General features: G+C 41.2%; 4 protein-coding genes and 1 long non-coding RNA gene across 12 annotated transcripts; 3 read left to right on the top strand and 2 right to left on the bottom strand.

The window, feature by feature from the left end:
• Positions 1–37,068: 37,068 nt before the first annotated feature.
• On the bottom strand, positions 37,069–48,203 carry MRPL39 (mitochondrial ribosomal protein L39). 2 transcript variants are annotated; one of them, XM_075101606.1, is made up of 10 exons: positions 47,972–48,203; positions 47,321–47,539; positions 46,844–46,983; positions 46,260–46,359; positions 45,581–45,648; positions 44,169–44,281; positions 41,611–41,676; positions 40,282–40,435; positions 39,309–39,356; positions 37,069–37,205 (listed from the first exon to the last, which is right to left on the bottom strand). In XM_075101606.1, exons 1-10 carry the CDS (start codon positions 48,186–48,188, stop codon positions 37,119–37,121), a joined length of 1,212 nt encoding a protein of 403 aa, XP_074957707.1. In that variant the 5' UTR covers positions 48,189–48,203; the 3' UTR covers positions 37,069–37,118. The 2 variants fall into 2 exon arrangements, with proteins under 2 accessions (XP_074957707.1, XP_074957717.1); XM_075101616.1 differs by having other exon boundaries at positions 47,321–47,527.
• Positions 48,204–57,438: 9,235 nt separating this feature from the next.
• Positions 57,439–94,773, top strand: JAM2 (junctional adhesion molecule 2). 3 transcript variants are annotated; one of them, XM_075101546.1, is made up of 10 exons: positions 57,439–57,825; positions 80,147–80,212; positions 84,617–84,730; positions 85,943–86,095; positions 87,943–88,148; positions 89,719–89,821; positions 91,501–91,608; positions 92,423–92,438; positions 93,339–93,372; positions 94,514–94,773. In XM_075101546.1, exons 1-10 carry the CDS (start codon positions 57,771–57,773, stop codon positions 94,544–94,546), a joined length of 888 nt encoding a protein of 295 aa, XP_074957647.1. In that variant the 5' UTR covers positions 57,439–57,770; the 3' UTR covers positions 94,547–94,773. The 3 variants fall into 3 exon arrangements, with proteins under 3 accessions (XP_074957647.1, XP_074957658.1, XP_074957638.1); XM_075101557.1 differs by lacking the exon at positions 92,423–92,438 and having other exon boundaries at positions 91,501–91,612; XM_075101537.1 differs by lacking the exons at positions 57,439–57,825; positions 80,147–80,212 and adding an exon at positions 82,096–82,272 and having other exon boundaries at positions 93,339–94,773.
• An 847-nt stretch (positions 94,774–95,620) lies between these two features.
• ATP5PF (ATP synthase peripheral stalk subunit F6) lies at positions 95,621–100,150 on the bottom strand. 5 transcript variants are annotated; one of them, XM_075101596.1, is made up of 4 exons: positions 100,017–100,150; positions 99,312–99,488; positions 97,937–98,061; positions 95,621–95,744 (listed from the first exon to the last, which is right to left on the bottom strand). In XM_075101596.1, exons 2-4 carry the CDS (start codon positions 99,479–99,481, stop codon positions 95,716–95,718), a joined length of 324 nt encoding a protein of 107 aa, XP_074957697.1. In that variant the 5' UTR covers positions 99,482–99,488; positions 100,017–100,150; the 3' UTR covers positions 95,621–95,715. The 5 variants fall into 5 exon arrangements, with proteins under 5 accessions (XP_074957697.1, XP_074957667.1, XP_074957683.1 ...); XM_075101566.1 differs by having other exon boundaries at positions 99,951–100,108; XM_075101582.1 differs by lacking the exon at positions 100,017–100,150 and adding an exon at positions 99,810–99,926.
• Positions 100,151–100,197: 47 nt separating this feature from the next.
• GABPA (GA binding protein transcription factor subunit alpha) lies at positions 100,198–128,450 on the top strand. Its single transcript, XM_075101522.1, has 10 exons — positions 100,198–100,383; positions 104,205–104,305; positions 105,880–106,024; positions 106,918–107,002; positions 111,951–112,196; positions 116,716–116,910; positions 117,713–117,769; positions 118,821–118,961; positions 120,327–120,519; positions 125,523–128,450. Exons 2-10 carry the CDS (start codon positions 104,229–104,231, stop codon positions 125,749–125,751), a joined length of 1,368 nt encoding a protein of 455 aa, XP_074957623.1. The 5' UTR covers positions 100,198–100,383; positions 104,205–104,228; the 3' UTR covers positions 125,752–128,450.
• Positions 128,451–137,386: 8,936 nt separating this feature from the next.
• LOC142061028 (uncharacterized) lies at positions 137,387–142,148 on the top strand. The gene is made up of 3 exons (XR_012662022.1): positions 137,387–137,646; positions 138,905–139,082; positions 140,185–142,148. It is a non-coding gene; the product is annotated as an uncharacterized LOC142061028 (long non-coding RNA).
• The last annotated feature ends 1,007 nt before the right edge of the window (positions 142,149–143,155 follow it).

Genomic DNA, 143,155 nt, shown 5'->3' with positions numbered 1-143,155 from the left:
AGTGTTTAGTGAGGAATTCCACTGAGCCACAAAGCCATGGGCCTTGAGGGGATGCACCCACAAGTGCTGAGGGAGTTGGTGGATGTTCTTGCCAAGCCACTCTCCATCATCTTTGAAAGGTAATGGAGAGCAGGATAGGTGCCCGAGGACACTGGTTCATGGAGACCCAGCCTGTTTCCAGGGAGGGTTACATGCACTTCTTCTGTATGAGGGATGGCTGCCACAGGCCCAGACCAGCCTCCTGCATGGCTACAAAGCCTGGCTATAGTCCTCATCAATCTTTTCTGCCATCAACTACACTTTCAGGGGAGTAGAGTAAGAGGTGACCTCAGAATCATTAGTCCTGTAGACCACACAGTGACACTTCCCCAGTCATTAATGTCCATGGATACTTGACTGAAGACAAAGGCAACACTTCATAAAGAACAGTGCTCTTAAAACAATACTGTGGAGGTATGCTTGTTTCCACAGAAGCTATATATGAAGCCTTTTTTGTGTTATTACCTCATTCCCGATTGACTCTTTCCCAACACAGTTGGGTGTGACATATCTAGCAGCTGCTGTCAGAAGTATCTCATCCACTGTCTTCAAGCCCACTTCAAGAATTCATGTTAAAGGAAGTCAGTTGTCTTCCCTATTGTACTTATCAAATTCTCTGAAATGCTTTCCTTCTTGAATGAAGTGCATTGCCTGCAGGGAATGAAAACAGCCTGCCAAGAGGTAATGTAAACCTGGTCCCATAACCTCCATCTCCTTCCTTTAGTTAAACAGGTTAAACCCATCTGCCATGCTTTTAGATGTCCATTTTCTAGCCAAATAATTTGTTTTAGAGGAGCAAAATAAACCAAATACATCTTTAACATCAATAACCTAAAACAAAGTATTATATCCTATATAAACGTTATTTGAAAGACAAGGGCACGCAGTAACTTTCGTTGGTTTTCTATTCCCAGCAGAGAGACTAACATGCCTACTGATGCTCTAGGGGGAAGTGAGTTTAAAACGTCTCAAAACAGAGAAATCTGATGCTTTTCTTTTTGCTGTAAACTGAAACATCATGAATAAATTTCCATCTCCAGGTATGAAAAGTCACCTTGAAGCAAAGGCTGAGTTGAAATGAGTGCCTGGAATACTTTCCCAGGACAAACATACTCTGCACTGGTTTATTAGCTCTGTCTACCCTGAGAGCTTCAACAAAGAGTCACTCTAGAGGTGTTTTCACCTGCACTTCAGAATGAGATCCAGGGGGTTTTTGGAGAAAAAGTAGATACACAGAACAATCAGGAAACAAATGTCCTCTGGTATTCCTCAGTTCACTCCTGATCGTCCAGATGTTCAGTCTCATTCATCAATAGACTAAAACTGCAGCGCACAACTTGGAGTTCATCAGATTCAGCCTTTCAATGCAATTTGATCTAGTCTGCTTTAAGAGACACATTATCTACTTTTAGCTTATAGAGCTAATGTCCTAGCTCACTTCCTGGAACCAAAAAACAGCTCCATCTTCTTAGAATGGCTGGAATGGCAGTCACAAAGGCTGCTTTTAATGGCACTATGTTGATTCCTCTTTCTACTTCTCTCCTCCATGTGTCTTCTATAGCATTCACACCTGGTTGTTGAATTTTGAAAATTCTTCAGAAACCAAATCTCCAGAGACATTTTCAACAGTCTTCATAGTCACTGAAATGTTGATAGGAGAGGGGACTAAACAGAAACATAGAATCATGTAGGTTAGAAAAAACCTCTAGGATTGTCGAGTCCAACCATAAACCCAACACTGCCAAGTCCACCACTAAACCCTGTTTCTAAGTGCCACATCTATGCAGCTTTTAAATACTTCCAGGGATGGTGACTCAACCTCTTCCCTGGGAAGCCTCTTCCAATCCCTGACAAACCTTTCGGTGAAGAAATTTTTTCTCATATCCAAGCTAAACCTCCACTAGTGCAACTTGAGACCATTTCCTCTTGTCCTATAACTTGTTACTTGGGAGAAGAGACCAACACCCACCTCACTACCACCTCCCTTCAGGTGGTTGTAGAGAGCAATAAGGTCTCCCCTCAGCCTCCTCTTCTCCAAACAACCCCAGCTCCCTCAGCTGCTCCTCATAAGACCTGTGCTCTAGACCCTTCACCAGATTCATTGCCCTTGTCTGGACATGCTCCAGCACCCCAATGTCTTTCTTGTAGTGAGGGGCCCAAAACTGAACACAATATTCAAGGTGCAGCCTCACCAGTGCCAAGTACACTTCCCTACTCCTGCTGGCCGCACTATTGCTGATACAAGCCAGGATGCTGTTGGCCACCTTGGCCAACACCTGGGCACACTGCTGGCTCACGTTCAGCCATCTGTCAACCAACACCCCGAGGCACTTTTCTGTCAGGCAGCTCTCCAGCCACTCTTTCCCAAGCCTGTAGCGTTGCATGGGTTTGTTGCGACCCAAGTGCGGGATAGGTACAGCTGGTGAAGGGTCTTGAAAACAAGTCTTACGAGCAGCAACTGAGGCAACTGAGGTTGTTGAGCCTGGAGAAGACGAGGCTGAGGGGAGACCTTATTGCTCTCTACAACTACCTCAAAGGAGGTTGTAGTGAGGTGGGTGTCAGTGTCTTCTCCCAGCTCACTAGCGATAGAACGAGAGGGAATGGCCTCAATCTCCATCAAGGGAGGTTTAGATTTGATATGAGGAAAAATTTCTGTACTGGAAGAGTGGTCAAGCATTGGAACAGGCTGCCCAGAGAGGGTGGAGTCATCATCCCTGGATGGGTTCAAAAAATGTGTAGATGTGGCACTTCAGGGCATGGTTCAGGAGATATGGTAGTGTTGGGTGGATGGTTGGACTTGATGATCCTAGACGTCTTTTCCAAACTTAATGATTCTATTTATGTTTCTATGACCGGCCACTGAGCCTTGTTGAACATCATACAATTGGCCTCAGCCCAACGATCCAGCCTGTCCAGGTCCCACTGCAGGACCTTCCTTCCCTCAAGTAGATCAACGGTCCCACCCAGCTTGGTGTCATCTGCAGACTTACTGGGGGTGCACTTGATCCTCTCATCCAGATAATTGATAAAGATATTAAACAGAACTGGCCTCAGTACTGAGCCCTGGGGAACACCATTTGTGACCAGCCACCAACTGGATTTAACTCCATTCGCCACAACCCTTTGGGCCCAGCCATCCAACCAGTTCTTTACCCAGCAAAGATAGACCCATCCAAGCCATGAGCAGCCAGTTTCTCCAGGTGAACGCTGTGAGAAACAGTGTCAAAGGCTTTAGTAAAGTCCAGGTAGATACCATCTACAGCCTTTCCCTCATCCACTAAGCGGGTCACCTGGTCATAGAAGGAGATCAGGTTAGCCAAGCAGGACCTGACTTTCATAAACCCATGCTGACTGCACCTGATCACCTGGTTGTCCTGTACATGCCACATGATGGCACTCTAGATGATCTGTTTCATAACCTTCCCCAGCACTGAGGTCAGACTGACAGGTCTATAGTTCCATGGATCCTTTTTCCGGTCCTTCTTGTAGGTGGGTGTCACATTTGTTAACCTCCAGTCAACAGGGATCTGCCCAGTTAGCCAGGACTGCTGATAAATGATTGAAAGTGGCTTGAAAAAATAAGTCAAGGAGTCAAGAGGGGTGACATCATAAAGGATTTAATCTATTTTGTTTCTGATGAAGAGATAGGTTTGGAATAGAAGGAAGAAAAAAAGGGGGCAGGGGCAATGAGGAAAGCAGTATTCAAGTAAGAAGTCAAGGATTACATGTAAGTGGTATATCTGGCCATGAAATCCAGTAGAGGGCTATTACTCTTTGTCCTGGAAGAAGAAAAAGCTGATGGAGGACGAAACAGGCTGTACTGAAGGAAGTGCTAGATTTCCTTCAAAAATGCTCAGCAGCAAAAGAACAAGGATGGAGGAACTGGGCACTAAGGTCTGAGTCAAGGCTCAGAATTAATGGGATAGTATCCTACACTGAGGTGAAGGCACGGAAATAAGAGAGAAAGGGAAAAGGAAAAGGTGAAGGGAATGAACATTTCTTCTACCAAAGGTATGTAAGAGCCAGCATGGTGTCACTAAGGGTGACAGAAAAGTCTTCCATGTCCCTTGCTGGAGGTTTTGGAAAAATTGAGAGAAAAATAGATATGATACAAGATGAATGAGCATGCAACTTTGGCATTTGGACAGATATGCAGACATTGGGATTATTCAGAATAAGAGCTGGAGAAGAGGTGAAAGTTTTCAAAATGTTTCTCATCGTTAAATAAAACGTGTATAGTTTGAAACAAATGTCTTGGTGACACAGCAAGATGGACTCCCCCCAAAACCAAAAATAAGGCATGGTCTGTGAAATTAGAGTCCGTATTAACATATTAAGAGAACTGCAGAAATAATAGTTGAAGGGGAAACTTTTTCCTTTTCTTGTGTGCGAGGGTTGAGAGATGAATGCCACAGAAGTTGAGTATTGCATCCAAGAAAGAGAAGGAAACAAGTTATGGACAGAGGCAAAGCAATGATTATATTGGTTTCTCGTAATGGATCGGTGGGAGGAATATGTAGAACCTACAGAACTGGATGGATGGCTAGAAAAGTGAATCGTGAGGATGGAGGTAACAAAAAGGGAATATGAGCTGAGAGCCATACAATCCAATCCAATCCATGAGGTAGAAGTAAAAGTGACAGTGAGAATAATATGAAAAAATTGGAGAAAAGTAAGGGAGAGAAGGAAGCCCAGAAGAAAAAATATATGTTAGGAGGTGAGGAAGCTGGGAAATCAGCACAGGTTACTGTAATGAGAAGGGAAGTCAGAGACAATTGCTTGTAGTGCAGTCTTTGATTTTCTGCTGCACTAGTGTGAAGACATCTTTCTCACACATTGTGCAGTGCAGTACACCCATAGATTTGGGCAAAAGCAACATGAATGAGGAGCAGAGTGAACATATCAACAGATGCACATTTAGGGTGATAAAGTCCTGATCTTCACAACTGGGCTGAAATCAGAAATACGCTGAGATGCAGAAATTCACTTACAAGCATTCTTTTAGAATTACCCTTGTTCAGTGGGAATCCCCATTCAATGTACAGAATCAACTGAGAATTGCCAGGATGAATCACAGCAGTGGTCCAACCTGCCCTAGCCAATACCAGACATGTTAAGTTTCAGACACCTTGGGCATAAGATCACTAAAAAATATGTTGCTTTTTAAGTCACAGCCCTCATTTGCAGTTATTTCTGTATCTATTTTAATTAAAAGTCCCCTCTGTGTAAGCCACGTTGCTTCACCATAACTCTAAGATTGCAATAAAAGCAAAGGGATACATTTATTTATAAATATATACCAAATTAATATTTCTTTTAAAATTGTTGCCTGTAGTCTGGTGGCAAACTTGATTTCAATATTTTTTCTCTTTGTGGGGAAGCACAAAGTTTCACAAAAATGAACATAAGCAAATGTCAAGAGATGAAAGAGAGAAAAAGTACAGTGAATCAGTATGACCACTAAACTGTACTCACATGCATCAAACAGCAAAACATCTCCACCCTGAGACACAAGAAACAGCTGGAATTATCAGGAAACTTAATGGCATGTAGGTATCCAGGGAAGATAATGGTTATTTTATGACCACCACCTTCTCTCTCCACTTCTGATTTAGTGGCCTTCAAATATCAAAAAATGGCTTATTTCAAGTGTAGGTCTCAAGAGGGAAATAGACTACCAAACCAAAGATGAGATGCAAATGTTATTTAGGTAATATTAATTCTCAAGTATGTGTAACAAGGGATCTAAAAAATTATTTCACTCTCTACTCCTGTGCACCACAATGATCTCCAGGAATCCTGCAGAAATTCAGGCTCTGATTCTGCAAACAGATATACTCCACTTCAGACTTTTGAGTAGTCCTGTTAGCTTTGCTGGAATGACTCTGTCACATGAAGTCAAGCACTGTTATCAGCATTTCTATGGTAAGAAAAAAGTGTTCCCAAATCTCATTAAAATATTTCTCAAAGAAGCAGGTCATCGAATAGGATTCTGTCAGGGTACTAGGAATGAAACTGAGATGTAGGCCACAAACAGCTTTATGTCATGTTGAGGAACAGTCCGTGAACACTGAATGCTGTTGAAATACCTCATATTGTATTTGGACATGCTCCTGTAATAAAAGAATTTGAAGTATATTTGAGGAATTGAAAATTAACTAATTAAAAAAAAAGTCATGAGAACACAGACAAGCAAGTATCCTTAAATTCACTATGCTCAACGCTTCACAGAAAGAGAATAGATGCACTTTCCTCTGACATATTAAACAGATCGGTTCCCACTTCTGTTTGCGCAACAATTCACACTTCTGTTCTGCCAGGAAATACTGAAAGTTTAAGTCTCTGATCATGACTTACAATTCGCCTGCCTACAAAGCTGCCCACTGAGTAGTAAGTGGCCTTCTTCAAAAACTGCTTTGGTTAAACCACTGTGAACACTCAAGCGAACCCAGCAGAGGTAGATGGGGTGTTACACTAGAAACATAAAGTCATCTTTAAGTAAAATATAACTATTACATTATCCAAAAGACAATTTCTTAAATTACACATTGTTTATCCCACAACACCACAGTATGTATTTAGATCAGTACTGTTTTGAAGGCCCTAAGTTAACACAATGAAATATCATGGGCCTATAGCCTCAGCAAAAATGAAGGGAAGGCATCGCTTTGTCCTCTGTGAGAGCAGAAGACAAGTCTGGGAGCTCACCTCTCCCCTGTGGTTGGTAAGAACCCTGAGTAATTTCATGTGAGTACATGAAGTTTCAGGATGGAAGGTGTAAAAGTGAGAGAAGTTTTAGATTTTCCTTGTAACGTTCCCAAGAGATATACCATAAAAACTCCACACCAACTAATGACCGCAGGCCACTGCAAAAATCAGATTCATTTCTTTAACAGAAATATGGAGAAGGGACATTTGTGTAAGACTCCATATCCTTGCGACTCAAAACAGTTTTTCATTCTGGGTCCTGATTTTCAACTTTGAGTAAAAGATTTTACCTGAATGTCAAGTTTAATTAAAAAAAAAAACACCCCAGATGAGATTTTCCACTTCAGATAGAGAAATTTGTTTCCAAATCACTTATCCAGCTGTTGAGTTATTGGTTAACTGAAAATAAGAAATAGCTGCATGCAAGAAAAAATAAGGTTACACAAGAGTTTCTATTGAATTTAACAGCTCGTTTTCACAACATCTCTGAGTAAGTGCATATATCTTGCAAAGGTATGTATATGATATATTCTTTATTCTTAGTAATAGTTTGGTCTTTCTGTCTTCATAGGTTGGATCCAGCTTTCACTGTAGTATATTCACACTGAAGCAAGTGGGAATCTTCCACAGAGACAATATTAGGATATATAAGCGGGACCAGCATGAATATATTAATTTATACTATCCAATGAATCTTAATTCATTTTAGATAATATTCAAACAAAATGAATACTTGCTGTTTCTGTGGTACATACCCTATGGGCTTCAGTATTAAGAACACAAGACATAAGTTAATATGTGTTTGAATAAGAAACTACATTTAAGAACCCATTCAACTAACAAGGTAACAATTATTTGTTGTTAATACCACATTCTATTCTGTCCTGCAAGAAAATTGGATTCCTACTCCATCAGTGTTCCATCTAGTTACATATTCCAGATGATATTACGGAATTTGCTTCTATTTAACTTTATTTTATATATTTTCTAAGCAAATCTGCTCCAACTGAAAACACTGGAACACTTGTATTACTTTTAAAAATTCAGTGGGAACATGTCCACCACCCAGAAATTTTCACTGTTGTGGTTTTAAATTAAATATTACACCTGTGTTTGTTATTTAACTGACAAATTAACTTACCTAGTACCCTATCCCCCAGGAGGAACTGAGCATCCTAAATTTCTGGTAAATCCATTATATACTTGACTGGAATGAAACATCTTTCATTTTCACTGAGCTTAAACACAAAATCCTCTCACTGCACCAAGCCCTTATTGGTCACCCCGCTCCCCAAGTTTTGCTGAAATCTAAGACCTTTTTTTAAAAAAAATTGCTCTTTTTACCCTATGCATGTGCATGTCTCAGAAATCAGTCAGAATATAGTAATCTTCTTTCACACTGCAAATTTTGTGGTTAAAACTCAGTCCTGTTTTGAAAAATCTGACAAATTAAGTGGCATTTCCTGTTTGAAAGAGGGGAGCAACAGAATCTTTCAGGAGCATGCAATGCTGGTGATATTCAGGTGAGGCAACTGCTTTCACGGCACAGTGCTCTGAGCTTAGCATATGGGGTAACTCTAGTCTACACTCCAGAATATAGGAAAAAAAGAATTCCCTGTACTCAAAATAATACAAACGTGCTCATGCAGACATTCAAATCAAACACCACCAGGTTCACGAATTAATTCAGTTCTCATGCAAGAACCTCGTTTGCTGCCATAGCAGAAACATCCAGGCAGCCAAAATCTTGTGTTGTCAAGCAACTTGCGGTGTTGCTGAAGCTGAAGTCTATGGAGCACTGTTCAGGTGACACCCTCTTTTGAATGAATCCTAAATTGAAAAACTTTTGCCTTACCTGTTTACCAGGGGATAGAAATGCAACATTAGGGTAGGTCCTTAGATGCACATCTAAATAAAGCTATAAAGTGCAGTTCTGCAAGGCTGCAACTAGATTCCTTCCCTATCAGCCCTTTTTACTCTGTGGCTTTGCTAGGTCAGGGGATGAGACAAGTAGGCAGCATCCAGTCTACTAACTTCAAACAGAACTGATCATCTGAATATGACAAACCTTTAAGAACTCAAAGATGGTTATCAAAATGTGGACTTGTGCATATAGATATTCACAGAAATCTTCCGTGTATATATCAAGACAAATTTTCTTACATTGCAATCCATAAATAAGAAACTCACCGGTTGGCTACAACCACTGCCTGCCAAGAATGCCCTCACAGTGCTAGAAGATGTCCAGCCTCTCTCCTTATTTACAGTCTTTGCCAAATAGAGCTCAGTACAGGTACGTTTAGTCAGACGATGTATTTGAACCAGTTGTAAATAAAACTGCAAATTGATAAATTTCATTTAGTAGTTTGATGAATGGATTTCAGGAGTTTTCTCTTGAGGTTTTTATTTTTTAATCACGGAACCTTATAGCCGTGTTCAGATCATGTCACTGTAAATTCAAGTATTCATCTGCAACATTATATGTTAAAAATAAAGCCAAATAAAAATTGAAGCAGCGATTCTGTAAATACACACCCTAAATCTTGTAGAATAACTCCACAAAAATTTTGCAATCTGTTTATGTTGCTAACGTTGGTAATCAGTACTGGATCTTGATCACTATAGCTATGTAACACCCTGCCTGAGATGGCTGCTGGGGTTAGTGCACTTCACTGTGCTTTTCTGGTTAACTTTTGACTTGGCCTGAGCTCTGTGAATAGGATTCTCCTGAAGAAATGTAGTGTCTATCATGAGTAGACCCCAGCATCTGAGATGAAAGTATAGATTTTCCATAGAGTCGCGGAGATAAATAAGTCTTCTAGGGTACAAATCACTTCCATCTAAAGTAGACTTCTAAAACAGACCTTACAGATGAACTGTGTCTGCAAAAGTCTGTTTCTCCCCTCTTACAGACCTTACAGAGAATCCAGGGTAACTAACACAGACACAGATGTCAATACGATGAAGGTCCATCTTTCTTGAGATTAATCCCCTGTCAAAGGACTAATCCTGCCTAAATTCAAGCCCAAAGGGACTTCAGAATTGTCCTCCTCCTGTAGAAAAACTCAAGCCTGTTAAAACAATTGTCGCTGGAACATCCCTGGCAACAAAGGATTCCACTAACAAACTTGTTCACCTGCACGTGCAGAAAGTTTCAAGCAAGGACTGACCTTTCCCATGCATCAAGACCTCCTCAGTTCTAGTTTTCATATGGAATAGTTATACCCTGCCCAATACCTGGCATCTCTTATAGGGATTTTCAAATATCCAGTCACTTGTGCTGGAAAACATCTGGAAATTTGGTAGATCACCACCTGCAGCAGCAGGGCAAGTAGGTTACTATAAAAACGACCATCAGTCACCTAAACCAGTAAAATTAGGTCAGCAGTAAACATAAGATAAAGCCATCCACCTGTAGTATTACATACAGGAGATAAAAACGCATGTACCTTGACAAGCTGGTTTTTAGAATTCTTTTTGAATGTCTGTTTTTTTCTAAGGTAAAGCATCCAAGTGCCCAGGCAACAAATGTTATGTATGAAATTCTATGCAATATGATAAATGGTGTTTCTGTAAGTAAATGAACACACATCCTTATACAGGAATTAAAATCTAAAACAAGAATGAGTGTGTAAGTTTATGAATAAGTGAAAGTACACAAAGTAAGGCATATGTAAACTTATCTTGTGTTATATGAATCATTCTTGACATGCAACTATAACGGTAGCCTTCATTAGAAAGGGGAACAGCAAAAACTTCTAAGAAATGAAGTGGGAATGCTTCCTAACGTTCAGTGGTTTGGCATTCTTTTTAAGAAGGTGAAGAAAGCATAAACAGAGCCTGTGTGCATTTCATGAGTCACTTCAGAAATTAAAAGTTTTGCATATGAAGCTATGTCACTTGGAAAAGAGGATATGGTATGTATGTGGTGGGCATGAAAATACTAGATACATTTCTTGTTGTTAGTTGTGGGCTCCGTTTTATAAATGCTTATCTTTGAAAGGATGAAATTTCAGAGAAACAGGTAATATTTGATACCTGAAGGTTTTCATTTTATGCTTAGAGTGTAGCTACATCCTATAGAAAGGAAGTTGTTACTGGAGTTTTAGGGACTCAGGAAATAAGAGTGTGTGATGTAACCACGTATGTCTTCTTGGATCATAAATTAATTTACAAATCTACTGATCCTCCAGCTGATGTTGTCCTATCTTTCCTGAAAATCATTCATAGCAGTATTCTGAGAAGTGCCCATATGGCACGCAGTCATCTGCTGGCCTACTGCAAACACTACCATAGGCTGGGCAGAGAGGGGAGGGATATATCCATATGCATTTACACGCTTACAACGATATCATTCAAACCTCCAACGGCAGACTGAGCTACATCTTTACAGTGAAAGTCCTGGAAGAAATGGACTGTTATTTTCAACCAGCTTCCTCATCCCAAACTAACTTCCCTCAGGTTGAGGGATTTTACAGGTACTGGGCTGTCTCATCTCCTCCAACTAGATAATCCCTTTTCATCTCATCAGCACTGCTTTGGCAGCAAACTTTCTAGCCACATGGGTGCTGTTGTGCGTGCTGAAAAGAGCTGGAAAAATACGAACTAATCTTTCAACCTCTGAGATAAATTTGCTACTTTGAGATCCCCTAAGACATGAAACTGACATTCCAAAATGGTTTCTTTCATTGAGAAACATTTCTGAAATATTTTTTTTCAGTTTTGGAACGTTGGGAACATGACTGATTATTCTTAGCAATTTACCTCTTTGTGAGCATCAAATACACAGCAACATAGTTGTTTGATATTTTAAATTATTATTCCCCTCATAAATTTCACTTTGTGCTCAGTTGTCAACTATTGCATGGAACTAAAGTAACAGAGGGAAACATTTTGGTGGATATTGAATCTTCCTTGCTCTACTTTGCCACCTATTCTTCCTGCAGGATAGAAGAATGCAGAGAAAGGGGGGACAAGTTGAAAGAATGAAGCTGTGCAGTGGCTACATTTGGCTGAGCAGAGCATAGCACTGAATTGTTGGGATATTAGGGTTTTTCAGCAAACTTAGACTCAAGAATTCTGCAGTAGCATCATACTTCCAGTTTTCACTTTCCAGTTTTCCAGAGTTTGCAAGCCCTCACGTTTGCACACAAACACACTGAAAACATGATCCTAAAATGCAGAATACATGAAGGAACAGGAAAACCTGTTTTACCACTTCTAAATCAATGTGTTGGTATTTTGCTTCTGACTTCAGGTCTTTGCACTTGAAGCCATCACATAGATTTGGTAAAGAATCCTGCAACATAGTGCAATTTTATGATGGCCATAAGCCTTGTGGAAACATTTCTGATTCAAAAGATTTTCACTAAATAGCACGCAGCATTTCTCCTGGTTTTCTGCCAGCTCAGCTCTCCACTGAGAACTCTGCTCACCGAGGCTTGTGGCCCCAGAGTACCACTTCCCTCCCGCTAGGACTGCCTCAGGACCAAACTGCCCAAAATTAAAGTAGGACTTTTAGGATGGCTTAGCAAAAACTCCAGCAGCTCTGGAGGGCAGGAGAACCTTGGTGGCAGAGGGTTTTCACATTCCCTGATATGCAGAGGTATATGGAGTTCTTACTGAAGCCTGACTTTCTCTGGCTCCTGACCTTTGCACTTCAGAGCAGGGATGTGCCTTGAGGGGCTTTCCAATAACTCCTGTGTGCCAGTGGCTCCCTGGGAGTCCAAACACCTACCTGCAGTCTGCCAGCTGCTGGGAGCAGCCCCCCATTAGCCCAGACCCCTAACTGCATCGCACTTGCCAAATCTCACCTCCAGCTTCACTTGACAGGGGGGCAATCGTGTGTGCCTGTGTTAGCCACACTCAGGCTGATGAGTTGGTCTGAAAGTATAATGGATCCTTCACAGAATCAAGACCTATGTGGATACAGATGTACTCTGCTGCATTGTCACAGGTAGCCAGTTTATTAGGTATAATGCTACTTCCCTGTTCATGTGTTCGCTGTTGAGTGAGGCTCTGGTCTGGGGTATTTTTCTTTGTTTTTCTCCAGTTCCGGAAATGTAGGAGGAAGAGATGGTCCAGATCCTACAGTTAACAGACACAAGTGTAATCTTTTTTAACCCAACAACAGGACTGGCCATGTGAGGAAGTGCTCCTCACCTAGGCAAAACCACAGGGTATCCAGCCCTCAGTGCTAGCATGTCCTTCTTTCAAAACAGCACGCTGTTACAGATGCAGCTATAACTTTTTCTGGGTGCAGGATTGTGTTGCTCTCTTTCAAACAAGATATATATTCCTTCATTCCTCCCTCTAATGGAGAAGAAATCAGTTGAGGCTGTGACTCAAACTAAAACTGTTGGACGCATTGAAGACCACAGCCTCTCCTTTGAAGGCTGTGTTAGATGTGACTTAATAACATGATTTTTAGGCACATAATTACTAGTTGGTTTCTCAAGACAACCTGATGCTGGTAACACATTCTGTCAGACCCTCGAAGCTTGATTATTCTAATTCTCCCATTGCCACTTACAGAAAGTTGTGAGTAGGAGCCCTAAGGCTCCTTGTGGCACTGAAACACCCTCATATATAGATTTCCCTACAGCCACTAGCTTTCAGGGTGTCAACCTGAAAAACGGTAGACTCTTTTTTTTTTCTAAAAAGCTAAATAAAAGTATAGTTATAGTGATATTGGTTATAATTAGGTTATCCCTACCCGCTGAGTTTCTGCTCCCAGCTACAACTTAGTTTTAAGCATGACACTGTCCCACCTAAAGTCCTTTCTCAGAGGTGTGCTACCTCACTGAAACCAGCCCTCTCCACTTGTTTGATTTACATGGTGCTTTTGTTTCACTTACCTATTCATACACTTGTTGCTGTTATTCAGCAAATGAGTTATGCATTAAATTATTAGTTGTTGTTGTTGCCATTGTTACTGCTGCTGCTGCTATTAATAACCCTTACTGACATTTAAAGAGAAAATGCAATTGTGTAACCATGCTTACAATACGTTTAGCAGATTTATATTTATAAAGTTATTCAGTTTACTTAGGAACATACAAGACATCCGAACACGTAATTTTTCATTCAACTTCTCTCTCTCTGTGACATAAAGATACTTACTACCATATTACCAGGCAATCTTTTTTCTTTTTTTAATCTTATGTCTATGTAGTAACAACCAGTGTTGTCATTAAGGGGATTCTGGGAAGGAAATATTCATCACTGAAAAAAAAAAACACAAAATCCCATGTACTTTACAGCAAGAAAGATCATTGATTGGAGACTGACTTCTTCAGAAATTTCTGAACTTGTGCGTAGCTTGTAAAAATTCCCCACCCACATTATTCTTTTTGAAGCACACTGTCACAGAGCTGCTCCTTCCATTTCTTGCCATAAAACTGTCAGCTGAGTGTTTCATGTTGTGATACAGCTCTCTATGTTACAGGAAATCGACCTAAGTAGTTTTCCTGTGAGTATAAAAGAAACAGATAAAATACATTAACCCTTTCAATACATTATATATTTACACACTTGTAACCTTGCAGGTCTTAGAACAAAGAACAGTCTCAATGGGAAACAGTAATGGTTGCAGGGAGGGTTTTATTCTTTAAAAACCTTTTTTCTACTCGTTGGGTAATTGTTTTATTTATCCACAAAAGATACTTTTGGGTGTTTTCATGAGTGGCCCTTCTTTACAACACTGCTGTTTCTAATAGCTGCAAAATAATTTTTTCATACTAAACATGAGTATGCTCTCTCAGCCTAGAAAATAAACATCTGTGTTTCTTCTTGATTTGACAGCCCGGTGTGTTGCTGAAACAGAGCTGTGCCACAAGCTCAGACCCAGCTCTAAATTTTCAACATGTGGTAGTCATTTCTGATTTAGTTCTTGCTAAAACCTCTTGCTGGATTGGTAGAGTGATGTGCAGACTGCAGGAGATTAGGAACTCTGAATAAGGCTACAGAAATTCATAACCCTTATCTAAATTTCCCTAGACATCCAGACAAAGAGAAAATCTGGAACTGTAATAAAGATGTCTTGCACTGTGCAATTCTTAATGTCCTGCAGAAGATGCTTTATCGACACACCCACTTTCTTAAAAGCATCCTAATATTTTAGATTAATAAAATTTGCTTTGCAGTCCAAACTGGATAAGACAGCACAGAGGCCCTCAGATTTAACCATAAGAGGTGAACAGGAATCATAAACTCAAGATCCAAACCCCAAAACGCATACCATCAACCCCATTTATCAGAAATTTTTGTCTACTACCTATGAATTTTGCATCCTTCTCCGAGGAATTCTTTGTCTGTGCTATATTCTACAGTGAGCTGAACTCTGCTGTCTGAACCACTGAACAGTATCAGGTTGGAATGAACTTCATGCTGCAAGGCCACCCTATCTCACTGCCTCCGACTACACTGCAAAGCGACTAAACAAAATCATTGAACAGTTACACAGATGTAGCTCAGAAATGAACAGCATGAGAACTACCTTCAAAAGCAAAATTGGTCATATTTCAGGGAAAGGATTTTTGGCCTTTGAGTGGCACTCAAAAATACCTGCAGAGAACCCCTAATTCAGGCAAATTCTGTGAGGAAACATGAGGCTCACCCAGCCTTTCTTTTGCTTTGTACTCAGTCTTATAGTCTCATAAATTCTAAACTGCAACTTCTCGCTGTTCTGCTCTCTTGCTGAGGACATGTCCCCACATACCTTTGGTATATCGTTGTAATTTTTCGGTAAGTTCAAACAGCTAATGGTTATTGTTGAAGTCAGCTGTCCCTTCATCCAACTTCACATCTAAAACTATTTATCTTGGGAAAGGCAGGAGTAAGAGAATATACAATTTCTTCCACAGCACCAACCTGGTTTATGCCGAAAAAATGTTTACCACCCTCAGAAATACAATAAAAATTCTGAAATAATAAATTCTCCAGACTGGCAGTCTTCTTCCGCCTAAGTGATCAATAATCTATAAAAATGTTCTTCTGATTCCCAAAAATGTAATTCTGATTTTTCAGGAGGAAATAAGAACTGAAGGATTTGGTATCTGGTCTGCGCTTGGGGGCACTTACGTGTGTATGCTCTACACATTTTCCTGAGTGGCTTATATAAAAATCATACAAGTACTGCCCTGACTATTCATAATATGGAATACAGTAGTTCTCAAATGCCATGTAATGAAGGCATATAGCATATAACCTGCACGTAGAAGGAGGTTCCACAACACTGAAGGCACTCGAGAGTTTTCTGCATGGCTCTGACTTCTTTTACCCTCTCTGTGAAAGTGCAAGTGCAACAGCTGGGATAGGATGGGAGAAGAATTTCTCTTTTAGTTTTAGGTCTAAGCTTATCTCTGGCTCCCAGTTAAGACACCTACAGGATGTTTTAGCTTAGTGAGGGACCTAAGCGATTTGTGAAGATCATTTCTCTGAGCAGTTCTGTCAGTCCCCTCAGCCCATGCCTACCAAGACTGAGGGGAAAAAAAGAAACATAAAACTTTCCTGCATAAGGTTACACAAGTCTTTCTGCAGTCCCAGCTTAAACATAGACTAAATGCCCCTTCTGTGGTGATTAACTTCCCCAGTCATATTTTCAATGGCTACCCCTTGCGAATGCAATTGTGGACCATATTACATAGCAGAACAGGAAAGCTCCAAGAAGTTCTGAAGAAGCCACAGGGAGATACATGCAAATTCAATTTTTCTGAATTCTGCTACAAAAGCATCTTTTATTATTTTATTATTTAGCAAAGGCTCCCCTCCCCCCAGTCCCTTTTCCTCCTGCCAAACCCAGCAGAGATTTCTCTTCTACCTGTCGTATATTGTCCCTTAACTGGTAACTCCTGAGAAAGAGAGGCTGAAGAGGCTTATGGGTGCCACGCTGGCAGGAAGCATTGCCAGTGGCTGGCCATGCCCCAGTGTTCCTTGCCAGCTTTCTCCCAGGGCAGAGACCCCAGGGGCTGCCCCTGCACCCTGCCCCTGGCAAGGTCCTGAGGGGACCACAGGGGCCACACTATAAAGCACCTGTGCATGTCCAGGGCAGTTTGCCATCAAGTAGTGGCTCTGAATACCAGGCATGCTGCCTGGCACCACTTGTGGTGTGAGGACCTAGTCTGCCTGGAGAAATAGAAGATTCCTACAGGACATTTCCACAAACCTGACCAGTGGACAGGACCCATCTGAGCAAAAGGGTAGCAGAAACCCAACCAGCTTCTGTTCATACACAGAAATCACATATAAACGTAATCAGCAAAAAATGTTGCATTCCCCCACGATGTTAGCAAGATTTGAGAATTGCTGAAGCACACTGGATAGAAAAGTATGGGCATCAGACTACCTTGTCATCTGTCCCTGTGGCTTGCAGCAGTATTCATATTCCCTCTGGTTTTCCATATCTGAAAGGATGACAGCAGTTTTAACCACTAACAAAGTAATGGGAAGGGACTTCCAGTATGTCAAAATTATTTCTACTTCATATTTTATTGCCTTCCTTCCTAGAATCAAAGTGGATGAAGCATAGATGATAAGCATAATAAAAAATAAAGGACTATCTCTCAGGCTGCTAGAAATTAAAATTACTGGAAGTCTGGGAATAAAAGGTATCAGTTCTCCCCCAAGAACAAAAGGCTATAATAAAGAAAATATCCAGAAACTATGAGAGTTGCAACTGTAAGTTGAGAACACTGTTAGAAGAAATGCCATTAGGGTACAAGTCCAGACATTATTCTTTGATGTCTGGGTACAATTCAAAGCACTTTGAAATTACACACAGTAATTTGGCATTATTAAACTTAGTTTAATTACACTTGAGTTCTATTCAGTCGGACTTATTCAGGATGCATTAAAATGGGTATTTTATAAACAAAGCTATGTAAAGATAATCTCAAAGGCAGTTCACAATAACCTGCATTCCTGTTTTGTATTAGAGTCCTCCTTACTAGTTCCAGTTTTCATTGCTTTCCAGAACCAAGTCTTTTCCTTTCCTTAAAGAGGTGAAAGGAACCCGTTTTCCCCAGGATGTAGCTTTCAAAGCAGCTTTCTCCATCACTGCTGCCTCCTTCCAGGGCCTTGAGAACTGGGACTCTGGAGTTCATGTTCAAAGCCTGATCTCCAGCTTTTTCACTGGAACGGCCTCCAAGCTGCGCTTGAATGTCTGCGTAGCCTATTGCTCTGGCATGTCCTCCTAGATTTCTCACAGTCAGTTTTGACACGAGTGGAGGAGACCACAAGCAGCTCATCTGCTTTTCCTGGGCCTTGCCGCTTCCTGGGGTACTGGCTCTAGCCTTAGTTCCCCAGATAAGGCCGTGAGTTTCACTGGAAAGTAAGCCTCCCAGAACATCTTTCTTGTGTGGCAGCTTTAGAAAGCAGCATCTCCATTGCATGGACAAGAGAGACAGTAAAGAAAGGGAAGGCACTATTCATCAGTGTCTAAAGCTGCACCTAGGGCTTAGCAACCTTTGAATCAGAAGAGGAAGATAGAGCTGAGCAACCACGTTCTGCCTCTTCCATGGCTCGCCAGTAGGATTTCAGTATTACAGAAGTGATAGGCACTTAAAGGGTAACTTGGGTGGAATTTTGGTGCCCACTGTAAAAGCAACTCAGTTGTCACCAACTCAGATTGCACAAGCTGAAATGACAGAGGCTGTTGCAAAGGGATAGAGAACAGGGAGAGATGGTTTGAAAAGTCTTCAAGCATCCATCTCAAATTATGTTTCAGACACTTCACTAGGCAGTGTGACAGGAACTGATAAATCATACAGAATAATTTTTGGCTAATTAAATGTTACCTTTGAAAGAACTTTCGTTCAAAAATATCTTCTCTAATCAATGTCACAACTTCCATAAAAGTATTAAAATTGTACTCAGAATACAAATTTACAGTCAGCTTTTATTGCAAAGCCTAATTTTACCAATTTTGGAATTTTCAACTCAAAAAAATTATTAGAAGAATAAAACAATTTATTTCAAAAAGGAGAAGAATATGAGTCTGTAAAGTCTGGAAAAAATGCAGTTAATTAAAAGGGAAGTTTGTTGCCTCTAGATTGTTATTAGCTTTTTCAGTGACCCATATTTTAAACCCCTGCAGTCATTCATGAACAAGATCTATTTGAAGATGGTACTTCTGTCATTAAATAGTTTTAGTTAAATCTGGTGTTTCCACCTTTTTCATTGTTTATTTTCTAACAGAGCTTAAATTGCAGTCTGCTTCTGTTTCTGATAGATGTCATTAGGAGTCTTAACCGCTATCTCAAGTTAAATTAGTATGGAGTGTTATGGGTCTGACCAGTGTTATACTAAGCTCAAAATCTCCTTGATTTCCATAACTTTTGGAACAGAGTCTATTGCTTGTATGAATGTATTGCCCTCTGTTGGTCGGGCATATCTCATAGAGCATCACAAAAGACAGGAAACCTAAATGTCTTTACCATGTCAGTTAGGAAATTTATGTTTCTATGTATGCTGGACAAGTAGAAAGACCCCAGGAATTTAAAAATATATGGCATACTTTCAGAGTCTGATTTATTTTAAATTACCCTAAAGGCCCTTTTTGACATTCTTGCAAGGAATAACTATTTTGCGTCTCTTGGGGTAGCCACTGAAATCATATTCACACACTTGAAAATACAAAGGGTGTTCATGTTTCTCCTGGGAAATTCTGCTATGGTTCTGTGCCATACTCGAGTGCAGAAACACAGTGAAAATTGCTGTAAGATGCAAAAAAGGGTTTAGGAATTGAAACTAGGAGGAGCAAAAAGAAAGCACGGGACAGCCTCAGCAGCGCCCTGGACCATGGCAATGCCACCAGACCACCTCACGGCACCTGTCAGTCTGGGCATTTGAAGCTGATTGCCTGCCTGCCTTCAAACACTAATGTGTACACATAACCCTGATCAGGCTCCCCGTAATTAGGTATCAATGCCTGATTGGCAGCTTTGCTGCTAAATTACCCACATATATTGTTCTTAACAGCGTTAGGATTTTATTTGCTCTTTAACCTAAAATGGTCTATTGATCAATGTATTAACTGGTGTTTCCATGCATTTAATGTAATCCCTTACAAACCAGGTCATTTTGTGAGTGGCAAAATGAACAAAGTCTAGTTGCCTATGGGTCTGTAATTGAGTTCCCATGTGGACTCCGTAATAATTAATAAGAGTTGAACTCCAATTACCATCCTTTCCTCAAGTGGGAATTTTAATAAGGTCTTTCCTAATCTGCTCACTTGTTTTCACAAAAATCATAGGAGCTGCATATCCTCAAGATACCCCTCCGTCATTGTGGGTTCAAATTAACCCATGATTTCAAGTCATGAGAGAGGACACCAATAGATATGCACATAGGCATATACATGCCCAGTGTGATTCCGTAAGTCTCCTCTCCTTGGGAATATAGGTTTCCAATTTGTACTGAAATAAAGTAAAAAAGCAAGTTAAAAAAAAGAAGAATTTGAGGTAAAAATTAAGATTTTTGTTGTTGTTGTTGTAGTGTGATCAGGCTGGACACAATCCCAGGGTCTAATCTCACTGAAATGGAGCCTCTGTCTTCTTCCCCATAAAAGCCGGCCCCATGTTTTGGCCCTACTTCAAGTACCAAGTAAGAGAAGACATTTGGGAGAGCGGACCAAGTAGCTCAGCAGTTTTCCTTTCTTCTGGGTAAAGGCCCAAGAGAAATCCAGCCTCCTTCTGAGCCACAGGCATAGGAAAAAAAAAAAAGATGACTGCCATAACCTCCCCACCCGTCCAGGCGCATGAGCATTAGAGCGCAGCCAGGCTTACTGCCCTCTTCTCCTCCAGCAGCATGGGGCAGTGGCAATGTCCCCAGAGCAGGGGACCCTGGAGATAAAATTAATTGTTTGTGTTTCTGAGAGCTGCTTCACCTGGGATGTGTCAGAGTAACATCACTGCTCCAGCCACAGCTTCAAACTTTTCTCTGTAACCACAGGAGCCAAAATCCATCATATTGTTAATGAGGCGTGAGGGTCTGATGTAATAATGTAAGTGCAGATATGCGGCCGAGCACCCAAAACTTATATGGACTCAACAGGCAAAATGAAGATGTTTCTAATTACACACCTAAAACAAAGAGAAGAACAGTGTGTGTAAGATGGAATTTGACAGAGTTCTTTCCTTATATTTCAGTGGTTGGCACACAGAACAATTGTCTTTCAGTCATCTTGATGAGTTCTGAAATGAAAATATTTTTTTAAAATGTTACTGAACTTCCAAAACATGAAGGAAAAGAAATTCTGTTATTCATAGTGAAAATGTTGTATTTTGAGAACATACAACCCACGGTGTCTGAGGAAAATCAGGAGGTAGCAGCCGCACCTGTCCTTGCTGGAAATTCACATAAACTGGATTTTTTCTGGGAATATGTTCAGAACCTAAGAACTGTATACATTTATATCTCCTGTACACTTAGACCAACCTGCCTTTCCAGTCTTCTGTAGTGGTCTTTCAAGAACGTTAAAAATGCCATATAAGTTTAATAACAGGCTTCCACGATCCACTGTTTTACAGTCTTCCATGTACACCTTAATTTGGCTAGAACTTGTCCCCAATTTTAGAGGTTTGCCACTGTTCCAGGTACAGCTGTCAGATGCCTCTGCACATTCCTTGAGGACAGGGAGAATTTTGCGTCTCTGTTTATTAATTTTTTATTCTGCCTGGATCTGCCAGGGTTAATTGTAATACAAAAGGTCTGTGCAGGACAGCTCTGGATAAAAAAGCAATATGGAGAAAAGTAAGAAACAGCTCACCACAGTGAACTCCCTCTCCAGTTAGATCCTCTGAAGGTACTGGCATGAACTCTCTCGCACGACATAACCCCAGCTTGTTTAAGTGTACTGTCACTACTAAAGATTCATTTGCATTTATTATTATTATTACTCAATTAAAAGGCTGATGCCAAGCTGTTTGAGGGAAGGGAAGTACATGGTGTATTTTTCAAAAATCCTCAGTTTGATTGGAGTTTTCTGTTTTCCTTGGGTTTTCTCTTTTTCTTTTTTTTTTTTTTTTTTTTGAAGGTCTGTTCTAAGAAAAGGAAAGCAGGGGATTTACTAAAGGCAAGGCAAGACGGTTAGTTATGAGTCACCTTCATGACTTATAAAGGGTCTCAAGTTGTTTGGAGCGGGCTTTCTTCACCTAACTTCTGCCGCAGGGATATCAGGCGACCAGCCAGACTAACAGATCTCTGTGGCAACTGTTCCTGCCTCAGTTGTTTTTTTTTTTCATTTTTCATTTGCCTTATTTCTCTCTCTCTCTCACTCTCCCTCTCTCTTTAGAAGAAAAAAAAAAAAAAAACAACCCGAGCTCAGTGATCATGGTTAACCTGTGAGATGGAACAAAGGAAGTCTGTGGCCTTCTTACTGCACTGGTTTAGCTCGCATCTCTGTGTAAAGAAACTGCCTCCTAGCAGGTAGGTTTTTCAGTTTGGTACCTTTGCTTTTTTGTTTATTTTTTGTGTGCTCTCTGTTTTTTTAAATGAGAAGCTCGTATGTTACAGAAGGTGGGAACAGGCCAAGGGAAGGGGCCCTAGGGCAGGGTTTAGAAGCCTCAAGAGACAGAGAGGCTAAACTTCAAACATTTGTACGTATGCAGAAATACTCAGGCAGGCATCCTTATGGGAATATGCCTTCAGCCATCCAGAATCACACACAGACATCCAGTCTCAAGTGAATACGAACCCAGTCCCCTTGCTGTCTTTGCATTCACTTTTGTAGGTGGCTACACCTCACGTAACTGGTGGGACAGCACACACGAGAAAGTTGTCTGCAGACAACCAAGAGGGCATGGGAGATGCATGTTGCTTTTTAGTTCCCGCACCCTTCCTTCTTTTGTTTTGAGATTAATAGTTTAGAAGACCATGCAATATGGAATATAAGTTCTACAGTGTGTTAGTTATCTATTTGGAAGAGATTGATAATTAAGCTGCAGTTATTCTCTTGCCTACAGCTTGCCAGAGACATTTCGAGGTGGGGAAAAGCAACTGTACAGCCTAGCTTGACTTATTTAATTTTGGTCACACAAGTAGTTTTGGGCATGGGACAAGTTCTGGTCCCCATCTCATAAAAAAACAGCAGAGAAATGCCTGCTTTAAAGTATACCCATTAGACTTGTATCATTAATTATGGTTAGTTTTAATTTTTAAAAAATTAAGATGTTTAAAATGCCCATATAAGAACTTTATATAAGTGTCTTGAAATGCATATCCATACTGACAAAACAGGAGCTCCATGCTCAACATTAATACCTGTCTGGTGAAAACTCTGAGGTTTCATTTGGTCATAGAATTTGCTCTGAACTCTGAATTTGGCAGCCAATATATAAGATCAATAATTTATTTTATTAGCTTTTGAATATGATGGGTTTTAATTTACAGAGGAACAAGCAAAATAGCTGAAATAGACTATAAAAAAATATCCAGCTACTTGATCCACAAAGCAACATACAGGTACTGGGGACATTCGATTTTAGAGGGAAGTTTTCAGCAGATGAAAGCCTCTTCTATCCACATACACATCTTTGGAGCTCTTCCAGTGTATTAAGTAAGAGACTTGTATTCAATATTTTTCTAAGTGTTTTAAAACTAATAGCTTTACTTCTTGAAAAATTAGAGAAGCATAAATGACTTAAAGTCCTCCTGAAAATATAAATAGGGTACCTGAAAATGGATGTCTGGTGTACTGTTTATATATAACGGCCTTTTGTAGGTGCTTAAAAGAATTATAGACTGTGTTAAATATGTTTGTGATATTAATTATATTTGTTAGTTATAATTGGTTTTCTGTCAAAATCAGATTTCTGCTATTGAAGGGTAAAACCAACTCTGAAACTAGTACATTTCATTTTGGTCTTATTTTTTGCAGAAATTATTTTTTCAAAACTACAGAGGAAGACATTCAAAAGCCACTCTCATATACTATAAAGAATTTTAGTTTTGAAAAATAAAAGAAAATAGGCATCGCCAGAGGGCAATTTGCCACATTCTAAGAAAGGTATAAAATAAGTGAAGCATGTTACGCTTTGGCCAGTGCCCACTTCCCTCTTTCTCTGGCAAATGTTAAAGAAGGGCACACAGGTGGACAGCATAGACTGAAGATCTAATTTTTCCATAGCTGCTGTTGGGTGATGTGAGCCCCACCTCATGTCCCCTACAAAGCTATTGACACAATCTCCTTGCTGACACATCTCTTTCATGACACTGAAGCTCCTTCAGTTTTCTTCTCTGAGAATCAGGCCTTTAGTTTATTTCAACAGGTAATCTGACATTGTGTTTGTGGCTATGTCTTGTTTATATGCAGGTAAATGGAGGTAAAAGACTGGGGCTCACTAGGTCTGTTTCAACGCCTATTGCGGTCAGCATGGCGTGGGTCTCTATTCTTTAGCTTCAAAGTATCAGGCTGGGGGTAGACCTAGCCTGATTCCTCCAATGTGATTGTGAGTGTACATAGTCATGTGCAGGAGCACTGTGGATTTCTGGCCTTGGTGAATTGTCTTTTCTCCCTTTGTAACGCATGTTATTGCACAACCCTAAGCACCTTCAGATGAGGCTCCCCAAAAGGCAAAGTTCTAAATTTTTTTTGCTGTTTGGAGAACACCATTTATCTTTTCTAAATTGGCTACCAAATTTTGCAGGGTTGGAATTACTTTCCTAACCCTTGTGTGGTTTTCATAAAAAATTCACATTGGGAGGTACTATCAAAGCTGGCATGTCCTCTTGCTACCAATCCGAATACAAAAGGTTGAGTTTTACTCCAGATTCATGACAAAGGAACCCATCTATTTGACCAATAGGTAAATAAGAATTTGGTCATTTGGACTGGAATGGCAATACTGGCTAATAAGCACATAACTACACTAACAAGCTGGATGCTTCTAGTCCATCAGTGGATCAGCATAAGTCCACTCAGACCCTGGAGGTACCGTACAATGATGTACAAACGGGCAGGTGGGGAAATGAGCACTTGTCATATTTAAACTAAGTAGTTTGAACTGTACTTGTGGTAATCCTTCTGAAGGGAATCTGAATATAGACTATGATATGGATGAACTGATTAACCATTGATATTTCACCAACCACAGGAAATCCTAGGTGAGAGAATAATGAGCTATCTACACTTGAGCAGACTTTTTAAGTGCATCAATAACTCATAGATTTTTTTAATATATGCAATACAAAAATAGCTATGAATATAATGTCCATTCTCACACAATTTGAAAGACAGATTGCCAAGGTAAAATTACTGGAGTCTAAAATTACTACTCATCATTTATTTTTCAGTAATGCCATAGGTCTCAGTAAGGTCGTAATCAGTTGCATTAGTATTGCAACAGAAATGAAGATAAACATTGTCACAATCTGAGGAAATTACAGAGAGTTTAAATATATATGCATATGTGTAAATAAGAGCAGAGAAAATCTTGTCAATATTTACTATTTTTACTTTTGATTTTATTGCTTATAGCTCAAGCTAAGTCATCCAGCCTCTCAGTTTACCCCAACTGCCTCATAGGCTCTTCAGAAAGCACTAGCAGATTTCCTGAAGCTGTCGTAGCAGAAGTTGACCTTTAGGAGGTATTTGAAATAGGAGAAAGGAACGTGGAGAAAAAATGTTTGTCTGAAGGAGGGTGGACTGTAAAAAAGTATGAGGAGAAGTAGAATACAATAGAATAGTTCAGCTGGAAGGGACCTACAATGACCAACTAGTCCAACTGCCTGATCAATTCAGGACTGATCAAAAGTTAAAGCATGTTGTTAAGGGCATTGTCCAAATGCCTCTTGAACACTGACAGGTGTGGGGCATTGCCCACCTCTCTAGGAAGCCTGTTCCAAGCAGATGAAGTACAGTAAGGGACATGGCTGGTGGAACAGGTCAATTCTGTACAGTATTGACAGAAAAGGCGGTAGTAAGAATTGAATGCAAATGGAGAATAACGGAAGCAGAGATGATACCGGAGGAAAAATTATGTGTTGCAGTTTATATGTCTTAAGTCAAATGTTGCTTCTCAGAAATCCAGAGGGACATCTCAGAGGAATAGGCAAAGCCGATGATTAAATGAAGGCTAAAAATACAGAGACAGATCTGTGGCCACAGGGGTAGAGAAGAACCAAGAAAGAACAGTCACAAAAAAGCAAAGTAGGACAACACTTTCATGTATGCCTGACTGTCAAATAGGGATAAGATAATCAAAAGGTAGAGCGTCTAGCCTAAGAGATCAATTCTGACATGGACAGCTTCTGTGGAGGCATTTGTAATGACAGCAGATACAAAATTTGAAAATTAAAACACACCTATCTGATGTCACTACAGCCGATGAGGGAACAGAAAAGCAGATGAGTGGATGGGACCTGATGACCAGAGATCAGCAGATAAGATCGGAAGAATAAATGTGTTATTGTGATGTTAGTGACTGAAGGAAGAGAGTGCTGGAAAGAGGAAGAGGGAAATCGCACCAGATGTTACAAGCTCTTTCTTTTTTAATGTTGCAAGGGAAATAATAGGGGATTTTATTTTATTCTGTTTAAGCATGAGTAGATGGTCATCATTTCCATTGATGACAAGGCCACATTTTTAGAGCTGTGTGAGAAGACAGGCAGCAATATATATATTTGTTCATGTAATGGAAATCTGACAGCTGTACAAAAGGCTGTTACAAAGGTTCAGCAAGGGGAAACATGTCATTTCTCACCACTTCCTGATAAAGCATGATTCTTTTTTTTTGCCTTTAGCACACAGAAGCAAAACAGTTTGCAGTGTTGGAGATGCTGTGTAGCTTTTAAACCCAAAATTAAAATGCTAGGGTGCCAGCCTGGGCAAAACTAGTCCATTACATAAATCCAAGATCATGGGAGTAGAAAAGCACCAAAGACAAAGGTTTGTCTGTGGTTACTGCTACCTGCTTACCCAGAAGGCCTGACTCTGGAGTTAAGCTGCAGAGAGCAAATGCTGCCTGAAGTCTCTTGCTTCCCTCACTGCTCAACAGCAATGTTGGAAGTAGGCATGCGCAAGTACAGTACGCATTCAGCTTCTTTAGGGAAACAACTATTAGATCTATTGAAGTGATTGATTTCAGAAACATCCCTTCTCCAAGACTGAACACAGGAGAAGGCAAACTGAAGAGGAAAGTGCCGTCAACCACAAATGGCTGCTGCAAACCACAGATAAAATATTCTCTTTTTTAGCAAAACCTGTAGGAGTCTCTAGCAAACCCTAAAAAGATATGAAAGAATTAGGGTTTAGGAAGCGTGGTCTAAGGAACAGAAACCTGGAATACATTTAAGATAGTGCAAATTTACAAACATGTTCAAATATTCTTGGGTAACAGAGGAGAAGCTTCTGGTAACAAAGCTCTTTTCCTACTGTCTAGTGTGATCCTGATCCAAAGCTTAATGAAGCCAAATTTAGTGTTCCCACTAGAGGAACACTTGATGTTTTGCACCAAGCCTTTTGTAAAGATGAGTGCCTGCTGGGCAACAGCAAGTGAATAAGGAGTCAGGGACTTAGAGACATAAAAAGCACAGTAATTGAATCAGAGAATTTAGGTTGGAAAGGATCTCTGAAGGACATAAAATCCAAATCCATGCTCAAAGCAGGTTCAATCCACAATAAATTCAGATAAGACAATAGCCTTTTATTGACAGTATTAATTTGTTTCCTTTCTTCCTAAAAAAAAAAAGAAAATTAATACCTTAACTTGCATCTCTCATCCTCCTCCCCTGGCCTGCACCCCTCACCCTCCACACACTTACCACATATGCACACACACCATTTAGGACTCTTGATGTATAGATTTAGAAACTGTTCACTTCATTGCCCACAAATGCAAATGTTACACCACAGGTCTCAGTGCCTGACTTCAGTAGGAGTTTAGCCTGAACACTCATCAGAGCTATGAATCATCATTTTAAATTTGAGGTTTGGAAATTTCTAAACCACTTTTGTCTGCCTACCAAAATTTTATATTCATCTTGGAATTTTTGTTTGCCACTTACATATCACAACCATGTACTTGGCTGGTTTCATTTAGAGTGGCACAAAGTGAAAGGTAATTTCCCTAAAATCTCTAAATTAGATCATAGTCTTACTATGACATTTTAACTTCCTCTTAAAACATGTGCTAGTAAGAGTAGGGAAGTTATAAAAGTACATAAGTTTCTTTAAATTTACATACAAAAAAGATCTCCAAAATTGCGTCTCATATATAATGCCTCGTTTCCTATACTGCTTTTCATGTTACTTTTTTCTTAAACAACAGTAATTTTTTTTTTTAGAAGTGGTTACTGGGAGACCAAACAGAAAGCAAACAAGATTCAACCATTTCTGAACTCTGCCCAGGAGCTGATACTTTATTTTAGAAGGATGGAGAAAGAAAAATGTATTTCAATCAAGATATACCTAGCAGAGAACTAATTGGGCATTATTTAGGCCTTTTTAAACCTGCCTGGAATGACTGTCTCAACTATTCCATCCTTATTACTGATGTAAGTAACTGAAAATTGTAAAAAAAATTCAGATAATTGGATATATAATAAGGATTCTCTAACCTTTCTTTTACTGAGTGCATTTCTGCTTCATTATGTGATTTCTTTGCATTTTTGAAATATATTCTAGAATTACTGATTTCTAAAACTATGTTTTCCATGTTAGTTTTTGGGAGAGAGCTCAGGCTGAAAGAAGGAAAAAAGTATGTTCAAGTTTGGTCAAAAAAATTATCACTTATTAATTTTATGGTCAAAGCATCGGTGACTGATTAATATTAAGAAGCGATGAGCAAGAAAATGTACTGTTCGACACAAACAAATGTAGTCATTAATCTCATTCTAGCCTACTGGAACAAGGGTGTAGAAGCCCTGTATATAGATCCTAGACCAGCAACTAAATCTGCCCAACAGGTTTTCTCTCCACTCCACGCTCATTTATTCCAGAATCCAAAGGAATATTTGTTGCTTAATCACAAACACCGCATACTGATGAAACTATGAATATTTCTGAATTCTTTTTCTTACATCCTGTTAAATAGTCATCTCTCTTGGTAGGCATTTTTTCTATTTAAGTAAAAATAAATCCAAGTAGTTTTTGCTTTTGTTTATCCTGGGTTCTTAATATTTTTGAGGGACATTTTGAGGAACCTGGCTGATATTAGAAGTCTTCATTAACTAGTATCTAAAGGGATACAAAATCAGGAAAGACCATACTACAATCTGTATTCCTTCTGCTCAGTGCAAGTCAAGCAGCACAAAAAATGCAATAAGCAGAAAGATGGAAGTCCTTCATAGAAGAAGAATGGTGAATGTACTGTAGTTCTTTTATAAAAGTAACTAAAACAATTACATGTTTGACTGTTTTTAAACGTACAGCAGATGGGTCCTTTGTATTTAACTACAATGTTTTTTCCTCTGATGTCTGTCCTTTCTCTGACATAATTTTTATATGCATTTCTGTCTTTTTTTTCTTTTTTTTTTTTTTTGTAGGTATATCAAGGGGAAAAAACAGTGGTTTCAGTTCTTTATGTCTCATACTCCAGTCTCTGGAGTTCTTCTGTAGGCTGTATGTTGTTAATGCTAATCGTGATAGGGGTTTTTACCTCTGACTGACTCCTACATGTTAGCATTAACACTGTATCATGCCTCTTACCAGAATTCACATGGAACAAACTGCTACTGTGGGAGAACAGAAATCGTGAATCAGTCAGTACCATGCTGGGAAAACCTCCGTTCTACGTGTAAAATGATGAGTTGTTCTGCATACAGACATGTTTGCTAGGTTTAGAGTCACTGGAAAAAGCAGGGGGAAAAGCAGCTTTGTGTATCAGTAAGTCCTTACTAGGGTGCAGAACGTGTAATGTTTTGAGCACAGCAACCTGCTTTTTGTTTGTTTTATTGCTTTTCATATCTTTTGGCTTTACTTCCTGCAAAAAGATTTATTTTTTTTCAGTTTATTTAGGAAAGAAAAATGATGAATTAAACTTTTCACATGTGTAACTGTGCATTCCATTCATTTCTATAGAATTTTATTATATGTAAGAGAAAAACTAACAGAAAATGTTTCTCTGAGATTTTATTGTCAGTTCATTAGGAGAGTTGGGTCAATGGGTCATTAGGAGAAAATGAAAATATATTTATTTTACTCTAGGGTTACCAGTACTTTCCAAACTTTTAGAAAAAAAATCTCAGAAAAATCCAGAGACTTAAGAAAGTATTGTTATATTTATTTTGTGGAAGGTCAAAGCAGATACTGAATACTCCCACAAAAACTGAGTGACAGAGCCAGTCTTTAAAACTCTCTTATGTTTTAATTAAATCTGCTTAATGAATAGTTTGGCTATGAAACATTAGTTTGATGGGTGAGCAGGAGGGGAAACAAAAAACCTCAAAGTACTCACCATTAATTAAGGAAAGAAATATGGTTATTGTTTGTACTGTATCAATAGTTATACCCTTTTCTGTTTGCAGTGTTTTGACTGTGAAGCCCCAGCACAAGGTATGATTACAGAGCACCTCAAGACCGCAGACACTTATGAATCAATGGTCTCACATGTAAAACAGTCTCACATATGAACAGTGTTGCTGAATACGATTTTTCCACTCAGACAGAACCGCTGCTGGGCGTTAATGTTTTCCAAATCAGGCTGTAAGCTCAGTGGTTCCCCTGGGGATGCATACGGCCAGGGGTCATGCCTACCAAAAAGTAAAAGCCAGCTTCATGCCTTCCAAAGTCAGAGCCATAGCTCTGAGAGGGGAGTCTCAATGTGGTGAAGCACATTTTGTTAAAGAAAAATGTATTTCCATTCATTTTGCAGGAAAAATAGCTTTGAAAGTGGCAAGGAATTCATGGCAAAAGAGAGGAGGAGAGTAGATAGAAATTCTCATTTCTTGGGACTAGGGTGAAACAGTGCAGCACAGTTTGATTTCCCCCTCCATTCGAGGCAAAGTTTGGCAGTATCTGCTCTCTTATTGAGGCCAAAGTGGTCCCCGAGCCCCTAGGAGCAGGGGAGTCCCAGGCTCACAGGTCACTGCTGCTTGTCTTCTCCGTGATGTAGTTACCAGAGAACTGGCGGCAAGCCTGGCACTGCCCTGACGTGGCTGCAGTTCTGCTGGAGCACCTAGCTGCGTGTTTGAGCTTGAAAGCCAATTTTAAAGCTGAGCGCTAAGATTTCTGTGAAATGCAGAAATCTGGAGATGCTATTGAGCTTGTCTCCACAACTTAAATTCCCCTGTGGGATGTATAGATTAGAGGCAAGTATTAACTGATTACATTTATGACATATCAGCTGTGCTCACAACAGGAAGATGTTACTTGCTGTTTTCCTTGGTTCCTCATTGCATTCGAAGAAGTCTCATTTACTGCACAGCACCCCAAGCCTGCAACCAATAAGAGATTTTTTCTCTTCTTCAAAGGCTTTAATTAACATCAGAGGAGTGTACCTGGAGTACAGTACTGTCCTCAGTGCTTGTGAATGACAGTACTGAAACAATGACCAGCCTTGACTTCCTTACTTTACCCCACCTGTGCACTCCCCAGTCTGGACTTCCCATTTCTATCCTAATCAAACACATGCTGACAGAAGGTATATTAAGGAAGAAAATGGGGTTTGCCACTCACCATTCTGATTCATAGTCATGCTATAAAAAACAAATGTATATTCCCTTACATTTTCTATCTTTAAAATGTAAGTTGAGTGACCTGCAAACTTAAGAAATAAATACCAGATATAAATGTGGTCATTAGACCATTTGCATGTATTTTTCTGCACAGCTGATTCCCCAGAAAAGAACGCACATTAAATTGTAGATATTATAATAGCAAACATTTAAAAAAAAAAGAAAGGTTTTCATTTTACTCTGAAAAAATGTTAATGCTGTCCATGACTGGGGTTAAATCTTGTGAAAGACCACAGCATGATAGCATTACCATTTTCAGACAGTTGGTGTTCTTCAAGAAATAGCCACTGCCAATTCTTCCCATCAAACGACTCTATGATACTGAGTTCCTGTGTCTGGATTCCTTAAAATAACTAATAAAATATATGTAGCTGCACTAGCAAGTTCATGGGCTTCAAATATAACAAAGTATTGTGGTAAGCTGAGTGGCACAGCATTAGATAAGTTACCAAGCAGCAGTAAGAGATTACTTCTTGTCAGAGGTTAAAATGGGAAGGGAAGCTCATTCTGGCTGCTGTCATAAAAGGACTCGACATCTACTGGTGATTGAGCATTTTCACTTGCATGTGTTCAGTTTCCCAGGGAAGAGTTTCACTTCCTTGGTAAGAAAAAAATAACTCTCTCTTAACATTTAATTCCTTCTGTTATGAAGGAAGTCAAACTAGATCATAATTGCCTTTTCTGTCTCCAAAATCCATGATAACATGGATTACAGAATATTTCTTTGGGAAAAAATCTCACTTGGTCAGATAATGTGTATACAAAGCTGGAACTGACTCAGCTCAACCTTCCTACAGCCACCTCTTAGGATCAAGACACCATGCAGCTTTAACCTTGGCACGGAGTTTCCTTTTTGGTTAAAACCAATAAATAGAAGGGAAGGCTCAAGAGTCCTAAGCTCAGAGCAAAATTTCTGCAATTTGGAAAAGTTACAGCTCTCTTTCAAACAAGACTTAGAAGGAGGAACAACTTGAACGTGAGAAGCCATGGAGCTAGTTCTGAGATGTGCAACAAGGAAGAAGGCTTCAGTTCCTGCCTTTTCCCCTGTAATCTTAGAATCACAGTATGGTTTGCGTTGGAAGGGACATCTAAAGGTCATCTAGTTCCAACCCCCCTGCCTTGGGCAGAGACATCTTCCACTAGATCAGGTTGCTCAAAGCCCAACCCAAGCTACCCTTGAACACTTCCATGGAGGGGGTATCCATAACTTCTCTGGGCAACCTGTGCCAGTGCTTTACCATCTCCATCATAAAAAAAAATTCTTCAGTATTTATTCCTTAACAGAATTTGGCCAGTGTCATCTTCTGCTCATGTATGTTGGCCTAAACCCCTTTCTCCATCATCTGTGTTTTGCAGTATGGTGTCTTCCTAGATTCTTCCTTACCTTGAACTGGATTTGCATTTCTTTTACTGGATGGATACAGTAAAAACTGCCTCTTTAAACCTGAAAAGCAATTTAATATGAAGGAGAAATAGCCAAGGAGCGGACCTTGCTTAATCTTGTAGTCTTTTTTTTTCCATCTACCCTCTCCTAATCCCTGTAATCTCTGTGATCTATAGTATCCAGTATAGAGAAATAACAGTATTTACCTTCCTGTCTCTTTTTGAACTGACCTATAGTGGTCTCCTTTGGCTACTTCCAAGGGAGATAAATATAGAAATGATAAAATACAGAAATGGCCCTGAGCCTAAGGACTGTCGCTCTGCGGCTGCCATGAGCACTGCTTCCATTTGTTCTCATGCTTGTCCAAGAACTGTTCAGGACTTTTTTTCTAGTAGTGGCATCACTTCATACAGATTGGGTAGGGAGTACTCAGAGTACCTATGATCCATCCTCTGAAGATGTTTCCCCCTGCAAGTGTGGCTCTGAATCCCTCTGTGGCAGAAGAGGAAACTGAATCTACATCTCCTACTTCTTTGGAAAGCGCTGTCACCACCGTAGTGCTGGTAAGAAAGAAGCGGACTCTACCTTCTATTACCTGATTGTCTTTTACCTGCTACTGTCTTCTGCTTTTAAAAGAAATCCTCCAGCTCCACCTCTTCCAAAGGAAGATCTGCCTTCTGGAGCGTGCGTAAGCCGAGGCCCAGCACCAAGTTCTGCTGAAGGTTGAGCTTCCACTTTTTTTTACACATAGACCTTCGGGGAAGAGGTTGGGGGGAAGTTTAACGTCGTGTGAACTTCAGCTGGCAGCTCTCAACAGCATTTTCGGTAATGTAGTTCTGCACTTGCAAAAGTCCCTTCCCTGGGGATTCAACCGTGTCCCCGCAGGGCGTCCCCTCCCCGCGGCACTGCTCCCACCTAGCGGCCGGAGCTCCCCGGGCTCCCCAGGCTCTGCTGTAAATCCCCCTCCCAGTCCCAAACCCACTTGTCAGAGACCCAGTAAAGGCCAGGAAAGGGAAATAACCTCTCCAGATTTTTCAGCCCAGCTATATGCTTTTCAAATCCTTTCTTATGCTGAGTGCTATAAAAGCTGGGTTACGCCCCACACCCCCCCAAAAAAAAAAGCTTTGAAACACGAAATTCCTTTTAAAGGTAAAAAATTTCCTAAGGGGAAGCAGCATTCTCACCTTCCTCCACAGGTGGTGGAATCCAGGAAGAATTCTGAACTGGATTCCCAAAATACAGAGTGGGCATCAGGAGGCTGCGTGGGTTGGTGAGGTAACTGGTTTAAGACTCAAAACAGGTCACCTAGATCAGTTCCCACCTGCATAATTCCACTGTGGTCTTGGGTTAATCGGTGATAGCAGGTACCTCCAAAAAAACCCAGCAGATTTTGTGTTCCTCAAGACAGGAACCAAAGCCTGCTTCTTCAGTAGCACCAGAGCAACAGGTCCAAAGCCAAAGTTAAGCCTAACCTGGAAGGTTGGGTTTAAAAGAAACATAAATATTTGAAGCTCAGTGCAAAGACCATTTATAGTCTTAAGAAAATAAATAGAATGTGTGTGTGCGTACTTTTAAGGTAAAACCTGAACGAAGAATCTTATTTAAAAAAATAAGCATCTGATTCCATTATGAAGAATCTTCTGCAACATTAATCAGGAGGAGAAAAAATAATCAAGTTTTTCAAGTAGTCTGAGAAGACATGGGCTATAATTTAAAGATGTGTTGCATTTAACAGGAAACTAAGCCAGAGGTCATAGCCTGTTAGCATATTGATGGACTTCAAACTTCATTGCATGCCGGTAAATCTGAATAGCTAAAGATTGCACTAAGCCCAGAAACACTCAGGAGCAAAACATACTTTAACACATACCTTAAGCAGATTTCTGCAATTTCACCAAAAGCTACTTCTACCGCTTGCATTTCTTCTTCTGTGCTCTGACACATTCATCATTTACTTATTATTTAGTTTGATTAAGCTAGGTAAGATTTCCTTACCTAAATGTATTTTACTGAAGTGCTACCCTGCTTTTACAAAACTATAGTGTCAATTGATTAGAAAGCAAGCGATGCAGTTAATGGTAAAAACAGTAATTGGGATAAAATTCAGAGAAAATATTTGCACTTCCAATAGTAATAAAAATCTCTTCTGGTCTAATGAGCACAGCTCTAATGAGCAAGGGATGAAAACACAAAATGTCAGAAAATATCATCTAACAAAACCCCCTTGTGAAATTTAATTGAAGTCACCATATTTAAAAATCAAAGATTGAAAATGCATAACAAATCTTACTACACTGGGGATGCAAGTAATAGACTACATTCCTGGTACTGTTCTGGAAAAATTATCTTTAACTGCACTTGTACAGCAGAAAATATTAAAGAACTTTTCCGCTTTTACACTCTGCTATTTTTGTATTAGTAAAGCAATGGCAATTACACAGTTGTCTGCTGAATGGAGTCTTTTGAACCGGAAAGACAATAGAGTATGTGATTTCAATTCTGAGAGGAAATCAAAATTAGGAAACTAATAATCTTTTGTAACCCTTTATGGGCTTCTGAAAGGGCACTTTTCTTTCTGTTTTTCTTTCTCTTTCTTTTTAAGGTACTATTTATCTCAACTTTCTATTGTGGTAGGCAAAGAACTCAGCTGGATTTCATCAGGAAGTTCCAGCAGGAAACAAACACATCAGGTCAGAAATTAGAAATACTTTCTTCATGGAAAACCAAACGAGGGGTCTTGAAATTATATCAAGATAAAGGGGATGGTCTTTCCAGCTGCCAGTTCAACTACAGGCTGTAGGCCAAACTGCACTAATCACAGAGGACAACATCTGGACAATTGTTGTCAAGATAAGGACAAAGGTAACTTGTGAGACGAGTTATCACAAATAAAACATTACCTTTTTTTCCTCCCTTTTTTTTCTTAAAGTGTGTGGTGGGTTGACCCTGGCTGGATGCCATGTGCCCACCAAAGCTGCTCTATCGCTCCCCTCCTCAGGTGGACAGGGGAAGAAACTATAACAAAAGACTTGTGGGTCAAGATAAGGGCAGAGATTGCTCACCAATTACTGGAATGGGCAAAACAGACTTAACTTAGGAAAATTAGTTTAATTTATTAATAATCAAATCAGAGCAGGGTAATGAGAAATAAAAGCTAAATCTTAGAACACCATCACCCCAAACCTCCCTTCTTCCCAGGCTTAACTTCACTCCCACTTTCTCTCCCTCCTCCCCCAGCAGCAGCGCAGGGGAATGGGGAATAGGGGTTGCTGTCAGTTCATCACGTTGTCTGTGCTTCTCCTTCCTCCTCAGGGAAAGGGCACCTCACACTCTTCCCCTGCTCCAGCGTGGGGTCCCTCCCACAGGAGACAGTCCTCTATAAATTTCTCCAATGCGAGTCCTTCACACAAGCTGCAGTTCTTCACAAACTGCTCCAGGGTGGGTTCCTTTCACAAGGCGCAGTTCTTGAGGAACAGACTGCTCCAGCGCAGTTCCCCCATGGGGTCACAAGTCCTGCCAGTAAACCTGCTCCAGCTTGGCCTCTTCTTCCCACAGGGCCACAGGTCCTGCCAGGAGCCTGCACCAGTGTGGGCTTCCCACAGTGTCACAGGCTCCTTCTGGCACCCACCTGCTCTGGCGTGGGGTCTTCCACAGGCTGCAGGTGGATATCTGCTCCACCACTAACCTCCATGGGCTGCAGGGGGACAGCCTGCCTCAACATGGTCTTCACCATGGCCTGCAGGGGGACAGCCTGCCTCAACATGGTCTTCACCATGGCCTGCAGGGGGACAGCCTGCCTCAACATGGTCTTCACCATGGCCTGCAGGGGAATCTGTGCTCTAGTGCCTGGAGCACCTCATCCCCCTCCTTCTTCACTGACCTGGGCATCTGCAGGGCTGTTCCTGTCACATGTTCTCACTCCTGTCTCCAACTGCAAATTGCTGTTGTGCAGTAACTTTTCCCCTTTCTTAAATACGTTAGCCCAGAGGTACTACCACTGTCACTGATGGGCTCGGCTTTGGCCAGCGACGGGTCTGTCTGGAGCCAGCTGGCTTTGGCTGTCTGACATATGGACACTTCCAGCAGCATCTCAGAGAAGCCATGCCTGTAGCCCCCCAGTACCAAAACCTTGCCCTGCAAACCCAATACAAAGTGGCATTCAAGTGGACTGAAATGTCTGATAGTGCCTGTACATTTACCCATGATTTAGGTCCACAAAATTCAAATGAATTAGCCAAGACATTTTTATACGCCGAACAAGTCAGTCATGTAAAAATACACATTTTATTATGTACATTTAGAGGTTAAAGTTAATTTAATTTGATGCAGTTTTTCCTTCTTCAGTTCCGTCTTTTGCCTCATGACATTCTGCTGGTGCTTTCAAATATTTTTCTTCAGTGACCTGCAGAAAGGTAACAATTCTGTTACATTTTTAAACATGATTTAATTCTCCTTGATCCTGGAAATCCCCCCCTCATAAGGTCACTGTACCAAGAAAGGACAGCCTACAAAGACAACTACTGTCTCCACTATTAATCAACCTGAATTACAAGCATCTTCAAACTGATGCATCTTCAAGCTGACAGGCCGCACCCAAAGGGGCTCCTTTTCCAAGTGGCAACCTGTCACAAGTGGGATCCCCCAGGGATTGATATCGGGCCCAATGTTATTCAACATCTTTATAAGTGATCTGGATAACGGGATCAAGTGTAGCCTGATGAAGTTCACGGATGACACCAAACTGAGTGGGGAAGTAGACGCTCCAGAAGGGAGAGCTGCTCTGCAGGGAGACCTGGATAGGCTGGAAGAGTGGGCCAGCAAGAACCTGATGAAGTTCAACAAGGAGAAGTGTAAGGTCATGCACCTGGGAAAACATAATCCAGGAGTGCAGCAGAGACTGGGATCCACCTGGCTGGAGAGCAGCTCTGTCGAAAGGGACCTGGGGGTCCTGGTGGACAGGAAGCTCAGCATGAGCCAACAGTGTGCTGCTGCAACCAAGAAGGCCAAGGGGATGCTGGGTTGCATCAAAAAGCGCATCACCGGCAGAGAGAAAGAAGTCATCATCCCACTCTACTCAGCGCTTGTCAGGCCACACCTGGAGTACTGGGTACAGTTCTGGTCCCCGCTCTACAAAAGGGATGTGGACAGGCTGGAAGGGGTCCAGAGAAGGGCCACCAAGATGATCAGAGGACTGGGAAGCTGCCATACAAGGATAGGCTGGGAGAACTGGGTTTGTTCAGCCTTGAGAAAAGGAGGCTCAGAGGGGATCTCATCACCACGTACCAGTACTTAAGGGGTAGCTACAAAGAAGATGGAGACTCCCTTTTTACACGGAGTCACATCGAGAGGACAAGGGGGAATGAACACAAGTTGCTCTTGGGGAGATTCTGATTGGACACAAGAGGGAAATTTTTCACAATCAACCATTGGAATGATCTCCCCAGGGAAGTGGGTGACTCGGCCACATTGGACGCTTTTAAGATTCGGCTGGACAGGGTGTTGGGCCATCTTGTCTAGACTGTGCTCTTCCTAGGAAGGTTGGACTAGATGATCCCTGAGGTCCCTTCCAACCTGTGATTTTGTGAAACTAGTTTCATAGAAAAATACCACAGGTTAGGCTCTGAGCACATCCTTGGCTAACAAGTTTCAGTAGACATACAGCGTGTTTTTCTCTCTCTTGCCACACAAGCAAGTAAAACGTTTTATCTGAAGGCTCTAAAACACCTGCTGATTAATTCTTATGAAGATTTCCCATGTTTAAGCATGCCTTGCATACTTTGTGTGCATACTCTACACACATAAAGTGAACCTCTGGTTATAAGTGGAACTATAAAATATCACAGCTGCGTATCTTTAAAACTCGCCTTTTGCATTTATTCAGTCATTGTAAAGCTTCTCTCGGATAAGTACATTTCAACTTTGAAACACTGGTTGTTTAACAGAAGTATGTTTGCAGGAAACTCTTGTTTTCCATGTAGCTTTTAAGCAGGCAAAAAATACTCAAACTAGTGCATTTATACAGCTTACTGAAGTAGCATTCCCTTTTATCTCCAGTAACTTCCACCTAGGTTCACCCTGTGGTATTTTATCCCTGCATTTTCTTGTAACGAAACATGTTCACATTTGTTCTCTCAAACCTGTGGCACAAAACTTACTACTACCTAAAAATCCAGTTAAGTGTAAATACATTGTTCCAATTTTTAGTTTTCTTATTTCACATTCACAATTAAAACAGGAAAAAACAGATTTTACACACAGGTGATACCAACATTAATTCTAGAGATGAATTTGAAAAATATTAATATAGGTTAAAGTGATAATTAACAGCAGCTTCAAGATCTCACGTGCATCTGATTTTTCCTCACCTGTGAACACTTCCATTCCTAAAGATACCTTGAAGGTATTACCCTTCATACCTCTGAATATCTCTGATCATTCAAATTCTACTCTATCACAGCATCTCTTTATATTTGGTAAGCTGTACTTCACCGCTAATGAGACTTACCAGCCTCTTCGATCTTTCCAGCAGTTTGTGCCACACGGTGTGGTGAGCCTGTATTAAATGTCATTAAATGATGTTACTGGAGGCCAATAAAAACCCCAAACCTTACATACATTTGTCAGAATCTATTCTATGAGAAAAGATGGCACAAAACCATAACAATCCATAATTCAGACATTACAGCTTATGATTTCAGAGTCCAATTTGCCCATATTCCTTTGGGGGACTTGAATGATGATCATACCCATTGATCAGCCTGCTGATCATACCCATTCATTGTGTGGAATCACTGAGGGGGTAATGGGCAAAAACAGGCATTAAAATCTTATGACAACGAAGGGTACACAGAGGTGAGGTGAGGAACCCAGCGCCCATTTGTCCCTTGAAACCCTCCCCAGCTGAGACAAGAGCACATGCGCTAGACCACACATCAAAATCATGTAAGTCAACAGAAATGGGAAAAAAGACTCCTGCTTCCACCCATAGTTCTGCAATGCCTTTGTTTAAGACTGATTAGTACTAGGACTTTTTCTTGTTATTGTGGTAAAGTTTTACTTTGGTGTCACAGAAGACTTAGAAATTATATCCTTTATCATGAGTATAGATTCAAAGTTCTGTTCTTTCCTGATCTGAATAAACACTGTCAGCAGTCTCAATTTCAGAGGATTAGCATGCACAACTAAGGCAAGGTGAATTAAATATCCATGCAGAAACTGCACAACCGAAATGACACTTTCAGTACTGAAAAATAACATCAAGGGCCCTCTGATGCAAACTTTTCTAGTTCTGATTTCACACCCAGAATACTTCCAGGAAAACAAACCCCAAATATCCAACATAGACATCACCATAGGCCTTCCCTTTCTGCTGCTGTTCTCACCTCTGAGTTACATTCAGCTACCAGCACAGCATGTAATAAAGATCAGAGAGTAAGCCAAATGCCCTAACTCAAAGAAGTACAAAATGGATTAGTTACCCTCAAATGGATTGGCAGGGACACACCCTGGAACCTCCTTATCAGTTCAGATTGGTTAGTCTGAAGATTATGGGCTGCCGTTATCTCATACTGGAAACAGAAACTTGTCCTTGGAATGTGAGGGCCTTCACTAACATCTACAAAGTCACCAAACCTGATGGGAGCAAAAAAAAAACCACCCATGTCAAATACATTTCTAGAGAAGTACAAGCAGATTTTTGTTTTTGATTAGAAGATTCCTATCTACAGAACAGATGGAAGGAAACCCAGACAGACCCCAAATCAAAGCTAAACAAACCCCAGTTCAGCATTTCTAGGTTTCACGAAGCAAAAATACAGGTCACATAATTTCCTAAAATGAACTTTTGAAATGTAAACCTCAAGTCGAGAAAGAGGATCCTAGGTTTAACAAACCTTTGAAAACATATTGGCTTTAGAAGTGGGATAACTCTGCCATTCACCAGAAAAAGATTTACCTCCAAGATCACACATTTTCCACAGTACAGTGTTTGTTTACTACCTGCACAGGTGTTTCCCCTTCAGCTCTTGGAAAACTGCAAATCAGTTAAAAAGATGTACAGCAAAAGAACATTCAGAACAAACTTCTCACAGACATCAATAGGTAAGTCCATTTTCCCTCTTACTGAGCAAACTAGAGAGTGGGAAGAAGAAGGAACCACAGACAACATCGTTCTAAAATTTCAAGAGCCATCACTGCAAAGGCATCTGTTCCTTTAGAGAGATGTGGACTCCAAAGTCAAATGCACAACAATTTAGACATCTAGAAAACCAAATATCCTATACTAGCCTAACCTAGCCACAGATTCTTTTATATGCTTGAGATACAATACAAGCTTCCTGCCTCCAGCCTAAGAGTTTTTATATCAGGAGCCAGCTCCATCCTCATCTCCACCACTGCAAGGCAGTTAGGAAGACCTTGACAACTTTGGAAGAAAAATCCACTACACAGTGCTAACTCTTGTTTTCAAACAAGTATTTGGTTTGTATTTTATTTAACTTGCCACGCCCTAGAGATTTATTGTAAATGCATTTAAAGCAGGAAGATTTCTCTGGCACTTACCATCTTTAACATAACAAGAAACAGAAATGTAGTGAGATCCACCAATTGTTAAGTACCACAAAACAATGGTTGTATAAAAAAACCAACCCACCCAAACAACAGCTTAAGACAGACTACAAATGGCAATGAATACAAGTGATTTCTAAATTGAAAACCATCAGAAGTAACTTGCTCTTCCCACTTGCAGAGTACTTGCAGTACAATCAAATCTTTCAGTGGATCATAACAGAGAGTTCAGTTTTGCTCACCTATGCAACATTACAATTCCTTCCGCATTCTGAGAAGCTTTTTGTTCTATCACCTCCATTTTGTATCTAAACAAGACAAAAAAAGGATTAAAGAAATCCTCACCTTTAACACCTAGTTCTTTTAAGAATACTTAAAGAGATGAATTGAAGGAGCATTCTTAAAAAATCATGCTCATATTTATGTGATCTTTGAAACAGGTTTAAATTCTTAAATGACAACACATACTGGCATATTTCAAAAAGCATGTCATACATATCTGATAGTCTAACCTCAGTCCTGGAAAAAATATGAAGATTATATCAAGTACTATTGAAAAGCATTTAAAGAAAAGTGCAATCAGACACAGTCAACATGGGTTTACAAAGGGAAAGTCCTGTTTAAAGAATACGATATCCTTCTACAACATTAGCCACCTAGTGGGAGAAGGGAAGGTGGTGGATGTAGTTTTTCTGGACTTCAGTAAGGCTTTTAATACTGCCCCTCACAGCATCCTTCTGGACAAGTTGTCCAACTGTGGGATGAGCAGGTTCATGGTGGGCTGGGTAAAGAACTGGCTGAATGGCAGAGCTCAAAGGGTTGCAGTGAATGGGGCTACATCTGGCCGGTCACCCATCACCAGTGGTGTTCCTCAGGGTTCCATCCTAGGGCCAGTTCTCATGAGTATTTTTATCAGCGATCTGGATACAGGAGTTGAATGCACCATTTGCAAGTTTGCTGGTGATATCACACCAGGAGGTGTTGTTAACTATCCTGAGGGACAAGAGGCCTTGCAGGGGGATCTAGGTAGATTGGAGCATTGGGCAATGATTAATGGGATAAAATTTAACAGGCCGAAATGCTGGATTCTACACCTAGTATGGAGTAATACTAGACAGAAGTATAAATTGGGAGAGGAGAGGTTGGAGAGCAGCCCTGCAGAAAGGGATCTGGGGGTGCTGGTAAACAGGAGGCTCAACAGGAGTCAGTGTGCTCTGGCAGCCAAGAGGGCAAACCATGTCCTGGGTGCATCAAACACAGTATGAGCAGCGGGTCAAAAGAGGTCATTATCCCACTGTATTCAGTGTTGGGGCAGCCTCACCCTGAATACTGTGTGTAGCTCTGGGCGCCACAATTTAAGAAGGATGTGAAGGTGCTTGAATGCATCCAGAGAAGGGCAATAAAGATGGTGAAAGGGCTGGAAGGCACATCCTATGATGGGTGGTTGAAGACTTGTCTAGTTTGGAGAAAAGGAGGCTGAGGGACGACCTCATTGCTCTATACAGCTTCCTAAGGAGGGGAAGTGGAGAGGGAGGTGCTGAGCACTTCTCCCTGGTATCCTGTCATAGGATGTGTGGGAATGGCTCAAAGCTGCACCAGGGGAGGTTTAGACCAGACGTTAGGAAGCATTTCTTTACCAGGAGGGTGGTCAAACACTGGAACAGGCTTCCTTGAGAGGTGGGCAATGCCCCACACCTGTCAGTGTTCAAGAGGCATTTGGACAATGCCTGTAACAACATGCTTTAACTTGGTCAGCCCTGAAGTGGTCAGGCAGTTGGACTAGTGATCGCTGTAGGTCCCTTCCAACTCAAATAGTCTATTCTAGTCTATTTTATTCTATGTATATGTTATAGGAGGGCCATACTCTCTCAGCAGAGTTTTTTTCAGAAAGATAAAATGAGCCCACTACTTCAAATAAAAATAAGAGTTTTTCAAGTCATATGTAAGAGTAGAAGACACTATCAGATGACCTAAACTGATCTTATGCAATTTTTGGTCCTCATCAGCTGGTCATCTGCAAGACAAAGTGTTCTCTACTCTTTCTACACACACACAAATACATATACAATGTCTAAAGATATTACCAAAAGCTAGCTCCCATGTGCTGTCAGTGCTTGCCAGCCAACGTAGTGAAGAGAAGCTAGTCTGTATGTCACATTATCATCTTGATTATTAAGCTAAAAAACTAGTTATTTTTGCAACTTTATCTATTGCATAATTCTATTTTGGTTCACAAAATTACAAATTACTTATTTCCCCCCACCTCTCCCCAACCACCGAAAAGCTGTGGACCAGAGAAATTTTTTTCCCAAAACACTGCTTAAGTGTTTTTTCAGCAGAGAAAATACTGGAGTCTTTTGAACAGGCTTTCTTTTTTAGCACAGGCCAGAGTATTTTATTCATTTTCCCCCTGCAGAGCTCAAAAAGCGCATTTCATCAAATATTCATTTGAAGATACCAAAATATAAAAAAAGCCTACATTTCTTTGAATATGAAAGCCTTTCAGCAAAGGCAGAGAGTAACCAGAGCTTCAATTTAAAAGTAGTGAAATCTTGAAGCTTACTCTTAAATTAAGAAGTCTACAGTCTTTCCATTTGTCACAAAACTACACCCAGCAAAGGTGTCTGGTGTTGGCCTCTGGAGAGAGCATTAAAAATTAAGTAACATGGCATGACAAAGAGAACGGAGGCACGCTCATTCAAAGTAGTGTCACATCTTATTTTAGATTTACAAAAACAAGCAGAGTTTCAAATTAATTTCTAATTGTCTTTCTAAAAGAAAGGCAAATTCAGACACTTGCCTGTTATGTTGAAACATTTCACGTGCTACTTTTGCTTCGACATGTAGTGTTTCAAATGGCAGGTCTTTATGAATTAGCTTTCTGGCATCCCTTGTAAGAGAACGGAAGTTGTCCTAAAAAACAGTTCATACATATAAAGCTGTCACCACTGTTTCACAGCTGTACTGAACAAACGAAGCATAGGAAACACTAAATATCAGTCAGAACAATAAGGACTACCTACTATAAATCCTAAATTTAAGAACATTGCTGTAGGGTTGTAACTCTTACTATTTATCTGCCACAGATTACTACAGATCATCACTGAATGGACTGATTCAACACCCAGTGAAATCAATAGGCATTTTCCATCAGAAACTATACATGTTAAGTGGAGTTAAAGTTCCCAGGTTTTCCCAACCTGTATGATATATACACATACAATCCTGCTACTGTTAAATATTCATCTGTGCATCCTGTTTCCCAGAGTTGTGATTCCACTTATAAATGACCTCTATTCTAATGAAATCAAAAAAAGTACTGAATAATTAATAAATAGACATTGATCACCTTGGTCCTGAATACAAAGCTCTGCATACTCAGATTTGTCAATAAATAAGAAAACGTTATTAGGAGAAATTACGTTTATAGTGTCACTTAGAAAACATTTCAAACTAAGTTACTTGAACTACAAGATCATATTGAAGAAAAATTCTGCATTGTACCAGCACTGCTTTGTTAGCCATACACATGTCTGCTAATATTTGGGCATGCAAACATGAGCGGGCATGAGACAAGTAAAACACTCGCGATCACACCAGCTACCGAACAGTTATGAGACTTAAAGGTTTTAGATCATTAGATTTACCGAAGAGCATGAAATGTAAGCAAGCTATTAAGGAAAGCCTCAGCTGAACATGCTCACAGTTCTTCTACAACAATAAACTGATTAAGCTGTAAACTGCTCGGTGAAAATACAGGTATTACACACATTTCAGTGGGCTGTATTCACACAAAGGCTACAGGGCTATGGTTGCATCTACATTACCAGGCAAGAGTGGCTGAGTACGAGCAGATCTGCAGAGTAACAAAGATGGCAATGAGGTCCTGACAGCCATGCCAACTGTTTTGGGAACGGTATTTCAGACTAGAGCTACTCTAGCCCCATACACTTAAAACCTGTAAGTATTTGGAGGACAGCTCTCGGTTTAATTTCATCTGAAAGAAGCCTGGTTTGTGCACTCTGAGACCACTCTGCCATGAAAGCCAGCAGAGATTAGTTTCCAAAGAATACTCCTGACCTGAAATAAAATACTAGTGTAGATATACCTTGTGAAAAAACAACAACTCACTGCCCACTCTCCCCCATTAGAGAAGAACTGCAGGACAAGGATGCAAGCTCTATAATTTTTTGAGGAGGAAGTTGTGCTTACATTTGTTGGTTTCCAGTCATTCAGTCTATCGTCCAAAATTACATCATAACAGAAAGCTCCAGAGATCACTGCAATACCAATTCCAAAGAGAAAAACATTAATACATGTAACAAAGTATGAATTTCATTGCCATAATACACTTAAAACTGTATCAGAATGAATGAGAAAACCAAAATTATCACAAGAAATCCATCATAAAATACAAATTTTCAGCTGTGATTTTACAGATATATGGTAGATTAAACCTGTATCAGGTCACAGACGAGCAAAAGCTGTTACTAACCCTGTCTGTCCTTCAATAATCTTCCAACTTGATGTATACATCATAATTTTTAGTAACTCAGGTGCTCACAAGGTTACATTGTTTCACAGAAACAAATCACATCTTCTAAATACCTTATTCATGCAACTTCACAATAAAAAGGTTATGTCCTCAAGTTACTAACTTAACCTATGAAATCCTAAGTGGTCTGAAACCCAGTTGCCACAGACCAGTTTTCTGTGCTTCGATAACAAAATTGTTTTCAGTGTGATTGCTATAAATTAAAGGCTACAACAACAACATGTAATACACAAATCAATGCTAAGTACTGTTAATAATTGGAAAAGGAGCCTCTGATTTTTTGGGTCACTTAAGAAGCACCAAAAGACAAGACAATCAGTATAAAACTTGTATCACCTGGTACTTCTGGGGATTTAATCAGATTCACCAAGTACTCGTCTTTGAATGCCCGCTTTAACACACATGCCATGATCATGGCACAGGAACGCCAATACGCCTATAAAGAGAATTTCAAAACACACGTTTATTACGTAGAAGCTAACGCATATGAGACGAACATGGGCTATTTATTCCGAAAGAACACCACCTTTTAACTGAATTAGGCACAAACTTCGCTGTCAACGCAAGCATTACTTTCTTTAGTATTTAAACTTCTATTTGGAGATAATTTTCCATCTAGAACCAGTCAAAAACATCTAAACTGCACTTAAAATGGAAGCCAGATGTTTTCCTGGAGATATTTAAACCTGAAATCATAGAATACAACAGCAATATAGGTTGAAAGAGATGTCCACACATCACCTAGCCCACACCCTGGTCCAACTAATGATAACCACGATGTGCCAAACAGCTACTAAAAATACCTGAATTTTCAAGACAACAAAGTTCAAGAAAGCAGACAGACATGGAACTGACAGGGGCATACAGAATCAAGAGGTCATAATCAGGCTCACCTACCATGGGATAAGATACAGACTTACCTTGTTTACTTCTTCTGGATCTTCATCTTTGAAAGTAAGGAACTGAATTTCACACGACTTGGTCAAGGGCCTATACATATCCCAGACCTCACCGTCCACAAGGGCTAGGACGGATTTACTGCAATGCCATTCACTTAAGTCTGAAGAAAATGAAACAAGTATTACGTGGTCATTAACCATACCCCTCAGAGTCAGCAGTTTAGACCCATGCATTTGCAACAACAAATGGCAAGTTTCAATTCTGTAAATGACTTGGAAGGACAAGCTGTTAATAGAGCCTCCAAAAACTAACTCAGTTTCTGCTGATGTATTTTAGTACAAATGTATTTTAAATATAACAACTACAAATATCCTGACTGCACATCTGTTACCTCGGCCGTTAAAATGTCGGTAATATTAACGTTTCAAATTTGGAAGAGAAGCGCTTTCTTTCCATCGCCAGCGGCACAACATTAGTTTAAGAGTCCATTCACTTACGCATGGCACAGTTGTACGGAGTAGATAAAGCTTTGTTCATTACAAACACACTGCCAGGGTGAGATTTCCCAGTGTATTTTACTTCGATTTTCTCAATTCGTGGATACAGAGATAACTGCCTCTCTTTCTCTTTGGTGAAGAGCTCGTTACGCAGCTGAATCACTTCATCTGATGTCAGCCGGGAAACAGCCGCCGTGGAGATGAACCCTGGGGAAAAGACTGATCAGAAATAAGGAATAAGTTGGTTTTAGCCTCTTTAAGACACTTGTTTCTACAGAAAGGAAGACATGCTGCCGCACTGCTAATTCACTTATGTGCCTCCGCACGGAGAGGGTGAGCGCCTCAGCGGCTCCGACTCCCCCGCCGTTCTCGCACCCTGCAACGCCCACGTGAGGTCACAGCAGAAAACTCTGAAGCAACCAAAGCTCAGTGATGTTCTCTGGCTGCACGGGCTCTTCCGCCACACAGGCACCGACGGACCGTCACCGCGCCCGCGCTTCGGCCCACCCCCCAACCACTGCCTCGGCCCACCCCCACCACGGCCTCCCCCGCCCGGCGGCCCGCGGGCCCGAGCCGCCCCGCCCGGCCAGCCCCGGCGCACCCAGCCGGGCCCCTCAGAGCACGGCCCACCGGGCCCCCGGCCCCACTCACGGCGCGCTCCCCGCCCGCCCCGCAGGCAGCGGGCAGCCCAGCGCCCCGCCATGATCCGTCCGAGTCCCGCCGCCCCGGTGCCGCATCCGCGGCTCCGCCGGAAACCGCGGCGGCAGCAGAGCAGTTCCGCCCGGTGCTGCTCCCGCGGCCGCCAGGCGGTGGCGCGGCGGGACCGGGCCGGGGCAGTCCCGGGGCTTGGCGGGCCCGGCGGCGGCATGGGGCTGCCTTTCCTCGCCCTCGGCTTTTAGCGCTCCCTTCAGAGGCCCCGTTCTGCACATTTTGGTCCCGCCGCCCTGCCTTGCCTCGGCAGGCCTCGTTCCGCCGGGCAGAGCGGCCGTCCCCGGGAATCTGTGAAAATTTGTGAAATAACTCAGAATTTGTTTCAGTGCTTTACAATTTAGCCGAGGGTGTTCTTAGCTCAATCCCCGATTGGCAAAGGTACAACAACAGCCATCAAGAATGCCAACGTCAAACGGTTGCGCTGAATTAGTGTCATTAACAGCTAAAAAATGTGATTAAACTCAGCATTAAAAAAAAAAAAAAAAAAAAAAGAGAAGGTGTGTTAATACTGGCAACAGACAGAATTTTCCACTGTCTGCAGAGCAGCGGACAGCTGGCTCCTCCTGGTGCGGCACCTGGCACTGGCTCTCCGGCGCTCATCCAGAGCACCAGGTGTGCGGGCAGGGCAGCAACTTCTGCCCTCCGTTAGTTACGCTGTTCGCTAGGTTAAGAATTTCAGCAAGTCAGTCATCCTGCTTCCTCATTTTTTAAAACAAATTAAATACAACTTAATTTTTTAGTACGCCAAGCTTACTGTAGGCTACATGCTTGCATGTGTAAAACAGCATACGGCCTTGAGGTGAAAGGTCCTGAGAAACACACACAGATGCTATTATTATTTATATCATTATAGCTCAACTACACTACTTCTTCTATTAACTTTTTATTCCATAGCCTGAGAAGTCATATGCAGTCAATGATCACATCACAAAATTGTTTCATTTTAAACAATACAAAAAGGAACGGACAACATTTTTACTCTATGAGGAGATAAATTCAAAATGTTTGGATAATGAAGGACAGAAACAAACCTATTCTGTCACTCTGAGGAAGTCTTGAGCAACAAGAATAAAATCCTATCTGATACTGCACCCTTCTTGGGTATATTTCTTTCTGGTTTAAATTGCCACTTTCTAATCTCCAAATCTTCTTTTGTAGAAGTATTTGTAACTTTTTATTAGCTTAATCTTCAGAAAAATCGTGATAGCGTATCTGGTCCCTCCTTCCGCTTGTTTGGTGTCGCTCGGGAAGCACAATGCAAATAAAAACCATCTGGGACTTGTAACACAGTGAAGACTACAGGAGAAGCATGGTTGTAGCCCTCTGCCTTTTGGTAATCCCTGTCCAACAGAGTGACAGTGCAAAGCGTTACCCCGCAGTGGAAATCAAAAGACATCCAAAGCCGCTGGAAATTTCACCCAGGGTTCAGCTGGCATCTCTACAGCCCCTGGACAAAAGCAGAAAAGAGGAACAACAATGGCATAGATTTGGAGTTAATTAAAAAGTTCAGTCTCCAAGCTCATTTTTTGATTCACGCTGACGCAGCTGGCTCACAATTGTAATATCATTTCTCTGTTTGCTACAGTATATTTATTTGAGGCTTCTGTGAGAGAGTAAAAACCCGTGGGTCCACTCAAACCCCATGGACTGAGCCGGGGGCCAGCTGGGGGTTACTCTCAGCTGCCAAATGTGGCCCTGCCAGCAGCCTGTGGGGGCATGCAAAGGCTCGGTGCAATCCCCCAGCTATTTATCCCTCAACACCAAAAGACAAAAGCCTTCTGACTGAGAAGTAGCCTGGGAAGGGTTTGTCTGAAGTCCAGCGGCTTTTAGTGTGTCACAACATGGAGCACGCTTGTGGCACTGAGAAGAAACAGGTAACAAAAGTGAAAAACTGTCCAAGAATAATTACAAGGTATCAGACTTCATAAAGCCTTTTCACTTTCAGGAAAACTGTGGATGTTATTTTATAAAATGCAGAAGAAAATGGGAAATTGCCCTGTAAGGCAACAGTAAGCCCATCTATTGCTCTTCTGCCATAGTATGTGGCACAACCATAATGGGTAAGTGACAAACCATGGTGGTTTATGGCTCTCATGGAAGCAATATTGCCTCAAAAGCAAAACTGGCTTAAAAACTCCTGCCCCTTCCTTCGCCATTCTCATCCATTTCTCACAGCTTATCCTCCAGGTAGATAACTGTGGCAGCGCTGTACAAGGCACTGAACATGTGATTGCTGAAGTGGTACAAATTACAGGATCAGTATTGTTGAAAAATTATGTTTTATTTACATTATTTCAGTGACCTGGCTTAAACTGCAGCTTCATATATACATTCCTGTGCACACTGTGACAAAATAATTCTGAATCTACCACCACCAGCATTGTGGCTAACGGATTGTCCACTGTTGCTTAGGTTGAACCAGGAAACATCCTACAATGCCAACCAATTTGGCGGATCTTTCTTAGAAATGTACCTTTGATTGCTACTGAGCTGTCCGCTCAGTGGCAGTAATCTTGCAAATTCAGTTTAAAAGAATGGCATTAATACTGTACTTTGCAAGTCAAAGATAAAATTATACAAGACATTCCAGAAAATGGAGGGAGGGTATTCACAGAAAAAAGCTACCGAGAACAAGTAATTTTATTACTGTTATAGTGTTCTACCCTCACATTTTCTGGCTTTCCTGGTTCAAGTTTGGCTGACACATTAGAGCTGAAATATTTTAACAATCTAATAGAGATACAGTGTTCTGTCACAGCGCTCTAATCCTTTTCATTATAGCAAGATAATTAATCTATGGCATACTCTGTAAAGAGTCATCAACAACAGCTTCATGGAAAAAAAGAATACCTGAAATTTTTTTGCTTCTTTTCTCAAAACTACACTTGCTCAGAGTTTTCAGTTTCAAAGTACAAAACAAGAAGATAATCTCCTAACAAAATCAAATCTTTTTTTCCAGACACGAGTTAAAGCATTTAACATGAAGCAGCAAAACAAAATAACAAGATGCCACAGAAGCAGAAAGGAGCAAGGCCTACTGTAACTAAAGGAGTGGATAGCCATTAAAGTAATACCCCAGAACATTATAAAAAGCAAGGTGTGATGACAGTTAAAATTGCAAGATAAAAAAATTATCCATTAAGTTGTAGATATCAACCTCCCCACACACGTATGCCTGGCAGCTGATAATTCTTCATGCTAAAGAGCAAGGTTTTCAAGCTGATAGATTCAATGTACTGCAGGCTGGTAGTCTGGGCACGACGAAAATACATAGCACATCGATCAGTGAGTTTCAGAAACAAGGTTTGTGACATAGAGCATGAAATACGTATTTTGGTGATTAAGCTAGATAATTAAATGGTATCTGTTTTAGCAGTTTTGCAAAATAGATTTGCATCAACTTGTCCCATTGCTGCACCCAGAATTACACAAGAACAATTACTCTACAGCTACGTGCTCCCATCTTCAGCACCTACTAGAACAAACATATGTGACAACAATTTATTGTGCTTGGAAAAAAGGTGTATACAGAGATTTAACCCATGGGCTATGGCACCAAGTCTCAGATGGCATCTCTGACCACGTCAAATGCAACATTCCTCTTTTAGAAATATGAAAAAATCTGTTTCTTCTACTTTAAATATGGAAAAATAATCAAACGTGTCTTCTTGATCAAAACCTAAACAATGTACATTCCAATAACAATCAGTTTTCCAACTCCTCATATAAATAAAGACATAGGTATAATTATGCTTTTTTCCTATGTCTTTTACTTTCTCCCTCAGTGGTTCCAGAGTCTAAATCGTCCCCCCTGCTCCTCTCATCATAACCAGGGACAGTTATTGACAACCTTCCTGGGCTACCTGCTATTATAGATCAGCTAAAAGGCACTAAAAAGTTTAAAGAACACTGAACTTAGGAAAGCAGAGAAAGAAAAGGGAAAAGTGGTGCAGAACTGCTTTCACTTGGCACAAAAGAGATGAGCTACCCACAGGCCATCCCACATCCATACTACCTGCTCATCAACAAAATAAAACTGTGCATTTGCCTACATGAAACTAAAGTTACACTACTTGATCTATTTAAATTCCATGAGTAAACTTAAGATATGTCAGGTTTATTAATGAATGGGATATACCTGAGGACAATTTCTGACACAGGTAGTGGAGGAGCCAACGAGGCAAGACGTGCTGCTGGACCTTATACTAATGAACAAAGAAGGGCTGGCTGAGGATGTGAGGGTTGGGGGTAGCCTTGGCTGCAGTGACCATGAGATGGTGGAGTTCAGGATCATGTGTGATAGAAGCAGGGCAACAAGTAGGATTACAACCCTGAACTTCAGGAGAGACAACTTTGGCCTCTTCAAAGGCCTGCTTGGAGGAGTCCCATGGGTTAGGGCTCTAGAAGGCAGTGGGGTCCAAGAGAGCTGGTCAATATTCAAGTACCACTTCCTCCAAGCTCAAGATCAGTACATCCCTAGGACAAACAAGTCAAGCAAAAGAGCCAGGAGACCTGTATGGTTGAGCAAAGAGCTTCTAGAAAACTTCAAATAGAAGAAGGAGGTCTACAGTATGTGGAAAAAGGAACTGGTCGCTTGGGAGGAATATAGGAATGTTGTCAGGGTGTGCAGAGTTGCAATGAGGAAGGCCAAGGCCCACTTGGAACTCAGTCTGGCAAGGGGTGTCAAGGATAACAAGAAGGGCTTCTTCAAATACATCAGTAGTAAAAGACAGACAGGGGAAACTGGGCCTGCTGCTCAACGAGGTAGAGGCCCTGGTGATGCAGGGTGCAGAGAAGGCAAAGTTACTGAATGCCACCTTTGCTTCAGTCTTCACTGCTAAGGCTGCCCCTCAGGCACCCCAGCCCCCAGAGGTGAGAGGGAAAATCTGGAGAAAGGAAGGCTTCCCCTTGGTTGAAGATGATTGGGTCGGAGATCACCTAGGCAAAATGGATCCTCACAAATCCGTGAGTCCCGATGGGATGCACCCACGAGTGCTGAGGGAGCTGGCCACTCTCCATCATGTTTGAAAAGTCATGGAGGACAGGAGAGGTGCCCAAGGACTGCAGGGTAACCAGTGTCACCCCAGTCTTCAAGAAGGGAGAGAAGGAGCACCCAGGAAACTCTACGCCACTCAGCTGCACCTCCATCCCTCAAAAAGTGATGGAACAATTCTTTCTGGTGGTCATCTCCAGGCATGTAGAGGAAAAGAAAGTTATCAGAAGTAGTCAACATGCATTCACCAAGGGGACATCATGCTTGACCAATCTGATAGCCTTCTACGATGACATGACTGCCTGGGTAGATGAAGGGAGAGCAGTGGATGTTGTTTACCTCAACTTCAGCAAGGCTTTTGACACTGTCTCCCGTAACATCCTCACAGGTAAGCTTAGGAAGTGTGGGTTAGATGAGTGGACAGTGAGGTGGATTGGGAACTGGCTCAACAACAGAACTTAGAGGGCCATGATCAATGGAGCAGAGTCTGGTTGGAGGCCTGTCACTAGCGGTGTTCCCCAGGGGCCTGTGCTGCATCCAGTCCTGGTCAACATAGTCATCAGTGACCTGGACAAAGGGACAGAGTGTACCCTCAGCAAGTTTGCTGATGATACCAAGCTGGGAGGAGTGGGTGATACACCAGAAGGCTGTGCTGCCGTCCAGCAAGACCTGGACAGGCTGGAGAGCTGGGCCCAGGGGAACCTCATGAAATTCAACAAGAGCAAGTGCAAGATCCTGCACCTGGGGAGGAACAACCCTATGCAGCGGTACATGTTGAGGGCTGACCTGCTCGAAAGCGGCTTCACTAAGAAGGACCTTGTAGTGCTGGTGGACAGCAAGTTTACTATGGGCCAGCAATGTGCCCTTGTGGCCAAGAAGGCCAATAGTATCCTGGGATGCATTAAAAGGAGCGAGGCCAGCAGGTCGAGGGAGGTTTTATCCTCCCCCTCCACTCCACTCTACTGAAGCCACATCTGGAGTACTGTGTCCTGGTCTGGGCTTCCCAGTTCAAGAGAGGGAACTGCTGGGGAGAGTCCAGCAGAGAGCTATGAAGATGATCAGAGGACTGAAGCCTCTCTCTTACGAAAGGCTGAGAGACCTGGGTTTGTTCAGCCTGGAGAAGAGAAGATTGAGGGTGGATCTTTTCAATGCTTGTAAATATCTGGAGGGTGGGTGTCAAGAGGATGGGGCCGGACTCTTTTCAGTGATGCCCAATGACAGGACAAGGGACAATGGACACAGGCTGGAACACAGGAAGTTCCACCTCAGTATGAGAAAGGACTTCTTTCCTGTGAGGGTGCCAGAGCAGGGGCACAGGCTTCCCAGGGAGGTTGTGGAGTCGCCTTCCCTGGACACATTCAAAACCCACCTGGGTGCAGTCCTGTGCCTCCTGCTCTGGGTGGCCTTGCTCAAGCTGTGGGGTTGGAAGATATGATCTCTAGAGGTCCCTTCCAACCCCTTCCTACCATGCTGTGATTCGGTGATACTATGGAAGCATTGTCTTTCATTAAACTTTTTTTTTTAATGGGGGTGCAAGGAGGAACATTGATTAACTTTCCCATGACTGTCTTCTAGTTTGATATGTGTAAGCCATGACTGAGGAGTGACTACATAGGAATTAACATCTTACTGTTCTAAGTGTTAATTAAACAGCCCTTTCTCTTCTTGCAGCACACTACTTTTCTCCCTATCCTACGCATGTTTTTGAGAAGAGGAGTCATAATCATCTTCCTCTCTTACCTCTCTGTAATGTGTTCCAGTATTTACATCACAACACCTTTGTAACCACATTTAGCAGTTCTAATTTGTTGTACTGATTTTTATATTATTATATCTCAGTTATTCCAGAAATCAGCATGCAAGGTGCAGAAAAATAAATCTAGGGTAATTTGGTTTTGTTCCCCCTGCAAGATAAAACCTATTTTGAGTGGAGAAATCACCAAAAGGAGTATTTTCTTAATATAGATTTATTTCTCTGTATTCATTTTTATCACCCTGTAGCTAAGAAAAATGAAACATTCCCAAAGCGAAGAGTCAGAGTTTTGGCTTATACTGTTTCACAGAATTTTTGCAATTTTTTTTTCAAAACTGTTTTCACACAGAGGTTTTTAACAGAGTGATGGTACCATAATACTCTGCATTTGCAGCAGAAAGTTTCATTAAAATGAGAAAGAATTCCATTGCAATTTAAGAATGTAGCATTTTCTGAATGATCATCTAATGAAATGAGAGTAATCTTTTGGTTTATGAATTACTGACATCATTAAGAAGTAGCCAAGTCTTGAAATCGTGTTGCACTTCCACACAATTCTTAAAGGCTTTTCTCCACAAAGAACTTGACTAGAATAGTTATTACAAAATAAGAGAGCTATTCCTGACCGGCATTCTGTGTGCAGATGTTAATTATAGACTATTTTTATTATTCTAAAATTGAGTCTCTATGGAAAGCTTTCCAAGAATAACTGTGAAGTTTGAGTATCTCAAACAAATTCTTCCACATTGGGCTCTATGTGCTGTTCAGTGAAAATTTTTTTACTGTGTTTAACTTAAAAGGATTAAAAATATGGATAGCAGTCTTGTACTCTTCTAACAAAGTACTTAGACTATTTTTAAGAGTACCATTGTTCAGCAAAGTACATACAGAAAAAGGATATACATTAAATGAACTATATGCCTTATAACCAGTTTTCCAATAATTCTGTAAACACATTCAGAATCCTCTCAGTTGCTGGTGTTTCCTGCAATTGTATAAAACAAGCATAGAAACTATGATCTAGTTGTTGCTGAAATAAAAGAGAGGAATGTAAAGAAACTGTGAAAGTACTGTGAAACTGTACTAGAAATCAGAGAAATGCTGGGGAGACAACCCTGTACTCTGGGTATTTGCGTCACTTGCAAGAGAAACGAAAGAGTGAACAGGAAAAAAAAGGAATTTGACGTCATGCTTATAGGAGCCCTACCTATTTCAGTGGATTTACTGTCGTATCACAGTCATGGTAATGAAATCCAAATTAAACCTTATTTGTAAGTCTATGTATTTGGGCAGTTAGAAATGAATGCTTACTGTGGTGGAAAGACTATTGTACTAGTCCAAACTTCATCCCATCGTCTAACGGGGTACCTTCTTGTCACAGTTCATCTCTTCATTCGTCTCATCGATGCATTGCCATTACATCAGCTTTAGCAGTTGCCCTATGAGCTATCCTTTAATTTAATTCCACACTGCCATTTCTTAACATTCCCCACCTCTATACCTTTTCCACAAGGGTCCTCCCATATATTTACATTTTATATGAACACGGTGTTTCTAACACGGCGTGGCTTTAAACAGTAAAGCAGTCCTACCAAAATCAATGAAACTCCGTACAGGCTTAAAGTTACAATGTGCTGGGCCACACAATATAAAGAAATTTTCTGTTGCCTATGGAATAGTTTTGATCTTATTAAATGCATGTCACCATTATCCTGGTAATATATACTGGACATATATATATGCACATTTTTTTGCAGATTACTTGTATTCTATATACATTTTTGCATGTGAAAAATAAGCTAAGAGGATTTTGATATGAAGAGCATCATGGCATCCTACTTCTTTGGTCTCCACTAAAATAGCTGCTAGAGACTTTATAAATAATCTTTCCTCATTTTGCTACAGTCTACAGCCAACATCGCCGTTCTGGTTATCAAAGAAATCCTTATGATACTTCTCTTGTTATAGAACTGTATTACATCAGTGGCAATATATTTGTAAGCTGTCATTAGAAACTACTCAGATGCACCATTAAGTGTCAGAATGAGTAATTTTCCTTGATTCAGAAATTTAAAGGGCCATTACACCTCCTTTATATTTAACCAAGAATCTCCTAGACTGGTATAAACTATTCATAAGAAAGGCCTCGGATGTCACCCTGCAGCCCATCTTCTGCCCGTCAGCCGACGTGCCCCGGGGCAGCGGGGTTTTGTCCCGCCCGGCGGTACGGGCACAAGGAGTCACCGGGACTTCGTTTCAAGCCTGCAGCTTCAGACAGCGCCTCGTCACCGCCTTGCTCGCTTTTCACCCGCAACAACCGAATTTTTGCTTCGTGATTTCACCCCGTTACTCCCACTTCCACCCCGGGTGGGCTGGGCTTCGGGAAACGTACCGACAGGGACTACGGTCTTCTTCGAGAAGTTTAAGCTTTCCGTAATGAAAGTTTATTCTGTTGCAACAAATGTCCTTGAGCTTACGAAGACCTCACAGTTCACAAAGAAATACGTAATTCGGAGGGAAGAGCTGCTGGATGCAACACAGTTGCACGGCCCCGCGGTCCGCGGGGGCATCGCGCTGGCCCGGTGGCGGGGGGGGGGGGGGGGAGGGGGAGGGGGAGGAGGAGGAGGAGGAGGAGGGGATGCGCCCGGAGCTGCGGCTCGGGGCCGGCGCGGGGCGGGGGCGCCGCTCCGACGTCTTAAAAGTTTTGGGGTGGCGGCGGTGGAGGAGGACGACTACGGGAGGCTCGGCCGGACCGGAGCGGAGCCCGAACTTCGCGGGCGCGGTGCGCCGCGCCCCGGCTGCCGCACCTGCTCCAGGGCGGCCGCCGCCGGGCGCCGCCCCGTTCTTCCCCCGGGCCGAGGCCAGGCCCCGCCGGGCCACCCCCCCCCCCCCTTCCTCTCCTCCGCGGCCGCGCCTCGCGCCTCACGCCCCGCCGGCGTCGCCCGGCGGTTATTAACGGCTGCCTCCGGTGGGGAGCGGCCGTGCCCGGGAAGATGGCGAGCTGCAGCCTCCGTCTGCTGCTCCTCGGTTACCTGGGGGTCCTGAGCTGTAAGTGGTCGCGTCCCTTCCCCGCGGGGCGGGCGGGTATCGCGTACCGCTACCTCCGGCAGCGCCACGGCGCCGGGCTCCCCCCGACCACCACGCCGCGGCGCCGGGCTCCCCGAAGGGTCTGTGTGTGTGAGGGGACAGAGCTCGGCCCCTTCCCCGGCCCCACCGAGAGCCGTGCCCGCCCCCGCGGCGGCGGCGCTGCCCGTCCCGGGGCGCCCGGGAGCGGAGCAGGGCAGGGCAGGACGAGGGGGGCGGCGTTCCCCCTGCCTCGCCGCCCGAGCGAGAGGAGCCAAGCCCCCGCTCCGACAGCGGGGTGGAAGCGGAGGCGACCCTCGCCGCGGCCGGGGGACGCGCGGTGGTGGCTTCCATGTGCCGCCTGTCTGCGCGCAGATGTAACCTGTTCAAGCCGGGCCTGTTTCGGCGCGAGCCGGGGGCTTTCTGCGGTGATGTAAACTTTAGGATGCAGGCTGCGTAGCCTGCTTCTCTGATGGCCTTCACAGGATGAACGAGCGAGTGACGGGAGCGCGTTTTCTGTTGCCAGCCCCAGATGCTCCAGCAGCTCCAGAACAGACTTGTTTCCAATATTTTTGTGGTCCTATTGTCTAACTCCTTAAAAACAAAAGGCGGGGGAGGGAGGGACATGTTAAAATAAATTGGCAAAAGGTGCCCCACCCAGAAAGCACATGGAAATAAGAAGAAAAAAGAAAGATCGTGGTGCCACATAACTGTGAAGAAGCAGTGAATTAATATACAGTGTTAACAGTGCCAGTCCTGTGATTAGGCTGTCGCTTTCAGATCACATCTTACTGTGTTCCTATTGTATGCTCCTTGTGTCCTGCTGGTATTTTAAGGAAAGAGGCTGTACGTGGAAATAACGTTTTGAAAAGAATTATATAGCACAGTCTCGCAACAAAGTGACCACATGGGGCAGGTTCCTGACCCGTGGTGGATGTGAGACATCCACGGTGCTGATGCTGGGTGTGTTTTGTAGTTTACCTCTTGTTCTTCCTCACCTAACAGGAACGTCTGTGTGTGGAAACTCTTTTTTTTTTTGCAGAGGAGGGATGAGGCCTGTAGTGGAGAGACTGGAAGTGATGCATGTCTGTTAGGTCTCTGGTTTGGTGGCGGTTTTTCTTTTCTTGCTCTGTGCTTCTACAAGACCTTATGGAAATTTTGGGCTGTTAAAAAGGCAGCTAGTGCAGACTTTCTCTTTCATATAGTAAATAACAAAAATTATTTTCTTTGATTTTTTTTTTTCCTCCATTTGTTGTTAATTGCATGGGTATATCAGAGCGGATGAGGCTGCCATGGTTTTTTGGTGACAGGTTTCGGTCTCTTGAGGCTGCTCAGCTTTCTGGTTAGTTGTGCCTGTTGGCAGTGCTGGCTTTGACCGGTGAGGAAATGATAGAGGGTGGTTTGGAAGCAGTACAGTGGATACCTACATTGTTGTCAGACATGCTTTTTTTTTCCCGCTCTTCCTGTCCCAGTTCCCAAGAAACATCAGGTGGAGAGAAGGTTTACTAGCAAGGTGCTGATAAGAAGCCATCGCATGAAGAAAGTGACTGTAGGAGGGTGTGCAAATGCTGATTGTTTGTGTGAGCCAGAGGAAGTCCAGGCAGAAATGCAGGCAAGCAGGAGTCTGCTCCTTCTCCTGTGGCTGGAGTATGTTCACATTAACAATAAGGCTGAATAATACTGGCATCTGAGTCAGATGTATGGGCTGAGTGGTCTCTTACGTGGGGCTGGGGCCCAACATGCCATGGAGATAGTGGGGAATGGGAAGAAACTAAGGAGGGAAAGAAATCAGGGGTTGATACCTGAAGCATGTGAACAATATATTGTGGAGCAGTTCTGGAGAACTTGCTTGGTCATTTAGCTGTAGGAATTAAGAGCTGTATAGGTTGGTCAAAGGAAGTCAGCATAGACAAGAACAGTGCTGAGGTAGGTGAGGTTTGGATTGCTTTTCAGTGAGAACCTACTAAGAAATACTGATGACCTGCAGAAAATAGTGGTTCCTCTGAGTTAAAATTTCTCTTTCACTTTTAATTTAGAGGAAAGTAAAGGAGTTGGAGGTCTTCAACCATATTCTCTGTTGGCATGAGCTTCTGAAACTGGTGTTATCTGGGAAGTTTTAAAAGGTACCACAGAGTAAGACTTGTGAGCTCTGTTGGCAAGACAGTTAGAAAATGTACAGAAATTATTGTTATTAATCATCATGGCTACTCTGGAGGAGATAGTCTGTACTGATGAACTGGCCTTCTTGTGAAGCTTATAGGTGTAGCTTTTTTCTTGCATTATCCCACATTAGAAATTAAACTTAAGCTAGTGATGCTGGAAGCAAATCCAGTACGATATGTCTGTGTGAGGACAATGCAGAGGCAATAAATAGTAGCCTTACATAAATATTTGATGGAGATCACTGGGGTAGTTTGAGCAATAAATAAGGTGAGGTTTTGTTTGTTTGTTTAATTTTGATTTTAAAACAAACACCCTTAGAGCTCAGGAGTCTTTCAGCTGTATACAGAGGGTCTAGAGGAAAGAAGCCTTTTGCCTTCCCCTCCATCACTGACAAGAAATTGTAAAGCATGACTGCATTGCCTGCAGGAATTGACAGTGGAACTCTTTAAACTATGCTTTCCTGATTATATGTGTTATACAGTTGAAGTACTCAAAATTGAGAATATTGTCAACCCCAGGTCTTCTGTTGAACCCTCTTTGTTTGCTGGCTTAACTTGGTAGGGACTTACTCTGATTTTTAAATCAGAGTCCATATCCAGGTGAGGTGGGACTTCTCATATTTGTAAAACTGCATAGTTCTCCAGTAATATCTGTACAACATAATACTATAAGCCAGGCTACCTGTTTTTTGGAGAGGGAGTAGGGGGAAGGGACATCAAAGGAAGGTTCCTTCTCTTGCTGTTTCTGTTGAGAAGCAGTATTTCTTTGCTATAGACTGCTAGTGGTCTACAAACCTGCAGAGATCCTTAGGCACCATAACATAGGGTGTGAGATGACAGCAAGCTTCTTAAATATAAACAAACAAATGAAAATTAACTACAGAAAGCAATAGTTGTTTTTAATGTTCAGTCTAACTTTACTTCATTTATAACTGTGGTGACACTGCACAAGATACCTGAATGCTTCTAAAACAGATGAAAATTGAGGACTTGGTTGGAAGAGCTTCCTGCCTTTAAAAGGCAGACATGCTCTTCTCTCTAGCTGATGTTACAACCTTCACAATTTCACCCTCTTGTTTAGATCCTTGGGGCTCATAAGAAACTGTGGCTGTGAGTTATTGGCATGTCTCTCAGAAACCATGGCCTTTGCTGCATTTGAGCAAGTCACGCTATTTCGCTTAAACCTAGGCATGCTACTTGGAAGGGGCTCTATTTCTGAGAGGCCTCACCCAGAAGCAATGCTGTTCTGTGGTAAGGGTTTTGTCTCTTTCTCTCTCCCTCTCCAGTGGAGAGGAGGCAGAGGGAGCTGGTCCCTGGCTGGCCCTGTGGTATGCTTAGTTTGGGTTACTGGCCCCACAGACTGCTATTGATATGCAAAAGAAAAAATGACAGTGACTGTCTTCCCTCACTGCATACAGGAGATAGGAAACGTACCTTGCAATGTCATGCCAAGACATCACAATTCCTTTTGTTTTCTTCTGTTTAAGGTGGGTGTATGGAAATGGAGGACTTGCTTTTGCTGTCGCTTGGCCACTGAGGTCCTGTTTTCTCAGTTCTAACGTTGCAACAATTCTTTGTTCATGTTGTAGGATGTGTATTTCTGGTAATTGTGAATACAGTAGGGGCATCTGGCATTAATAATGAGAGTTAAAACTCCTACTGTGATTAGCAGATCTAATTGAGCCTGGATGAGGTCTTCTCATTGGCTATTTAACTGAATTACACAAAGATATTTTTGTGATTGTTTCCTGTATTATACCTATATTTCCTACTGCGGACTGTTTTGGCAGCAACCCGGTATCTGCCAGGTTCTGCTGCAGAAACTGGCTGCTCATACCACAAATGATTAGGTAAGAACTCACAAGCAGTTGAACTTTGACTTCACCTTTTCACTTTAGCTAACTGACTTAACAAAACATATGGGATCATCTTTCATGACCTAGAGCTACCAAACTTGTCTGTGTCCACTGACTTACCCCAAATGTTGCTGGGGATGTGTGCAGACCTGTTTTTAAAGTGAACTAAACATGTTAGAGAAGGCTTTTACCCTTCCTCAAATTGTGCTCCAAGTGCTTTAGTTTCTCCTCAAGTGCTCGTGGACACGAAAGTGATGTACTCTTCTTAAGTATAGGGGAATCTTCTTGTATAACTGATAATAAAAAAATAATCCAGATTTCTCATAATTTCACAAGAGTAAATAATAGCAATATTTCTTTGCTGAAGATGGACAGTGACATGCATGTGAAGCTTCTGCAGTAGAAGTAAGCAAGCTTCCCTTGTTGGGGGGTGTGTAGGTTTGGGTTGCCAGTGCTTTTGGAGGGAAAGGAACAACTAGTAATTTAATTATGAAAATGGAATTTAAAAGTTTACCTATGGTATGATCTCCTTAGAGTCTATCAACATTCAAAATGTCATCTTTCTGTTGGAGCACTTCTGGAGATGGTCTGTTTATCATCGATTCCCCGCAGCTGGCAATCCCTTTTAGAAAGACTTTTCTCAAAGTAAGGCTTAGTGTCAAACTTTCTCTTAGCAATGCTAGAGGTGACTCCAGTGTAAGTGCTTACATAAAGGAAGATTACTAAGAAATGTTCACAGCCAGAAATGTCCACACTGAAATATAAATGTCTTGTGTATCAAAACAATTGAAGCACAAGGTAGACGTTTGCAAATAGTCTGCTATGACAAATACAAAGGCCATATGGAATGGCTAAATTAAGATTTCCTTGAAATTATGCAACTATGTCAAACAAAAAATGCTTAAAATAGTGTCCCTGTGGATGTATACAATGAACTATCTTATTGCTGTTTTTTCTTGTTTGGATGATTGATTTTATTTTTCTCCACTGTGATAACTTTGTGGCACTATTGCATAGATGTGGGGAAAATAGATGGTTCACAAGTTCTTGCTTTCTAGTTTAGCGGCTAATTTACAATGGGGTGAGCACTTCAATGGACACTGAAGGAAATGTTATGTGGAAGCCAAAAGGCAATTTATTTACCAGTGATTAACTCTATCCCAGTTAGCTCACCTTCCTTCCCCACCACCCCCCCAAATTTTGTAAAGCTAGCTTTGTTATAGTTTTACTTTCAGGCATGTCTTTTCCCATCACGAGTACTTTTCAAAGAACTGTCAGTTTTAACAGAACATTTCTGCAGAAAAGCCTGTTGCATCTTCCTCAAAGCATTGTATGTGATTGCTTAAAGCAAATATTATGGTGTCTTGTCTTTATTACAAATTATTTGTTTCCTTCATCTAAACACTGGGTTGTTTGTTTGTTTTGGGTTTTTTCTGGAAATGAATATGTATTTCAAAGAATGAGACAGCAATTTATGCTGAAGGAGCATTTGGATGATTGCCAGTGCTTGTAATCACATGTATTTCCAAAGCCTCTTTTTTTTCTGGAGGGTTCCAATGAGTTCTGTCACCTCTATGTTCACAGAATATCATTGAGCATTCAAGTGCTTATATAAAACTTCTTAATCAGGCAGAAGGTGAGCTTGGCAGCTGAACATCTGGTCGGTTTTGAACGTTCACTTGAGGTGAAGGAGCTTTTGGAGAAGCAAGAAGAGGAAAATAGCCATTTCTGAAGAACAGCAAGTAATACAACAGTGGTAGATGTTGAACCACTAGTAAGCCTGTAACCCCTCCTGGTTAATAGGAATTAAAGCAGGCAGCCAGTTTCTCTCAAAGATTATGTGCAGGGGAAAACAAAATAGAAAAATCTAGTAATAAGCCTTTTTGAATGCTTGCTTTTTACAAGCTCAAAATTTAATTTTCCATAAGAGATGGGAACGTCAAACTTGCATTGAAATAGCTACAACTTGATCCTGGCTGTTTAAAAAAAGTAAGAAATGGTTGGACTTGAGCTGGAAAAAAACAGACTCTACAGGTATAAAGTTTCAATAGATATATATAACTTTTTTTGGATTACCCTCTTAAGGGTGGAACACGCTCTCAAGCTGGTCCAAAGCACTGGATGAGACTCAAAGGGGAACAAAACATATTACATTATGGATGGAAAATCATGTATTATAGGGTTGTTTTGGTACCAGATAACGTCAACTATAGGGGCTTTATTTGCTATTCACAGACTGCTAGCACAGTACTTGGCGGTAGTGATAGAACATGGATTCTTGAAGAGGTTTTTGCTCAAATTCATACAATGAATTAAAAAATGATTGTGTATTGTTTCTCAGCCTGCAGAAAGTGCTCAGTATGAACTGGGAGAAATTCTTGGGGGTGATATGCTAAGGACTTGTGTATGTTGGCTAAAGCTGCAACAGAGTTGGAGAAGCGTTTGTGCTTGGCATGCTTGTAAACATATGAGGAAATAATATACAGAAAACCAGAGTTTGAATACATATTATATGAGTTAGACAGCAGTTTACTACTTGAATGTATAGAGAGTACTTATCTCCAGGAGGCCCTGGTTCATAAATTCTAGTAACTGTACTGGCAAAAATGAGTAAAAACCTATCATCTGGGATGATAGCTGTGGAATGCGTCGGTGTGCTCAGGTGCATGTTATGGCTAGCTTTTGTGCTCATGTACCCTTTCTGTTTCCATAAAATGGTCTTATAAAGTACATATTGGTTCTTTGCCCTTTGACTATTGGGCCACCTAAACTGATTTTCTACCGTTCCTCCAGTCTTTAAGCTAGTCAACCACAAAGTGAAAACTCTCTCTCAAACTCCTGGCTTGTTCTTTGTGGCTCTTGTTTTATGTACCCTTGTGCCAGATTGTAACTGGGATTTCAGGAGGTGTGACAGGGCTTTGATGCAGCTTTGGCACCATTCAAACTGGTCGTGGTGAGCGCTTCTGAAACTGGGATTCAAGCAAGATGTCTCATGTACTTAGTGAAAGGCTATACTTCTGTATTTGAGGAGGTTGCTCCCCTGCCTAAATACAGAAAAAAAATCTGAGAGTGCACAGTGGCTGGGGATGAGAAGTATGGACTTCGGTGTGCCAAGACCTGTGGAGGGCTTCTGGCTGGGAGGCCCTGCAGCTCTGGCTTTGAGGTGGTGTTCAGTGGCGTTGGCTGGGGTCTCTGAGCTGCCGTTTTCATGCTACCGAGCTTTGCTGGGCCCGACTGACTGTTGTTAATGTGTTGAACTTGCTTGAGAGCCTGAACATTTTTAAAACATGGACTGGGGGAAAGTCATGCCCTACTAAGAATAAAGGACTTAGCTGACCCATGTTATATGAAAGGTGTGTGTGTTAACTCTTAAGTTGTGCAAGTTAATTCTAAGCAGAAATATCTGCTTTCTGTAATAAATGTTACATGACTGAAGGCTCTTCTAATTCAGCAGCAGCATTTAACAAATTTTAACATGACATCTTGCCAATTAAGTGTTATATGTCAAGATTTGGAAAAGGGTATAAATTCTAGTAACTTCTAACAGATAAAAGCATATATTTCATTGCTTGAGGCTTAGATTATAACTAGTGACTTAGACTGCACATAAATGACACCAGCTTGCTTCAGGTGTTTGCAACTCCTAACTGTAGGAAAAATTAAATAGAGGAGGATTACCTCTAAAAACAAGGTAGCATAATATCAAAGGAAGACATGACTGGTATCTGCTTAGCACTGTTCGGAAACAAATATAAACGATAGATGTTGCTGGGTTGAGTTCTTTTGTTGTGTGTTGTTGGTTTGTTGGGTTTTTTTTGGTGTCTCTGTCCATCCCTGCTGCTTTTCTTTAAAGAACAAACGTATCACAGGGTTCTTGTAGGAAGGTGGGGAAGGGATGTGTATTTTCTTTTTTCCTTTTTTCTTTCTTTCTTTCTCCACATAAAGTCCAATTAAAAGATCATTAATAGCAATGCCTAGATATTGGAAGAGTTTGTGCAGAAAAGGTCTTTATCCTCCAAGAAGACTTAGTAGCTTTCCACTTATATGTCAGTAAATATTTTTATGTGAAAGATAAATGTTTTATTTTTAGTCAGTATTGAGTATTCTTTGTATCTTGCAATGAAGGCCACTTGCCCACTGTTCACCAACATAATGTTGCGTAATGTGACTCACTGAAGCACAAAAATGTCATAATCATTTGAGAGGCTTCTGAAAGGAAAAACAGTACTTCCATAATGGAATAGAGCCATACAACATCTTTTCATGTAGAAGAGAGGGAGGATTAGGAAAGCCAGGTGGTAATAAGGGCTTATAAGGTTTTTAAGATGATGCTGTTGTAGTATTGGGGTGACTAGTAAAACAAATTCAGGCACTCCAGATTCACTGGTAACGTTAAAGTTGGTGCCTGGGACAGGAAGTAGAAAGAAGTGAGCAGATGTGTCGGTAGTGGAAGCATGCTTAGACATCAAGAAGCGACCCTTTGGGCTGCGTTAGTGTATGGTTTTTCTACTTGGCATACAGTCTAAGAGGCCTTCACATAATTCCATCTCTGTCAATTGCCTTCTTATCTTTTTTCCTTTTTCTAAATAAGACCTACATCCTGGACATCAACTAGTGCTGTTTGAATCAAGTGACACACAAGTCTTCTGAAATGTATTAGGCATAAAAAGTAAATGTGATTCTTCTCTTTTTACATGTTCAGTTTAAGTGTTGTTGAAATGATGGCTCAGGGGTACATCCCGAAATTAATGTACTTATAGCACTTGTCTTTGGAGCCTTCCAATAGATGTCATCTGGGGAAGCTGTTTATCAGCAGGGAATCAGAACCATATGTAGAGAGACTAACTAAAAAATTTTCAGCCCTACTTTTCTGCTGTCACTGCATACTCCTTCTTATTTCTTTCATATTCCAGTTGTATCTCCAGCTAAGTCCTCAAGACTGTAACAGTCCACACATAGTTGCTGTTTGCTTTCCCGTTGTGTTAAAATTCTTAGCCCCCTTTTTAGCAGGGAGAAGGGAGGGAAAATAGTGCTGCAAAAGTTTTTGCCCAGTTGTTAAAGAGCACAGTGGTTTTCTAATGTAAATAGCTGTTGGGAGAATGCACTGATTTTTGTGAAAGAAGAATAAAGTGATGTCTCTTTATAAGCATTTAAATTTATTTAAAGTTTATTCAAAGCTTTTGAAAAATATGTACACAGAGAAAAAGGAGGGGGATGGCCAGCTCTTGCATGTACAGACTTGCAGGTGCAGAACATTTTTCTTGAGTTAAAGCAAACTTAATGTCTTCTGTGGAATATCAAAGCTGTGTAGAAATGGGTTTTTTTTCTTACTTTGTTTAAGCTAGTCTTTGGTCCAAAAAAAGTCACAGAAAACTTGAATTTTCTTACAAAAAATGTCATAAAACCTAAAGACAAATACTTTGTCTTCTAGCAAAATAATAGAAGCTAAAACAATAGAATATGTATATAACAATCTACTAACCCAAAAGATTGTTTTACATGTCACTTTGGAAAGCTGGGAATAAAGTTAATATTTAGGATCAGCCTAGTATTTGATAAACTCTGAGCCCAACTGGTTAGGAAATCAGACTATTTAAGTAGAAGATATGTATAGACTAGCCTATGAAGGGTTGCATATCTGTAAGCTCTGAAGTAGATACTCTTTCCTGTGAAAGAGTAATTATTTTTATTTCTTGTAAGGAACCTGTTCCTTATCTACCCTAAAACAATACCTGGCACGCGTAAACATAACCCATAACAGACGCTTTCATCAGAACTGTTGAACTTTTACTTAGTTGGTGATGAGTTCCTCTTCTAGAATAGAAATGCTGGTAGCAATCCATTATTCAACAAGCCATCCGGATCCCTTGATTTCTTGACCACTCACAGCTCTGCTGATGCTAGCTCTGTACTGTCCAGGCTCATAGCAAGAAGCTCAGCCCTGCAACAACACTGGGAATAAATAAGTAAACATGCCCAGATCCTCTTCTTACTAAAATATATTGTTCTGTGAGTTTAGAACTGAATTCTGAACACCTTATTTTGTGTTTGGGTTCCATGTGGTCACAGTGCTTATGCTGATATGTGTCTGCCTGTATAATCTGTTTGCCAGCATAGTCCTTGGCCTGTTCTTGTCACATGTCTCAAAAGAGATCCTTAAACTGATATTATTGACCTGAGTTGAAGTAGGACAAGCACCTTCAAAATAGTATTATTTAGTCTTATTTCTAAAGGAAGCTTCCGTTTAAGCAGTAACAATGTCACACAAGTTTCTAGAGCAATAACTCGTGAGCAGTTGGTTATACAGTGAATATGGGCAGAAGTAGGCAAAGCAGATGGCAAAACAGTAGTTTAAAGCAGCATATATACCTACCTGGGAGTGAGGGTTTCAAAAAATATGTTATTTATTGACCCTAACAAGTGTCCTAGAAATGTAATGTGATTTTTTGATGATACTGTATCATATGTGCACTGTTGAGTATTCCAGATACAGCCACTTTTAATCACCAGACTTTTAAGCACTAAGTTGTGCTTGGAAAGGTAGTGGCCCAGGGGGCTGAATCCTTAATCAGATATGGTTTATTCTTTAAAAACCGACCAAAACAAAAAAAACACTAATGGTTTTAAAAATATATGTACATTAAAAGTTTTCCAGCTCTACATGTTCCTGGTACTACTTCTGTCTCTGAACTGTGACTAGATTGTCTATTTAATTTTGACAAGATTATTTGTCTTCCATACAAATCATTCTGTCTCCTGGATTATTTTTTTTGTTGTTGTAGTTTTACAGCATTACAGAATTGCTGGCGTCTTTTTTGTTTTGTTTTTGTGAGAGTGAAACAGCTGGTACTTTCTTATTTTAAGTACCTGCAGACAAGATCATCAAATCCTATTACATGAAGCAGCAAACCAGTGAATTGTGAATGTTAGCTCACATACTGAGCTTTCCCTTCTTCTGATGCAACGCAGCAGTGTGTTTCATTAGTGAACCTTACCCAAATATTCTCAAGGATGTGGCTCCTAACATCTCCTCTGTTGAAAAGCTGTGATGATCACCAACTTAATATTTATGCTTGATTTTAAAAATAAATAAAGCAAACACAGAGTTACTCTGTTATGTTTATTCCTGTTTCCTGTGTAACTTTCCAGTGTTGTTCTTTTAATGCTTTCTAATCTGGATACCCATATGTTGTTGTGCTTGTGTCGCTTTTAATGTGATGAAGACTCTAGTGGATTTTTTTGTTGGTGTTTTGTGTTTTGTTTTGTTTAAATCATCTTCCTCCTCTTTAAGGAAAACTTGGCACCTATTATACTGTGACCTATTGTTCCTAGCTCTACCTTCCGGAGGATTTCTTCTAATCACCCTTCTCTTTTAAGCGTGCAAAACATCTTCTCTTTGTTCTAGCTCCTCTTGATACATATCAGCCTTAATTGAAGAGTGGCTTCAGTTGTGTTCAAAAGTGCCAGAAGGTGCTTCTATAAAATTTGGTATTAAAGAACTAAATTATCTGTTGAAGGCCTGTAGAATTAAGGATAGATATGCATTTGTACTGTAAACTAAAACATTGATTGAAATTAATAGTCATCAAACATGACTGTGAGCTGCTTCTGGCAGGAAGAGACTGTTGAGCAAACTTGGCAGTGTAAGAGATCATGTGTGAATGAAAATGGGATGAGCTAATTCGGCAACTGGACTCGGATTATTAGGAAGGGTTCACCAAATTCTTTTGGCCAGGAGAGAAGTGGTCATATGTTCCCAGCTCATATTAGCAAAGAATCTGCTCTGTAGTCTGGGCAAAAAAGTTAAAAAGCTAAGTTCAATGCTGTTTATCACTAATAGGATGGAGTTCTAAAATTCTTGATTTAAGTGAAAACACTGCCGCCACCCTCAGTTATTGGAAACATCTCCTCGGAAATCCTGAATTCACAAAGCATTGCACAAGGCTCTTGCTGAGTACTTGCATTTAGAGAGCATCCTACTGTTTTTTGGAAGACACTGACTTTTTTTAATGGACATGATAGCTAGACTGAAGTTACGCTATGTCCCAAATTCAGCAAAAATTGCATGGGAGAAAGCCTGCATAAGGCCCTTTTTTAAAAAAACTCACCACAAGAAGTTATTCTTACACCCATTACATATTAGTATAGCAGTATATTCTAGGTCAATATTTGCTTCAGAGAGAACTTTTTTTAAATAATGTATTTCAGATGTAGCATCCCCTTCAGTGGGGGACATAAGGTGACAATGCTGATTTGGCTTTGATTATTACACTTTGCTGAAAATGAGATATATGGGTATAGTTGGTCAAATTAGCTATTCTACATGCTACTTAGGATCCATTTGCAATGCACAACTCTGGTTAGATAGCTACTCCTATACCTTTAGAAGCCAGAACTTAATATATTCTCTTACATACTTTATCCTCTGCAGTGAAAGCGCTTTTTAATCAAAAAGGGGTTGAGAAAACCTACTGGGGGAAAAAATGCTATAAACTTGAAGGTACTGAGGGTGAGGAAATTTGGTTCCAGCTTAAATACAACTAACTATGGGAAGAGATGTCCCTTCACTGTAACAATGTATTTACTTACAACGATTTAAAATTATAGCATCTTGTTCTTCCTCGCATCTGGAAATATGATCCTACAGTGAATGAGCAGGGACTCCGGTTTCATATGGTGTTTACTGGAATTGTAACGAATGCTGGTTGGCACAGTTGGAAAGTAAACTAAATTTGTTTTCAGGCTTTTTTAGATAAATAACGTGTGTATTTGTAGCTATACAAATGACGTGACTTCTTGAAAGTGTTTATCCTTTTCAAGTTGCTTGGCAATTCCACTTAAACGTTGTAGGAGGCTTCAGAGAGCTTTATCTCGAATTGTGGGCCACGACGGTTGTGTGGGTTTTTGGGGAGGTTGTTTGTTTCTTCTAGTTTCCTCACTCTCTTGTGTTCCAGGGCTGATTTTTTACGGTTGATGTAAATCAGTCTAGTACTATTGACTGCAGAGGAACAAGCGAGTTTGTACTGGGTACCTAGCTTTGTTTTGAAAATTTAATAATCATTCTACTACAAGTTCTCTAGGTATTTGCCCAGGCAAGTGTTTTGCTGAATTCTTACATAGGGTTTATGCAGCTAGATATCTGTTTCTTCAGATCACCGCTGTAGCGTGTGATGAGGTGGGCGTGATGGCAGTTGCAAAGGGCTTCTACCCCCATGGCCTATTCTCATGGTCTTTTGAAACATGATGGTACTAGGCACAAGTCATCAGCATTCTGATGCATCTGAAAGTAAGCAATAGCTGAAGCAGCTATAGGATTGTGGTGCCTTTACAATCTGTCTTTGAGCCACTGCTGAGTTGCTGTGGAAACCAATGTTGAGCAGGACCGGGAGAGGGCTGGAAAATAGGCTTTTTTTGTTAGAGCCTGACTAGTTTAAAACCCCATCCCCCGTTTTCAGAAGCTCCCTTTGAATTGCTATGGAGACAAGAAGAGCAGTGGAGTTCTGAGTCTTGTAAAAGCGTGAGCTATAAATATTTATTTGGTAAAGAGCATATACTTTCTGGATTGTCTCTGTCGGAATAAACTCCATGCTGCATTGAACCTTTGCAAGCTGTGGATTCAAATGGTTCCTCTCTTCTGTGTGAGTAGACAAAGAGGAGGCAAAAAATCCCCAACAAACTTTGAAGGGAATTGAATTTTACGTTTTGACTATTAATTATATAAGAATTAATTAAATTTATTGTTTCCCAGAATTTCCAGTACAAACTAATGCAGTAATCTTTCAGTGCTGGGACTGCTGAAAGCACATAGGAGGATGTTTAGTTTATCTGGAATTGCTGTGCTTTGGTGTTCAGTTTCTTCAGAGAGGCTGACCTAAATAATCTCTTCCATTCTTGTCCCGTGCCACCTGATTTTTATTTCCTACTTTCTCCTCTACAAGCACTTCCAGTTTGTGTTTTCCAGGGCCAACTGTCCTTGGGGCTCTGCTCTGAAATGAATCATTAACATGATCTTAAACTCTTAGGACTACCACTGATAGCTTTAGGTAACTGGCTCAGAAAACTTCAGCCTCTTATTACTTTTACTTTCAAGATTTTTTTTTTATTCTTAACTTTCAAATTAAGCAGAAAGACACCATCGCTTTCACAATCTGAAAGTGCTAGCCTTCCGGATTGCAGTAAACCGTATGCACACTGCTGAGGATTAACTAATTTTTAGGTTGGCATTATGAATGAAAACCTTTTGCTAGTCTGCTCTGTAGGCGAGGCATTTAACACAAGATACTACTTTCCCCTGTAAGACTGAGAGCTACTCAGGTCATCTAATACAGGTAGAAATCCTGCTCTTGGTCACTTTCTGGCAAAGCTCTTCCCCCTTTTTAAATAACTCCTGGCTGGATGAAAATGCAGTACTGCGTTGTTTCTCATATGATTCCATTATGAAGGCAGAGCTACTGAAGCTCATTAAAACCTACTTTCTGTAACAGATGAGTGGGAAGGATTGTTTTTATTTTTATGCTACATCTTAATAAAATAGTGCTTTTTCTATATTAGAGTTTTTTGATCCCACCCCTACCCCCCACCCCTCCACCCCTCAAAAAAAACCCAACCCCAAAAAACCCCAACCTACTACTTGTCAGGTTTTTCTGTTTGGAGGAACCACCCTAAAGTATGCTTTAGGGTGACACCTTGCTCTGTTGCAGTAGAGGTCATACAGGCAGGATACCTTAAAACTTGACAGCTTTGTCTTACTTGAGTAGCTGTAGACAATTTTTGATTTTTTTTTTTTAAATTTTGACTTCTTCTTTTAATTTGAGATCTTTTAATTAAAAAAAAAAAGTGAAGAGAGTATTTGCTGACTTCGCAGCAAGACACCATCTGGATGCTGACCTTGTTATCAGTTTGAAATGCATAGATATCTCTGCTCAGAAGAGCAAACGGAGTGGAGGATTATTCCACTGTGCATGGCTCTGAGCCTCGGCTGGAGGGGGGGAAAATGCCTTTGGGTTTTGGGGAAACTTTTTTTGTTTTGCTACGGGTGGGGGGAAGGTCAATTTTGTGTCTGTCAGATACTTAGCTGTAGAGATGGAATTTCAATTTTGTAATAGCTGCTCTTCCAAAAGAGAAGCCAAACTAAATACTGGATTTAGCTGTTTTCTTTCCCCCACCCCTGCTCTTCCCTTGTTCGAAAAACCTAGTCCATTTTCCATTAATTTAAAAAAAAAAAAAAATCTGTGAGGAGTGGGCTTGTACAAACGGAGGGGAGGAAAAGCTAGCAGGTATCTCTGCGCACAAACTGTGGTTCATTACAAGGCTTTTCATGAGGTTATTAATAATTCTCCTTGTGGAAGAGGGACTGCCTACAACATACAAGTTAAGCTGTGTCACTCTGCCAGTGAGCTTTTATTCCCTGCACCCCCCTATTCTTGGAACCTTCTGAGTATCTAAAAGCCTGCTGCTTCTGCTGTATCTCTTTCATTCCCAAGAGTCAAGACCAAGATACTGCATTTCTAGTACTGACTAAGCAGTGAAAATAAATAGCCATTTTTTTCCTGATGCTTGAAAACACTACCAGCACAGATCCACTAGAACAACTTCTCTGTAGTGCTAAGGAACCCGGCACTGCATCAGCTTGTATTTGATGAACAGTGTTCCTGATAGTTGTAAGAACTAAAAACTTAACTTATTTGTTAAAAGCAATTTCTTCCAGCTGCTAGAAAAACTTCTCATTTGCCACTGATGTAGGGATAGCACATGTGTACATAGTGTAGGATCCCTAGGTTTTTCTTCCTTGATTAAAAACATCTGCAAGGTCTAGGTCCTAATTAGCCAATATGAGTGTAGAAAACCTTGCCAAGTATTTCACAGCATGTTAAACTACTCTCGAGCTGTATGTGTTACCACCAGGTCTGAGTTGTAGCAGCTCTGGGATCTGGATGACTAAAAGTTACTGTGTTTAAATCTAGCGGTTTCCAAAACACACCAGCTACCATGTAAGTGAAGGGGTGGCTGAGAAGCTCTTTAAGTTCCTTTTTGTGTTTTATATCCTTTTAGCTGGTCAGCCAGAAAATGTGCCATCTCTTTCATTATCATCCTTTTATGCAGTTACACCACACCTATTAAAATGCAAACTTGTTCTCCGCATCTGGGCTTAGATGGTTTTATTATTCCCCGCAGACCCCTTCCTTGAGACTACTCCCTTATTTGTTTTCTGTGGCTGAAGATAGGCAGGGTTGGTCTTCTTGTGAATTGGATAAACTCTGCCCAAAGTAAATCCTGTTCTATTATTATTCTTTAAGATTGAAGAAATTTTATAACCCAAGATAACTGAAAGACTGAAGTTGAGCTGCTTCTTCCTTCCCCTCCCCACCCCCCCAATTTCTTCTAGTCCTTGTCCAAATTTTGAAGTCTTAATGCCATGTTTATCTTACGTTTACTTAATGAAGCTGGGTTTACTCCAGTTATTTCAGGCTATGTTTTGGTACCTAAATTGCCAATTTCAGAGATGGCCAGAGTCCTTAACCTAACACAGGAGACCCCTGAAGAGGCTGTGAATACTCCTGATCTCTCCCCAGCATGTTTGCTGGAGGTTAGCATTCACAAGCAGAACTGATGGAAGGTGAAGGCTACTTAAACACTGACTGCAGACAGCAAGGAGGCTGCGAAGAGTGGTGGATCTGAGCCCTGGCTGTCTGTTGTTTACTGTTGGAAGTAAGGTAGTCTGGCCTGCCAACACCACTGTGAGCACGGCTGGTAGCCTTTTGGTTGTAGCAGCTGCATCTTAGACTACTAAGAAGAATGGGAGTTAGTGGCTTTTTTATTATTATTATTTTTAAGTGATTCACAACTAATTTTGTCCAAAGGTAGATAGCTTCTCCTCCCCCCTCCCCATTTATGGACAATGTAATCTCTGGACTACTTCTTTTAGGAAAAAGTATGGCAACAGGAGAGCCAAAACAGATGTGAGTGTTTAAATGATGTGACTGTGGCAAAACTCTAGGTATTATTGTTTTAATACCTCGTGGTAGGTAGTTACACAGCTGAGAAATCTGCATCAGCATCAAAGCGTGTCGCCAATGGTTTATCCTGAGGTGGTCACTTGTCTGAAGGATGCTAACACCAAACAGATGTCTAGTTTCCTATTCTCTTTCAGGGATTTCAGTAAGAGGACGGGCTTCATTATGGCTTTATTCTTAGGACATCAGATTTCGTAAACTTACACTATCCTCTGAAATCCTTTGTTAAGCTTTGTTCTAGACCACCTGCTAGTTAGAACTTGGCAAAACAAATACCACAAGGCTGCTTTTTCTCTTGTACTTATAACTTTGTTTTGATTCTGTTCTCATGTACACTGTTTCCTTTGATTTGGTTTGACTAATACACTTTTCCTTAATGACTCCTCCAGCTAGTAGTATCAGTTTGCAGCTGTGTGAGTGATTATCAAACGGAAAGTGTGTATTTTTGGGATTTACTTCTGAACAAATGAAGGTACTGACATATAAGATTTTTTCAGATTTTTTTCAGTCTGTATAAAAGCACTTGATGAGCAAAAGTTTACTGGTACAATAATATGTCACCTTTTCACTATTGCTTTTTATATGGTGAATTAAAATCCAAAGCTTAAATCTTGGATTCTGAATAATTGGCAGAGGTGTGTCTAAATGGACATTTTAAGGAAGAGATGCTCTAGCTTTAAAGAGCTCTCCTGTCTTTCTGCTTGATCAGAATATATAATGGTTTTCATTTGGTCAGCTATCTCTGCATCACCTTAAGTTACTGTTCAGACTCTGCTGCTTCTTGAGGAAGATCATGTATATATGTGGTTTGTGTGTGTGTGAGGAAGAGGGCTGTCTGTATGTTGAACTTCTTGCTTTCTTTCTGATGTATTTTGTACTTATTGCATTGTATAATAAGGTCTTCATGTGTTCTATAAGTCCCTTGATGCAAGGGGAAATATGGAGATTTTGTGCAATTGCAAGCTCCCAATATGAAGTATGCAAAGTAATTTCATGATAACTTCCACAGTGAGAAGTAAGTACCGTGATCCTGCCCCAGAAGTCATAAAACCTGTTTTCTTATTATGGCTTTTAGCTTATGAATACTTAGACCATGATAGTGAGCTGTGTGACATCTGTAATTGAAGAGGAGAAGAGAAACTTCCAGGTCCGTGAAACAGTGAATGCAATACAGTAGTGAGTTACATGTTTTTGAGCTGTTCTGTGTCCAGACAGAGAAGGTTGATGTGCCAATAATTTCTAAATTACTTTACCTGCACACTGGAGCCCTAGATATGCTTCCTACCTAAGTGTTAGCAAGTGTTAACTGCTGTCAGATCCTCAGAACTAAATGTTCCTCCTCCTCATGAACACATGAAGGAAGATGTTACTTCAGTAGACAAACATGATTTATTATCTATTGGCTGGGGGGGGGGGGGGGGGGGGGCAGGGTGTATTGTTCTAGAAACATCATTTGGGTAAAAGTCAAAAGGTAATTTTTTCCATAAATCTAAATAAGACTTAGTAGGTTAAAAGGAAGACTATTTAATGACTACAGGATTTATTCTAGACCAAGCCTGGACAAAAATAGAAAGATGGGCTCTGTGTAGACATGCAGGAGTAAGGGTTACTTTGGGAGATGCTGGAGAAGTGGTTCCCTCCTCTAGTTTCAACAGAGTGGGGTAATTTGGGGTTTTTAAAAATTTATTCTTATGAATTCTAATGGGAAAGTTTCCTTTCTTGATGGGGTGGAAAAATCTCCAAGTGCCATTTTTAATGCAAATATTTTTTTGCTATGTCAGTATTCAAAGGGTACATAAATGGCACTCCTGGAATTGTCTTCACTTATTTTCATATTATAATCTTCTGCTGTAACTATTTTGAGGTAACACAAACGTGACTATAAAATTAAAACATATTAAGGACAGGATAGCTGCACACAAATTTGGATCTTTTGTTAATGTGCGCATAGGAAAATTCACTTTATGTTGCCTGGTGTGAAACTGTATTCTCTTAGAGATAAGAAATATTGAACCTACATTTGGAAGGATGGTAAGATACCTAGAAAGCAGAAACTCAGATTAATACAGGGGTATGGGGTGCCGGTGCCCAGGGTTTGGCAGGGGTTGCAGGGCACGGCTGGTTCTGGCCACAGGGCACGGCTGAGCCCCTCTGTGTAATGAAGGGCAAAACGCTGCCCAGCAGCCAGGGGTGAGGGGAAAAGTGTGAGAAACAGCCCTGCAAGCCCAGAGTGGAGAGGGGGAGGGTGCCCTGCAGCCCCCAGAGAAACCACAGTGGAGCATGTGTTGCCCTGCAGCCCATGGAGGACCACGCTGGAGCAAGTGGATATGTTTTGAAGAAAGCTGAAGTACATGGAGGATCCACACTGGAGCAGGTTCTTGACAGTAGCTGTGGCCCATGGAGAGGACACACGCTGGAGCAGGGAAAAAGTGTGCAGAGGAAGGAGCGGCAGAGAGAAACTGTTATGGATTGACCACAACCCTTATTCCCCACAACCTCTGCACTTACTCTGTTTTTAATTGGCAATAAATGTAATTTTCCCTGGGTTGAGTCTGCTTTGCCTGTGGTGGTAACTGCTAAGTGATTTCCCTTTCTTTTGATCCATGAGCTTTTAAATTTTATTTTCTGCCCTGTCATGCCAAGGAGGGGAAGTAAGAGAGCAGCTGGGTGGGTGTCTGGCAGCTGGCCAAGGTCAACCCACCACAACAGGATACAGTGAATGAGTAACTGAAGTTTTGCTACAGTGCCGGGGACTCAGATACCTATTCTGACTGTTCCTACATGACTCACAGAGGCAACGGTTATAGATACTGATAGAACTGCAATCTGTATTTTAAAGGATGCTGAAAAAAAACTAGAAAATTATGGACAAAAAGGACCGTAGGAACAGCCTGGATGGAGAATTCACTCTGTAGTGCCAGACTTGAACAAAAAGGAATGATCTTTAATTGAGAAGAAAATGATGATGGTGTATGGGACCAGTACTGTTTTATATCTTCATTAATGACATAGTGGGAGTGAGTGCACAAGTTTGCAGATGACATCAAGCTGAGTGGTGTGGTTGACTCACACCTGAAGGATGGGATACCATCCAGAGGGACCTGGACAAACTTGAGAGATGGGCCTGTGTGAACCTCATGAGGTTCAACAAGGCCAAGTGCAAGGTCCTGCACCTGGCTCAGGGCAACCCCCTGATATCAATATAGGCTGGGGGGTGAAGGGACTGAGAGCAGCCCTGCAGAGAAGAACTTAGGGGTGCTGGTGGATCAAAAGCTGGGCATGAACCAACAATACGCGCTTGCAGCCCAGAAGGCCAATTGTATCCTGGGCCGCATCAAAAGCATGGCCAGCAGGTTGATCACAGTGATTCTGCCCTTCCACTCTGCTCTGGTGAGACCCCAAGCTCTGGAGCCCTCAACACAGGAAGGACATGGACCTGTTGGAGCGGGTCCAGAGGAGGGCCATAAAGATGGTCAGAGGGATGGATCACCTCCTATGAAGAAAGGCTGAGAGAGTTGGTGTTGTTCAGCCTGGAGAAGAGAAGGTTCCAGGGAGACCTTATTGTGGCCTTTCAGTACTTAAAGGGGGCTTGTAAGAAAGATGGGGACAAACTTTTTAGTAGGGCCTGTTGCAATAGGAGAAGGGGTCATGGTTTTAAACTAAAAGAGGGTAGATTTTAGACTAGATATAAGGAATAAATTTTTTTATGATGAGGGTGGTGAAATGCTGGCGCAGGTTGCCCAGGGAGGTGGTAGATGCCCCATCCCTGGAAACGTTCAAGGTCTGACTGGACTGGTCTCTGAACAACCTGATCTAGCTGAAGATGTTCCTGCTTATTGCAGGGGGGTTGGGCTAGATGGCTTTAAGGTCCCTTCCAACCGGAACTGTTCTATGGTGGTACCTTCATACAGAGAAGACAACATGCTAACTCAGAGCTGTGAGAGCCTGTAGCTGAAAGCCCAAATGGACTCTCACAAGCAAGAAATGAGGTGCATGCTTCAACAGAAGTAATCAACTGTCAGAAGAAAACAATAAGCAAAAGATTTTTGATCTGTCATGTCTTCAGATCAAGACTGGATATCCATCTACTAGGGTGTGTGCAACTCTTCCCCCATTAGGCAGGGGAAAGGGAAGCTAATTCTGTGGGCATGAACAAAGGTGGTCTGTGTGCATGAAAGAGGTAAACAGCAAGATTACACTAAAAGGAGTAAAGCAAGACTAGCTTCTGTCAGTCAGAAGAACATTATGCTCTTAAACAAGCCATGTTTCTAAATATTTTTGATGGGAAGGGAGGCTCAGTTTATAACTTCTGTAACAATTGTTCAGTTGGCTGATGCAGATGGAGGAAATGAACTGCATTAGGAGTGTCTATGCTGCCTTCAAAACTAGTCCTAAACCCAAGTGAATTTGAGATGCTTTTGGGGGGTGGGGGAGGCAGGAAGTTAATGTAAACCTGTGTAAAGAACTGTATTTAGCTGTTCTTAAGCACTTGGTAGACTTGTAGCCTGCCATGGAGTAATTGGAATAACAGCGACTGACTCTTGGGCCTTGCAGGAATGCTTCTGAATCATGAGGGAACACGGTGGAGTCCTTTCCTGAGAGGAGAGCAGCTCTTAAGAGAGGTGCAGAGGAGGAGATAGCTGGGTGGGGGTTGATGTACGGCTAGTGGTTATTTCACTTGTTCTCTCTGGAATTTCAGTATTCCTGACAAAAGAGATATCCAATAATGTATGGGGTTTTTTTTTCTCTCTTTGCTATAAAACTATAGAAATGTTGACTAACGTCCTCCTCATTTCAACAAGAATTTGAGGTAACTACCAATTACTGCACACTTTTTTTTTCACCCTGTAGAAGCAGTGTGTGGTATTCTTCAGTAAATGTGCCTGCCTTGTAATAGAATACAATGGAAAATACACTTATGGATTAATGAAAGTCTCCCTAGTTAGAAACAGACCGAGACATTACCCCAGTATAAAACAATGTCTACTGTTTATATAGAACTTCTCCCATGTAAATACTATCATGCTATTGTAAAAAAAGAAATATTACTATTTTTTACAGGTGCCAGGGCATGGAGAAGAAAAGATGAATTGTTCAAGGCCACCCACATGGCCAGCCCTGGTCTACCTCTTAATCCTGTGCTCTCTCTAATAGAGAATATCTGATCTGTCCAGTTTAAGGAGGTCACAAAAATATTGCTTGTAGCTGCTGAAGCACATATGAAATTACAAGTGTTTATTGCTGAGTTGTCTTGTTTTTTTCTGTCCCCTTGCAGATTGTAAAGTGTCTGGAACTTCCATTGAAACGGATAACAAAAACGTAAAAGCAGAGGAGTTTAAGGGTACAGTATGGGCATTGCTGTGGTTATTTTTAATATACACACAATACATGCAAACTATGCATACTGAAGCTGTGTAGCTGTTAAGATTGCCTTCCTCTTTCCTCAGGGGTCCTGCTCCTACTCTCCACTGACTCTGTGTAATCTTGGTCTTGTCCCTGTTTTCTCTTACTTGATGTGGGTTGGAGTAGACACTTGCTGAGGTCCTCTTCAACCTCACCTGTTCTGTGATTCTATGACTTGTTTGTCTGTCCTTGTAGCTCACTCTGCCACTTCTGCCTGGTTTCCTTCCACCCAAACTGATGGTAACTGAGGGAAAAGAGAAGCATTCATTATCTTGCAAGACAGTGAGGGACTAGAGAGAGAGTAACTCTAGGTCAGCTAACTGTCAGTAACTATAATTTAATGGCTATTTTTAATTGTCAGTAACTATAATGACTGTTTACATATTTGTTTATCTCATATGTAAAATAACATATGACTTCTAGTAATGTGCTAGAGAAGTTAAGGAGGCAAGGAGGAAAACCTGGTGTTTGCTGGGTAAATGAGAAAAGGATCCTTGTAGTGTATATGTGAGGTTTGTGGGTTATGTGGGTTGGTTTGCTTTTTGCATTTGGTTGGAATGGAGAGAGATGGGAATTTGGGAACTGAAAGAACTATTTTGAGCTTTAGGCTGTATTTATCTGTTTGAGGTAATAATAAAATATTTTGGAGCTCTCTAGCACTGTCAGCTGGGCTCCTGCCAAGTATTCTTGTCACCTTTGGGGGAAAAAAACTTAACACATTTAGAGTTGAGGACAGGCAAAAGGAGAGAGAAGCTCTTCAGATAAAAAGACAGAACCTAATCAAGCTTCAACATTATATGACATATGGCTTGCATTTTGTTCTTTTGTGATTTATATGATAGTGAGATCAGTCCAACGTCAGTCAGATGCCATGCTGAGTTCTTTTTGTGTAGCACCACTAAGGGAATGGCAGGGACTGATAGAAGTAGCTATGTAGCTGAATGCAGCCGATGTGAAATGCATTTGTTTTTTTCTTCTCTAACTCCTGTCACTGTAGAGGAGGGTGGTTGGTCACTGGAACAGGCTCCCCAGCGGAGTGGTCAGGGCACCAAGCCTGTCAGTTCAAGGAATGTCTGAACAACGCTCTTAATTACATGGTTTAGTTTGGGTAGTCCTGCGAGGACCAGGGAATTGGACTCGATGATACCTATGGGCCCCTTCCAACTTGAGATATTCTGTGATTCTATAACCAAATGATAGCCTCCAGACCAGATGTAAATCCAAATTAAACATTGCCTAGACGTCTTCAAAATCACAGAAGATTCTTCCAGGCTTGGCAGAGCCTGTGCTGATGCACAGCATCCTGTGGGCCGAACTTAATGCAAATCACGTAGACCTGTACTGGAAAATACCTCTCACTGACTCCATTAGTATAGGAAAAAGCGGTAGAGGGGAACTCTAACTAAGGAGGGTTTTATTACGTTGTCTCTGTTCTGTGTGTGCTCCCTTTCTTCCATTCTGTTCCCTTTCTCCAAATAAGATTATTGGGACAGCATCAATGCTAGCTTTCTCTGAGACAAAAAATGTGGCATGCAAGAAAGTGGCAGCTCATTCAAGGTGGAGATGACTTGTTCAGCTGAGAATGCTTCAGCTGAGCTGTCTCTGTGTCAGCTAATATAGACCAGCTCATGAGACCAGCCAGCTGTCATAAGGTCAGTAGCAACAGCAAGCTGAGCTTGAATGATGGTTTTTCTTTGTTAAAAGGATACAAAAACAAAATAGAAAGGAAACTTTAGCAAATCTTAAGATTCAGGAAGCCTCCACCCATCCACTCAACCTGAAGTCAGGAACCTCAGGCTTCCTGATTGCACAGCATGTTTTTCGAAATAGCCAGTATGTGTGTAACATGTTTCTGGCAAAGAATGCCCTCCTGCCTCAATTTTTCTTTCAAGTCTGGACATTTTTTCCCCTATGAGAGATCACCAAGGCTACCAGTCTGGCCCCTTGGAAGCTTTTTGTTTCTCTACAGAACAGACCTGGGAAATCAGACTCTAAAGGGTGAGTGGTTAGAGGTGTCGGTAGCTCTTAAATGCCCTTCAGCTTTTTTTGCTAAGACTGGAGACAAGGGTGCCAGTTAATGCAGATTGACTGTATGTTTGAGCAGTGAGTATTTCTCTCCTGAAAGCTAGACAGGCATTGCCAAAACTATAAAGGCTTTTGCTCCTTGATACTCTGGCCTATTTTGGAAGATGAGCAGCCTGCAGGTGGCAAGATCAATATTGTGTGTGTTTCTTTTACAGAAGTTTCTGGGAGATACTATATTTTACTTTATTAATAGATTTGGAGCCAGTCAGATGGGTGGTTGGATTCTTTCCTCTGATGTTGTATCCCAGCAATTCTTATTAAAACCTTGTCTTAAAGAGTTATTTACTGGGGGGAGGGGTGTGTGTGAATATGTATTTCAGCATGCTGTTCCAGAGAATGGAAATACTGAAACATTGAGTTTGTCCCAATAACTCACCCATAGAGTTTGTCATGTCTTCTCTCTGTCTTTAGTTCCCCCATAACTATAGGCTTGACCATAGACCACAATTACTATGATGCAAGCTATATTAGTGATGGCATATGCTGATGCCCTGCTGAGGTGGAGAAAAAAAGAACAGTTGAGCTCCCAGTATGACCTTTTCCTCATTAGGAACACTGATTTTGGGTTGTTTCCTAGCCAGTTATGGCAACTTCAGCAATAATCAGAAACTCTTGAAATCTCAGCCTCTCTGAGAAATTTGTTTGATGATGCCCATTATATGTAAGTTAGGGAAGCTTGAGTGGACAGACAGAAAGGTGAGCAATTGTATGAACCTTCCTTTCTCAAGAACTCAAGAAAAATAAGAGGTAGCCACCAAAGGGTATTATGAGCAGCCTCTGCCGACAGCAGCTCTGGGGGCCTGGGGTTTCTTCCTGCCTGGCCACAGGAGCCCAGCCCAATGCACCTGGAGACCTGGAGGTCTTTGTCCCAGGGCAACGGACAAGACTGCTGCTTTCCCGTTTGCAGGTTCAACCAGTAGCAAGGCTGTGTGTGTGTCCCAGGGATGCATGTGTGTGTATGCCCGCCCCCTTCCCCGCACACTTGTGGCACTGGCACTGCCCGCTGCACAGACGGCCACAGGCGAGGTGCTGCCTTCAACAGCACCCACATGTAACACTGCCTGGCCTCGTGTAAAGCTGAGGCTCCTTCCTCTCTCTAGCTGGTGGAGTTTGAAGTTCAGTGGTGAAAGTCCTCACGCAACACTCTCTAGATGACAAGCATGTGCAGGTTCTTGGATCTCCTGGGTACCAGCACAGCCCCTCTGCCCATCTGCTACCCCTGCCCTACTCACCAGCTTGCACAGCTAGAGGTTTGCTAGTGAATTACACACGTACCTCCAGGCACACCAGGTGTAGGGAAGGTACAACACTGCACATGCACCACACATCCCTGCTTCCAGAAGCCAGCACTACAAGCCATGGGGTGCTTAGACCCCCAGTATGACCCCAGTTGCTGGCCCTAAATTTACTCAAGCCACCCCTCTCTGCCCCAACAGCTAGCGCTCCAAGCACATGTGCTTTGAGACTCACCAACACACACTCCCAACATCTGTGACCCCTCCAACTACTGATGCAGAGACCCTCACTCGCTCCAGTTGCCCACAACACAGTCCCATCAGTTTGTCTGGAGACTGTTGGTGTTTGTCATCATCTCTGTTAGTCCCTGTCTGTCGTGTTTGTGTGTCTGTGTTTTTTGTTTGTTGCTGTCCCCTTTACTTGTTATCAGTTTTACATTGAGAAGATGCTTGTTTGGGAAACCTTAACGAAGCAGACTCTTGCCTTCCACATACCCTTGCAATAACCAATGTGAAATTGTAACTAAATACGAAAGTTAGGAGAATATTTAACCATCTTACTGGTATCTTTTCCTTCCGCATTCCATCATACATTTAAACAGTTAAGCTACTGACACTGAATTCAGAATAGTAATTCACAAAATGTTGTTGATAACAGGGTCAGAGTCCTTTTTTGATGGTGGTCTGCTCACTGATGAAAATATTTAAACCTAAAATGAGGGTAGTAATATAGAATCTGTGCCCGTCCAAAATGGGAATATCTAGTCCCCAACATCTGAAGTTTGATCCAAAGGCCACTGAAGTATGGGAAAATTACTAGTTTCTGTTTCCCAGTTGTGTTTGTGTAAATCTGGAGGAGGTCTGTTGGCATCACTTTGAGAAGTAGATCTGGCCCTTGCTGACTGCTCAAGTACTTTTGATGGGGGAGTATTAAATTCACGGAGCCTGAATGTGTACCAAACACAATGCTGAAGTGTCTCATTTTCCCATTTACATTCTTTTTTCTTTTTTTTTTCCTCTAGAGGCTATTCTTAGTTGCAAGCACAAATTTTCAAAAGGGATGAGCTTAAGAATAGAATGGAAGAAAATCCAGTCTCAAGGAGTCTCATTTGTCTACTACAATGGTGAATTTACAGGTACAGTACTACATACTTAGACTGATGGTTTGATGTGTTGTTCTTTAGCATAGATGTTGTCTCTTTCTTAGGGAATAACATTAGGAAACTGATCGAAGGAGAATGCTCTTGAATCTCCATACTGAACAGCTGTCCTTCTGAGGAAAAGACTTTTTTTTCCCCTAGGGGAAAAAAAGTATATTTCTTAAAAAAATCGTCAATGATTAGTTACCTTTTTAATGAAGTTAAATATAACATAACTCAAGACTAAGAAAAATGGCACTGCACATTCTTCAACATTTCTCTAAAATGAAATATAAACTCCCTAAAACTACTGCAAGCTGGCACTCCTATCCTACAAAGGGGTTTCTGAAGCCTCCTGTAGAGCTGGAGGCTTAGATATGAATAATGCAGCAATTTTTATATACATAAAATATAAACTCAGCTGTATATTTTAAATTATTCGTATTCTTCCTAGAAGTGGATTTTCTGTTTATATGTTCTGAAAAGGGCTTAGCTCGGCCTTATGTGTTGAAGAAAATATGGGTCTCTGGTACCTTGTATACCACTAATGAAGGTTAAGAAGTAAAATAAAAGCACAGCAATTTAGTTTGTAGAGCTTGCAAGATGTGCTGGTCTTGTTGATGAACTTTTTTTCCCTGCATATATTGAGTTTAGAGAAACACTGGAGCTCATGGTTCTGTGTGTGCATGTAACTTTAATTTCATATAAGCTGCAGAGTGGAAAAAAACCTCACTGTAAGAAGTCTGATGGCAATATCTTTGCTAAATCCATCAAGTTTTTCTTGTCAAGTTAAAATGTCAAATACTTTGCTGTGGTCTCACTCACAATTCTTTCTGTAAGGTAATTAAGTTAGTGATGGCCATCCCTTCAGTGGAAAATTGTGTCTTTTTATCACCTGACTACTGCTATGCGTGTCTTTTTTTTTCCTGAAATATCTGTAATAAAAAAGCATTCCATCTTCCAGTGAGAAAATGTATGACAGATGCAGGCTTTTTGAACTGAGAGTTTTTTGGACTAAATGCACAAGTTGTGGAAGGTTCTTATAGTCTTGGGAGGGGGATTACATATTGGTCCTTGGTGACGGATAACCAACGCTGAACAAATGAGCAATACTTCATAAATTGTACATGATTTCAGAACAAGCCGATGAGACGTAGACATTTGCTATAAGCAAAGAGCAGAAACCTTTCTGTCTGTTGTCCCTTAAAGGTGATCTTCGAGGCCGAGCAGAGATGCTGAATACAGGAATCCGTATTAGAAATGTGACTAGAAGGGATTCTGGGACCTACCGCTGTGAAATCAGTGCAAAGAGTGAAGAGGGGCAACACCTGGGAGAGGCTACCATTACTCTCACAGTACTGGGTACAAACTTTATTATTTGGGCTTCTGTAAAGAAATTGAATGATGGCAAGGGATGTTGAAGGTAGGGTTGTCCATACGGTGTGTGGCTGCTACATTTTGAGGTCTTCTTTGGGCTGGGTTTATAAACACATGTGCACATGCACATTCTACAACATAATGCACAAAAGATCTTTGCAAAATGCATGCTTGCATTAGAAAGGAATATAACTAGGCTTTTGTTGATATAAATGTGGGTTTCAGTTCTCAAACCTTAGTAAGTATGCTGATTTATGTGATGATGAAACTTCCATTTCTACTAAAACTTAAGTCAGTCGGCGCTGAGAATCTGGGTAAGCTGATCACAGTGTCTGGCACTGGAAAGTCAGCATCTGTCAACACTTAGCAAATATTCCCAAGCAGCAGTTCATTCCAATATGCTACAGTCTCCTCCTGGTTTTGGAAGGAGAAAATGCTGCAGTGTCTGTGCAATGCCAGCCAGTGAGCTAGCAATCTGTGGACTTTATTTACAGGAGAGATGGTTTTGGCTTGGGGGGGTGGTTGTTCTTTGTGGTTTTTCATTTGTTTTCTTTCCCAGTTGGGGAGAGGAGGGAAAAGTGAATACCGAGCACATTCTTCTTGCATTGTTTCTGGTATTTTTCCCAGTGAATGAGTGGTGGAGGTTAGCAGTTTTCTTCTTTTCTCCCTGTTAGGGAGAAAAGCAAATATTTGCTTTTGTAGTTTTTGTTTTGTTTTTTTTTTTCTCTCAATAGAAAAATAATTGAACTTTTAAAATTATAAGCAAAGTATTGAAGTTCTTCATAAAGGATTACAAATCCATGAACTTCTGATTAGCTCCAACAATGTGGCAACCCCACTTATTCCTTCTTTCTTCTACTCTCTCAACAGCCTTCCTCTTTTAAATGTGGCTTCTTAATTTAAAGTTGAAATCCCAGAGCCCAAAAGAGGAGGGGAGAGAGAAGGGCTGGGGGGTGGTCAGGGAGGGGGAGGAGAGCAAGTGGCTCGCAAACCTTTTTGAAAGTTCATGTGAATTAGTTAGTATTTCACTTGGTTTTCATTATTTTTACTTTTTATTTTAAAGTCAGCCAAGAGAAAACTGAATACTTGTTAAGGTGTCACTTGTGTTTTTAATGTTCCATGCATGCCTCTTCACCCTTAGTTTTCTTCTACGTAGCTTCAAGTTACAAAAAAAAGTTCCTTTTCTGTTCACTTAATAGAAAAGAGATGTCCATCTTCATGGCAGAAGGAATGATCAGTTCTTCTGCATCTGTGTGTGGGAATGTTTGTTTTTAATTTAAACTGAAATTTAGTAGCCAACTGGTTTTGGTCATCAACCTGGGATTTACACAATGGCTGTGATGACGGCCAGTCTTGATAATTCTTTCTGACAACCATTTTTCAAAAAACAGTAGATTTCTTTTAATACAAAAAAGATCTTTTTCCTGTTCCTCACTTCTGTTTTTAAATATGGGAGCAGGGAAGGGGGGAATTGCTGGACTATAGGTTCCCTGAGTTATCCCTCCTCTGTCTGTGAGCCAGAGGCCCCATAAAAGAAACAAGGTGAAACAAACACTTGGGGGTTGGATGAGAGTATATAGATTGGAGACAGGATGACACAGCATGTGGAGGGGGTGGGGGCTGGGAGCAAGCTTCTTTCTTTCATATTTAGCAACTCACAAATTTTACTGTGCAGGACTCTGCCTTCAACGCTTCCTCCCAGCACCTCATTTCATTAACATGGTAGTTTTTAAGCATGTATGCAAGTGCTCACCTCCTCATTAGTGACTGTTAAACTGTTGTTGTGTAGACAGTACTGGTAAGACTGTAACAAGTGCAATCTCACTGTCCAGTTGCTCCGACTACTCCGGTATGTGAGGTGCCCGGCTCTGCAATGACAGGAACGGTAGTGGAACTGAGCTGTAAGGAGACTGAGGGTTCTCCTCCATCAGAGTACCAGTGGTACAAGAATGGTGTTCCCTTACTGGAAAAGAGAGGAACAGACAGCGCTAGAGCAGCAAACATAACTTACACCATGAATAAAAAGTCTGGCACTCTGGTAAGTGTAATAACAAGCTCCATCATAACCAGCTACCAAGATTATCAAATTTAGTATTTACAGAATCACAGAATGGTGGGAAGGGGTTGGAAGGGACCTCTGGAGATCATCTTGTCCAACCCCCCTGCTTGAGCAGGGACACCTACAGCAGGGGGCACAAGACTGTGTCCAGGCGGGTTTTCGTACAGTGATGCACAGGGGTCTTAATCCAAATATGCACAAGGTCTGTCTTTGGAGATCAAGGTCATGCTGGAATACGTGCTAACAAATGTAGAAGGTGGTTTCTGCCTCAGCCAATGACAAGCCATAGATGTTGAGTTATACAGACAAATTGGGTGAGTTGCAGGCCTCATTAATGACGAATGAGCAGAATCTAGAAAATCCATGTCAAATTGCACCTTGTCAGTTAGCTAACTAGTGCCGGGCGAGGATGATCTCGCGGTATGTTAGCAGAGTTATATTTGATAGCACTGAAATAGCAACTTCACCCACTTCAGTGGGAGTGCAGCACTAAGGGCAGTCCAGAATCTGTGCAATCCAGTGGCATTACAAGTTCCAGTCTGGTACTTGTGAAGTTACTGGGAATGAGTCGGGCTGTAAGCAAGCTTAGTATTTTTTTGTTTTAGTTGTAGTTTGTTTTGTGGGTTTCTTTTTTTCCCGCTCAGAACTGGCCGCCTCTTTCTCATCCCTCCCCCATTAGCTGATCCTTCTAAAAAAATGGATACTTACGATGCACGGTCAGCTGAGATTTTTCAGAAGTAAAGACTTGTTCTAAGAAACCCTACTCTTGTGCATGATCAAATGTGGAAATTGAAATGTGACTAAGCATTCAGCTGCGGATATTTCAGCCTACTGTGGAAGTGAGATGGACTACTCAAAATCACCAATCAGTTCTGAAAATCTTAAAGTATGGGATATATTAAAGAGAAAAATTAACAAGTCTAATGATTAAAAAAATGCAGAGGAACACTGGAACTGATGTGAAGGTCAGTCTCCATCTCTTGCTTCCTCATTTTCATTTTTACAATAGTAGTATTTGATAAATTCTGCAGTCTAGGATTTCTCCATTGGAAGAAGAGAGAAAGTGCCATTTCTGGGGAGAGGAACCCACAAACTTTCTGTGGGAAATATTTCTTGTAGTATGTGATTATTTTTTTTATTTACTCTTGGGGTATTTTTTTTAAATGAACAAAATGTTCTGATTTTAGGGGTTCTGAAATCAGAGCATGTCTGAGTAAATGCATTTTATTGGAAAGTACTGAACCACTGAAAAAGAATCTCCTTGTAGATACACTCAATCTAGTTAAAATGTCAATTTAAAAGACCGTCTTATACCAGAAGCTGAAGTTAAGGACCAGGGAATGTGACTAGGGAGCTGAATTATGAGGTTGAACTGGACCAGATTTTCTCACTTACTTTCAGGTGGTTTTTTTTTTTGGTTGCTTGTTTAAAAAAAAAACCCAACCAAACAAAAAAACCCTGTTGACATGTCAACAAATTTCTATCCCACAGGAAATTCTGATTATTTTTTTCTCTATTCTGATAATGGTTTTGGACTCTGTCTTAACAGCTGTTTAACACAGTTACAAAGAATGACACTGGAGAGTATTTCTGTGAAGCCTCCAATGGGATTGGATTATCTCAGAAATGCTCAGTGAAGCGAATGCAAGTTGGTATGTGTCAAAGAAAATGAGTGGAAAACAGACTTGCAATAGGAATTATTTTATTGGATGATGCAACTGAGAAGCTCAGACCAGACTGAATTGTATCTTTTTGATTACGGCATTTTGGGGGAGGAATAATAATAATATCAGTTTCTTATATGTAGCTGCTGTGGCTATTTAAAGCATTCCGATCTTACAGCACAAACATATCTCACTGCATTTCTTAGAAAAGCAGCTAGTTCAGTACCTTAGAATTATTGCAGTAGCGAGCCTTTTTGTTGCTAAACACTGAACTTCATAGAACAGCAGTAGAGCCTTAATATTTCAGAATGCTTTTGTGGAGGGTGTACAGTATAAAGCACCAGTCCACTGGGTTATTTTCCTTATGAAAAGCCTCCCTTTTGAGATGCATTCATGTGAGATCTTAATGTAACGGATCAGAAATTTAACTGAATGGCTCATTTATACCTGCCAAAGGAACATGGAAGAAGTCAGTGTATCTTTAAAAAAAAAAAAAAATCCTGCTGCTTGTTTCTTTTCTACCTGCACAGCGGAGGTGAAGTGTAACGTTGGTTAGCTAATAAAGAACTTAACAAAGGCTGGAGGGGCAGAGTCAATAATAACCCAAAACATATGAATGTTTTTGCAAAATATAAACTAGCTTTTGCAGACGTGATAGGAAAGCAGACAGTAACAAATCCTAACAAGTACTGCACAGAAATTCATGTCCAAGTATTCCATAAAGCAATTGTCTGGTGCTTTCTTAGAACTTAGATGAAAATCACTGTATCATGGCTTTTAATGCATTCCTGGTTGATTATGAGCAAGTGTTCCACAAGCTACAAAGACATCACTCTGTTGTGGAAACACTCACCAAAGTCCTAAACTGCTGTCAACCAATGCATGAAAATTGATAGGTCTCGGGGTAAAGTTCCCAATCATATATTAATGTATGCTTAAAGTCAGGATCCAAATAACTAATTGGACATATATCAAAAAACTGTGAAAATGTTTCTGCCTTTTGATGGTGGTGTTTTTCCTAAAATGGATGATTGCCTGAAGCTCTTAGTGATTATTCCAGGAAACAGGTGTGGGTCATCAGCTTCAAAATAAAAATGGCTAGGTGTTTTGGTAGTCCACTGTAGAGTTTAACTTCAGACATCTGGGCTAAAATATTTGTTGGCCTTCATTGTGTGGAATTTTAAAAGCCTTGCTGTTTAAAAATTAAAAAGCATTGAATTTTAAATAACTTGCCTGAGGAGTTCTTCAGGAGTGGGACCCGGCATTGCCATCAGCTGTTTCACTTATTTTAGGCAAACTAACTATATGAAAACACTTGTTTTAAGACCTTCTGAAGATTTCAAGAGATTTTGCCTTAGAGACATGTGACTTGAATAATACTTCTTGGGGATAGGTACAATGAGGAGCACTTGACCCCTTATTCTTTCCTTACTTTTGACCCAAACTAAGCAGTTGAAGTGTATCAATCACTCCTGCTAATGTGGCTGTGATACAGTAGTGCTTTTGGACTACTTATCTACATCTAAGTGTTACTAAATAACTTACACAGCTTGGGCCAAAGACCACCCATAGATGCAAAAGGGGCCTGTAGTGATTAGGGGGGGGAAAATCCAGCCAATGGAAACTCTTACAACTTACAACATCGGGCTTATGTTTTATAATTACAGATGACCTGAATGTAAGCGGTATCATTGTTGCTGTAGTATTCGTGGCTCTGGTAATGGCATTGTGTGGCCTTGGAGTATTTTATGCCCAAAAAAAGGGCTACTTTACAAGTAAGTAAAATAAAACCACTCCTTCCTTGTGTCAAAAAAAGTGTCTGTACTTCTGCTGACTGTCACATGTCCTCCTTTTCTGAAGGCCCTACCTCCATGGTACTAAAGCTAAAGAGCACTACAACACCACCATTTTTGTGCAGACATTTTTATCCTGCCAACTTGTACTGCAAAATATACCTCGAGAATGACATGGAGACGTTTGTGCAGTTGCACAAGGCTACCAGACAGCGATCTAGGGAAAGGGAGGAGCCGAACCTTGGGTCCTGGAGCCTCCCTGCTCTAGTTTTGAGAGGGAATGGCAAAGAAAGGCAACCACAAAAGGAAGCCGTGCAAGTTCACTTTCACTCTGAAAGGTCTGAGCGGCCGAGTGCCGAGGAAGGGGAAGCTGAGTTTCTGGCTCCCTCTTCTGGGCCGTGGTGAAAGTGCAGGTGGAGAATGTGCTTTTAAGGAACGCCGCAAAAAGCTCGACACCGGGCAACCCTCCCCGTGGCGTTTGCTTTGGGCTTGTGAGTTGAGCCCAGCAGGAAGGGGTGCGGGTGCCGGGTCCGAGGAGGCCCGCCGCCTGGCAGACACAGGCTGTCGGAGCTGCGGTGAGGCTTCACGGTCGCTTGGAAGTTCCTTTCCTTTGAAAGCAACCTAGTCGTCTTCTGTTTAAAGTCACTACCCCAAAAAGAGACATTTCGTTCAGAAACTCCTCCTAGAAACTGAAGAGCTGAATAAGCTCTGAATAACTCTTTGAAAGAACTTTAAATCGGCTGAGGAAACTGTTCTTGTACTAATTCTTTTTTTTTTTTTTTTTTCCCTTTTTCAGAGGAAAGCGCTTCCCAGTAAGTATCTTGATGCAAGTAGTACACAAATTACTGCAAACTTCATTTACATTTCTGAGGATTTAGTAACTGTGATGATTGTTTAAGGCCCTTCTCATGTGATTCTTGGACAGTGGCTTTTCTGAACACTGAAATAAACCTGATCCTGCATGCCAGCGGGTTCCCTTATTAGAACCAGTGTGCTGGTCAGAAAATGAATTAAGTATTATTACTGTGATCAATGTAAAAAGATACATCTCTGCACATAGTTATGGTTTACACCTTTAACTCAGCTACAGGCATGTATTTGTCTCCGCTTCAAACTAGACAAAAGATACGATCAGAACCAAATTGAACCGTCCTCATATCCATGATTATATCAGGAAATGTTTTGTAAAAATGTAACTGTGGAAACCTTCTGAGGATGTCTGGTCTACACAGATTTATTTCATGCATTTAAATTTCTTAGTAGCAAGTTAGAATTCCTCAAGATATTTTAGTGCTCCCACACAAGGGTAAAATTGTGTGCTTCGTTGGAGGCTGGCTTCCCTTTTTTTTTTTTTTCTTTTAAAATTTTATCTTAGCACTTTTAGATAATAGGTAAAAAAAGAGTAGTGTACAAAAAACGCACACAAATATTTCTTTAAAATACTGTGATTTATACTGGCCAGGAACTAGACAAAAAGCACAACTGAAAGACTTGAAAAGAAAAGGTAGGGAAAGTAATTTGACAGGGGTTCATGAGATAATGACAGCTATCTGAAAGCATTCAATGGATTTGTTATTGTAACTTTTTTCCTAAGGGGGGGGAACCCTAAGGATTGCTGGAAATTTGGAAAAATGCATTCATAAATAAGGTTCTCAAATGAACACCAGAAAAGTCATTATTTAACTTATGTTCCTTTCCTGTTCTGTTAACAGAAAGAAGACCAACTATCAATCAACGAGTGAAAAGGCAAGTATTTTACATTCAGTAGTGTGTTTAAAAAGTTTAGATGTCTTCAAAATTCCTTAGATCTGTGATGTGTTTGCACGCATGCACACAGCACCCCACACCTGCCAAAATGTAGGTGCCACCAATACCTGGAGACACCTTCTCTGTTTGCATGTATAGCTTCCAATTACTCAGTCCCACATGCCATACAGCTACAGCGCCTCACCCCATACTTTGTCATCTTTTTCGTTACCACACTAATCAGATTTTTACCTGGTTGTCTTTTCCTACTACTTCCTACATTTCCCTGATCTATTAGATTCTTTCATTTTTTTCCTTCCCCACTTTCATGATTATTTTCCCCTCTATCAGATAAACTAAACAGGTAAGACACGCTGTTTGGCAATATCATCTCTATACTGTCCACTTAATGATGCCATGTCTTGTGAAGACTTCAGCTCTGCCTTGCTTGTACGTATCAGTTAGCCAACAAAACTAGTTCAGGCACAGTCCAAGGCAGCAGTGAGACAACATTGGGCCTTAATTCCACCAAGATTAATGTGGGTCAAAAGGCTTGACTAAACATGGAAACTAAACTTCCTTTTTCTCCCCTTCCTCACTGAGACGGCACAAGGGCTTTAACTCCATGGACATGACTCCAGATCTTCAGATTGGTGCAATAAGAACAGAGCTCCAACTAAAACTTCAACTAGCAACAACTAAACTTCATTGTCTATAGTTTAAGGCTACATTAGTAGCCTTAAAAGCTCGCTGAACTCCACATTTCTTTAATCAAAACAGAATGTACTAAATCGCTCAAGGTTATTCCTCTCCTAGGATGTATATAAGAAACTTACTGAGGCCAACTACCTGGCCATTGGAGAGCTGTGGTATCTGTTTATCAACATGAATGCACTTATGAATCAGATGCTCAACAGAGCTGTTTGGTACTTGTATCTTTTAATAGGTTATTATTTCTGTTCTGTGTAGCAGTACGTGCTGTAGACTTCCCTTCCCAGAAAAGGGTAAATGTTAACTAACAGGCCTCCAGGCATGTTCTTTTCAATTTCGATGCCTTAAGTTTCTTCTGAAATGTACACTAAATGTTAATCTGGTTAAAATCTTTGAATTATTCTTATGTAACCTTGTTTGCTTCATTTAGGATTTCAAGCATACCAAGTCCTTTGTTATTTAGAAGATTTCAGCCTCTGTGAGGGACATCAAATGACTACTTGTTATACAAAAATATCGAAGGGATCTTTTGACCTCTACACTGTAAATAGTTTCCACATACTACATGCTGAAAACAGAAACTGCTGATGTTTAGATCTAGTCAACCTGTGCTTGCTTTCTTTTTTTAAAAAAATAAAAATATACAAAAAAAACCCCTAACTTAAAGATAGAACCACATGGAATATACAAGTCAATTTGTGCAAAGACTTCTCATTTTGTTCATGTACACGTGCAGCAGTACAGGACTCAATCTATTCAAATAACTTTCACAGATGACCTTGCTACCACTACTCCTACTACTTATGTCTCCATCATTGTCAAAGGCTCAAACTCTCCTTCAGTTCTGACTTATTAGTACCTTGACATTGTGTTAGATTTGCCAAAGCCATCTCTGAGTGTCCTGACAGAATAAAGCTTCCTGTAATTGAGGCTCAAGCAGTGTTTTATTGTCTAATACAAAATGCCTACAGCTCCTCTTCCACAAGGAAGTATATCTCTCTCTCCATAGACTGCATATGAAATTTCATGCTGAAGAAAAAACTCATGCCAGTACAACTCAAGCTGTAGTATCTGGACTTAAACTGTCGAAGTGTCACAAATAAATAGTTCCTCAAAACCTGAAGTGTCTGTGTCAATAGTTCAGTTACTAGAATTTAAATCTCACAGCCTCGTTAACAGGCTTCAGTTGCTTCCATAAGAGTAACACTTCATCACTTGTGTGTTCACTGATGCTGTATAAAATCAGTATATTTGTGCCTGTGCTTTTGGCTGTGCGGTTGACCGCTACCCACAGGGCTTTGCTGCAGATTTAGGGTTCTGCAGCAGCTCTTTGGATGGGACAAACTCAGAAAAACTCGTTCCATCTTGGTATATCATTACTGGTGTTGTAACTTCTCAGCACTAAAATGCAGCTGCAAAACTCCTTTGCCAAGCTAACATTGAGAAATGCTCCCCAGATGCCTCTGCCACTTAAGAGCTGACAATCCTAGCTAACTATGTTCACCATACAGTTAAGAACTTACTCATGCTTCTGAAATCAAACTGAAACATTGCATTTATTAAGTTACAACTGCTGTCATGTTCAACAACTCCATTGAGGTACACTGCTTTGTGGTGTACAACCTGCAGAGATCACTTTGGAGTCTCCTCAAAGTTGGGCTCTAAAGGAGGAAGGGGAGAGAGAGAGAGAAGTCATATTAGTCTCTTTTTATTCCAGCCTCAAACACCACAATTCATCTGTTATTCCAACATTAAGCTGGCAAGCTAAAGCAAGCTCTTGTACATTGCAGTCTACACCACCACTTTGTTTGTATGGGGGCAGCACTAAAGAATAAACTATGCTGGGGAAGGCCTTTTCCGCCTTATAGGAGTTACACATAAGGTTTCAGACAGACATGCACCTTAGCAACATCCTGCCAAAACAGCTTTTAGCAACACCCAGGGCAGGGGAGAAGGCAGCAGAGAAACTGAAGAAGTCAACCAGAACATTACTGGGCACGACACTAGTATTTCCAACATAGCTCCGATGCAAGAGCAAGTAACCAAGCTCTTCCTTCTTCTTGCCTAGTGCCTTACAGCTGGTTAACAGAACACACAATTTCAACGCCACTCAGCAAACAATATTCTCTGTGTACAAACACTGAAGAAGTTCTTGATGTTAAAGGTACAAACTCAGAAGGGTTATGGCCTTTGACATGTGGGCTATTAATAGCTGTTCTTGCTACAAAGAGTGTGAGAGGTAAGGCTCAGCTTACAGTAACCTTCACTAAGACAAAAAATAAAGTTTCTACCCATCTAGCTACTTAGTTTTGAATTTTCTTGAAATTAGATTAAGGATAGGCAACAGTGGTAAAAGAACAGTCTCCCCCCGCCTTTGTCTTGTTCCTATGGTCACACAAATTTTGTTTCATTTCAAAAAAATTCCTGAACTGTAATATGTATTGTTTCACATATTGCATAGAAATAAAACTGAATACAAACAAACCACATGCCTAAAATTGGGGGGGGAGGGTAGGGCAGGGGGTGCGACAACCACCACAGAGCCTACTTTACAGATGCTGTTTTATTTACACCAGTAACAATCTGGCACCAAATTCTTCTTTAACCGAGCTGAAATACCACCAAGAATCAAAACATTTTTAGGTGTGTTCCTAGTCTAAATTAGAATTTCCAGTTAGCCTGATCAGAATTACAAGTCACTTGCTATGGTGGCTTGACCTTGGCTGGCTGCTAGATGCCCACCAAGCCTTGTGCCCTCTCAGCTCTTTTCTTCCCCCCTTCCCTCTACAGGAGGGCTGAGAACAGAGGCAGCATTTTTCACCCTTTAAGTATGTTGTCACAGAGGCACCACATAGCATCACAGCAGTGTCCTGCAGTGGGTCCATTTTGGAGCTGGATGGAACTGGCTCTGTCCCATATGCAGACACCCCAGCCTCTCCTGATAGAGGTCACCCCTGCACACACCCCCCGCTACCAAAACCTTGCCACATAAACCAAATACACTGGCATGTTCAAAAGATTGCCAAATCCCAGCTATCAGCTGCTTACAGCTTAAGAGAAAGACAGGTTACCCCACGCAAAACCTGACTTTAACTAAAACTGCTTGTGAGCAATGAAGACTTGGAGCTGTACTTACATAAGCCAGCCAAAGAAACAAAAGAAAATACAGAAATGAGCCCGTCTATAAAAAAAAAATTAAGTTGCCTTTATGGCCTAAGGCAGACAGAGTCTCTGCATTCTTTGCGTTCTTGATAAACCCAACTGTCACAAGCATCCTTCTTGTCATAATCAGTCTGGGTAATATGAAAACATGCTAACACAAACTTAGAGCACTTAAGCAGCAGTCATATCCAAATAACTGAAGAAAAAGGTTTAATATAATTTACTCGCAAAGTAATCATAAGTAACAAAGTTAAGTTCTACATTCATTTTCTGAAATCACCGACTTACAAAATTTACAAGTTGCAGTCTGGATGACATAGGCAACCGGTTTTCAAATTATAGATGGCTGACCTCTTCAGAAGGACAAAAAAAAAAAAAAAAAAAAGAGAAATATAACAGTAGGCCCTGGGCTACTTCTTTCGGGTCTGTGAAGGGTAATTAAGATAACCTGATCTTACTGCAAGTTTTGTTAAACATCAGTATAGGTAAGTCTACATCTCCACTGGAAAAGGCAAATAATCAAAAAAAGCAGTGGGATGGAATCAGATGTGAACTGTGTGGAAGTAAGATTCACTGAGCGCATCTTATGTGAAATTAATGGTCCGAATAAAAACTAAATGGGAATTAAGAAAAGCGGTCAGCGAACATGTCTTTATGTGCAATGAGAAATTCAGTAAGGCTGTTAACTCACCCTCAAATTTAAATTCTGGAAACTTGGTTAGATCTCCCTCGCCATACGCCCGTTGAAGTCTAGCAAGGGACTCATTCACGTCTTTCTGAAACTCAGGGCCTGTATCAACAGGCCCTCCAGCTTGCCTAAAAAACATTGAAAGTTCAGATTAACGCTTCAGTTCTGAAATTTCATGTGGAAGTTCTACATTTTCATGGCCATTTACAAATTAAAAACCTTCTGATAACCAACTAAAGCAAACCATTCAAAATATTTTGAGAAGTTGAGATACGAACACCCATAGGGCCTACTTACCTTATGCATAGCCACGGCTCTTGGGGTGAAGTACAGGCTTTCTGCTATCAGTGATGAAAATCCAAGCTACAGAGGTAGCCTTTTGAGGCATAAAACTACACTGAGTATCCAGGCTTTCAGGGCTCTTAGTTTCACTTTTTCCAGGTGTGGTGTCCTAACAAAATTGTGATTTGTACCTCTGCTATTTCTGAATCAGTGATCTTGGTTAGTAAAGCTTAACTGTTCTTGCAGAGAGAACATGCTTTGAATACTAAGCAAGCAAAAACCCCAAGAGACAGGGCACCTTGTATTCATACAGGTTCAGACAGGAATTTATTGGGATACAAATATAAAATAATTAAAATAGTAACTCTTTGTATTACCAGTGCTCAGCTTTACCAACACAGATATCACTTAACACCAGATAAGGAGGTCACCAAAAATATGCCTCCGTACACAGGCTAGTCTGTAGGTGTGGAAATACACATCTTCCTCCAGTAGAACCAAGAACTGGCTTATTTCCTTCCCAAGAATAAATTACACAGAATTACTATAGTTTCAGTTTCCTGTTAAGTAGTTCATTCAACCATTACAAAAATCTAAGATTCCATTTGAATGAACTGCTTATTAACTTAAGATGTTTAAGGAATCAGCCTCACAGTTCCATTAATTCCCAATTGCTTTTGGAGGTTATTTACATTCAGCTCCTGGTAGCAAGACTGAAGAATAGCTCTTTTCCCCAGAGAAGAGATGGGGCTTTTTTTTTTTTTTCCTCTTCACAGAGAACATAGATGGGTAAAAATTAACACACTGGTATGGTCACACAGTGTGCAAAAGAAGTTAATCGAGTACCATAACTCCCTAGGAAGAATGACATCGGCCTTACTTCTTTTTCGTTTTTAAGGGGGGAAAAAATGGACCTTTTCTGTCAGGTGTGCAAGAACAGGCCTTCTCACTTGTGACACTACCAATAAGGGTTGCAGGAAAGCACACCTTAAGTATTCAGAGACCAGCCTACAAAGCTAGCATATTTTAGCATTTATCAGAAACAACGTTTTGCCCCCCCTTTGCCATCAGCGTTAAAATAACTTCCTTTACTTACTTGCTCTTTGTGTTGTATTCTCGGATCTTGTCCAAGAAAAGCTTCTGAACTGGATCGAGCTCTTTTGCCTTATTAAAGACAACAGCAGAAAGCCCGATGTTTCTGCGCAAGTGAATGGAGACAGCAGACCGAAAAATGGAAGAAAGTCGCAGGATCTGATGCAGAATCATGATGACGCTAATGTGTTAGATAACAAAAAAAACAGAAGCCAAAAGAGAAACACAGAATTAGTTAGCTCTTTCAGCAAGGTAAATGCATAAAGAAGCAAAAAAACTTAGTTCAGAGATAAACTTTACGCAGAAAGAATGTTTAAAGCCGCCTGCGGTCTGGGGTGACGGCTCAAGCCGCCGCCGGGCGCGCTGCTACACCTCCCCTTCCGTCCCGACGGCGCCGGCAAAGCCGGCCGCAGCGCAGGACGGGCAAACCGGGGGTTGCAGGTTTTGATCCGTTTCAAGAAAAACTAACAATTTTCACCCGGCCAAAGCTAGCGCCGGTCACCTTGGGAGAGCCGCCGCCGCCGCCCGGGCCCGCCCCGCCTCCCCCCGCAATGCACGCCGGGAGGCTGCCACCGCCCCCCGCCACCGCCGCGCGCGCCGGCTCCCCGGGGCGGCGCCCCTCGCCTCACCGCGCGCCTCTCACCTCCGCCCGCCGGGGGCCGCGGTGGCGGAGCGGGAAAAGGGAGCCCGGAAAAAGCCCACCAGCAACCGTCACCGCTGCGGAAGCAGGCGATACGCTTCCGGGTGAGGAGAAACGTTTGGGCGAGGCAGGCGCCGCCGTCCCCGCCCCTCGCCCGCGGATTGGCGGCGCGCGGGGGCCGCCGGGAGCTGTAGTTCCCGCCCCCGCGCGGGGGGTAGGGGTGTCGGCGCGCCGTCCCCGCCCGGGCCCGCGCTGGGCCGTGACGCCCAATCTCGAGCGCGCGGCGGCCTCCTCAGGGCGGCGGCGGCGGGACCGAACCCGGACCGGACCGGACCGGACCCGACCGAACCCGCGGGAGCTGTGAGGGCCGCGGGAGGCGTCGTGCGGCCCCTCCGCTGGGGGCCGGGGCGGCGGCGGGCGGCGGCGGCGGCGGCGGGTGAGTGCGGCGCGGCGCGGCCTGGCTGCCCGGCCCCTGTTTTGTTTCCGTTTTTCCCCGGCGCCGCGAGTCTCATTTCCGTTTCGGGTTCAAACAACGACGAGGCGCCGCGGGGAGGAGGAGGAGGAGGAGGAGGAGGAAGGGGGGGGGGGTTGGCGGGGGGAGAACCGGGGCCCGCGGGGAGGAGCGGCCTCGCCCGGCCGCGGAGCTGCGCCGGCCGGCGGCCTGGATGCGGCGCCGCTCGCCCGCCCGCCGGAGGGCCTCTGGTGGCGGCGGTGGGGTGGCCTGGGCCGCCCCGTCCCGGGGGGCCTCGGCGCCTCCGGATCCCGCCGCGTCGTCGCCCGCCCCGCGAGCAGGAAATGGGGCCGGCGGCGGCGGCGGGGCGCTGGGCAGGGCCCCGGGGCGGGTGGCGGCGGCCCTTGGGCGCCGGGGGCGGGAGCGGGGGGAAGCCCGCAGGTCCTGTGGTCGCGGCTGGGGGGAGAGCCAGGCAGCCCGGAGCGAGGCCCGTGAGTCCTCTCTGGGGCATTAAAAACTGATCTCCGCTTGAAAAAAAAAACCAACAAACTTATTTTGGGTGAAAACGGAAGAGTGTTTTTGGCATCTTGCTTCTTTCGATTCCTGGCGTTCGGCCAGGTACGTGGTGTGCAACCACTTCTCTCAGTTCGGATTTATTTTCTGACTGTTGATAAGGAAGGGGGCCACTTGAAACCTGGCGCGATTCCACCCCGTTTAGTGGTCCCCTGCCCTTGTCTTAAATCCCAACTGACCGACAACTTGCAAAAGCTGACCTGTAAAGGATAGGTTGTCTGCTTGTATTGGTACTTACCAGATTGAACGGTAAAAGGTATGGCTAGTACCAAATATTCCACAAACGACTGAACCACCGGAGCATCTCCGGAATACAAATATCTCCAGTGATTGGGCTTCAGTTTTACTTGATAATGCATATGGGCTGCAGTAGTAGGAGACCCCTGTTTCACAGCTGCCCGATAGGGTAACAAACGCTAATTCTGGTAGTAGAGCTTGTGTCCCTCTTGTGATGGGCTTGTTACTTGCTTAATTACTTGCACTCCAGGGAAAAGATAACATAGATCTTAACAGAACAATGGGGTTTCTCCCCTGACTGCAAATACCAAACTGTAAAAGATACTGGCACAGCACTGGGCTGTTGTACAGGGGCAAAAAAGGCTCTGTTAATAGGTGCCTTCTTTTACATTGGTGGAGGTCTGAGTCAGGCAGTATAGTCACATTCCTTAGATAACAGGTAAGTCTTAGGGCTTTTTAGGTTGAAAGGGGGAAAACAAAAACAAACCCAAACAAAAACCAGAAATTGGTAGGCTGCAACTTTTGTAAATCAAGCACAGTTTTATATGTTCCTTCAAACAAATGCTACTGTTGTGCTGTTCCTGCCACATGGACCCTCCTAGCAAATCAGGCTGTTTGAGTTCTGTCACTGGTCAGTAGCCTTCAGGAAAGGCTCCGGAAGCTCAGTTGCATCTGTACCTATGTGCACTTTCAATCTCTGCATCGCCCTGTAGCAACAAATTTTGCTAGACTTTGTGTGAATTTTTTGTATTGTCAGGAATGTCTCTATTCTAGCATAGGAAAGAGTGAATACTTTTCTCCATTAGATTTCTCTGGACTGTTAATGACTTTACATGTTTTCATATTGTTGTTCTTCCTCTTTCCACCCATCATCTGCCTTTCTTGTGTCTGTGCTTGATGGAATCATCTTTCTTCCTCTGTACCTGCTGTCTGTGCCTCTATACCCATACTCCCCTCTCCTACCTCCCCAGGGTAACCAGAAACGTAGTAGAGCCTGTGAGATGCAGCTGCAAGTTGCCTTTGAAGAGTGAGTAAGCAGTTGCTAGTCCAGCTTCCAATTTGGAGTTTTAATCCATAAGGATTTCAGAATGTCTTGCCTAATTCTGTACAGTTACTGTCCTGTTATAATATTTAGTCACTGTGCATCTCTTTGCGTGTGCCAATGTTGACTGTTTTGTGCCAGAAATCGTTCAAGATGATGAGGGACTGCACAGCTTTCTCAATAAATAACTTAATAATACATAAAGGAAAAGAAATTCTAGCATAACCCCTTTTGTGACCTTACGGGTAAACTCCCTTTCTCACAAAAAAGTAACTTATTCTTGTTGTTTTGGGTTTTTTATCTGATTGCTAATATAGGAGGGAATTTCCCCCCTTTTTATGATACCAGTTAGCTTTGGGAGTTTTCAATAAGGGACTTTGCCCAAACCTTAATTTTGAAAAATCTTTTAACAGTCAGCCAGATCACCTGTAATCACGCAGGTGTCTGTTCTTTCAGATATTTAATTAGGCTTGCCTGCACTCTTCAGAAGCAGTGTTTCATTCTTCCCCATTTATCATGGAGATGATATATGAGATTAAGTGATACAGGAATGGGACTCCCAGGACTCTGTTCTGTGGGTGTTACCGCTCCAGTTGAGTGGACCCTGCCCTGGCACTTAGGGGGTTTTCACAGAGTCAGATCTGTGAGCAAAACAGATTCTGGTTTTGCTTCTATCGGTGAGATATTAATGAGGTGCTCTTTACTTACTGTCTAGCCCTGGCAGCTTCTTACAGATTGATATTGTGTGCAGATCTTGATTTCTTCAAAACTAATTTTGCATAATAGTTTTTGAAGGAGATAATGAGTAGTTTAAAGAAATTCAAACCTTTTCTGTAAGAACTGTACAACTTGGTTACTGTTCCTTTTGAGAAGTTTTGAAGTTTATAAGTTGCCTTATTAACTTGTTAATAATAAATTCCTTTATTAACGGTTGTGTTTGGGATAGAGTAGTCCCTGGGAAAGAAAGATTCCAGGATGGAAACTTTGCTCATCTCTTGTATTGTGAATATTTAAATAGTAGCATGTTTTACCTATTCTACTGTGATTTTTTTCCTCTGTACTCCTGCTTGCTGCTCCTTTTCCTATGAGTTGGTGGTGTTATTTATTATAAACTGTTAATATAATTTGACCCAGTTCTTTATCGTATGTGTTTCATACTTCCAACATATGGGATGGCTAGTGAAACATGATATTATACAAACTGTGTCTTTACAGACCAAAGGCTGTAATTCTTTCTTTCCCCCTTACGTTTCAACAGACTCCAGTATTCTATAGGGCGTGAAAATCTGCAGTGTCAATGAGAGTATTGCCACAGAATAGCTTTCCTTTTAATTGCTAACATACTGCGTTAGTTTGGGACTTAACAGGATGGATTCATTATGCACATATCATCAAGTGATTGCCCATGAGAGGGATGGGTGGAAAGGTGGGACAGTCAATAAACACTTTATCGTTGAGTTTATTTACCTGTGAGGAAATTGTGGGTCTTCTGTCTAGCTTTCTGTTGCAGCATTTTATGTAAAATGCTGCTTGAATTTATAAGCAGCATCTTTCAGCCTTGCTAGGAAGGTAGTATGCACCTGAATCTAGATGGCAAAATATGCATAACTTTCAAAGAATGTTCAGAAGTTCTTTGCAACCAGCCCCTAAAAGCTGTAGCTGGCCCAGAACAAAACGTTCAGTAAATTTGGATTCCTCCAAGAAAATTAGGCTTTGGGCTCTGTGCTAATGTCCCTTTAGAGTTCTGGATTTGCACCTAGAAGATTTGTTTGAGGAACAGGTATTGTCGTCTGTTTTGTGAAGTCTGTATGAGCTTTTGGCTTTTTTTTTGGTGAATTTTTGTCTTTAAAAAGCTATCCTGGTATTTGGTTTAAAAAAACGTTTGATAGGACACAACCCATCATCTAGTTTTGTTGGTCTGTGACTTACAAAAAAAATTCTTTTCTGTTCATAGCTCTGTTCTTAAGACATTTTAGCCATGACTAAGAGAGAGGCAGAGGAGCTGATAGAAATAGAAATTGATGGAACTGAGAAACAGGAATGCACTGAAGAAAGGTATGTACTGCCTTTGCTTTTTGGGGTCCTTAGGCTGCAATTCATTTATTTATTTGTTTTCTTTAATTAGTTTCAGATTTGTGGCTGCACTCACCAAGTTTGGTTATTCAGATTTATTATTGGATATTGTGTAATGCTTCAGAGATGGCCATGGTTATGAAATAAGCACAAGTGATTTCTAAAGAAGTAACTTTAAATTGGCAGAAGTAAATGGCTCGGTATGATCTCCGTAATCCTGCTGTTGATTGTTTCCACATTTTTTCAACTTCCTCGCTGGACACAAAGTTCTTAGTTTTGCTTGTGCTCTCTTCAGTTTTTCTGTTTCTTACCTAATGGTGGTTTTCTTGAAGTGGAACTGTAGCTGCTGTTCTTCAATCTTAATTGCTTAAATCCCAAACTGTTTATCTCCTGCTACGTTTTTAGTGGTTCACTTTGCCTACTTTCATGTCTGTAGGAATATGTCTACACATACGTGCTGCAAGCCTTTCACCTTTGGTGTATCCTTCTGTAATTGAGATAAACCTTTCAGTTTCTCCAGTCCATTGCTTTACTGTTATACAGGGTAATTTGTTTTTAACAGAGCAGAAATTATGTTCTGTATCTATTGACTATTATTGTTGTTAGGACTATTAAAACTGTAGATACCGAAGTCTGGTATCCTTTGACTTAATTACCTCAATCCATTTTCTCTTCCTAATGCTTCCCTACTAATTTTTACAACTGTTTTTGAAAGCACAGAGAGGCCGTTAATGTGTTGGAGAGAAATAGCTGGGGCTGGTAGGTGACCTGCTTTTTAAGAACCTGTTTTGCAGAACTGATTCAAAGCAGCTTATTAGTTTCTTCTTATTCTGAGCTCCTTGTATATTTTTACTACTTACAAACTGACTATGTCTGTATACTCTCTAATTTCCTTCTGTGTAAATGTAGAGAGACCAGCTGTCTAAGGCTGTTAAGACACAAGTCCCGTAACACTGATGTTTCTGAATGCCACTGCCTATACAGTCATCGTTTTAGTGCAGGACAACCGTCACACATGACTAATGTTTCCATCTAGGCTTTGTGTTGCTGTAGTTCCTTCTGGTTGTCTCTAGTATGTGTTAAGCTTATCCTTGTGCTGACTGCTGAAAAGACACGGACAGTTACTCTGTATGAGAGTGGATGTTTTTTCCTTCTTTTTTTCCCCGTCTGTTAAGTTTCTGTGTTTTTTTTTTAACTTGAATATCTTTTAAGCACAGTTTAGGCAAGGCAAATGGAATTAGTTTACTCTACATGCAGGTTAATAATGTATAATATGCTAATCATGACTTAGTCTCTTGAAAACGGTGACCTGAAAGCAATCTTGTTTTTTAACCTAGCTTTTTAACGTCAACAGGGTAAAAGAAGAGTTACACAACTGTAAAATCAATGGCACTGAATTTAGTAATTCAGTGTCTACTCAGACTAAGGGTTTTTCTGCATGGTATTAAGATTTCAGAGTCAGCATTACCTTTTACTTCTAACTTTGTTCCAAGCTTTCCTATATCTACTGCATTAGGATGTAGGTAATGATTTGTTGTATTAATTTAATATTTAAGCATCGTTGAGCAAACCTACACCACAGCAGAATTTGTGAGTCAAGCTATTGACATCAATGAACCGATTGGAAATCTTAAGAAGTTGCTGGAACCCAGACTGCAGTGTTCCTTGGATGCACACGAAATTTGCCTGCAAGATATCCAGGTAAATTGAGAGGCTATGGAAGACTTAACCTCTTACTGGAGAAGCATTTTTACATACTTTGTCCCTTTCTTCCATTGTTTGTGGAATTCATGCTTCATTTGGTATATTAATTGCAATTAAGAGTTTAATTTTATGTCAAGTTCATTATCATCAGACCATTTAATATGTGCACACCAATTCAGCGTGAGGAAAATCAAAATACTGTTGGGATTCCTGGGGTGAGGGTAAAAAAGCAAAGCATTACCACCTTGCAAGTGGAAGAAGAATGAGGACAATGACAATACTATCTTCTATTGAAGTAGCCCACATAATTTGTTGCTGCCTGAACTTCCGTGAGTCTAATCGTGTTTTAAATCTGAATAAAGTGAGAAGGTTTTTATACTGTTCAGGTGCATAGGTAGCAAAACATTATTCAAGAATTTCCCATACCAACAGTATTTTTATAGGCATCACCACACATTAGACGGTATAACTGTTTTGCATTGTGTTTAGTTGCATGTTTTATTTGTAGTTATATCAGACATCTGTGGCTTCTCCAGAAACAACAGGGAAAATACTGCTTTAAAGACAAGTATTTTTGTGAAGGTGTTAAAAACTGAGAAAAGGAACTGTAGATATTTTTCACAAAGTGAAGGTACTTCCAGGTATTGTATTGCTCTTTTTTAGGTTAAAATACGTCCCTGTAAGTGAAACTACCTTAAACAGAACAGAGTGGCGAGTTTCAAATTCCGACTAAATTCTTATGTAAAATGTTTACATAGTACTAAAAATATTTGCACACTTCTTCAGAAGATTTGCTGCAGGCGCAAAGTGTTTCTAAAGTTTAAAGGAGAATAAGTTTCTTATGTCTGAGAGACTAATATATATTTTTAATTGTTTTTGCTTTTATCAAGCTGGACCCAGATCGAAGCCTTTTTGATCAAGGTGTAAAAACAGATGGAACAGTGCAACTCAGTGTGCAAGTAATATCTAGGCAAGGTAAGCAGTTGTGTTTGTCAGTTGTACAGACAAATTAATATTGTAGGAGTGCTTGTGAGCAAACCTAATCACCTACTGTTTGAAATGTTTTTTATAGTAATATCAATTTCTAAGTTTAAAAAAGAAAAGCAAAACAAAAAAACCCAAACAAAACAAGAAAAAAACCCAAACCCAACCCAACTAACCAACCAAAAAAAAAAAACCCGAACTAACCTGTGTCAAATAGTGCCAGTTACAGTATGAGGCTTTCGTTAAGGGTAAGTAGTTACTCATACCAGACCAAGTATCTAAGCAGGTAAAAGATTTTTGTCTAGGTAGGTGATAATTTCATCTTTGTGAGGTGGGTGAGCTCATGTGCTCTGTGAACAATGGGAGGATATGTAGCTAACTGAAAATTGGCATGAAAGGCTGGGGTCACTATCTGTTCTCGGTTTTCTTTGAATGAGAAGTCAGAGTAAGCCATTGTGAAAGAGGAGCATTAACCAGGTTTGTTGATGTGTAATTTTTATTTGCTTGTAGTATTAGGTAGGACAGGATTTCCACCTGTCAAATCCTCAGGAATTAGTAGCTTCATTGTTTTGCTTTCTGTCCTATTCTTCTCCATATGTCTTGCATGGAAGGACTGCCACCACTCACTGAAGACAAAGGCTCTGGGAACAGCTACAGATATTTGTTGCCATATTTTCCAACAAACAGTGACAACAAATTCCTACTGGAGTAGGGTATCTTTGATTATCTGTTTTGAGTTAATGTCAACAAAGCAGATTAGCAAAATTTGGGGAGCATGTTTTGTTTTCTTGTGGCGTCAGTGTAGGTTAGACAGAAAGCCTTTGTGGTTTGTATTAATGGTATTAAGACTGATGATTTGCATTTAATTCTAAGTGTCAGGTGACTAATGCTAGGTTGAATCATCAGTTCCCCATACATAATGGGGATTGAACTACCTTTCTGGTTTTAATAGAGTAGAAATATCCTTCTGGGAACTCAAACAAGTGCTCTTAATTCATGCCCAGTAACTTGTAGTATGCAGTGCTCAGACTTCCATTTTCAAAAGGATGCAGGTGATAATAGTGAAGATATTTATCTTCTATTTTCTTCCTGTGTTGGTTTTTTCCCCCCTTCTTTAATGCAAAACTGAGGTGCGTGACCATATAGAACGATCCTCAGTGGTGCTTTTCAGGCCATGATACTTGACGCTTAAGCAAATCATAAGAAATCTTTCTGTTGAAGGCAAGTAAACTATCAATAGCATGGATATAAATAATAAATGAAAGCTACTTGGATCACTAACAGGGAAATGGACTCGTTATGATGGCAGTGTCCCTTGGAGCCAGAGGGGAAAGAACAGCTTCTTTTGCCATTCGTATATTCTTCTTGTATGGATGAGGTATTGAAAGATTGTCAATTTACTTATACTTATCTTTCCCAACTTGTATAATATGTAGAATTCAGCTAGCAGTAATCAGTCATGCTAATCATTGTGATGGATTGGACTCTCTTATTTCTAAAAGAAAAAGCTGTTATGTCAGTTCAAGTGTTCTATAAAATTTTGATTAAACATTCAAAGGAGTAAACACCAGGTGAAATGTAGTCCATTGTAGTTCTTTTATAGCATTTCATACAAAGTTATAAGTTGCAGCAGATAAAATATCAGTTGTGTTTACTCTTTTTACTAGAAAGACCGTGCAAAGACCATTTGCAGTTCTCACAATGGCAGGAAATTTTGAGTGCAGCCCTGTTCTGTACTGCTCTAAACTAAACCTCTTGCAAGTCTGTGGAGATCTGAGTAACTGCATTGCATTGTATGTCAAAGAATTTGAAAAATCTTTAATTCTGAAGACCTCCGTAGCAAACATTTTTTCTGTTTGTGGCTTTTTAATTTTTTTTCTTTTTTCTCTTACCCAGGCACAAGTTATCTGATCAAGGCTTTCTCCTGCCTGTCTGACTATAGATAATATCAGATTAACATTTTGCCATTCTTAAGCGGCTATGGTTGATAGGTGGTTTTTTTTCTTGACATATGAGAAAATTGATTCTGACCCTATCTTTAGTTGCTTGATTACTACTTTTTTCTTCTTTGAAAAAAAAATGCGTTGGGGGGAGGGAAGATAAACTTTTCAGGTTATAAATTCCAGTGCTGGGTATATGGCATAGGTTGAAATTTGGGGGGGGGAAACTTCAGAGGTGGAAGGTCTGACTGGCAGTCTGTTGCCCGAAGAAATATTTTTTTGCTTTTTCTGCTTCCTTAATCAGCTGAGTAAAGGCAAGCTTGAATGGAAGTATATGCCACACTCCTTTCAGATGAATTGTGGGAGACAGAGATACTAGGCTGAAAGGGCTCGACTGAGAGCAGCGATCTCTGATGGTGGTTGGTTTGAGCAATAGGAGAGACACGTGTGTTATGGAGGTGGTCAGTATAGTTCTGCTTTCTTGTTTGCAAAGTACAAGAAGAGGTGGCCCAGTTAACCTGCCATTCAAGTGGCTCGTTACCACATACACAAATCTAAATGAGTCAAGGCCACGTTTGTGAATGAAAGTGCCTGTAACTGCGGTTTGTGTGGAGCTCAGTTCTGTCTGTTTCACAGACCTGCTAGATTAACATTTGCCCAAACAGATGCTGTTCCGCCTGCTTTTTAAATGCTTGACTGACATAGGAGGTTGGTGTCTAGCTGCTTTGAGCATTTCTGAGCATGCGTATGTAGCTGTACTATAGATACTTACACAAATTTGGGGACTATGTTGTGGTTAAGCACAAAAGATTCTTTGGATTTAGGTAGATGAATTCCGAGTCCTGTTTTAAGTGTGTAACTTCACTTGGCGGTGGTTTCTAAACTTTCTTTTTTGCAATAACTAGGCTTTTATTTTTAGTGTGTAAAGGAACACTTCGTAAGTGTAATGAAACATATTGATTTAGATTAAAGGTGTGGTTTGACTAATGTCTAGTATTAACCACAGCCAGAATCAGGACATTTCGTTGCCTGTAGGTCAGTCTTAACTCTAGTGTATTTTCTAGCTTCAGGCAATTAGCAGTGAAGGGGCTTGTACCAGCAACGTCTGGACATGTCTTGATAGCAAATGACCTTGAGGTTTTGTACCAGTTTATACTTCTGGGGTGCGTGACATTGTCCCATTGTGTTCCATAACTTATGTGCTGTCCAAGGAAGACTGGATGTCTGTTTTCTTATGCAGTAGGTAAAAGGAGACATGTTAGAAGAGATGCTGACAAAGCCAGTGAATTAATGGTGATCTAATGTTGCAATAGGTTCAGTGGCAGACTGTTACTTCACAACGTTTTTACTTATAAGCTGATCCTCTACAGAATCTCATCACTTTGATCTGCATGTTTACACTATGGATAAAGCAGTACATTCGCAGTTCTTTTGGCATGCAGTTATTTGAAAGACAGTGAATTATTTTGTTGAGCAATAGTGAAACATTCCTCTCTAGAATCTTGTTTCTTTACTTTCTTTTTTGAAGATCAAAAATAGAATCTTAACCCTTAGTGTTTTCTCTTATCCATTTCTATCTGACTTTAAAACAAGCCTGTGCTACACATGTTAATCTTAGATGGCCTAGATAAAACACTCTCCTAAGTAAGGTACTTGTTTGCTTTTTCAAGTTTGTTTCTTCATCTAATCAGGCACTTATTGGTTTTCTACATCTGTGTTCACTCCATTTCATATTGCTACATATTGTACTTTATGGTCTTTGTAGTGTTCCCTTTTTCTCAAGCTGAATTCCTTTTAAAGTGTAGAGGAATACTTGTCTGAACTTGGTTTGTTCTTACGTATACTACAGGCAAGCGCTCCATTTGTTTTCCCTTAAAAACTATGAATGGATTGTAGTTTTAGGTTTTAACTTCATCGCCTACAGAACCTACTATCTCACGCTGAGCTTTAATATAAATTAGATGGGACAGACATAAAGCAATACCTTACATCACAAGATACTGAAGTTATTCCAGCCATGTGATGTTCTGTGAATCCTACTTTCAACTGCCTAACCCTAGTCGAGGTTTTCCAAGTCATAATAAATAGAATTTTACAGATATTTTTTTTTTTAGTGTGCAAATGTGTTTGATAAAAATCCCTTAAAGAAGTGTGGTTTTAAGTTATTATAATGGAAATTATATTATATGTCACAAAAATTGAAAGAATTTTTTTCTGTTTAGCATATTATAATGCCAATTCTAGACAATGTCAGAAATTTGGTGAGGCACCAGTTGGACAAAATACCTTCTGAGAAGACAGCAGAGAAGGTGTTGATACAAAGCATTAGTAGCATTAGTGAACGTGTTCTTTATTGCTGCAGAACAGATACAGACGTTTCTTGCAATTCTGTGATCTAGTATCTTAAATGATAGACATAATACCAAAACACGAATAGCTGATGAAGCTTAAAACACGAGGAATTTTTTAGTTTTCTTTTAACGTGCTATTGAACACACTGCCTCTTGCAGGGTACCGAAAGAAAATGTTAACTTCTGTGTGTAGACCCCAGAAATATCATGGAAATATTGTAAAGGCTGAAAGAAATGCCTCCTGAATGGGGGAAAGAGGTGCATGTTTGCTCTGGGGTTTTTTTTGGGTTTGCATCTTTTTTTTTTACTTTGGTTCAGTATATTTCTTACAGACCGAAATGCTTGTTCTTTATGCCCACGTGCTGAACATTCTGTTCAAGATATGTGAAATGGATCACCTAAATAGAACAGGAAGCTGTAATACTGGGGGAGGAAAGAGGGACAGCTTTGTATTCACCTTACTGAAGCATATACTGCGTAATAGAAGATGTCATTCTAATTTAGGACACTTGCAGAAATTTGATGATGCTTTTGTGTCATGCTTCTTTCCAAAGTATGCTAACACCTATTGATCAGAAAGCTTTAAAATGTTTTTGTCATATTTGCACTGCTATCTTTAAGTTTTGTGTTTGTTCTTTCTATACGTAGGGATAGAGCCCAAGTTAAACATCCTTGAAATTGTGAAGCCTGTGGAGACTGTGGAGGTAGTCATTGATCCAGATGCTCATCATGCAGAGGCTGAAGCTCACCTTGTTGAGGAAGCTCAAGTGATAACCTTGGACGGAACGAAACATATAACAACAATTTCAGATGAAACCTCTGAACAAGTGACACGATGGGCTGCAGCGTTGGAAGGCTACCGAAAGGAGCAGGAACGCCTTGGCATACCCTATGGTAATAATACATGACTCAGTGTGTGTGTGTGTGTGTGTGCGCGCACACGTGTAGGTACAGGAAGGGGCTGGGTTCTTTTGTTCATTTGGGGCATTGGTGTGTTTTTATAAATGATAATTTTGGTTATATAATGAAAGTGCTCCAATACTTCAGAGAAGGCTCCTTATGGTATGGGTAAGTACAATGTAAGTATCTGCCTAAGAGTAGGCTAAAGAGAAGTAGAATCAACACTTGTAATAGTTTTATTAAAATAGTGCCTTTTGCTTGATAACCTTCTTGTCACTGCAGTTTTTAGAAAGCAGTTTTCTTCTTCGTCCCCTCCCTAAAAATGTGTATGCTAGTGATAAAGCACTTTCATGTGTGTCTGAATTTGAACTAGACTTGGCACTTGGTGGGGGTTGCCTCTAAAGATACTGAAACAAATTGTTCATAGGTTGTAGGATGCTGAATATGGTGTTAAATCAGATTTTGCATGGAAAGCCATACTTGACTTCAACATACTGGAAAAAGATAATTCGGAACACAACATAAGTATTCTGGCAGATCATCATCTCTTGAATTAATGTTGTTACTTAGGCTGATAATGTTAGCTTAGAAAAAGAAAGCATCTCTGAATGCCTGTTTAGGATTGAACTGAAACTGTGGGTTTTAGACCTATATCACATTGAGGAGATAATCCAGCTGAGTTGCTTGTTGTGATTTGGACAAATGTACTGTCAAAGCATATTCAGCACATGAAGCTGTAGTATCTAAGCAGACCTGCAAAACTGGAATAAATTTGGCAAGTGGGATATTTGGAAGTGTTTAAGAATTCCAGTGAAGTCACAGGTCTTTGGAGGACATGTAGCTTGCCAGTATTTTGAATGTATTTTTGATAACCAAAGCCATGGCTTTTTCATGCCTGTTCATTCTTATTGGCAATCACTTCCACAATGGTTTTCATCATGCTATGTCTGTTGATAATCAGGGATTTGACACACAATGTTTGGAGGGGAAAAAAAAAAGTGAGGTGTTATCAGGAGCAGACTGATACTTTTCCACATGCTCTCCCATTACTATAAGAAGGAAATTACTTAAACCTATGTTGTTGCTATGTTGTATAATGTTGTTGAAGCCAGCAACATTATTAAAGTTTTAAGAAAATCCTATAACCCACAACTGTGACTTTAAGTCTAATGTCTTTTGTGTCATGGGAGGGCAGATTTTCCAGGAAAATCATAGTAGTTTATTATGGCAGACGTCTCTGTATTGAGAATAATAGTGTTCTCTTGATACCAGAGAAATGTGCTAAACGGCCTTCCTAGAAAGAGTACAATTTTAAATGTTATCTGAGTTGACATTGCAGGGACTTAGGTTGAAATAAGGCATCACTAAGTTCTGTGTTATGATACAGTCAGAAGTTTCTGAGAATAAAGAATGTTCTTAAGGTTCTTATGTAGTCCCCCAAAAAAGCCTCACACACACACACCCCCAACATTTATAAATATAAATCTTAAAAAATAAAAAAAGAAGCCAGTTTCCTTCAAAGAGTTGTGAGGCTTCGTTCTGTGAAGTAATCTGGAATCATTAATCTGGAATCATTAATCTGGAATCATTAATCTGGAATCATTAATCTGGAATCATTAATCTGGAATCATTAATCTGGAATGTTTTCAAAAGACAGGTTATGTTGATATTAAAAGTCAGGTGCAGTCAATAAATAATTATCACAGAAAGGTAGTGGTTCAGTATCTTCATCCTTACAGTTTTCTCTGTGTTGCTGCAAATGGAAAATTAGCTTTTAGCAGTCTTTAAAATGTTGTGGCTTTCCCTTTGTGTTATGTTTTGGTGGGTTTTACTAGAGGTGAGAAATTCTTAGCTGTTAAAGGTATTTCTGCTAATAGAATCCAAAAATTTGGTACCATTGCAGAGGTCCCTAGGAAGAAGGAAAATATTAATTGGTGTGAGAAATACAGCCAGAAAAGGGGCCAGCAGAAAGCTTGGAAACCGTGGAATTGGTTAGAGAAAACAATGATTCATGTTACCTTGCAGATTATGTTCTGTCAATGAGAACAAATTAACAGCTTTTTGATGAAACTTAACTGCTGATAACATTTTGAAAACCAAAATCCTTTTGGTGTGGCTTTTCCCAAAGGATTACATTGCATGGTTTTGGGTAGCATCAGTGAAAAGTTATGCAATGTTACCGGCCTTTATTAAGCAAAATGGAATTTGGCTCCTAGATAATGTTTATAGACTTGGAAAGCTTTGCTTTCTTTAATGCTTAAAATAAAACCTTGTCAAGGTGGCATCTGTTTGTGATATCGTAACTTAAATATACATAACTGTTCTGCTCCTGTTTTTTGCCCTTGAGACAGTGGAAGTAAATATCCCCGCTTTAGTTTCCATTTCCAGTTCATACTCATTGACATTGTTAAATCTGTAAGCAATATATTAAAACAAGTTTTGAAGAAGATGTTTAGATTTACCCATCCTCTGTCGAGCTTCTTCAAACTAATACTCCTTGAAACAAAAACTTTTTATGTTAAAATGTCTTGACTCAACAAATAATGTATTGCATGTATTTTGAGCTGATTATTTATTACCGTTCCTGTATGTTCCTCTGCTGTGTGAGTTGTCTATACTTACGTGTTTGGCATTGGCATTTAAGTGATATGCATGTTGTGTTCTGTTGAAATGTCAAACAGGCACCCCAAAACTTGATGCCATGGCTTGTCTGATTCATATACAGGCGTGCACTGAGTCCTATTGTATCGAGTCTTAGTTTAAAAGTTTGTTTAATGTGGTCTATCTAGATGTGGTGTACTACACTTACTGCGCACACTCACGCTCTTGTGCATGTTTATTAGCCCACCCAAGTGGTGGGTTGACCCCAGCTGGCAGGTGAGCTGCCATCCAGTCAGTTGCTCACTTCCCCTCCAGAGGCATGGGGGAAAGAATCAAAAGGGCCAAAGCAGGTTTAAAAAAAAAATTTGTGGGTCAAGATAAAGATAATTTAATAAGCTGTCCTGGCTGTGGCCCCTCCCAATTTCTTGTGCACCCCCAGCCTACTTGCTGGGATGGCTGAGTGAGAAACAGACAGCCTCCTGTCAGATTCCAATAGTCTCTGACGAAGTTCTTTTAGATATTCCGTGTTTGGAGAGTGTAAAGTTTAACATCAAATTTACTTGAAGATGGTTGATGTTACATGAGATTTCTGATTTAGCAGAGTGATACAAATTATGCTAAAAGCACAATACAACAGTAAGTTACGCTTAGAAAAATAGAGCAATTGCAATACACTGTTGAATCACAATGCCAAAGTGATTCTCTATATAATACGCTCACCATCATGATGTTGGGTGTCCCCAGTTGCCAGGAAGAATATGTGGGTTGAAACCAGCCCAAGCCCATTTCTTTCTTAAAAATTCCTTTGTTACTTGTCTAGTTTGTGTATTCTGTGTTGGGCTGAGCTATGTATTTGCTCCCCCCATGCTGGTGTGGCTGACTCAGGGGGACCTTTATACCACCAATTGTTTCACTCAGCTGTTGGTAGCTGTTTATCTAAAACAAAGGCCTCCACCTCCTTTTTATTGAGATAAAGTCAGCTTCTTTGCATTATTCTCTGAGCTGTATGGGCACTTCCTTGCCCATCTCCTGAGCCTTTTTCCATTTCAGGGGACTCACATCCCACCTCTAGGGCTTTAGTTGCTCATGCCTTGACTCTGTACAAGCACTGCTCAGCAGTAGCTAAAAAATCAACACATTACCAAGACTCTTCTGGTCACCAACCTAAAACACAGGACCATGTGGGTTGCTATGAAGAAAATAATTCCATCCCAGCCAAACCTAGTATGATCGTGATTTTAAATAGTTTAGAAACTGGGATAATGTGAATGAGTTTAAAATGTAAAATTTCATCATAATCAGATGCTGATCAGCATATTTGGGGGAGAGCATCCTGGTGTGAGAGAGACTACTCACTTTGAAATTAAAGACCTATAGAAAAAGAAAAATAATTTTTTTCTGTGTTTGAGAAATGTCAGGCATAGTTCTGATGTAGAAGCTTTTGCTAAAGAAAATCCCTTTTTTGCCCTTTGCATTTCCCCACCAAGCAACACCACTCCATTAGCATTTTAAGAGGAGTCAAACTTTCCATCCAGTCAGATTTGGTCATGGTAACTACACTTCTTGACATAATGCGTTGTCTTTTACAGAAGTTGTTATATAATTGAAAGCATACCATCGTTGGACTTCAACCGAATAGCAGCACTGACTGGCCTAGAAGCAGGCCCTTCTTAAAAACTAAACAAATAGAGAGATAACAAGAACCCCCTAAATAAAGTTTTGTAAAAGGCCTTCAGGAAAGGTCATACAAAAAGTGAACTCTGCATTATGCTTGCTTGAATGCTGTCGATCAGTAGCCACTTGTATTTCATTCTTGTTGTCAGTTATAGTGAGAACTAGCTCTGTATCTTCAGCGAGGAGGAACCTTGCAGTATATGACAACTGACTTGCAGTTTTGTCTCTCTTTTCCCAGATCCAGTGCAGTGGTCGACAGACCAAGTGCTCCACTGGGCAGTGTGGGTGATGAAGGAGTTCAGCATGACTGACATTGACCTCAATGCGCTCAGCATTCCTGGGCGGGAGCTCTGCATCCTCAGTCAAGAAGACTTCTTCCAGCGTGTGCCACGGGGAGAAATCCTTTGGAGCCATTTGGAGCTTCTTCGGAAGTGTATGGGAGATTTTTCTGTAACTGACTTCACTTATTCCCCCTCCCTCTTCTCTCTTCCCCCCCCTTCTTTAAAGATGAAAGCAACTGTGAGCAGTTGTTTTTCCTCCATTTAATATTGGCAGTAAAAATGAGGGCATCAATACAAGATAACAGGAGGTATTAGTGAGAGTGTCTGCTGTTATGAAGCATGACTGCATACTAAACACTGCTTGCCTGTCTTTCATCAAACTTTATAGCTAATAGGGGGGAAGTAGTGACTGATGATTCCTCCTTTGTTTTAATAAAGATTTTTAGTTTGTGCATCTCCTGAATTTGACAGTTTTATAATTAAATATTGATTTTGAGTTATTTAATGTACATCTCTGTGTCATATAGAAGTGAAGGTTATTAAGCATGGGCAATGAAATCCTTAGATTGTACACAACACAACCAGTAAGGGATGCATTGTATGTGTGTAATACAATAATTTATATGTGCATTTCAGATTTACCATGCTTGGATGTAACTTGGCAGACTGAAAACTCTTTCCATCTTCATTTACATGACACAGCTAAAGGGTTTAGGGGATGGAGAATGCATAAGACACCTTGAAATTCACCATATGCATCTTTATTTCTAAAAATTGAATGACAGATGTTAAATGTCTCTAATCATAAGACTATGACCTTGCAAGATCGTCTCTTGCAAACTGATACCAAATTTTGACTTTTTTCCTCTCTGAAATATGAAAGTTTTTGATCTTCAACTGATCTGGAATTTGTGGGTTAGTTAAAAACTTAGTATATTTTTTTCTATTTTGCAGATGTGTTGGCTAGCCAAGAACATTCTGGAGAAATAGCAACTGTTACTATTGATCAGCGTAAGTACCTCTGCCAGCAGTTAATTCACACAATTAACTGTTTGCAAGCTTAGCGCTCTACTTTGGTTCAACGCTGTAATAGTACAATATTTAGGAAAACTACTCTCTTGAGTGATTTCCTTGGTGAGGGGAGCAGGGCATATTTTAAACTTCAAAGCAAAACGTTGGGTTTCTCGATATTTTGTTACTGGCTGGAATGTGGAGTATGACCTGAACTATGGAAGTTTTATAACCCCTATTTTGGATGATAGGTTTTCCACTCTCTTGAGATAAGCTCTCTAGGATACATATTTGAGCTCTTGAGCTGTTCTGGGTTTTTTAGGTTATATATTGCATTAATGAATAGATACATTACAGTGTTACTCTTTCAAAAGAAAGCATTCCCAAAAACTGAGAGAGGGAGTGTGGAAGAGAGGACTTGCTTAGAAACCGTAGTAAAAAAAATACATTAAAGTAACCTTCCAGTTATTTGAAACTCATTCTTCCAGCTGAAGCAATGGCATCAATTATTAAAATGAATCAATTTTCAGAAGAGTTGGAAGCAGCTTATATGTTAAATAGATAGACCACGTATTACAGCCTGGGGTTGTGTCTAGTTAAAGCCACCTAGAGTGGGGCATTTGCATCCTCTTATACCATTGCAATAGAAGGATATTTAATTGCTGTTTGAATGGCAGGTGTGGAGGGTTGTACAGTGGCTATAGAGAAAAGTGCATTAGGGTAGATCATATGGAAACAGCATAAAGATGAAAATGAAGGCACGAGAGGGTTTTTTTTGTTTCATGGAAGCATGTAATACACATGATAGAAAACTAAAGCTGATGTTTTATCTGTAATGTGGCATCTCTACGAGTCTAACACCACAATTTCCACTGTAAGAGGAAAAAGGTCTTTGAATTATTCTTAGCATTGTGACTTGTACAGTGTGTCGTCTTAGCAAAGGAAAAAACTAGTTCCTGGGTATTATGATAATGCAGGTAATAAATAATATATGCCTATTTCTGTACCAGCAGTTTATAATTGACGTTCTGCAATGTTCTCTGCTTTACAGCTGTGCAGATTATTCCAGCATCTGTACAGCCTGCTACCCCAACCACCATTAAAGTAATAAACAGCAGTGCAAAGGCAGCTAAAGTACAGAGAGCTCCAAGGATCTCTGGGGAAGACAGAAGTTCCCCTGGGAACAGAACAGGTACTGTCTCCATTATTTTTAAATGCAGATGCAGTAAACACTTACCATTAATTTGAATTACAGCATTGTAGAACATATCTTTGTCACCAAGTGTGAGGTTTGTAGAAGTCCGTGTGGTATGAAGGGGACTGTAGCTACAAAATATATCATGAGAACGTGCAGACCTGGCAGGTCAGTTAGCTCACAGAGGCACTGTGTTAACATGGTGCCACAGCTTTTGAGTCCTGCATAAATAAAATGCATAAAATTGTTTCTCTTCCTATCGCTTAACAGTCTGTCCTCTCAAACCACTGCATAGCATTTATTCAAGCTTTTAACTCCTTTCCACTCTCCATTTGCAGAAAGGGGAGAAGATAAATTGTTGTAGAATCCTAGCGTAGCTACCGCTTGCTCTAGTTGTTCCTCTCTTCATCCTTGTCCTGCCCCCCCAGTTTGGTGACTTTAGAATTTAGCAAGTTTCAGACTTCTTGTTTTGTGAAACAAATGCACCTGTGGAAAACTGCACACTAAACCTGCAGTTTATTTTTGGAATTACTGTTATTCATACATAATCTGATTATTAATAACTCATCTTAATTTCTTTATCTTTTTCTTGCTGTCCTTTTTGCTTTGGTTCTCTCCACTGTTGTGAATTTTTCTGTTAAATCCTTTCTTCTCCTTTCCCTTGAATTTTAATTTGTTCTAGACTCTTCATAGAAGTCTATTATGTTGTCATTCAGGATTCTTAGGCTAAGATTTTATTGGCTGACATCAGTGGGGAATACTTTGTGTTTTCCCCTTTAGACATTAGTTCTGCTATCCGTATCTCATTGAGAATTTAGGAATTTAACTGCAGGTACTTGAGTAAAAAAGGAATGTTAATGATTGGATATGAAAGATGTTATACTGACAAAAGCTGAAGTTTGGGGCGTTTTAAATTTCCAGTATTTCATGTTGAAAATTGAAGATAAAACTATTTTTAAAAAAAGACCCAACTTTTATTACATATATATGTGTGTGTGTATGCCTGAAAAGGAATAAGCAGCTCTTGCTAAATCTGTTCTATTTTAGGGATAGATATGTGTCTAAATGACTATGTGTAGTGCTACGTAACTTTTTTTTTGTAAGTTTTAGGGACATATTTATGAGAAAATCTTGATTATTTTGTTTCTGTATTCATCAGTTTCATTTTCAATAGTTTAATACTGATGACAGCAGGAAGATCTTTACAAAAGAATAATTAGAAGTAGTTAATTAAATGCAAGTTTTCCTTCCATCGTATATTCTGTGTTGGTCTGCTTTAATATACTGGTTGAAAATGTTTAGTTATGAGGGGAACATAAAAAGGACTAATTGAGATGGATCTTGTTATCGCTATTTCAACAGGAAACAATGGCCAGATCCAGCTGTGGCAGTTTTTATTAGAACTTCTCACTGACAAAGATGCTCGGGACTGTATTTCTTGGGTTGGCGATGAAGGAGAGTTTAAATTGAATCAACCTGAACTGGTTGCACAAAAATGGGGGCAGCGCAAAAACAAACCCACGATGAACTATGAGAAGCTTAGTCGGGCTTTGAGGTAAGAAACTTTAGGAACTGATCAGGTATGAAATGATTTGCTTCCACTTGGCTACTTTATTCTTAACTATCATAATGCAAGACTTGTGGCTTTTTTTAGTAAAGGGATAAACAGATCCTCTGAAGCTGCTCCTTCCCATCAGATCATACTGAGGTGTTGAAAAGACGTGTAGATGTGGCACTTCAGGGCATGGTTTAGGAGACGTGGTAGTGTTGGGTTAACGGTTGGACTTGATGATCCTAGAGGTCTCTTTCAACCTTAATGATTCTATGATTCTATAGTAGTCTCAGGGGCAAGGTATTTGTTGGGTGTTTTTCTTGTTTTTTAAGAAGCTAGTACAATAACTTCGTGAAAACGTATTTTCTTTTTTCAAGATCACTGAACACTGAAATCATAGTTAATTTGGGTAGCTCACTTTCAGAAATATATTTCTTTTTGATGTATCTTCAGCATTTACACTTTCAGTAGTGTGCCAAACAATCTTGATTTTTGGTGAAAGATACAGAAATATGTGAATACTCTGGGCTTTTTTTTGTATTTTACAGTTTACTTGTTAGTGTTTCTGTTGCTTTTGTTATGGTACAAAGTGGATACTTTTCTGTAATTATATAATCGTTAGTCGTTTTCTGTATGTAACAATTTTTTTATGTATGTAACAAAACTTCTTCTAAGTTCAAATATTCATTGCTCGGTTCCATTGTCCTTACGGTAGAGATGTTAAATTGAAAAATACAGTTGACAGGTAAGTTTCAACAGTTGTTGTGATTCCAACATAGTGAACTGAAGAAATGGAAGGGTTTCAGGCTGTCTTCATTCCGTCGTGATTTTGTAGTTTGACGTTGGTAAGAAGGACTTGTATTATTGAATCACTGTAGGTGATGTGCTTGGGGAGGGGGAAGAATGCAAGTTCCTGGATTGTAGAATTTTCTCCTTGATTACTTTGGCCTCTGGAATCATTTGAAGATTCATGCAAGTTCTCTGAAATCATAAAGATCGAACTTCTAATTTCTTGTTCTGATAGGTTAAATCTATTTCTCTTGATTAGTTTTCAGGAAAGGTATTTATTGCCTAATCCTGCAAATTATATAAGGAGTTTTAGGAACTCTTTATGTGAGTGAAGTTGTATATTGGTTGAAGTCTGAGACATAAGATCTACTTTTCACCATTTCCACTTTTGGCTGCATTGGGTTTGGTTTTGTTTTTTTAAAGGAAGTAAACTCATCTAGCATTGTTTAAAAAAAATCAACTTCTGTTTAAAAATACCTCTGTGAAAAATGATGGTAAAGTTACTGTATTCTGGCTTTCTTTAGTCTTTTAGGGAGGATTTAAATAACATCAGTATGCAATATGCTGAAAGAGTACTTTAACTGGGGGAGATGGAAGTCTAGAAGACCATGAATGGCATAGAGTCAGTAAAGAATCACTGCTCCATATCTCATTTGCATGAACAGGAGGCATCGGAAGAAACTGGCAGGCATCAGATACACAGCTTAACTATACCCTTTTGTTTGTCTTGTAACTTCTTTAGGCACAGCATTGTGGGTGCCAGAATTATTTTAGGGGTTCAAGAGGAAAGTGGAGCGATTAATGAAAAAGAAATATTTTGAAGCATGCTAGGTATGGAAAGATGCAACTTCCAGAAGTTCCTAAGCCTCAGATCATTGAAAGCAAGGAAGAGCATTGATATATGCTTACTCTAATGCTTTTTCTTAGGCGTCCTCTTGTGGGCATCAATATCCTCTTCTAGATAGATCTTTTGTCTGGTCTTGTATGGCTGTTCTTTCATTATTTATATATTAAATTACAATGTTACTTTTATGGTAGGATCACAGAATCCCTTGGGTGGGAAGGGCCTCAGGAGGTCTCTGGTCCAACCTCCTGGCCAAAGCGAGGCCTTTCCAGTAGAGCTGCTCCCCAGCCTGTACTGTTGCGATACCATTCCCGTATTTCCAACCTGTTTTTGTGCATCTATGAGTTTGTGTACTGAAGGGGTATGTGAAAACTTTCCGGAACATAAAAATGATGTAAATGATGCTGATGGTTTTTGGGTTTTGCCAACAAACTCTGCAGAAGATGTCAAAGGCAGCTGAAGAACTTTAGAATAATGTTCTTATCAGTGGGATATTAAACAGATGTCTGCACAGTAATTTGCATAAATCACTATTAGAGGAGTTTTGCATTTATATTTTAGTCACAGAATTACAGAAATCACATTCCTTAAAACGTTGCCATTTTGGCAGCTGCATCAATATTGACATGTTTTCTAACACTTGAATGTCTGAAGGGATATTTAATGCCTCTTGCTACTCCCATGATAAACACTGTTGCCAAGCTAAAGTTTTACTAAATGGTAATATGTTTTGTTTGCTACTCCACTGAAATTAGTGTATCAATTCTTGGTTAATACAGAAAACGACATTGATATTATTGAGAACTGTGGTAGCTCTTCTACCCAGCTGTAGGAAAGCAAGGCAGTACGGAAACTAGGGCAGGGTGAAAAACAGAAGAGCAGCTTTACAACATCTGCTTAGTTATCCAGTAGGGAAGTGAGACTTGAAGAAAAAGAATCTATCTCCTGTATTATTCTGAAACAAAGTTTTCATGTGACTCGGAACATTCCAGTAACTAAGGTGTTGTAAAGTTCCATCGGTATTTACTTATTTTTACCTTTCTACATTTTTGAATAAACCAATGCTGTAATCAGAAACGCATTCAACATAATACTGAAAAAATCCTCTCGCCACATTGCCGCAATTCTAACTTGAGAGTTTCTAGCACAAGATGTGGTAATCTTGCATGGATTTGGGCCCTTGCATAAATGCAGAATAATTTCTTGTGGTCCTTTTCCTTTCTGATCATATCAGTAATGCAGCCTAATGATTTGAAGAAATCTATTGAGTCTTCTACAGCATTATTTTGAGACAGGCATTACTGTACAGGATTGTACAAAAAATGTAAATGCCTATACAGAGTTAAATAACTTTTAAAAAGTTTTGGCCGGTGACACTTGATATATGACACGGCACATTTTACAGACTCTGGCTGTCTGCGGATGCTTCATATTGATCCAGGTGAGCACAGCTCCCAGTTCCAGAGTTTCTCTATGTCCAGTACCCTGTCACATTCAACACGGATGCCTGCCCAGTGTTCCCGCACTCTGAACGATACTGTTTTTCTCTAAGCTATACTGTACTTCATGTGCAAGGGATACACCAGAATATCGCTCATCCTTTCCCAATTCTGCACAGTGCTGCAAGACTGTGCTTCAAAGTTGAACATAAATTACCATCCCACCTCCTAGGTTACAGGGTTCATCTCACCTGTTAGGACTAAACCTCACTGCCTCACTAGGAGGCTGAATGTGATGGCACCATAAAGCAACAGATCCTTCAGCTGGTGCAAGAAGGTGCTTTGGAGGATAGGGCTGGCACGGAGACGTGCTGGGTAGCAGTGGAGTAGTGTTTAAGAGCAAGCACAAGGATGTGGAGAAGAAAATGGAGGGGAGTTGAGGGAGGCACAGGTGTTACCATGGAGGGTGGAATGAGGAGAAGAGGACTGAAGAGGCGGCTTTTATATAGCTGTATGTCGTTCAGGAGAAAGGTAAAGGAGAGCTTTGGCAAACAAACTAAACTTTATTTACGCACAGACCAACAGCAAGCTATTCTGAGAGTTCTTCTACTCCGTAACAGACCTCTCTGTGGCTTCTTGCATGATATCAGTAGCAAACTGGCTTGCCAACATTTTTTTCTACATAGTCTAACTCTCATCCTGTCTTTGCTTTGGTCCTGTTGCTTAGATCCTCAAAAGTAAGAAATTAAAAGGCTTTTTTTTTTCCCAGAATTTGAGGTGTCTGAAGAAATGTAGTTGGAGTCTTAGTAACTTACCCCTCTTCTACTAGAGCTAGGAGGCAGAAGTCAGTCTTTTAATTGACTTAATTTTGCTGGTGAATGAGAATCATCTTTGCCTTACAAGCGTGACACTCAGAGGACTGAGTTTTAGACAGTCATTAAATCTGGGCTCATTTGTACTACATTTGGGTGATGGTTTTGAGGAAATCAAATGGTTTTATTTTCTGTTTGTTTATTTGGTTGTTTGGTTTTGCTTTTTTTTAATTTATCACAAGCTTATTAAGCTCATCAAGTGCAAGTTATGTCCCAGCCACTTAGGTTTTACGAATGAGAAACATGCCACGCCTTCTATTAATGCTTGCAGTGAGACAAGATCAGCAACAAAACTGTAAAATTCTAACTCCTGTTTTACTGGTATCACCTAAAGTTTTATAATGTCTCTGGAGTACAGTGGGTTGTAAAGACTTTATCTTTACTGCATTTCTGTCCAGTCTGATAATTCTTTTGTCACACAGTGTAAAAAGCATTCATAGTTAGAGAAGTCACTTTTAGTTGTAAATAAAGGCAAAGGATGTAGTTTTGCCAGCATATGAACCATTAAAAAAAAAATAACAAACCCAAACATACTTTTGAAGTTTTACTTCCATCTTTGAAAACAATAGGGAGGAAACAGCTGCTTTAGTATTATGGAAGCTATAATGCCAATTTTCAGACTATTTCCACCATATTTTTTTTCCTGTAGAAAAGCAGAGACAAGAGTAAAGAAAGCAAAGGACAATAATGAGGGGGGGAGACAACATTTTCCTATTAAGGCGAAGCACTATATAAAATTTATTCTGCACCCGACCCAAGCTGTTTTTAAACTGCTCCAAGACCTTAATTTCTGAACTGGTAATTCTGACTTCCTGTAAAATAATTAGTATGTTTTCTTTCTCCTTCACCTATCAAGGTGCAGGGACAATTTCCAATCCTCTTCCCTTTTCTCATAAGAAAACACCTAGACGGCATCTTGGCATATGAAATGATATTAGAATCTTGGTGAGAAAAGGATTTATATTTTGGCCTCCAAGTGACCTTAAGTATAGAAGTTACAGATGCGGAAAACTTACACTTATTTTTTTTCTGTGTTTTTTTCCCCCCCCCCCCTCTCTACAGGTATTACTATGATGGAGACATGATCTGCAAAGTGCAAGGCAAGAGGTTTGTGTACAAATTTGTCTGTGACTTGAAAACTCTCATTGGGTACAGCGCAGCAGAGTTGAATCGGTTGGTCACAGAATGTGAGCAGAAGAAACTAGCCAAGATGCAGCTGCATGGCATTGCACAGCCAGTTACAGCAGTGGCACTAGCTACCGCATCCCTGCAAACAGAGAAAGATAATTAAGCGCTGGGACCTGAAAGTGGGAGCCCGAGGCCTTTCCTATATAACCAGAGCAGTTGCTGCTCTTACCTTTATCAGAATTGGAAACTCCTTTTGTTTATTGACAGTACAATATAGAGCATGACTTTCTATAAAGAACTGGGACTCACATAAATTTGGATCTTTTAACAGCATATATTTTAATATAAGTTAAGGGATCACCACAACTTCTGCAACTTTGAGTCAGGGCCTCTGTGGTATGCAATCTGAAATTGGTGAGTAAGGTTGAACTGGTTGGCGCTCTGTGCCCACAGCTGCACAAAGGAATTTTTGCAGCACTTTTTACAAAAATGAAGCAGCTACAGCAAGCAGGCTGATCAGTTCTCTGAACTCAGTCCTGTCCAGTCTTTTGTTCTCTGCTGAACTACCAAATGGCATTGGGTGCTTTCAAAGTTAAACATGTTTGTTATTCTCATTTAATCAAGCAGAGCCGAAAGACACATTAAAAGTTTCAAAGCATCAGGTTCTTAAAATAGCTTCTGTGTTTATAAGCAAAGGAAACTGCAACTAGACTGAACTGAAGATCAGTGCTGAAGAAGATCCAGGTTTAGATCTGGCTTAGGTGAAAAGCCAATTATGAGTTTTCCATTGTAATATGTAGATAATATACATATATGAGGGCGAGTACTCACCTGTTTTGAAAGACATCGTTCACGCTAGCCATTCAGCAAAAAGCAAAGACAAACTTCTTCCCCCACTAGCACCCCCCATCAGGTGATTCGGAAACTTGAAAAAAACCAGCCCTCACCCGAAGTGTAGTTTGTTTTGATGGGGGTTTTCATGCTCTGTTCTGCAACGTCCTTAGACCTGCACGGTAGCCAACCTTAGTAACTGAAGACTTAAGTTACTCACAGTCAGTAGCCCCTGTTTAGAAACAAAATGCAAGTTGAAAATAGTTTTACAGAGAACTGAAGTTTGAGTTCCAAATTATTGTACAGTCTGACATATGTTAAGGTACAAAGATGTATTTTTTTATTTAAAATTCATTTCTTTCTGAGCTTCAAGTGATGTTTTTGAAGCTTCATAAGCCAAACGCATGCTCCAGAGCTGGGAGCAATTTGAAGTCTGGGTGATGAATAGAAATGGTTGGAATGTATCCTGAATTCTGAGCTACGGAGAGTACTTCATGCAAACATATATGTGCAGTATAAAATAGGCTGCAAGTTTTGAGCTTCTGTACTGATGCCTATTAGACTATTTCTTTTCACGGCTGAAAGTGGCATGATTTTGGGTTTGCTTTTGCCCCTTTGTGTTATTAGACTCTATAAATACTACGTCGCCATGCATATTTTCCAACTTCTTGTAGGTGAACCCCCCACTTAACAGCTAACATGCAAGCGTATAAGGGAAGACCTTTAATTCTGTGAGGGATCGAGCTACTCTTAAACCTTAAATCAAAAGCACTTGTACAGTGAGGTTCTAAACATACAATGTGTTTATACTGAGGAGCGAGAGCACTGGGCTGTTGCCCTTGATCTGAGAAGGAGTCATTTTACTTGCAGGCAGAGGGCAAAGAACACAGAAGACTCATGTTTATTTTAAAGATGCATTGAGGACAAAGCTTTTTGTTATAGGTGGATGGTCGCCTGCAGATGGGTTTTGCTTAACCAGAAATCTTGCAGGTAGTTCTAGCCTACTTTTTTCATCATCACCACAGTTATGATTTTTTTTTTTAACCCAGATTCTTTCAGTAACTCTTAATACTGTTTTCGTTCTTGAGCTCTTAAAGCACTCCATCTACTGAGCATGCTGGTTTTATTTTGTTTTTTTTTAAAAAAAATCTTAAGCCCTGAGCAAAATATGTAAGTGCATCTGTCAAGAGAGGTCAACCATCAATCATTTATTACTGTTACAGTAGTCTGATTCCACCAGTTGGCAAGTGTTTTGCTTGCTGAGAACGAGATGAAGCTGATCGTTCGGTGGCAGCATCTGTGTATAGAACACCGCTCTGTTACTAAAGAGAAGTCCAATACAAGTTACTAGTTTTACTTAGCAGAGCTCGTGAGAGGCCTTCCTAGTTAAAATACATTCTAGAAAGAAGAGAAGCTTAAACTATCAGCTTTCTAGATCAAACGGGAGTGCGGGAGGATAAGCTAAGAGCAAAACTGAAATGGAGTGCCAATACTTCATCCCCCTGAAAGTTCCTGTTACATGATAAGCCCTCTAGGGGAAACTCCCGGTATCCCACTTTCTTTGTAAATAACTCCGAGTTATTATTTCGCAGCTTTTCACTAGGTATGGTAGTCCTTTGGGTTCTCTGTTGTGGGATCATCCCCTTTTCCACCGTGTTCTAATTAGTAAGAAGGACTCTTTCAAACCTCGTAAAATGACCGTCATGCTCTCGTAAGTTGAGGGAGAAATCTGTGACTAACTTGATGTCTTCAATAAAATAAAAGATCTAGAATATATTGTCAAAGATTGTTCTGTTGCTGCCAGAAGGAAAACGTACAAAGAATATTCCCAATTTTTTGTAAAACGGAAGGCGTTTTGCATACTTTTTACTCTTTAAAGACACTTATACTCTGCTAATAATTATGTATTTCCTTTGTGTTTTGCATTTTTTTGGTAATTTTACATGAAACAATTATTTTCTATTTTTACTCTGATAAAATATTTGTGCATAAAATGTCAATATAGTAAAATAAAAATGTTATACAGCCTAACGCCTGTTGACTTCTTAATTTTTCAGGAAGCCCTTTGTAATGCCATTCAGGTGCAGCCAGTTTAAAGATGAATACATGCACTTTGTTCTCACTCCTCTTAAGATCACAAGCTCGTTACAGGAAGAAGGCAGGCGATCGTATTTTCTGAAGATGCTTTTTCGTTGACTCAATACTTGGCCACGTGTTTCTACTTTTAAACTGGCACTCTGTGTCCTTCGTTACCGTAACAGCTTTTCTTTAATGTCTTAGTAGTAAGTCTCAGAACAGCGCTGTGATAAAAATACTGAGGGAAACTTAAGAGTAGGACAAAACGGAGAGCTGTAAAATAGTTTTATGCCTTTAGGAGTGCTTAAATTGGACAGGTTCATCTTGATCTGTCATCTCTGGACTTTGTTTCATTCTTGCAAATAGCCCCGCTTACTGGAGTTAGCAGGCCTCATGAAGTATTGGTACCGTCCTTGTTAAAAAGATAAAATTCTGATTATACTGGTATAACATTATTTTTAAATTGTGTCTCAAGAAATACTCACATCATACCTCTGAGCTCCTCTGTCTGGACTGCCAAATTCAAGACTGAAATATGTTGTCATCTTTAAACCTAGCAGGTCACTCGATGTCAAAACGTTTGTTGGCTCAGCAGCAAGAGCGTCTCATGTTCAGAAAGACTATTTTCAGTCCATTTCATTAATTTGCTGGCCTTCTTCTAAAGTACACTTAAATGTTCAGTGTCGTCTTAACTGAGGACCTTTTGTTTGTGTTTATAGTTATTAGTATCTTTATGCCAGTGAGTGTTTTGGGATTCCCAATCTCAGACTGAAATTTTCACTGGAACAATATAGGGAATTACAAACTAACAGCTCGCAGTTATCGGTCTTAAGTGAAGGAAGCTGGCGTGGGGCTCCATTGCTTGGTAGTGAAAGACGGATGATAGAGATAGGTTTATGGGAAATCTTTTTTTTTTTTTTGTTAAGCGTCGCGATAGAGGAGTCGTTCTCACAGGTCTACGGGGAATATTTTTACTGACTAGACTGCTGGTTTGTTTTTCAAGATCATACATATTCTTAAGGGTTGTGGTTTTGATACAGCTCCATCATGACTTCTACAGTATATTTGGTTTGATACTGTGTAATTTTTATTCTTCTGGAAAAGTAATTCTTAATATGGATGATGCTAAACAGAAGATACTTAAAGGAGAGGAGCGATTGACTGGTTTTGAGAGTTGTATCATGGGACCCAACACATTAGACGTGACTCAATTACATTTTGCATCATTATTTCAGGATTAGAGCCCACAGCGTCTAATCAGGCACCAAACTGAAATGTTATCGTCTTGTAATTTTAGAGTATTGACATCTTAGCCATTGATAGTTTGAAACTAAGGTTAAAAAATGCTGAGGAGGGAGAAACGCATATTGAGTGCCTGCCTGTAATTAAAGTTGTTCTCTACTCATGGAACTGGTCTTCTGGAAACTGAAATTAAATGGTGCTAATGGCAGTGGTATGGGGAGATGTGTCTGTAACCCATGGAACAGCTCTCGTTTACCTGCAGAATTGGAGGAATCGGTGGTTGTGTTTGTGGTTGGTGACACACAATGTGCAAGTAGGTGGTTCTTGTAGGTGGTGTCACCCCAGCTGGCTACGATGGGAAGGAAGGAACCCAAAGGTGATCCGTTAGTGGCCATAACTGTAAGCAGCGTACTTATGCACTTACTCAATAAAAACAAAGGCAGTTTAAAAGAGGAGATAACTCTGTATTGGGAGCACCTGAAACAGTTGTCTCATGTTACCACAAACAGCTGAAACTACCTGCAGTGCATCAGGTTTCAATTGCCCGACAGTTCTTGAGTTACAGAGCAACTGCTGGACAGCAGAGAGTAGTGACATGTCAGCTTCTTCATAGTCATTTTCAGGTTGCTGGCACTGAAATAAATGATTGTTCAGAAAAAGGAAAAATGCTTGTCTAGTTTAGCACGGCTTTGATGAGTGTGAAAACTTGTGGAAACAGTTAGTTTTGTCTGTTGAATTGCTTCAGGTATTTGCTACCGATGATCTAAATGAGATATGAGTCTTTAGTATTAAAAGAAACTATTGTCCATAATAGCTCTTCTATCTTAAGATGCATTTTTTTTCTTACCTTTGCAACCTGCCTTGTAGCCTAAATGGAAGAAATTGGCATTTAGGAGCCATGTTTCTTGTCCTATGTGGGCTGCGTGTGAGAGTTCGCTAATCAAAACAGAATGCCCCCATCTCAGTAGACAAAAAGCAAATTATAGCAATTATCAATTATGATTGAAATGAGCATGGATGGCACTAAACAAACTGTTTTTGAGAAATCAGAAGATCTGTTGTTTATTTGAAATTCCTCCCGCTTAGGGAAAGGTATTTTGGGATGAAAAAATGTTAGTCAGCTGTTTCCCCCTTCATCCCGGTAAGCTTAGGTTTTTCAATATTCTCATTTTCAAGGACTCTGCAGGAACTGCTTCACAGGAACTGGGTTTGCAAAAAGCTTCAGCTGCAGAAGACAATGAGAAACCAATATGTTTTAAAAAAAAATCTTGTAAGAGGGAAAGCTGCAAACAGCGTGCATGGAAAAAATGAGTGTGGAAGAGTGAGGATGCAAGAGATGAAATTTAATGAGATTAACTAGGGGGAAAGACAGCTGCAGGGTGCCGTTCGTTAAACAGAACAAAAGACAGAAAATATATTAATTTTTTTCCCCATAAAAGCAATGTTTTAGTCCAGAAACTCAAGGCAGCATTATTCCCAAAGCAGAGCATGCCTCCTAAGGCCTGCCAACATGTTGGGCTTCACGGAAACTGCCCCATGCAGCAATCCATGATACCCGCCTCGGGACTTTGATTTCCCAACTGAGATCAGCGAAAGGGAGTTTAGAGACGGTCGGTGAGGATGCGAAACCCGCTGTGTAACTAGAGTCTCTCCTGGCTCTTATCCACTAAAAACAGCTGAGGGAGGCAGAACTGATGGGGAAGCAGTTTGGCCAACAACCATAAATTAATAAGATGACCTGAACTGTACCCAACAAGGAACTAGAAGCTGTAACAGGAGCTTGAACTTGTCCTCAGGAATAATTCACCAGGCCTAAAGTGAGCTCCATAGGAGTGAAAAGGGAAAAAAAAAAATTAGCAGAGGAATACTTCTAGGGTAGGTTTTTTTTTTTTTTACAGAGAAGAGGTCTGTCTGTCTTTCCTGCTCTTCCAACTTTTCAAGCTATGGGCCGGCTACGTCTAAGGGGTTACAAACAATAAATGTTTAGGAGTTCTGTGGAACTGAAGAGCTGAGTAAGTGTGACTCTGTCCAAATTGGTGTGCCTGGGTAGGAAAATAAAGCATAATTCAGCCTTTTTGCAACCAACAGTATGCTTTTGTAGACTGGCCACTTGCTGAATTTTTGCTCAACTGAAGGAGCAGGAAAAAATCGGACAGAGTTGCAATTCATGGGCATGGGTGTGTTGCAATGGAAAGGACTCAATTATTGTAGAAATCAGAATTCAACAGTTTTTCATTAGTTTCATTGTTGCTTCTGAAATAATTTGTCAAAGGGAGGATAGTTCCTTGAGGATGGCCAGTAACCAGCTAGAGCGCAGTACCGCACTGATAGCTGATTTATGACACTAAGCTGAAAATAGCAATATTAATTTCTGAAACCAGTTGTAAAAAGCTTATAAAACCAGACAGGTGGCAATAGAGATGAGTTTTTCCCTGGACCAGAAGGTGAGCTAGACCAGGCTGGCAGGTGCAAAGAGGACAGACGGGCTTTGCCTGGATACTCTGCTGGCATAATCACGGGGGCTTTGCACAGGACTGGAGTAGAACTGGCTTGTGTTGAGGGGCTGAACATGTCCTGACAGAAAAGTGCTGTGCAAGTTTATAAATATTTATTATAGCTATTGCTAAGTATATAAATATATACATATATGGGGGGGTGTCCCTCTAGCTTTGCTTGGTCAGATAGTATTGCACCCTTTGGACTAAACTGTGCAATTGTCAAAGCTGAAAGTGATGAGCACTTATTATTTTTAAGATAGACCTTGTTGAAGAGAAAAAATTGAGGGGAGAAAAAAAGAAACTTCTTCCTTAGAGGTGCAGAGCTTCTCAGAAATGTCAGCTGTGAGGCTGGGCGTGTTATTTATTAGACTGAATATGAACGCAGGTAGAGCATTGATGTTGGCTGAAGGTGCAGGCAAGCCAGAGGGGAGGGAAACAGAGCCATCCCTGAAAAAAACAAAAATGCAGGGAAGCAAAGAAACTCCTGACTCAGCCGAAGCAGCTCCGAGAAAAATGCAGTGAGAGCTGTAGCTGCTGCTTGCTGGCTGGGAGCAGCCTGGAACTGTACGCCAAGGGTCTGTCTCCTCTTGGCTCCATCTCTCGGAGAGCCTCTGTAACTAAACCAGATGGTGTTAAGTTAGTTCTTTATTATATCCTTGCTAGCTGCTGACCGAAGCAACCAGCATTGATTATCCCCTTGGGCCAGAAAGCATAAACAGATGCAGGTTTTCCTCTTTCATTTTCAAAACACAGAAACATTTCTCATTATCTGAGTTTCAGTGAAGGGTTTTGAAAAACCTGCTCTGATTGAACTTCAGGTGCCCTATGCAGAATTATTTTCAGTATCAGCTAACAGATATGTCCGGTGAGCAAACCAAGGAATTCATTCATTACTTTCCATTGGCAAGGAGGTGTTCAGCCATCATCAGGAAAGCAGGGCTCCATCACATGTAACAGTTACTTGGGAGGACAAATACCATCACTCTGAACGCCGCCCCCTTCCTTCTTCTTCCCCCAGCTTTATATACTGAGCATGATGTCATATCGTATGGGATATCCCATTGGTCAGTTGGGGTCAGCTGTCCCAGCCGCGTCCCCTCCCAGCTTCTTGTGCACCCCCAGCCCACTCGCTGGTGGGGTGGGGTGAGGAGCAGAAAAGGCCTGGACTCTGTGTAAGCACTGCTCAGCAACAACGAAAACATTCCTGTATTATCAACACTGTTTCCAGCACAAATCCAAACCATAGCCCCATACTAGCTACTGTGAAGAACATTAACTCTACCCCAGCCAAAACCAACACATTCTTCACCCCTTATTCGGTACCATTTACACCATGCTTAAGTCCCACAATATCCAATACAGTCTCATTAACCATCCCCCTCCTTCACATCTTTGATATAATACACAGATATCATTTATCATTCCCTTAGTCTATGGACCACCCCATGTCTGTAAATCGTCCACAAAATGTCCACCAAATTTATTCAGTCCATCACTTTGGGCTCCATCTGTTCTTGTGGTCACACAGGACAGGAGAGGTGGTGTGTTGTGTGGAGTTATTGGGCACCAAAGCCAGCTCAGGTCAGGTCACCTGCTGCACTTGCACTGCTTCTTGTAAGGCTTGTCCTCCATTGGTTCGGGTGGTTCCTGCTGTAGTCATTCCTATAACATGCAACCCAGATCATGGGTTACAACAATTTAAAGGTAGAACCATTACAGTCTCGACCCCTTTGGACCAGACCATTGGGTTTAACGTTGCAATGAACGCCTCCCCTTGCCCCTACTCCAGCTTGGACTTACCCACAAACTGCAGTCCCTTAGGGGAGTACCTGCTCCAAGTGGAGCCTTACCTCTGAGCCACAGTCTCTCCAGGGGTACACCTCCTGTGGCATAGACTTATCAACCAGCGTTATTCAATGAAGCATTTTAAATGACCCATTTAAAGACTTCAATCCTGAAGCCTCTACATACAGGGAATCCCGTGTTTCATTTTTTTAAACTGTATTTGGCCTTGTGATTGTAGAGAATCTCTTGCTAGAGAGAAGCGTGCTGTAATGCTCTACACTTTTCCTGAGGTTTTCCATTCCTTGAGCTACTGATCACAATTTTCTTTCAACCAGCAGCAAAATTAAAGTTTGGCCAGATGCTGTTTGCTGCAGAGAAACTCACAAACTTCATACTGCCTCGATCTGATGTTCATAAATAATTTGGGAATTACTGGAGCTATTTACTTCAGTAAACATTTTACTCCTTCCCTTTCCTGATATCACCATGGAAACTCTTCAATGTAATGGAAGAACTAACGGCAAAACCCACTCCTTTTTCCTGACACTGGTCCCAAGGAGCGTGCTAGCTCAGCACCTGCCCTTTTACCAAAGGGCGTTGGTGCCAAAACAAGTCCAGGAGCAATGTTCTCCTGGGAAGCTCGGCTTTTTCTCCCCTCCCAAAAGACATGCTGTGTGCGGTCTGGTTCTCATGGGCTATTTCCATCATCTCTTAAATTAGCTTGTGTCTAGAAAGTTGTTTTTCCTGTGACCTTCAGGGCAACCAGTTTTCTATCTGAAAAAGGGGCGATTTCCCTTTGCAAGGCTTATCTCAGACAGTGAAAAATGCCTGGAACTACAAAAATTTGGTCACTAAACAAAATCCTAATCAGAAGCCCTGCTGTCTACGTTGTGGTTGTTCAGCAAATCAATAACAGATTTGAGAGTAGCAAACAGCATAGGTATTACTGAGTAAGAGCTCATACAGCCTCTTTTCCCAAAAGATGAGTTCAGCTGCACCTATAGAGATTTTTGGCTGAGAAAAAAAAATCCATAAACATTAGTCTCCTGCCCCAAGAAAAAAAAAACTTTTTTCAACACTGATCTGAGTCTCTGAGGATTTCTTTACCTATCTTCCTCTTTGAGAAGGATTTCTCCAACCTCACCTATCACATATTCAGAAATAAAGTATGTATGCCTTCTTGCCAAAGGAAAAGTCTTGCTATATTTCCTGCTCATCAGTGCATGCCAGAATTGTCCATGGTACTTTACTTTACAGCAGTTGTTGATATCTTTCAGAAAGAAATATAGTCCTGATTTATGCCTGGATCATATGAAACACATTAGATTCTTCCGTAATAATATGTGTTGCCAGCCAGACACAGAAATCCTTATAAACATGTGTTGAATCACTTAGTATTGTGTTGCAACTGACTTGCCTTTTAATGAGAAGCCTGTAGTCTTACTATAACATTAAAATACAATTACTACCACCAGAAGGACAAAAAATAAAATAAAAATTATATCAAGCAGCCAGCCCTTCAGTATGATGATTGCCACCTCCAGCACCCATGAGAGCTGATGCTTCTTTCACAGAATCACAGAATGGTGGGAAGGGGTTGGAAGGGACCTCTGGAGATCATCTTGTCCAACCCCCCTGCTTGAGCAGGGACACCCAGAGCAGGGGGCACAGGGCTGCACGCAGGTGGGCTTTGAATGTCTCCAGGGAAGGAGACTCCACAGCCTCCCTGGGCAGCCTGTTCCACTCCTCTGGCACCCTCACAGGAAAGAAGTTTTCTTTCATATTGAGGTGGAACTTCTTGTGTTCCGGTTTTGCCCATCGCCCCTTGGCCTGTCGTTGGCCACCACTGAAAAGAGCCTGGCCCCACTCTCTTGATACCCACCCTTCAGATATTTATAAGTATTGGTAAGATCCCCCAAGATTTCCTTTATAACTGAAAGAGAAATCCTCCCTGCACTCAGCTCTGTCCTTCAACAAGGCTGGATGCACTCTCGTGCTCCAGTTTTCTCTTGCTTGCGTCATGTCTAAAGAATTCACAGTTAAAATGAATAATTAAAGTGCAACTTCATTTGGTATTAATCTGGGTAATGCTCTTGAAAAGGGTGGTCACTGGCTGCTTTCAGATTATGGAAAGTTAGAATTTGCCTGGGATTTCTGGATTTCAGAAGAGCAGAGGTGTTCTTCTGTGCAGTGTGGGGGGAACTTGCTTTTGGGTAGAAAGAAACTTTAACGTTCTTCTCCAGTACCAGCTTTTCCCAGCTGATGTCACTCTGGCAATGAATTCAAGCACACCAGAGAGAAAAGCAGCACTCTTTATAAAATCTAATTACGCTCCTGAACAGAGAGGCCGCTCATCCTGGGGGTGTAGGAAGGAGATGTATTTTAACACATATGGCAGAGCTGAAGGCTCGGCGTGGGCACCAGTGGTCAGCTGAGCCCCACAGCATGGCTTTTCTGCTCCGGATGGCAAGCAGAAATGCCATGGGGCACTTCCAAGGTGACGGGATCAGTGACAGTGGCCACCTGCTGCCCTCGGGGCTTTGCCCTCGCTGGCCCCCTGGCTCACGGTGCCCTGCGGCAGAGGCCTCTGCTGCAGCCTGGCCTCCACCGCTGCAGGGCTGGGACCGGGTGGAGGACATCGCCCAGCACCCTGGTTCTTCCTGCAAGAAATAGGAGGGGGTGGCCTGTGATTGCTACGGGTATTTGGCAGCTCTGTAGGGGAAGTTTCTTGCTGTCCAGATCTCAGTAAAGTCATCAGGCACTCTTATCTCAAGTACACTAGTGCCAGTCAAGAAACGCATGAATAATACTGTCAAGGGTGTGGGGAAATGTAAATCCAGAAAAGAGGTAACACAGGAGATGCTCCAAGGCTTTGCATGTAACTTGGTCCTATTTCACATCAGAACAAAGCCCAGAAAAATCTAAGATGATAACGTGCAAATGCACAAAGGGGCACAAAAAAAACCCACCCTGGAAAGCAAGTGAAAAAGATTTATAAAGTCAAAAGCAAGCAAGCAATTAAAAATGTGCAGGCTTAGCACGTGAGGTAAGCACAGTGTAACAGAAGATTACCAAGTAATGGCAAGTAGCAGGATGTTAAAAAGGGAGAAAAAAATCCTTCACCTTCCATAACTGTTGTCAAAACTCCCTCTTATGTTACTAAAATAAGACCACCTCACATGGCAAAGTTCTCTGTTGGAAACAGCCTCTTTGTTTGTTTTCCTGTGAGAAAGGTTTGTGTTGGTTAATTACTTAACTGGGTGTCTACCAAGCGCTGAGGAGGTGGGGACCACAGTGACCAACCACTCTCAGGGCCCCCGGGCTGAATTTGCAGGGAGTCTGGCACAACTGCGCTGAAAAGTATGAACCACTCACTTGTTTTTACTGGGTTTTCTTTTAATACAGCTTCACAGCATTTTGTCACAAAGTCCAGCAGAGAGCTTCCCATTTGCTGCTGCTGCACCTTAGCGCTTCTGAAGCTGCCTGGTTGGGTTGCACCTCTCCGGGTGGATGCACGTCCCTTCTCCTCCTCCTCCTCCTCCTCCCCACCACCTGCAGCTGCTGGCTTTGGGCAGAGAGCTTTTGCCTTCCTCACTGCAGGCAAGACACGTCTTCTGGAGCAGCAGGTAGCGGATGCAATGAATCAGCTGAAAATGGTTATTTTCAACCCAGGCTTTTTCCAAGTAGATGAAAATTACTCCCATCCTTTCTAAACAAGCACTTTGTCTTGCTATGACACACCCTGGAGATGGTTTGTCATGGTTTTTGGGCTTTGAGCTGAATTAGAGTGAGGATGGTTAGCTGAAGTAAGATTAAAATCCCAACACTTCTCTCTCTTCCCTTCTCTTCTCTCTTTCTGGGGGGAAAGTGTCAGGCAGTAGCACTCATGCCAGCAAAACCACTGCAGACAGGAGTGCTGTCCCTCTCTTCACATGTGATCTTGTGGTGCATCAACACTCTCCTCTCGATGATATTGATTTGTTCTCTGACATTTTCAGTGGTGTGCTTGAAGCACTTCAACTGAAGTAATGCAGAGGAAAAAAAAAAAGCTGTGAGGCTATAGGGTCTGCGTGCCCTCTGTGTTACAGAACTCTGCTCCAATGTATTTGCTGGAGAGGCACTCAGATTTCCGTGTGACAGTGGGTGTTGCTGCAACTTTCTCTCTGCTAACCTTGGGTTGTTCTCTCAGTCTCTTGCTGGTAAAATCCTGGGTGTATGTGCCTGACAAGATGGATGGCGGGTATATGTTCTCTTAAGTGCATATACAAATTATAGGGAAATTAATAGAAGATTGCTGTATCAATAATTTGAATTAAAAAATTAGAATGTCATCTTTGAAATTCCTACTCACTTGTGCTTAATTCCAGCTTCCTAATGAGCTGTTTCTAAAGATTTATGATTTTTTTAACTCTGGCTTCAAAAGCAGGGCCTTTTTTATTCAAAAATTATTTCCATTACACTGTCGCACAACTTGGTGGTTTAGCACGGAGGAATGGGAAGCAGGGGCATTACTCTGGGGCTGCAGCTCGCACAGCAGAGGAGACGCCCTGGCCTGGCTGGCCAGCAGCTCCTCTGGCTTCACCTCTTTTCCTGAGCGAAGCGAAGCCCTTGCAAAGCGCATGGGCGCAGCCCTTCAACCCCCAACACCCTTTTGGGAGGGGGGCTGAGGAGGAACCACTGCCGACTCCCTGCTCTGCCCTTTTGCAAGCAGCCAGCCTGCCCGCAGCCAGGGAGGCGACCAGAGGCACGGGTGCCTCCGGCCTTCACAGGGAGCATCCCCGTGCCTTGTTTCTCCCCATCACAGATGGCAGAGGGGAGCGCTGGTTCAAATGGGTAGTCGTTTGGGCAGCTGTCATTGTCACCACCTGGATTTTATGCTTGCAGATTTAAACAAGTGATGTGTCCTGGCTACAGCCTTTGGGCTGCGTGCTCATGAGGCGGCAGGATCCGACCTGGACTCCCAGCTGGAAAGAGGTACAGAAGGCCAGCCAGAACTAGCAACAGTGCATGGCAGAGGCTTTGTGAAATATGATTTGTTAAAAATGCTATGCTTCACGGGAAGGTAAGCCACAGCAATAAACTCACCCAGGTTAAAAATGACAACTTTTGATGTCTGGGCAGATATAGTAAAAAATATAAGTTTACACGTATGGAAATATACGTAGAAAAATATGACAATATATGATTAAGTATACCTAATATTTGCATAGAATAGATCGATTATTTAAAATAACCTTAACAGTATGTTTTGCTAGGGTTACTTTTCAGCTGGATCAGTCCTGTGACCCTGCTAATGATGTATCCATGTGAGCTGTAAAGAAGATCGCGTGGGTACAGAAACGTATACCTACAGGTGGAGGGTACCATACCAGTCCCTGGTCAGCTTGGGTTTGCCACTGGCAGCAATGTCTTCGGGACCAACCGCTGAGAGCTGGCACAGGGCTGATGCTGTGAGGTACTCTCACCTCTTAGCCCTGATCCCTAAAGCTTTTCTTTATCAGTTCACTGGAACTGCGATTTGTAAAGAGGAATGAGGGATCAGCCAACACCCTTATGTGGCGTTAGCATGTGCAAGATACAACTGCCCACATCTCTTGAATGCCAGCAGCTGCTAAAATTACACTTGGGCTCCAATAACTGGCCTGGTGATATTGCTAGACAATTGGAGGGGTTCCTTCTCACCTCTAGTTTCACGAGAAGTGGTAGGCGGCTCATCTTGGTGTGTTGGCACCAAGGCCTGCTTACGCTGTCTTAGAGGGCGCCATGCTGTCACGCGTACAGTGATTGGAAGGAAGAAACACCCTCCCCTCTGATGCTTTCTCCTTTTTTTTTTTTTTCCATTTTAAACCCAGGCTAATTTTTGTTGTTATGAAATGTCACTGTGATGATGGCAGAGCCTATAATTCAGTAGCCAGCGGCAGCCACTTCTTGCATTCAGAGTTGGAGCAGGAGGCTGGTTTGGTGGATGCCTAGAGAGAAGTTAAAATGGGATAGCTATTTGCAGAGATTGATTCAATGAAGTGCCTCAGTAAGCAGTAATTTAGAGACACAGGAGTCTTACATTTTGTAACCATTATGGTTTAAGGAGGTAGAAGGTCCCCCCTTTCCTTCTACCACCACATTATTCTTCTGTTCTGTTAAAACTATGATATTTCCATTTTCAGAGGCTTCCTACCGGTGCCTGCAATCATGCTGAACCCCAAGACAGCACATCATGGATTTTCAGGAATCATCTCTCGAGACAAGCAAGGCCAACAAACCCAAACAGATGACTGTGTGCATTACTTACACCACTGCTTTCTGTTCGGCTGGTGTCGGCAGACTTCTCCAGGCTCCAATGTCAACCAACACCAACAGACCGAAGCCACGTGTGAAGGTAGCGTGGTGCTGATACGCAAATTCTCACAGCATCTGTAGGTTTGAGCTGCTTGTGTCAAGGTGAAGCTTATTCCCCTTCGCCTCCAACTGGGTAGAGGCAGCCACTACAGCAGCAAAAAGTAGTGTGAAACACTGGCGTCATAGTCACAGGGAGCTAACTGATCCTGGTGATGCCTTTTGTGTTCAGGTAGTTTTTCACATGTGGTGACATGCAGGTATAAATCACTACCCTACTCAACCCTAAAATACGAGGCCATATTCAGTCAAGGTTATCCTGTTGTCCTACAAGTCTATTATTTCTGACAAGTTTGATGCATAGATGAAAGTCAGCAAGGCCCCCAAAGCCTTTCTGAGCCTTGCAAGACCGTTGCCTGCATATGCTAAAAAGGGAAACCCAAATATTTTGTCTTAGCAACCTGCTGCCATATGCATGAGCAGGGGCTGCTCAGCAAAATCTTTCCTCCTGATACCTCTTAAAGGACAGTGGGATAGCCTGATCCCTTCGTCTTTTGCTTGGAGAATATAAAAAAGCTAAAGGCATAATGAAATATTCTCCTACATGCACGAGCTGTCCATGAAATAATACTTATTATGCTGAGATACCTGCTTTGAAATTTGTTTATATTATTGAAAAGAAAGATACAAATGGTTTAGATATAAATGTTTGTAACCAAGATTAATTGAGCATCGACTGAATAATGCTGAAAAGACTGTGTAAATCACGCGAAAGCTGGACGATAAATACAGGTTGCCAGAGAGATTACTCCTAAAAGCGTTTCCTCTGACTGAAATAAGAGAGCCCTGCAATGCTCTCAGGCAGCAGCCTGGAAGTGTGTGGCTGGGGAACATTTCTGCAGGCTGCAAACAGAACAGGTTTTCCGTCAGTGCCGAGACAAATGGATGAAGCAACCCTCAGCCCAAGGAGGGGCGCTGCATCTGGGTGACGCAGATGCCCTTGGGCTGCTTTTGTGACTGGAAGCGCAGTGAAAGCTAGGGCCTGCCACAAGAAATTGTTCACACGTACCTCCCAGCTGCACTGGAAGGCACGTGGGCATATGGAGGATATCAGGAGTGCTTTTTCATATCTAGCTTTCATTACAAGCATCCAGGAAAAAAAATCAGTGGTTTTGTAAATAAAGGGATGCCATCAGGAATCTCTCAACCAAAGCAATTCACAGATTATTTGTCTTATGCTGGCTATTTCTTTTCTCTCTTTTCCTCTCTCTGATGTGAGATTTGGCAGCTACACAGGTGACACTGATAGCGCACAAAGGAGCCTTGCCTTGAACTTTGAATTATCATTTAAACCCCTGCTGGCACCGTGCATGACATTTGACCAAAGGTATTAGCAAGTCGTTAGTGAAAATAGCAGTCTTCAGTGGGTGTTTGTTTGATTAATAAAACTGCCATACAGTTTGTTACAATTGCTGATTTCTGGTCAGAAGAGGCCTGCTCAAGGTCGGAAAATCAATGCTGCACTGTGACAAGTCAAGGCTCGCCATGTGCTGTTAGACCTTACAAAAGGGACTTAATGCCTGATGCTAATACATCCACTTGTCTCCCCGTGTTCATAACCTCCAAAGACCCCTGCAGTTATTAAGATACAGTGCAATTTTTTCTTAAGTGTGTATTTTAAATTCGAGTAGGTATTAAGGGCTCCCTGTGAAACAGATGGATTCCACATGCATGCTTGTCTGTGGAAACATCTGAAGTGCAAAAGGGTCCGTGAAATAAACCTCATTATACATCTGTCTGGTTGAATTTATTCAGTCCTTTAGAGAGCAAGAGACATCCTATACCCTATTTTTCTGAGTTAGAGGATAAAAGGATGTGACGACAAAGGAAAGAAGAAACTTTTCCAAGTCAGCATCAATGTGGGCAGAGCTCTCTGTCAGATTTAGGTTTTCTCTAACATAAATTTTATTCTCTGAAGAAAATACATGGGTTTGGGCTTGTCTTTGTTTCCTGCTGACATTCCTGTGGACCAGAATTGGGTTTTGTTTTCCAAAAATGGAAACATTTTGCCCGAAAAACCTTCATCCAAACTTCTCGGTGGAGGAAAAGGCATCTCACACCCAAGTGAGTCATTGCCAGAGAGGGGAAGCTATCTTGGGCCCATCTCGCCTGTCCCTGAACCCACTCTGCAGCAGCCAGGGTGGAAAGGACATTGCTGATGCAAAATGCAGAGGTAGCTCAAAAGTGAATGTCGTTGTCCAGAGGATGAAAGGAAAAGCCTGGTTCTTGCAGCAGCACTGTTCAGCGGGACCTGGGCTGCAGCTGCTCAGCAGCTCACGGCTTTGCCCATGCCAAAAGCTGTGCCTGTGGGGCTTGCCTTTGGGATTTTCTGGGTGTATTTGGTCTAAACAGAAAGAGCAGGCAGTACCGAGAGGAGGGAAACCTGATCGTGTGACAAGAGCCCAGCAGGACGCAGGGGAGGATTTGCCCCATGTCTGAGTGGGCTGGGATGCGTCTGAAACATATGTGCAATGTAGCCAGAAGGGAGCCCTGGGGTGCAGGGTCTGGGGCGTGGGCCCTCCTTCTCCAGTGCAGCTCAGGAAAGTTCACTTTCTCCCATGGTGTTGCGCTTGGCTGCAAGAATATTTGTTTTTCCAGAGGATGACAACACCCGATACTGCATCAGCAGCTTATTAGAAGTGAGGGATGGATTACCAGAGAGGCATTTTCTGAAGCAATTTGAAGGGTTTTATTTTCTTTCCAGTCTGCATAAACCCATCCCTTTGGCTGCAAAGCTACAAC

Source organism: Phalacrocorax aristotelis, chromosome 1 (genome assembly GCF_949628215.1).
Source record: "Phalacrocorax aristotelis chromosome 1, bGulAri2.1, whole genome shotgun sequence".
Lineage (NCBI taxonomy): Eukaryota > Metazoa > Chordata > Aves > Suliformes > Phalacrocoracidae > Phalacrocorax > Phalacrocorax aristotelis.
The sequence above is the reverse complement of the archived record's forward strand: the minus strand, read 5'-3'. Positions and strand labels throughout refer to the sequence as shown.

Excerpts from the sequence above, each read along its gene's own strand:
- GABPA (XM_075101522.1), top strand. The coding sequence starts at position 104,229 with ATGACTAAGAGAGAGGCAGAGGAGCTGATAGAAATAGAAATTGATGGA. Across the intron at positions 112,197-116,715 it reads ACGCCTTGGCATACCCTATG|ATCCAGTGCAGTGGTCGACA; the intron begins GTAATAATACAT and ends CTCTTTTCCCAG. Across the intron at positions 120,520-125,522 it reads AAGCTTAGTCGGGCTTTGAG|GTATTACTATGATGGAGACA; the intron begins GTAAGAAACTTT and ends CCCTCTCTACAG.
- JAM2 (XM_075101537.1), top strand. The coding sequence starts at position 82,110 with ATGTGTGTAACATGTTTCTGGCAAAGAATGCCCTCCTGCCTCAATTTT. Across the intron at positions 84,731-85,942 it reads CTACAATGGTGAATTTACAG|GTGATCTTCGAGGCCGAGCA; the intron begins GTACAGTACTAC and ends TGTCCCTTAAAG. Across the intron at positions 89,822-91,500 it reads AGTGAAGCGAATGCAAGTTG|ATGACCTGAATGTAAGCGGT; the intron begins GTATGTGTCAAA and ends TTATAATTACAG.
- MRPL39 (XM_075101606.1), bottom strand. The coding sequence starts at position 48,188 with ATGCCGCCGCCGGGCCCGCCAAGCCCCGGGACTGCCCCGGCCCGGTCC. Across the intron at positions 46,984-47,320 it reads TCCGTACAACTGTGCCATGC|ACTTAAGTGAATGGCATTGC; the intron begins GTAAGTGAATGG and ends CATTTTCTTCAG. Across the intron at positions 46,360-46,843 it reads ATCCAGAAGAAGTAAACAAG|GCGTATTGGCGTTCCTGTGC; the intron begins GTAAGTCTGTAT and ends TTCTCTTTATAG.
- ATP5PF (XM_075101596.1), bottom strand. The coding sequence starts at position 99,481 with ATGATTCTGCATCAGATCCTGCGACTTTCTTCCATTTTTCGGTCTGCT. Across the intron at positions 98,062-99,311 it reads GAATACAACACAAAGAGCAA|GCAAGCTGGAGGGCCTGTTG; the intron begins GTAAGTAAAGGA and ends AATGTTTTTTAG. Across the intron at positions 95,745-97,936 it reads TCCAGAATTTAAATTTGAGG|AGCCCAACTTTGAGGAGACT; the intron begins GTGAGTTAACAG and ends TTCCTCCTTTAG.